This window comes from Cricetulus griseus, chromosome 8 (assembly GCF_003668045.3).
Source record: "Cricetulus griseus strain 17A/GY chromosome 8, alternate assembly CriGri-PICRH-1.0, whole genome shotgun sequence".
NCBI lineage: Eukaryota > Metazoa > Chordata > Mammalia > Rodentia > Cricetidae > Cricetulus > Cricetulus griseus.
Window position 1 is genome coordinate 7,366,882 of NC_048601.1, and position 144,179 is coordinate 7,511,060.

The window sequence follows — 144,179 nt, forward strand, 5'->3', positions numbered from 1 at the left end:
TCTCTAAGATAAGCGCAGCTGCTTTTGTGACCTCTCTCCACTGCTACCACCATCCTGCCATCGACCGCTGCCAAACGCCGTTGACAAACTGAACGCCTGAGCCACCTGCTGGTCAAAGATAGTTACTGCATCTGGAGTAGAAATGAGGTAAAATTATGGCGGAATATTTATCATTTGCTAAAATTGGTAATATTTTTTGCTTATTATGTGAATTCAATGTTTGAGGAGGATGCCAATTTGCCAATTACTGGCCTATATGCTGTAATGGCAGTTAGCTTGCTGGTACAAATAATATTACTAGCCAGAGGACTCAGGAATAGGGATAAAGATAACCTCACCACCTACTTACAGGAAATAACAGCTTTACACAATGAGGTTTTGGAGAACAGATTAGGTCAGACCACAATTGTGCAGCAAATGGAACAGAAATTGGATGATTAGCTTGGCTCTGTGTCCAATACACTGAAGACAGAGCTGTCTGATGAGATGCAGCGTATTTATGATAAGATAAACACAGAGAGATCCTCCATATCTGAGGCCTTAGAGGCTAGGCTGTCAGAGGACCGTGATGAGCTAAAGAATATCTGTAGCCAGCTAGAAACTCAGATAGGAGATGTTACCCAGAAATTTCCGTATTGGTAATTTCCCACTATAGCACTGGTTTCAGAGTGTCCCATAAGTTTGGGTATGTTGTGTCTACATTCTCATTAAATTCTAGGAAGCCTTTAATTTCTTTTTTATTTCTTTCTCAACCCAGGAGATCAAAGGGATACAAATCGGAAAGTAAGAAGTCAAATTTTCACAATTTGCAGATGATATGATTGTCTACATAACTGACCAAAAAAACTCTACCAGATAACTCCTACAGCTGATAAACACCTTCAGCAAAGTAGCAGGATACAAAATTAACTAAAAAAAAATCAGTAGCCCTACTATATACAGACGATAAATGCAATGAGAAAGAAATCAGAGAAACATCAACCTTCATAATATCCATAAGCAACATAAAATATCTTGGGATAACTCTAACAAAAAAAGTACAGGAAGAACTTTGAGTCTTTAAAGAAGAAGTTAAAGAACATACCAGAAAATGGAAAGATCTCCCATGCTCTTGGATAGGTAGAATCAATATAGTAAAAATGGCAATCTTGCCAAAATAATCTAGATAGGTAGAATCAACATAATAAAAATGGCAATCTTGCCAAAAGCAATCTACAGATTCAACACAATCCCCATCAAAATTCCAACTCAGTTCTTCACATACCTTGGAAGAACAATACTCAACTTTATATGGAAAAACAAAAAATCCAGAATAGCCAAAACAACTCTGTACAATAAAGGGTCTTCTGGAGGCATCACCATCCCTGACTTTAAGCTCTATTATAGAGACATAGTTCTGAAAACAGCTTGGTATTGGCACAAAAATAGACCGATAGACCAATGGCATAGAATTGAACCCCCTGATATCAACCCACATACCTACTAACACCTTATTTTTGACAAAGATGCTAAATCTATACAATGGAAAAAAAGATAGCATCTTCAACAAATGGTGCTGCCACAACTGGATTCGGACATGCAGAAGATTGCAGATAGATACATATCTGTCACCATGCACAAAACTTAAGTGCAAATGGATCAAAGATCTTAGCATAAATCCAGCCACACTGTATCTTCTAGAAGAGAAAATGGGAGATACCCTTGAACAAATTGGCATAGGAGACTGCTTCCTGAACATTACACCAGTAGCACAGACATTGAGATCTGCAATTAATAAATGGGACCTCCTGAAACTGAGAAGCTTCTGTAAGGCAAAGGACACAGTCAGTAAGACAAATTGACAGACCTGCAGAATGGGAAAAGATCTTCACCGACCCATCTGACAGAGGGCTGATTTCCAAAATATACAACGAACTCAAGAAGCTACCCACCAAAACATTTAATTTCTAATTAAAATGAAATTAGAAAGTGAGGTGCAGAACTAAATGGAGAATTCTCAACAGAGGAATCTGAAATGGCTGAAAGACACTTAAGAAAGTGCTCAAAATCCTTGGTCATCAGAGAAATGCAACTCAAAACAACTCTGAGATACCATCTTATACTGGCCAGAATGGCTAAAATCAAAACACAAATGACAATCTATGCTGGAGAGGATGTGGAGAAAAAGGAACACTCCTCCATTGCTGGTGGGAGTGCAAACTTGTACAGCCACTTTGGAAATCATCCAACATGATCAAGTAGGCTTCATCCCAGGGATGCAAGGATGGTTTAACATATGAACTAGATACTGAAAAAGCCTTTGACAAAATTCAACACTTCTTCATGATAAAGGTCTTGGAGAGATCAGGGATAAAACGAACTTACCTAAACATAATAAAAGCAATATACAACAAACTAACAGCCAACATCAAACTAAATGGAGAGGAACTCAAAGCGTTTCCTCTAAAATCAGGAACAAGACAAGGCTGTCCACTCTCTCCATACCTCTTCAATATTGTTACTTGAATTTCTAGCTAGAGCAATAAGACAACAAAAGGAGATCAAGGGGATACAAATTGGAAAAGAAGAAGTCAGACTTTTACTATTTGCAGATGATCTGATAGTTTACATAAGTGACCCGAAAAACTCTACCAGGAAACTCCTACAGCTGATAAACATCTTCAGCAAAGTAGCAGGATACAAGATTAACTCAAAAAAATCAATAGCCCTACTATATACAGGAGATAAATGCCCTGAGAAAGAAATCAGAGAAACATCACCTATTCCAATTGCCACAAACAACATAAAATACCTTAGGGTAATGACAACCAAACAAGTGAAAGACCTGTATAGCAAGAACTTTGATTCTTTACAGAAAAAAATTATAGAAGATACCAGAAAATGGAAAGACCTGGAAGAGTTTGCTTCAGACTGTAGAGTGCTGAGGCAAATAGTCAGCAGGATTGGCTTTATAAACACAGATTTTATGTAGGAATAGACCTGAACCAGCATTGGTTTATTTCTCTTTCTGCACAGAACCAAATAGTTTAGAAAAAGAACAGTTTGCTCACTACTCACTTAGCTTTCCTTTTGCAAGCATAAATCAAATAAATGACTTCCCCATGCCTGTTTTTTTTCTAAATTTCTTAGACTTTGCTTTTAAAATTGGACCTGAATTATAAAACTCATGTGAAAATTACCAAGTATCAATTGCATCCCCTGAAAGATTTGTAGTGGGAAGAGGGAACACCCCTGTCATTATTTAGAGTTAAATGCAAGCTTCTAGAGCTGGAATTACACTAACTTACAGTCATAGAGTACTATTTAAGTTATACTGAACTTGGTGTTCCCATTTGCCATTTTATTTATTTGTTTGTGTATGAGTCTGTTTGAGTTAATCCAGATTTATTCGTACTTGTAATAAATTTTACAAGCAGTAAATACCAATTCAATATATTATGATTTGTCTATTATTTCTGATGAGTGAGTACAGAAATTCCAGAAGCTGGGAGGATGACATTTGCCATCAACCAGCTACTGGAAGATAAGTTAAGGGAAATAGGAGCTCATTTACTACATCAATCAAAGTGAGTTTGTTGGACCAGGCAGGAGGAGTCTCATTGGCACACAGCCACATTTTATTCTGCATATGAGGAACTCCCAAAATGTTCTTTCTTGGGTTTATATGCCAAGAACACCACTTGGATCACAAAGACTAACAGTTATAGGGCATATTGCTCATGCAGAAAAAATAAAAATAAAAACAGAAGCCAATTTGCTATGACCATTGACCCTGGCAGTGAGAATATATTTTGTTGTTCTCAAGAATGCAGAAAAAGAGGACACAATGTTGAACTGACAATGGACGTCCAGAGGCCTGTCATTCCTATAGAGAGAACATAGTAGGATTTCCATGGTATAATTCTATTCTCTGTTCCTTCCCTTCCTTAAAGTGAACAGCAGTTGTTCTGTCGATAACAGTATAGTGCCAAAGACCCAACAATAGCTATGTCTTTCATTGAATAACTCCTGTCTTTCTGTATGAGTAAGATACAAGAGAAAAGCCATACCCATATAAAAGTCTCCTCTGCTAACCAACTATTCTAACTGTGAATTTCTGGAGTTGGACACCACAACAGAATAGAAGTTACACTTTAAAGTTCTTTGTGTATTCAAGGGCTTGTTTGTGTTGGATAAATATGATAGAGGCTGTTTTAATCAGTAGATAGCAGATTCATAATTGGAAAAATAAAATTTCCCACTTTTTCTTAAATGTTTTTCTTCCCAGATGTTTCTGTTAGCATTAACAGGAGCATATTTATCCAAATCACTATCAGGAATTTATATGGGTTCCATGCTCACACAAATAGCGAGATGATTCAATATCTGCACATCTATCGTTGGATTGATGGATGGGAGCTGTGTTATTGGTGAGTTATTTTCATTTACTTATTGTTATTTATTGACATTCTTTCCTTATTTCCTGAATTTGAATATTTATTCTGACTGAATTACATGCTTCCTGATGTGATTGAATAACCTGGTTTGAGTGTGAAGAAAATATTATTTAAATAATCCCATTATAGCACCTAATTTTTGCCACATACCTTGACACGGTCCCTTTTTTTCTGACATGTGACAGAATATTTAGAGTGTTATTGTCTATTTGCATCACTTGATAACTCACAGAGGCTTTAAGGCCTTTCTGTGGATTTTAGAAGACTGCTGTGGGAGCCTGGAGGAACTGGTGTTCTGAAGAACAAATGCTTCCCTTCTCCCCCTGTGTCTGTGAGGTTGGCAGCTCTCCACTCATAGTCACTAGAAAGATGAAGATGCTTTCCTGTGTCTGACCACTGGAGTATGTGTTTATCCCTCTGGTGTCAGAGAGCCAGCTTGGGGTTGGAAGATGGTATTGAGTTTTCTATGCTGAGGACTCATACTGAAAATCCAAAGCCATCTGATTTCAGGATAATACTTTAGTTGTACAAAATGAAACTATGCAGGTAAAAAGGAATCCAGTTACACTGAAGTATAATTGTTAGAACATTTAAACTTCCTGTCAGGAAGGAACATTTGTACTTCTTAACAAGGCAAATATCTGTTGTATTTTCAAGTAATTATTGGCTGGATAATTTGACACATTATTTACAACAATCACTATGTCATAAGCCAATATTTTTACTTCTATTGCTGACAGAATCATGGCTTCTCTGCTGATTCCTACATTACTGTGAACATAAATGCTAATGCCCAGTTAATGATTATTGAAAATAATTCTCACTCAAGATCACAGAAAACTCTAATTTCTGTCTACTCTGTGGTTTTTAAATGGAAGATTAAAAAGTTCTGTTTAAATTATAAAATAATAACTATACCACTGTGACTCTCTGTGGCAGGAGACTTAAAGGGAAGTCTTAAATTGAAATTGTTGTGTGAGGAAGTAATTTACATTGGTCAGTGAATGTAGAACTTTGTTGGCAATTCCCCAGGTAGTTTTGCAAGCAACCTTATCTTAGCCTGGTCAAGACATTACCTTTTTTCTCCACACCTTCCCACCAATTAGTAGAGGGACACCATGGCAATGTAAGAGGCAATCTAAGCCCAATGTGAGGAAGGAAAGTTTTTCCTTTCAAACAATAGAAATTTCAAGCAAGATCCAGTGATTCTGGGTGGTGGTTGTGTAAGAGTCATAGACTAGAAAGATGCATAATTTTCAAACAGTGTTGGTCCTGGGACCTCGACTTCTGAATGATGACCTCAGAGGTAGTAACTTTGGATACAAACAGGGTAAAAAGGATATGGAGGTGAGGTACACACCATTCAAAATAATGTAACATCTCTTCTACTTAGCAAGGCTAGAAAGAAATAGAATTGGAAGAAAAACAAAGACTTCAAATCTCTTTCAAGTATCACTTTAGAGATCTGTTAAGTGATCAAAGAAATGTGTTTGAGTTTTCTGATATTTCCTTTATGTATAAAATGAGAAGGGCAAATTTCTTCATCAAACTAAAGTGTGGTTTGTGAAGAGATTACATTTATATTTGCTTCTTTTCAATTCTTTCTTTTCTGTGATTAGTACTGACGATTGAACCCAGAGCCTCACACCCATTGGACAAGCATTCTACCATTTTATCCCAGTCCATTCATTTACCTTTTATTTTTAGTAAATCAGTAGTAATTTACCCAGGCTGATCGTGAACTCACTCCACAACCCAGGCTCACTTGGCTCTTGTAATCTTCCTCTCTTTGCGCCCCCCCATCCCCCTGTCACTGGGGATGTCAGGTCTGTGTCACCTGGAACACTTCTTCTGTAATCTCTTAACATCTTTATCAGAAGCCTGTCTGTCAGAATGGGCTTTCCCTACTGAGCTTCTTTAAACCTAAGCTTTCTCCTAACCCACAGAGATGAATATTGAGTTTGAATTTTTGATTCCTGCCATCTAGACCTAAGACCCAGTTGGAGGGTTAGGACTTTTACCTTTTCTCTGTTTAACACACAGTATTTATTACCTAGTATAAGGAAAGATGTGAAAATAGAAGCAGACATCCATCTTGGCCATGTTGAGCAATAAAAATGTTTTTGAATTATAAGTTAAAAACCATGAATTCATTTGACTCTGCATAGAGCAGTCATGAGAAGAGACATCAGATGTGACTTGCAGGCTAACACCTGGTTTTCTATCCATTCCCAAAGGCTGGATTATCTTCAATGGAGCCTTAAATATTCTCCAGAGGAGGGGTACCTGACCTCATGATCATATATATATATATATATATATATATATATATATATATATATTGCACAAACCTCCTAAGCACCCATCCCTGTATTCTTAAAGTGGTTGTTAAACAATGAACACTAGAGTGCAAATGCTGGAGAGGCTGTTGGCTATGATGTGATAATACTTTACTGAAACAGGCATTCTCATTTCCCCCTCCCAGGAAACCTTTTGTTGATTATATTTGTAAGTTATTTTGGAACAAAATTGAACAGGCCTATCATGATTGGTGTCCGGTGTGTGGTTATGGGCCTAGGGTGCTTCTTAATATTACTACCTCATTTCCTGATAGGCCTGTGAGTATTCCAGTTCTTTCCCCTATAGAAATAAGATTCAGAATTTCCTCTCTGGGAGCAGCAATGATCCCCCAAACAACAGAATGCTAATATGGAAATTAGAAGATATGGTTTCTACTCTGCTGGCATGATCTGTGAATCTTGTGGTCTTGGGTCTGTTTAAGGTACCATCCAGTCCATTGTGAAGTGGGGATGTGAGACCCTGCTTTCATGAAGTTGAGACACATGAACAGATTCTCTGAAACTGCCAATTCTGTGCTGAGTTCTTTATTGGAACTACTTAGATATGTCAATTACAAGGGGTTTATAGTGTGTTATAATTGTGGATTACCAATTGATAGACCAATGCTAAGGCTAATTTTTTTCCGTATTTACCAAAGCGTTTAAAGTAGCCTCTCCACTGTTGCTTAGATTGTTAGTTTGGGTCATCCTTGTAAATCTCTGGACATTTCCCTAGTGCCAGATTTCTCTTTAAATCTATAATGGCTACAGCTGATAAACACTTTCAGCAAAGTGGCAGGATACAAGATTAACTAAAAAAAAAATCAGTTGCCCTGCTATCTACAGATGATAAATGGGCTTAGAAAGAAATCAGAGAAGCATCACCCTATACAATAGCCATAAACAACATAAAATATCTTGGGGTAACACTAACGAAACAAATGAAAGACCTGTATAACAAGAACTTTGGGTCATTAAAGAAAGAAATTAAAGAAGATACCAGAAAATGGAAAGATCTCCCATGCTCTTGGACAGGTAGGATAAACATGAAAAATGGAAATCTTGCCAAAAGCAATCTACAGATTCAACATAATCCCCATCAAAATCCCAGCACAATTTTCACAGACCTTGAAAAAACATTACTCAACTTTATATGGAAAAACATAATACACAGGATAGCCAAAACAATCCTGTACAATAAAGGAACTTCTGGAGGCATCACCATCCCTGACTTCAAGCTCTATTATAGAGCCACAGTCCTGAAAACTTCTTGGTATTGGCACAAAAATAGACAGATAGACCAATGGGATTGAATTGAAAACCCTGATATTAACTCACACATCTATGAACACCTGATGTCTGACAAAGAAGTGAAAATTATACAATGGAAAAAAGAGATACCATAATAGAGGAAGGACTCAATTTTTTATCCAGATGAATAATTAGCTATTATTTCCCATTTGATTGACTTTCTTTGAGTCTCTCATTTCATAAGCCTCTCTCACTAGCTGGTAGTGTGAACATCTCTGGACAGATCAGAGACTTAAGTGTTGACTTGACCATGCCTCTTGATGTTGCCTTCTCTACTCCACCTGTCTCTAGACTGCAAACCTTTAGTCCAGCTCAGTGTGATTTCCTTGTACTTCTCCATCATTCTTTTCCTCATGAATTTGTTTGACTTTCTTTCCATCTTCCCTTTCCTCCCACCTCCCCTCTACTCTTTTTCATTATTTCCTTCTTCTTCCATGAATTTTAATTTTAAGATCCTTTATCAATTTTATTTGTGTGAGTGTTTAACCTGCATGTATATATGCACACTGTGTGTATGTGTGACAGGGTCTTGCTGTGTAGCCTAGGCTGGAATTTACTATGTAGCTTAGGCTGGCCTCAAACTCTTGCTGCTCCTCCTGCTTCAGCCTTCTGTAAGGAACAACCCCCATCATTTCCTCTTTCCTGTCTAAAAAGAAGGGTTTTAACTTTAACATAGTAAAATTATATATAACAGTTATTTAGGAAGAACTATAGTTACAATATTTAGTCCATTGACATTTGGCAAAAATTAAAGAAAATATTTTATCATGTATCCTATCTGTGTGAGTCTAAAGTTTTATATGTAACTTATCTTTTACCATAACTATGGAAAACCATAACTATCTGTCTTCAACTCTACCAAAGACAACAGAAAGATAATATACAAACTCTAGAATTGACAGAGACATCTTGCTGCCTAGAGAGTCATCCAAAGTTTCTCTGTAATTTTGGGGCATCCGTCTTCAGCCCATAGGCCTAGTGTGTCTGGCAGACTTCTTAGCGAAGCAGAAAAATTTAAACTATCTCCCTGTTTTGGCAGTTTGTCAGTCATTTTTCTCTGTGTCCTGCAGAATGTCTGGCAGATTCTTCCATGAAGCAGGAACCCTTCAAGACTGTCCCATCTTGTTTTGGCATGTTCAGAAGTCACTTTCCTGTGGGTCCTGCATGTCCTCTTTATATAGCATAAAGTCAAACATTCTTGGCAAGAGCAGTGAATGATGGGAGCAAGCTCCTTTGGTTGTGTCCAGAGCCATGTTCTCCAAGGGACTCTGTGATGCTCAATTGTCACCTGGACACAGCCTAGAGCTACCTGGGAGGAGTGTTTTAATGAAGTATTGTCTCTACTAGGTTTCCCTGTGGACATGTCAGCAGGAAATTGTCTTAATTAAGTTAATTGATATGAGAAGACCCAGCCCACTGTGGGCAGCAGCATTCCCTAGGCAGGGAGTCATCAGCTGTGAAAGAGTGGCGAAAGAGCTGAGCACAACCTTGCAAGCAAAGACATAAGCATGCATGGTTTCACCCCCTCTGCTCTGGTGGGTGTGGCCATCTACTTCAAGCTCCAGCACATGCGACTTCACCATTGTGATGGCATTGTAAGCCAAATGAACCCCTTGATCTCCAAAGTTTCATTTTTCACAGACACAGAAATGAAACTACAACAGTCTCAAAAGCAGTGTATGGTATGATGTTTCTTTTAATGTGTCTTTATCCAAGTTCTTGTCCTGCAACTTCCTTTCAAAGAAAGGATGTGACCTCATAACAGCAATTCTCTTGGGTGCTATCCTGGTCTTCTTTCTTTCTTATTATTGTTTTCATTTCCTTGGTTCCTTCCTGGCTTCTGTGAAAGCACCACCAGCATCTCCCAACTTACCTGAGTTCAGAATCTCTGCTGAGCCATCCCTACTCACAGAAAACCAGATATGAAGAAATTCAACTTCCTGCCTTCTCTTTACTTTACATGTCTTTTCCTCTTTCTCTGTGGTTCTGTGGGTCAGTCCTCCTCTGTGAGCCTGAGTTCTCAATACCAAATCCGTCTGTCTTTCTTGTTCTCTCATACACTCCCTGTTGTTTGATTCCTTCTATCCAATGATTCCTGCAAAATCTCCAACCTCCACTCTTCTTTCCTTCCCTCCACTGTCTCCTTGACTCCTCACTTCTCATTCTGTTCAGATGCCTCCTGATACTAAGATACTCTCTTGATACCAGTGACGTCCATCATGGATCACTTTTTCCAGTTTCGATCTTTATTCTCTTAACTTACTTGACATTGTTGGCCAACTCCTCATCTGTCTGCTTCCTTCTAACACCTACTCCTAACTACATGTTTATTTTAAACTTTGTTCCCATTGAAACATTTTTGACTTTTCTTCCTCAAATTCTACCCACTAAGTAGAAGGGTCCCCCAGTTTCTCAGTACATATGTATCTTCCCAAAGCAACCTCATTTCTTCTTGATTTAACTTGTCGCCAGCATAGATGAATCTCAATTTTTACATTTGGCTTCTATATTTCTTATGCTACATAGCCATACATTCAACAATATTCCTAATTTCTTATTTGTTTTATAGTGAATTGTATATGTAAAATTGTATTTATAAAACTAATCTATTTGTGTATAACCATAAGATACATGAATTGTGAATTATACATGTAGGTGACAAAACCTTCAGATTCTCTAGTGTCAACTTTCTAAATGTGATTTCTAAGTAATTTCTAAATAACTTATTTCTTAGAAACAATTGGGGTGAGATAAAGAACAAAAGCAAGAAAAATAAAGAGAATCACTAAAGTAGAATTGAGAAGATAAAAGCTATAGAGAGACACAGAACAACACAAATAAAGACACCTGCTCTGCATTCTCTGAGCTGTGGTCCTACCCTTCCTTTCTGAGAATTCAAACACTCATTCTCCCAAGAGTTCATTAACTCCATCAGAAGAAAATGTTCACATGTCATAACAAGAGATGACAGAAACCATCACCTGACAATGCAGCATCATCGCACTAAAAGAAAAGTGATAATAAACTCTGGTCATTTAACTTGATCAACTCACCAAGGATCAGCTTGTCCTAGAGAGAAATGACAGAATACAATATTAGAGGAGAATGTGTCCAGCTAAGTTTCTCTCCATTGTAGGTTTTATGGATTTCATTTATTTATTTAGTTAAGTTATCTATTATTTCTAAGTGTATTTTAGAAGAGAGACAGCCAGAAGAAACTAAGGCTGCTGAATTATGTGTGAGTATGGAGCTATAGTTGCCAACATCCTAATTTCTATGATGCATAAGATAGCCCAGAAGTCAGAATCACTTCTCCCTAGAACAATTGCTTGGATGTCCCCACAGAAGTTGCCAGTGAAGTGTGGACAAGATCCTGTGTCTCTCTATTTATGATCCCATGAGGACAGGTCAGTTTCAGAGAATAATCACCATTGGCAGGAGGTAGGAAAACATAATAGCAGTCAAATATTTCTTTCTTGACATTGATTTGAATAGAATAGAAAGGAAAAAAATTAAATTCTGTCCAAAAATTTTCAGTTCCCTTCAAAAAACAACTGAGAAGATGACATTTTTTTTTATTTAGCTTATTTTCCTCTTAAAATCCCGTTGTCTACTCAAGGTCCATGCATTCCCCAATTGACAATAGGATGGCAGAAAATGGTTTTGAAATGAAAAATGAGAATGCCCATTTCCTCACAAATAAAGAGAGCTAAACATGAAGATGCAGTTCAGTTGGCACACTGGTGCCTGGCAGGCAACAATCCTAGGTTTGATCCTGAGCACCCAATAAACACAGGAATGGTTGTCCAGGCCTATAGTCCTAGCACTCATGAGATGGAGACAAGGGGATCAGAAGTTCATAATTATCTTAACTACAGAGTAATCAGAACCAGACTTTGTTACATGAGAATTTCTTTCAAAAAATAATAAAGAGACATAAATTGTCTTCTGAAATACCAGATGCCTCCATGGGTACAGATGCTTGTGTACAAACCTGACAACCTAGATTGCACACCAGGTCCCACAGGGTAGGCAGAGATAACCTACTCCTGATAATTGTTTCCTGACCTCACATGAAAGCACACACAAACCTCCACAACATATACAAATAAAATACCTAAAAAGAACATAAATTTTCAATTGAAAGTGTGTCACCTAAACTCAATCAATCTTCAGATTGGGATGTGGATAAGCAAATAGCCAATGAATAAGAAGGCAAGAGAAATATAACCACCATGTTTGGGGGAGCAGCAGGGTATGATCCAAGTCTCCACTGATAACTTAATTCAGGGCATAGTTGGGCATAAAAAGCAAAGATTAAAGTAAGGGTTAAAGTGCACAGAAGGAATATCTAGAAGCTCAGACTCATCCTCTATCTCTCCAAGTTGAAATGCTCACAGGTAGGAGAGGATCTGAACTGGTACATTGAGGACAGAGAAGACATGAAGGAGGGTCATTATGTTTAAACTTCACACACTAAAAGATGATGTTTCCATTCCTTTCTGGCTGGTAGCCAAGTTTCCACCTCTTTAACAAGTGCAGAGAACTCCTGTCCAGGACCACAAGTTACACACATTTCTGAAATGGCTCAAAAGCAACAAGTCCAGCAGAATCACCACCCAGTGAAAGGTTCACGCATTACACTGGCCTGGCCCTGTTACCTGGAAGAATCCATTCGCCAGTACACTGGTCAGCCCAGGGTTCCATGGGAACTAAGTCTGCATGCAGGTGTAGAGGACCCCTTTAAAAGAAAGACCCCGCCCACTCACCCTCTCTTCTCTTTATTCCTTCTTACCCTCCTCTCCCTCTCTTCTCTTACTCACTGTCTCTCTTTCCTTCCTCTCTCTTTGCTTTCTCTGTCTCTCTCTGTCTCTCTCTCTCAACTCTCCCACTCTCGCTCTTCCACCCTGTAATAAACCAGCTAATGAACTCTCTATCGTTCCTGTTTCATCCTGCCAGTTTCCATCTTGTGGTTTCTTTTCTAATTTTTAAACTTTTAAAGAAGAACAACATTTTTAAGAGACATACTACTGCCCTCTTCTCTTCTCTTCTCTTCTCTTCTCTTCTCTTCTCTTCTCTTCTCTTCTCTTCTCTTCTCTTCTCTTTCTGGTTGGTCGACCAATCACCCCCCTTCCTCTCTCCTCTCTGCTCTGTTCTTGTCTCTTCTCCAACCTATAATAAACGTTATGTTTAATGTACGCTCTACGGTTCATGTTCCATCTCTTGGTGTATTTTTCAATACCCAGTATAGATCAATCACCACCCACTCCATCTCAATCGCCAGCCAGTTCAGATCAATCATCACCCAGTCCATATCAATCAGCATCCAGGCCAGATCCAGTCACCAGCCAGTCCATACCAATCAACATCCAGTCCAGATCAATTACCACCCAGTCCATCTCATTCAGCACAAAGTCCATATCATTCACCATCCAGTCCAACTCAATCACCTTGTAGTTTAGGTCAATCACCAGCCAGACCTGATCAATTACTAGGCAGTCTAGCTCAATCAACTGTTGACTCATCCTACTGAATAAGAAAAAAAAAACACTCATTAACCAAGTTTACACTTGTGTGTATATAGAATTTCCAATTAGTTTTCCATTGTTATTCTCTCTTAAATATGAATGAATAACCAAGGGCAATCTGCAGGGGCACTCTATTACAGTAAGTCAAAGACAAACAAAAGCTGTCCTTGAAGGAGCCAGAGACAATGGAGATGAATGATGAGAGTCACATGGGGAAAGACACTGAATTGTTAAGAAAATAAAAAAAATGTCCCCACAGAGGAAATATTAGAGTAGAGACATATCCTTGATAATAATAATTTAGAAATATGATCACACAAGTGACAAACCAATTCAAGAGCCTGGATGACAAATTTAATCTCCCAGGAAGCACCCAAGAGATTTGAAGATAGGAAATTAGAAAGATGGCAAGATATGAATAAAATCCAGGATGCCAGTGGCCATCTAGCAGATGCAGAACAGGATGGTAAGGGGACGACATCATCAAGTAGAAAAGGGGAAAATGTACAAAAAGTTTACAAAATTTCCTGAATGAAGCCTCCAGATTGAGGTGGCAAAGGACTTAAACCAATCATCCTCAGCGTCAGACTGTGGAGCTAAACGAGAAACCAGTCAACAGGAGTTAGAATACTACTTTGAAACTACACAAAATTTGGGGCCATGTCTTCAAAGGCTTTAGAAATTTGTTCTCTATGGAAAGAAATGAGGGAGGACCAAGTGAGAAGCAGATGACTCCTCACGTGAGTCCTTAAGAGCAACACAGAGTCAAACCAAGGTAGATGTGGCAGCTCATCCTTGTAGTACCAACACCCGGAAGGCTGTTTATTTCAGGCTAATGGATGCAGGACCAGGTGGTAAAGAAAATCCAGCAACAAAATGGTGCCCAGATGTGGTTTGCACAAATTTCCACGTGGAAACTGACAAAAAGCTTAAAAAAGGATTTTAAAAACAAAAGAACAAAGTTAAGCATGGTTTCTTTGAAGCAGCATTTTCTCGGGTGGGTTCTGTTTGAGGCAAGCTGAAGCTCATGGCTCCTTTAAGAGAGGTTTCCTGACTCAGCATATGTGGAAAAAAATGGCATGGTAGCTCTTCTTTAATTTTAGCCATGCTGTTTAGCAGATGAAAGACTTGTGGCCAGGAAAAGATAAAGATATTCAGTAAAGACAGATTCAGATGAAAAAGACCTCTAAAGGGTTTACAGTGTCTTTAAAAATACACATAGGCTTGGGAGAGAAAAGGAAAAGGATAAATTGTTTTTAAAAAGAGAAATAGAGTAGCTGGGTGGTGGTGGCACATGCCTTTAATCCCAGCATTTGGGAGGCAGAAACAAGCAGATCTCTGTGATTTCAAGGCCAGCCTGGTGTACAGAGTGAATTCCAGGACAGGCAAAAGTACCCTTTCTTGAGGAATGAAGAAATAAAGGCAAAAGAAACAGAGTAATAAAAATGCCATGTAAAGATGGAAAGTACACAGTCTGGATACTGTATGTTATTGTGTTACCTTTGAATTGTTTAATTGCCGAGGAAGGAACAAGAGCTGCTAACAGACATTTGATTATAAATGCTGCTGGATTAATTCGACCTATAGATTTTGAGAATGCTTTGACTCCTAAATTTAAGTATAAGGACATGCTATTTTGGAAAAGAGATTTCGTTTGTGTTTCCACACACACACACACAAAAATGTAAAGCTGTGGATTCCTTTCAGACTAATATAGTTTGATGAAGCAAGACCCCCTGAAGCAGTGGCATAGGTGATCCAACATCCAATACAGCTGACATGGTACAGCCTTAGAATACTACAGCCAGGATCTGGCCAGGACCTGTGTTTTCTCAGGATCCGCTTGATATTGAGAGTGCCCCCAAACAGCAGGAAGCAGTTTGGAGAGAACAGTGTGCAAATTCCCAAATATTGTTTATAATGTTTGTTTTCATTTAAATCGGGTTGGTTATAAATATTTAAGAATCACAACCAATCTCTTTCAAAGGAAAAAAAGGGGAATATGATATAGAAATGAATATTTTGTATTGGTATGTATTTTGGTTTATTGATCACAAATTTAAGGTCAATATTGTTATATGTATATTTCTCCTCTTTTTTAGGTATTGTGTTTATACAGTTCATTTAAAAATGCAATGTACAATTAAATACAGATTATACTCACCTATAATAGTCAAAGCTTATAGTTATGTTAGTTACATTATCTAGATATACAGAGATATATTTCAGATGGATGATAGTCTTCAAACTTTTGAAAGAACTTCAGAATATGGCATTCAAAATGTTTTCGGGTTTTTCATGGCAAAGAGACACAAGCTGCCCCGGCAATACCAATAACCCCAGAGAGGGGAAATACTAATTCACTGATGGAAAATATATTGCCACCAAGTATATTTGCCTTTTTAGTATCTCTTATTGGAACAATTGGCAGAACAACAAAAACCATGTCCCTAATCATCTTTACTAACTTGTATCTTTTAAGCTCAGAAAGTCCAATTAAGTCATTTATTCAGCTAAGCACAATTGCTCATGTAAGAATCATTTTCATTATGATCTGCAAGTAAATTGCCCCATGAAGGGTGGCGCTTTCCTGAGAAACAACCACCTTATACTGGATAAATTTGGACCCTTTCACATTGTAATTACACCATGCCAAATACAGCAGGTACACAGCAGCATCAAACAGAAGGAAGCACACAAATAAAATCTAGGGGAATTCTGAAAACAATCCTCCTGGGTCTTTTTCCTCTCCAGGATGCACCGTAGTAGCTTTGTCCCTCTCTGGACTATATTTCATAAGATCGTTGCTGTCTGCAGCTCCTATGACATGGCCATTGACAATATATCACCTGAAGGCAAGGATGCAATCATATCACTAGACCCAAGATAAATAATAAATGGGTGTCTATTTGGGAACAATTACACAGAAAAATACAAAGAATCACTGAGCACTTCCCTGCTCTTCCTACCTGCTGACCCACCAAAAAGAGAGTGCTAAGGAAAGCCATGCCTCAAACTCCTCTCCTTCTCCTGTCTGAGGCCATGCCCAAGGAGGTGTGGCTACTGTTACAAGTTCACTAAAGACGCCTACAATCACCACATACTGTTAGATCAAATTAGTTAATGTTCTTAATGAACACACAAAGCAAAATATAATGGGATACCTTGTGATACTTCATGACATTAATTTATATGTATATGTCTGTGCGTCTGTGTGTATGCACTGTGTGTGTGGGTGACTGCTGAGATCAGCAGAGGGTTTCAGATGTCCTGAAAGTAGAGTTGCAGGCAATAGTGAGTTTTGATGAGAGGGTTAAGAATAGAACTCAGTACACCTGCAAGAGCAGCTATAACCCTAAGCCACCAAACTGTTGCTATGGTCCCCTCTGATGTTTTGAATACAACAGGTGAAAGCTGGTTCCTTAAATATTTCTAAAATCTTTTTCTATCTTTTTAAAATGAAGCTTGAACTATTATGATATGTAGCAGTCTAGGACTTTCTTCTTAATTTTAACTTTACTTAGTAGATCAACCTCAGACACTGTTGCTGGCTGTTCTTGTCCTCCAGGTCCCCCCAGGTCCCACTGCCCTTATGAGCCCCAAATAAGCATGTGGGTACTATATCAGTTATAAAACTTTTGGCCGATGGGTAGGGCTTATTATTGGCTAGCTCTCTCCGAATTATTAACCAGTAACTACTAATCTTGTATTTCTACATGGCCTTGGCTTACCAGAGAATGTCCAGACCATCTATTCATTTGTGGTCTACATGGTGACTGTTTTTGGTGGGCTCTCTCTGCTTACCTCTTCCCCAATTCTTGTCTCCTAGCCACACCTATTTTCATGCCTCTCTGCCCAAACAGTGTGTGTATGCACTGTGTGTGGGTGACTGCTAGGATCAGCAGAGGGTTTCAGATGTCCTGAAAGTAGAGTTGCAGGCAATAGTGAGTTGTATTCATTAACCAATAAGAGAAACATATATACAGAAGGACATCCCACACCATACTTTGTCAAAAAATGTGAATTCAACCTGTGGGGTGGCAGATACCAGTAATCGTAGCATTTAGGAAGTAGAGGCAGGGGACCAGAGTACAAGGCCCAAACAACAATGAGAACAAACATGAATAGTTTACAAATAATAGTCAAATTTTGTGTTTAGATGGGATTATTATTCTTAATAATTTCCTACAGTTTACACAGGAAAGAATAGCGCAAACTAATAAAATATCTGTATTTCTTCACAGATGACCTGACCATAACTCCCACTGATACACGCTGGGTCGGTGCTTAGTGGGTCAGCTTTTTGATCTGTGCAGGAGTGAATATCCTGACCAGCATCCCCTTTTTCTTTCTTCCCAAAACACTCCCAAAGAATGGACTAGAGGATAACGTGGATGTGACTAAAAGTGACAAAGAAGAGAAATACCAAGAAAAAGCCAAGAAGGAAAAAGGTGGAATCACTGAAAGTAAATTGGAAAATTTTAAGCCCTGTACTTGGTTTATATGGGTCTGCAGTTAGTGGCTCACTTGACATGCTGTGCTGAGTTAAGACAGTTTGTCACTAACAGTCCCTACTCAGATGTGTTAAACTTCTTACAGATTTACCATGTGGAAACAACTGAGATAATTTGTAAAGAGCTTATCTTAAAGCTTATCTTCCATCAGTTTCGAAACCCAGTAAGCAAATATATTTTCCCACATCTTTTCAAAAGCCTATTTTTATATAAAATATTGTTTGAAGTTAAAAAAATGTACAACCAGAAATTCAAGCTAAAGAATAATTGAAGAGAAATACATGTACTAAGGGACAGTATAGACTGATAAGAAAAATGTTGAGTTAGCTGTAAGCATCCTTCAAGTTAAGACTTAGATATGACATGATCCTTTGCATTTGAAAGTGTGTTACAGTTCACAGGAGAACTGTTATCTAAGGATCAGACTATTGTAGAACAAGCAGGGATGCCATTGAACTCTGGTGCATAGTAGTGATGATTCTGTGAGAAGCTGGGTGTTCAAGAATGCCCATTCTGAAACCTTGGCACTAATTTCAGTTGTGTACGTGACCTCTGTAGCATTCTCAAGAGATTAGAGTTACTGCAAAGGTTTTGCAGCGTGTGTTCTAGAATTCTTAAAGTGCATAATTGGAGGATAGGGAGGTTCTGTCTCATTACCTGTCAATTGAGGCTAATAGTACATTATATTCTCGGGTTTCTGTGCTGTTCTGGCATAGACTGCACTGGGGAGCACTTTATTGATGATTTCTCTATTTCCTCCATCACTCATAACCTCCAACACCGTTTGCACTGAACAATCACACATCTACCTGAAACACTACTGACCACAGCTAGGGAGCCACTTCAGAGGCTTTAACATTCTTAGAATCATGGTCAAGAACTATTCTATTGAAAGGGCTAATACTGATACATGTTACTGTGTGGTCTGCCAGGCAGTGTGATTTTAAAACTAGGAAAGAGCTTAGCATCATATAAGACATATAGAAAAATCAATGTGAATTGAGGAGACTCATTTAGGAGAACAAGGATGTCGGAAAACAAGGGTGAGTTCAAAAGCTCCTGGGAATTCTGACTGCAATCCTCTCATTCATGAAGATGTATTTCCCCACTAAATTTCACTTACTTTTATTAAATTGTTCTGCCTATACTACTAAATGGTTTCTTCTTTATACATTACTCTCTAAAAATTTTAGGCAATTTATTAAGGATACTACAAAATTAGAAAATCAAGATAGAAATCATGAAGATGGGAAAAGTAAAGAAACTATTAAGTGTGAAGTTCAGTCAAATTATCTTTGTGATAATCAATCCATTAAGTAGAAACAGGCTATAAAACTTGGCACTCAGCTTTTTAAACAGGGAAACGTTCTGGTTAAGTCAGTTGGAAGGTGCTTGGTACACACCAAATGAGTCATCATTCCTCACAATGAAACCCTTGTGTTGAGATTTTTAAAAATATCACTAGGTGCTTCTAATATATGTTCTGTTGTGAAATGCTACAGGGATGCTGAGAGTGGATGAGCTGAACCATGATTCCTGGAGTCTTCCTAAGTTTTCAGCTCATCCATTCGTGCACAACAGAATGATAACATCAGTATCTGAACTCACACTTCATCAAAGAGAGCCCCTTGCAGATTCCAGAGAACAGACTAGTCACTCTCTAGAGAAGAGTATTAACAGAAAGAAAGAGGAAGAGAAATGAAAGGGGTGGCCCTAGACATATCCTTATAGTTTTGTTGACTGTACAATTGGGTTCTGATTCTTGTATAGCCAGTTGTGTCACTAACTTCCAGAAGATCCTTTAAAAATAATATAGAACGCTAGCCCCGAGGGTAAAGATTTATCAAATGCATTGGTGTCACAGCACAGCATCCTTGAGAAGAAGGCTTCATTAACACTGGAATCAAACTGCAAGGTGACATTAACTTGATGGTCTTGACACTCTCGGTACAGATTTCTTGCCATTTGTGAGAAGCCTCACCTGCAATCCAATATACATGCTTTCCATGCTAGTAACTGTGCTCCAAATGAATGCACTTATTTCTTTATTTACCTTCCTGCCTAAATACCTGGGACAGTAATATGGAAAATCAACTGCAGAGATAATCTTTCGCATAGGTATGTAGTTTTATCATTTTATATCTTTAGCAGCAATTCCCCCTCCAACAAGGACACTATAAACTGTATCCCCAAAGACATGCTAAACAACATGATAGTGTAACTAGTCAACCACAAGGACATTGAAGTCTGTTATCATACTTGTAAATTTCTTCTTTCTATTCACCAGGGAAATCAAGAATGGATAGGGGAAAGAAAGAAGCCAGAATACCCTCTTTGTTCTCTCTCCCATTAGAATGGAAATCATCACCATTATGGACACCTTTGGGGGATGTTCATATCAGTCAATTTTCAGATAGGCAATATTTCATTCAAGCAGGAATACATAGTTAACTCGATGGGATTCTGTTTCTTACTCCCAGATTTTATTTCTAGGCCTCGTTCCTTGCCATCCACAGTATTCCTAATTCAGTTGCTTGGTCCCCTGGTGGCCTCAGGATTCTGTGCAGCCAAACTCTGCTTTTCTTGTTAGTACACTAACCCAGGGGTCCTACCTAGCTTTGGATTTTTCCTGGGTTTGTTTATGTAGATAGCAGTGCCAAAATAAAGACACACAAGCTTTATTAATTGGAAATGCTCGGCCATTAGTGCAGGCTTGTTCCTATTTATGCTCTGCCAGTTGCTGCTGCCTTTATTAACATGGCACATTTGTTTCCTGATCCCTCATCATCTGCTGGCAATGTCTCTGACTCTTCCCTTCTTCCCCTCATCTTAGTTTCGCTTTCCAACCTAACTCTATCCTGTTCAGCTCTTGGTCAGTCAGCTTCTTTATTAAACCAATGAGAATAATACAGATTCACAGTGTACAGAGGGATTATTCCACAGCATTTACCCCTCATTCTCTAATTAAAAAGGAAGGTTCTAACTATAATCTAGTGAGATTATATACATCAAAAACAGCTATTAAGAATTACAATTACAATATCTAATCCATTTGTATTTGGCAAAGTTAGATAAAATATTCTATTATATATCTTTATCTTGGTGAGTCTAAAGTTTCTCATCAAATTTACCTATTCATTATAACTAAGGAAATATATAACTATCTATTCTTCAGCTCCATCAAAGACCCCACAGTATAAAATATTAATTAATGACAGGGACATCTTGCTACTTGGATAGTCACACAAAGTTCCTCTGCAATGTTGGGGCATCTATCTTCAGCCTACCAGCCTAGAGTATCAAGCATACTTTTCAGAGATTCAGGAAATTTGATGGACTTTCCTACCTTGTATTGTCAAAGTTTGTTGGTCATTTTCCAATATGTCCTGCCAAATGTCTGGCAGAGTCTTCCATGAAGCAAGAATCTCAAATGACTGTCCTGCCTTGCACTGGCAAAGTTCAACAGTCCTTTTACTATGTGTCCTGTAGAATGTCTGGCATAGTTTTGTATGAATCTTGAAATACTGTCCTACCTTGTTTTGGCAGAGTTCAACAGTCTTTTTCCTGTGGGTCCTGCACGTCCAGTTTATACAGCATACAGTCAAGCAGTCATTGCAAAAGAATTTTCTTGTCCAAATGGCTAATCTTGCCACAAAGAAAGCAAACTCCTACAGAGTTTCTTTGACCCCCCCCCAAGTAAATTGGTGTTGCCAGGAGTGGATGTGTCTGACTGCCCTGCAAGCCATATGTCAGCAAAACATTTTAAATGTCCTATTCTGGAGGTCTCTGAAGTGGTGGAAAACCATTTATCTGTCCAAAATACATCTTTATATGATCTTGAAAATGTAACTAACATATTCATAAATATGACTGTTACAAGTGAATAACTATTAATCTGTGTTTCTTGATTATCCTAAATAGTTTATAATAACTTACAAAACCTAGAACTTTACCTTGTATTTTTAAGTGAGCTTCATAGGTCATATAACTTGAACAAGAGTAGAAACACATATACAATGTAACAAAATTAACTTTAAATTTGTATCAATATACTATATTCCCCTAATTGATAGCAAACATCCATAGCTCACCGAATAACTAAAAGCCTCCCACACTCCTCTTGGGACTGTAGGCATCATGTTCTCCAAATTACTTCTTATTGTCTGTAGGTGAAGCCATCTTTAGGGTCCCTGAGATAGATATACTGAGGTAATGACCAAGTCCTAGGCAGAGCAGTAGTAACCTTTGTTGATAGATATCACCTGTAAAGATTCAGGAGTTCTCCCCTGATCAAACCTGATCAATATCATTCCTGAAGGGATCCATTGCCTCTCTTCTTCTGTGGCAACAAAAGCAAAATCTCTTCTCCAAAACAATTTGATTTCCAATTGACAAATACATTTTTTAAGTTAAGATAGCCTAAAATATCTAGGTTGTTTCAACTTTGCAGTGCTTTTCACAATCCCACGTCTCCTAGCAGCTGTCTTTTGCTAATCTGTATTCAAAATATTCAAAATCAACACAATAATATACAGGATCCAGACTCTCTGTGTATTTCCTGACTCTTCCTGGCCCAATATCTTTTTTTATTATTTTACTTCCCTCTTTAAAGATTTTATTATTTTAATCTCTTTCTTTCTGTGACTTTCTATACCCATTTTCTTTTCTTTATTAAGCCTACATGTTTTTGTTTTGTTTTGTTTTTCAAGACAGGGTTTCTCTGTGTTGCTTTGGAGCCTGTCCTGGAACTAGCCTGTCCTGGAACTCACAGAGATCTGCCTGCCTCTGCCTTCCAAGTGCTGGGATTAAAGGTGTGTGCCAGCAACACCCGACTTTTGTTTTTGTTTTTGTCTTTTTGTTAAGCCTACATATATTTTTAAACACACTGCATTACATTTTTAGAATTTTTTCCATCTGCATCTGTCTTTACTGTGTATCTCTATCCTTTTCTGACCACATGAGCCATTATTATAAACTGCCAAGTGGCTTTGCACTGGCGGCAGTTTGGTGGCTGGCTCCACCTTGCTTGGTTCCCTGAGAGCCTAGTCTCATGTCCAAGGTATGTTCGCTGCCAGGTCTGTGAGCCATGCTTATATTCCCAGGTCTGGGGAGTTTCTGAGTCTATGCCACCACTGAGTAGCTTATTGCCTGCCATTCTTAAACACTTTTTGAGTCTTTGATAGCAGGGCCTCTCAAAAGAGCAGCCTGGCTTTGCCATGTCGGGAAGCTTTCTCTTAAAAGAGCAACACATCTGTTCACCACCAGCAAACGGAGCTAACTGGAGAAAAGACCGTTATCAAGAAGCTACTCTTGGTTCCCTTTCTGTGCTCTTGCAGCTCTTGATTAAACACACTGAGGCTTATATTAACTGTAGACGCTCACTCAAAAGCTCAGTTTCATTACTAACTGGCTCCTACATTTTAACTTAACACAGATTCCTTATTTGCACGCTGTCACACAGTGGTACATTTATTAGCATGGCACTTTCATCTCCTGCTTTCCCTCAGTATCTGCTGGTGACTCCTCCTGCTCAGCCCTCTCAGTTTGGCTCTGCCACCTAACTTTATCCTGTTTAGCTACTGGCTGGTCATCTTCTTTATTAAACCAATGAGAGGAATACATATTCATAGTGTATAGAAGGATTATCCCACAGGGAGGGCCTAGGCCCTGCTCCAAATGATATGACAGACTTTGAAGACCCCCCCCCCCATGGAAGGCCTCACCCTCCCTGGGGAGCAGAAAGGGGATGGAATAGGGGGTCAGTTGGGAGCAGGGGAGGAGGGAAGGGAGAGGGAACTGGGATTGATATGTAAAAGGAGTTTGTTTCTAATTTAAATAAAAAATGAAAAAACCCAACGCAGTGTTTAGAAATTAATGGAATGCAATGGGAACACACACATGGAAGCCAAGCTACCTGTGCTGCCACGTTCTCAGTGTGCTGTTTGTTGCGTTGCCCCTGTTAGTGCATTGGTAAGATTGCTGCTTCTGCTTTTGGCAGGAATGCTGAATACTGGACCAGAATCTTCTTCTCTAGTGTCCTTATCTCAAGTAGGGACCAGGGTGATGGTGACAACACTGAGTGTACCCATGTCCTCTCCAGTCATTTGAGAGAGTTTGGAAATGGTTGTTTAATTTGCCTGTTTGCTGTCGTTCTCAAGTGAAAGTCATCAGGTTCTGGCTTTTCTTGGGTGGTATCTTATTACTTCCTCACTTCACTAGTTACAGGAGGGCTCAATGTTGCTGTTGATTTTTGAGTCAGTTTTTGTCCATTGTGTGCCTCTAAGAATTTATTTCTATTTGTTGGTACACAATCTTCACAGTACCTTTTATACTTCTTTTTTTTTATGTCTAAGGAGTACATTATATGTTTCCTCTTTCTAAATTTATATAAGTCAACTTTCTGTTTTTACTGCTTCCTTTATTTTTATAGTTTTAGGTTTGGTTGACTCTTCTCTTCCTAGTCCATTAAGAGGCAAATTATGTTGTTTGAGCGGGACTTCTTATTCTATCCCTACTGCTTTTAGATTCAGTCATTTCACAGTGCCCCAGATTTCTTGGATATTTTGTGTTAAGAATTTGTTGGATTTAACATTTTCTTTGACTGATGATCTATTTCTTTTATTGTATCTTCAACGCCTGACATTCTCTCATCTCTTGTATGCTGTTGTTTATGCTCGCATCTATACTTTCTGATCATTTACCGAGATTTTCCATTTCCAGAGTTCCCTCAGTTTGTGTTTTCTTTATTGCCTCTCTTTCAGTTTTCAAGTCTTGCACTGTTTGACTGCTTTTCCTTTAAGGGATTTGCCAATTTCTTCCAAATTTTTGTTTGTTTAAACCTCCACGTATTTAAAAGAATTTTTCATCCCCTCTTTAAGGACCTGGCCATCTTCATAAAAGTTATTTTTAAGGTGATCTTTTTCTGCTTCATCAGCATTGGAATGTTTGTGTCTTGCTGCTGTAGATCCACTGTTTCTGGTGGTATTGCATTGCTCTTTATGTTGTCGAGTGTATTCTCACACTGTTGTCTACCCATCTCTTCTTCCAATTGGTATAAGGGGAGTCTTGTTTCAGGGAGTCATTCTATGTACATTTCGTATAGCTGGGGGCTTTGGCTTTGTTGAACATTCCTTCAGGTGCAGGCAGAGCAGAACCTCCAGTGATTGCTCCTCTAGGTACAGGTGGGGCTGAGGCTGATGCTCTGGTGGTTGGATAGTCTCTGGAGGCCCCTGCTGTCACTCACCTGCCAGCCTGGCCATCTGTGCTGTTCACACTCTCCTGGCAGCTCAGCATGCCTTGATGCTCATGCTGTCCCAGTGGCGTGGCTGAAGTCTGTATATTTTACCCATGCCTAAAACATGGAAGATGAATGAATAACAAACATTAAATGACTTTCCTTGTGTAGAGAAATTTCAGATCATGTTTGACTCCTGTGTTTTTTTTGTTTGTTTGTTTGTTTTCCCTTTGTGTCTTTTTCTATTTTCAAACTTTGCTGATTGAATAGGAATTACTTAAAATTAAAGAAATAACATGCAAGCTCTACATCCCCCAAACAATTAAATATTTGACTTTGTGAAATTCCTGGTATTGGTACAGTAATTAATGTTTAAAATAAAGCACTCTCTTGTCCACAGAGTTTCTGAAAAGGGATGCTAGCCACTCATGGGGATTTATTTCTTGATCGAGAACATGCTTTGTGGGATAGGGGAAACACCAACAGGGTCCCTGGGAATTTCCTATATTAATGACTTTGTAAAGGAAGCACCCCTTATGTACTTAAGTAATGTACAGAACATATCAATTTCAGTCCTTAATTTCTCTGGGTTTAACCTTAAAATGATAGCATTTCTAAATTAATTATTTTAAGTTGGTTTTAGATTTATTTATTTCTATTTTATGTGTATGACTATTTTGCCTGCCTTTATGTCTGCACATCACATGTAGGCAGTGCCCAAGAATGCCAGAAGAGGGTGTCATATTCCCTGGAATTAAAGTTACATATGGTTGTGAGTTACGGTTTGGGTGATAGAAATTGAACCCAGGTCCTCCGGAAGAGCAGCTAGTGCTGTTAAACCCTGAGCTGTCCCCCAGCTAAGTAAATTCATAGCCCTAGGAAAAAACTATTTGAAGAAATGTATTGTTTAACAGTCATTTTATAACCTGTTGCATGGAAAACATTAATTTACAAGTTCAAGGTGGACAAAACCCTAGTAGTGAGAATGGAGCTGGGTACAACGGCTCATCCCTGGCTAAGGAGCTATTTGTAGTTGATGGGTACGAGGACAGGGAGAAGAAGTTTTGTCTAAGAGTATGGCCTGTGATGACTTGACTATGCTCTGGTGGAGGCCACACCCAAGAATATATGGGTGGTAAAAGCTATAATTGATGAGTTTTACAAGAGCAAGAAGGTAAAATTTGGATGGGTAAGGAAGTGTGGATAAGTCTGGGGCAAGTAAAATGTTAGATATGATTAAAATTTATTATGTGAGGGAAAATTACTGTATTTAAATGGACTCTGATTGAATGGTTTTGCAATGTTTACATATGTTCAGACCATAATGGCAAAGATTGGTTCAATTATTGGCTTTATCACATCAACTGTATTTGCTTAGATGTATGTAGATATTGAATATAGACCCGAGTAAGTAGAAACAGAAAAGGGAGCAAAATAGTGTCTTTCAAACACCACCTACCATGCCTCTGAGTTACTGGTTTAGCTCATTCAATAGTTTCTTGATTCTATGTTTCAGAAATCATAAGTGAAGAGAATGTATTGATATTTAAAACAAAGCTTATCCCTTGACTATGCTAAGCTTCTGCAATTCAGTGTAAATTGGGGAATTTGGAACAATTTTATTTTAGACAAAGTAAATCAAAACAAACTGTCTACACAGTATAAACACTAGTACTTCCATTTGGTGGTGGATTGGATTTAGAAACACAGAAATTAAAGACTTGAGCTTTGGGAAGATGCTGTGAGGCTGGGGTACTAGAGAATGGTTAGAGGGGGCTAAACATCTCCACCATGTGTTTTGGTTTTGATGCTTTCCCTGGTACCGACAAAGGGTTTGGCAATAGTCCCCTTCAACTGGAGGATGAAGGTATACACACTGTGTAATCCCTATGCCACTTTCTCCTCTCAAATCAAGCTTCCTTTCATAAGTCAGAGAAGCTGGTCAAATGTAGAAGAATCTATCAACTTCAAACTCTCCTTCCAATAAATATCACACCTGTCTTCATTACATCTCTCATCTTTTCTCCCCCCCCAAGTCCATAAAAATTATATTCACCTTCAGCAATATTTGTAGGCAAACCCTAGGGATTCCATTTCTTCTTCATGCTACATCTTCAAGGTCTTGTTCATCACTCTTTCACCGATCCCTCTCTGGCTATCTTCAACCCTGCTTCCTCTCTGTCTTTTTCACAAAGCACTCTCTATTTATGCTGTCTTTTTACATATATGATGCCTTTATGTCCTCAAACAACTATGTAGCTGATTTTCTGTTTAACTATTTCTCTTCCTAGTCAAGTGTCTTGAGAGAAGTCTGAATTTGGAAGATTTCTCAGTCTCCAGAAACCCAATACACTTCTCAGCTGTAATCTGATTTCTCTGGTTTCTAAAATAGAATCATCTAACTTAAAAAAAAACAACTATTTGCTCACTTCTTCAATTTTTAGATGTCTAAATAAACACCTAAATCTCAACACAGCAAATTGTGGGCTCAAAATTCCACACAAAAAATGTATGTGGTTTCTCATATTCTTTTTCTTTATAGATATCTTAATCTTAATTATGTTATTGATTGAGTCATCACATATTCTTTCTTCCTCTTGACCTGACTCCACTGTTGGTCAATCTCATTCATCTCATGTCCTGAATAACCCTTCCAAACAAATCTGATCCCTGTCTATGAACCTATAGTGATTTCAAACCAGACTTCAGTACAATAGCCAGGCTTTCCAGAACTGGACACATTGCTCTTTGTGATCACATTTAACTTTATAATTGACTCTTTTTCTTCTTTCCAACTCACCTCAAATTTATATCCTTTGCAGTAACCTTGACTACTGTTTGTGGGACTCTTGAAAGACCATTTCATCTCATACTCCTGACCTTTCCAGAGAAGAGTTATTTTCCACTTTCCATTAGCTTATTCCCGAGAGTCTCACCCAAGACAGACTTCTCTCCAGAGATGCCCCAATTCACTGGTTCCATGCTGTTTCAGAACACACCAAATATATGATAATCTCCTTAGATACCCCAGGAGAAAATCTGTCTGAACATACAAGTGCTTGCTGTATAAACAAATCTGATTTCTTATCTCATCCGAATTCTAAGGACTTCAAAGGATTTATTTCCAAATTAGAGGTGACATCACAGTTGGCCAAGAGAAGACACAAGCTCTCACTTGCTTTCAAAACAAACCTTAGTTAAAGCACTTCTCATTCACTTCCAAGTTATCCATATTTTCTAAACTCATAAAGAGATGGGGAAGAGATTTTTGGTGATAGTTGGAAAATGTTCAGCTATAATTAGAAATAATTATCTGTATTGTGTTAGTGTTCTTGGGAATTTGATGGCTGCAAATGAATGTTCAGTAAGTTTTATATGTTTTAGTCTCTGTAGTTAACTCTTATGTACTAAAAGTGAGAATGTTGTCATAATTTTGTTTCCAGACAGTTCTTTGGTAGTGTAGAAAGGTGAATTTTTTCTTTGTTTTTGTTTTTTTCCAGACAGGATTTCTCTGTGTACCCATAACTGTCCTGAACCTTGCTCTGTAGACCAGAGTGGCTTTGAACTGTGGGATCTGCCACCCTCTGCCAACCCCAGTGCTAGGCTCAAACTTATACAACACCACCACATGGCTATTTTTGCTATAATTTTGTATATAACAGCTTCACAACAAAAATTAGATCACTACTACCATGATTAAGAATATTGTCTCTTTTCGTAGTATGAGTATCAGGATAGTGCTGGCTACATTGAGTGAGTCCACTAATGGTGATAGATTGTTTATGACCTAATAAAGCTACCGAGGATCAAAATGCAAAGCCAGCCTCATTAGTGTGCAATAGAAGGCTAGATAGTATTGCCACAGGCTTTTAATTCCAGGACTCAGAGTGGATCTCTATGAGCTCAAGACTACCAAGGGCTACATTAGAGTGAATCAGTCTAAAGGAGAATTACAGCCCAAGATTTTAATTCCAGCCCTAGAGAGGTATAAAGAAGACAGGAGCCTAGTCTCTCTGGTGGCATTCTGAGATTTATTCTCCAGCCATGCCGAGGAGAGGCAGCAGTCTGAGACTTGGTGAGAGCTTGTGGAGACAGGGTCAACCCTTTCAGTCTGATGTAGAGTTAAGAGCTTGTGGCTCAGCTGCTTTGCTTTTCTGATCTTTAGCTTGAAGTTTAAAGCCCAATGTCTGCCTCTGGGTCCTTTATTATTTGTGCTATAATTGGTGCCCAATGATAAAGTATGAATGCACAAAAAAAAGCTGCTTTGTGGCCACCAGCCTAGGACCAGGCCTGAGCTGCAGGTTGGACTCCTGCCTGATTCCCTGCCCAGCTGACTAGGTATTCTTTTTTCTCCCCTAAAATCTTTGAGAGACTGTGGGGTTTTTTTGATTAAATCTTTTCTAAACAGTCTTTCGCTGCCACCCAAACTCAGAAGGCTTTCAGGCTTTCCCTGTACCCCATCTTCTCAGGCCAACACTCTCAGTCCATGGCCACAAGGTAGTTCTTTGATTCAGAAATGCTGCACTTCAGTTTTCTGACATTGTCAGAAGATTTGATTCAGTAAGTCAATTGGGAACTCTTAAAGGAAGGAATTATTTTTTAAAAGAGAGGTTTTTCTTACATTAAAATGTGAAACACAATTACAATGGAGAGAGTTAGGTCTCTGTATGATTATACAATGAGTGATTTAGAAATGGAACAATTAAATGAAGGGATAACCAACTTAACTAGGATTAACATACTGTTAATTATCATTTTGATAATCTTGTTGTTGGTTTGATAATCCTTGGTTTATCTTTAAAAAGTTGGTTGGTATCAGTGCCAAATACAGGCCATAGAAAAATTTATTAAAGTGAATTATAGAGATATTAAAACCTACACTGGGGAAGTACATGGAAAAACAAATTCAGCATTTCATTTTCAGGTTAAAAAGGAACACTCTAAGATCTTAAGACAACCAACATTAATACAACCAATAGCCTTACAGGAAGTAGCAAATGAAAGGGGTTCTATAAGAGCTACTTGGAAGCCTGTGACAATGTTAGATTTAGGGAAATTCAAGGAAGCTGTAGTCTCATATGTGGCTCATTTCACCATTTGTGAAGCAGATGACAAACACATGGTCTGTTTGCAATAGAGTTGTCCCTATAGACTAGATAGAATTGATTAAAGCTGTTTTAGAGACTGGGCTAAAATTACAATGGGCTTCCTGGTTCAGAGAAGAGGCGAAGAATACTGAACAATGGGCTGAAGCAAGAGGTATGGCTATCTCCCAAGATCAGATTCTTGGAGAAGGATATTATTCTACTTTAGAATGGCAATATCAATATAGTCTCTTGCGTTTAATCCATGCAGCAGTTTTGAATACTTGGGAGAGAATTGAAGAAACAGGAAACAAAATTGAATCATTTACAAATGTTAGACAGAGTCTAAAGGAAGCATTCACAGACCTCTTACAAAGACTGTCATTAGTAGTGAATCGAATATCTGACTCAGATGCTAGAAAAATAATAATTGAAACAATGGCTTTTGAAAATGTTAATGGCCAATGCAAAAATGATAATTAGGCCTTTAAAAGGAACATCAGCACCTTTGGAGGATTGGATCCGAGATACAATAAATATTGAAGCTCATGACCACAATACATGGATGAGAGAGGTGGGTGATTTCAAAATGTTTAAAGAAAAATCAAAATGTCAAATGTATTCATTGTGGGAGAAAAGGGGATTGTAAACAGGGCATTCCTAGACACAACTAAGGAGGAAGGTCAGCTGGGTTTCTGTCAGTCTGAGCTACCAGGCTTTCAACCCAGCATGTGGCTTCCAAGTTTTTTTTTTTTTTGGAAAACTGAACAATTGACATTTTATTTTTTGGTGCTGCAACACATGGCATGACAACACAGACTGAGAAATCACAGCAACTTTTGACAAACTGAGAAGAAATCTGATTTGGTAAGACTCCTGGAAGATCCTTAAGGAGAGAGTAAAGTAATATTAAAAGAAAAAATCTTTCCCACATTAAGGATGGGAAATATAATATGGAGCATTAGACCCCTGCACAGTCCTACTTTGATGGCTTCAAAATAGAGAAAAAAAGATAAATGACTTAACTACGGTTGACATAACACCAATTATGGTTACTATTGGTCTGATAATTAAAACTTTATCCTTAATAGCCATAGTAGTTTCTTGTGCAATATATGAAAAGTGTTTTTAGAATGGTGCCAAATATGAAAAGTGGACTGACATGATACAAGGTGAAGAGAGACTTAACAATGAAAATATGAAAAGTACTCAAATATGGACGTAGGAATTTATAAAAGAACCTACAGTGCCACCACATGATGAAGCCGAAGAGAGGCTGCCCAAGGATGTTAGAAAACCAACCTTAGTTTATCCAGTAACTGTATAAGAACACCAGCAGACGATGGGATATCCCAAGGTAATGAAGTCCAACAGAATCTAATAGAAATATTAGATTGGAGGCGATTTAAGGATGTGATCATTTCATATGGTATGCACTCACCCTAAGTGAAGAGGACATGAAATTCCTGGGCAACTCTGAACAGAATTATCCCCCAAGCCTAGAATGATTGGTAACAGCAATAGTGAAAGCTGTTCTTCAGTTACAATAGAGAACATGGTGGAAAGAAGAAGCCAGGGCCGTGTAAATATAAAATATGTGTAGAAGTGACATTTCCCAAGATTAGTTGCTCGAGCTTGAATTTGATGATAACACCTTGGTGCTATGTCATTTAGCAGCTTTCAATGCTTGGGGAAAGGTTTAGAAATCAGGGAAGAGGTCAGCAATTTACTAATATTATACAAGATCCAAAGAAGCTTTCACTGATGTATTTCACAGATTGATTCAGCTATAAACAGAATAGTATCAGATTCAGAAGTCACACAAATATTAATTGAATCCTTGGCTTTTGAAAATGATAATTAAGAGTGCAAAATGGTGATAGGCCTTTAAAGGCAAGATCAGCACCAACAGATAAGTGGATCAGAAAACAGCTGATACCTGATCACATGCTTATGAAACTACTCTGATAGAAGCAATTTCTAAAAGTTTTAGCAAAAACCAAAGTGTCATACATTTTAATTATGATAAGCAGGGTAATCTGAAAAGGGATAGAAGATAAGTCATTTCTATAGATAATGTGTGTGTTTTTTTCTAGAGATAATTCAAAAAGAAGGCCCAGACTTCTTGAGTGTTTAGAAGGTGTGACAAACATTAGCATTTGACCAATGAATGCAGATCATCAAGGGACAGGTAAGGTAACCCTTTTCCATTAGGAAATGCTCTATGTGGCCCCCTGCAGGATCCAATATCCAATTTGATTCAGTTATTCCCTGTCAGCATCAGAGAATCCCATTCACAAAACAATTAAAAGTTTGCATGTTGTTAAAAAACAGCAATGCTATAGATGTAATAAAGCCAAAACATCTCATTAGATAAGACAAAACAAAAAAATCAATAGAGATTAGAAAGCAAGTATTTTGGCAAACTTCTATGAATGATCAGAGACCAAATCTAAAAATATAAATACCATTGAAATTAAAGGTTTAGTAGACACTGAAGCAGATGTAATAATTTCCCACAAATCTTGGCATCCAGGCTGGCCTCTTCAGGATGCAATTATTTGGCTTGTAGGGATTGGAATTTTATCTCAGGTAAAACAATATGCAAGATAGGTTAATTCATAAGGCCAGGACAAACAGAAAAATTAAAGCCATATATGGCTAATATAGCTGTGAATTGCTGGAGATGTGATTTGTTGTAGCAAAGAAAACATAGATTAAAACTCCTCCAATCTCAGATACAAAACATAAAACAAAGAACACTGTCGTATGAATAATAAAAACCCAATGAAAGATATTGGGGTTCAAGCTGAATATCAGAGGAGCAAAGTAGCCAAGCCACCAGGTAGCTCTTACTCTAGCAAGGCTGGGGTAATCTTGATGCAGAAACAACTAAATTCTCAACATATCAAAGACTGGACCACTCCTTGGAATTCTCTTATATTTGTCATTAAAAAAGATATTTGGAAAATGGAGAATAGTAACAGATTTAAGATCCATAAATAATGTGATTCAGCCAGTGGGATCTTTATAATCTGGAATTCACTTGACTTCTAGCAAATATAAGGGATGATCTATTATAGTGATTAATTTAAAATACTGTTTTTTTTAAAATTATACCATTACCAGAACAGCATAAAGAAAAATTTGCCTTCATGGTGCCTACTTATAACCTGTGAAAATATAACTGTGGATAATTCTTTCACAAGGAATGTTAAACAGCTCCACCGTGTGTCAGCATTTTGTTCAACAGGCATAAGAAATAATTCATAAACCGTGTCCTTAATATAAAATTTATCATTATATGGATGATACCATACTTTCTGATTCAGATACAAATAACTTAGAAAAATGGTTGAGGCAGTAAAGAATATTTTGCCTTATTAGGTATTACAAATTGGTCCTGAAAAAAAGGCAAAGAGGAGACTTTATCAGTTATCTAAGCTATAAGACAGGTTTATAGGAAATTTGACCATAGAAAGTACAAATCAGGAGAGAACAATTATAAACCATTAATGATTTTCACACAAATTGTTGGGTAATATTAATTGATTATGGCATAAAATTTTATTAGCTACTTAAGACTTAGGTATTTTATTTCAAATCTTAGAAGGTGATAAAAATTGTAAATATGCCAAGAAAATTATCAGTTGAGGTTGAGAGAGAATTGGCTCAGCTAGAAAAGAAATTATGTATGCAAATGTGGATTGCTTGGATCTAAAGCTTTATTGGAATTTTAGGGGAGTTTTTTTTTTGTTTTTTTTGCATTCTACAATTCTCCCACAGAAATTCTTATGCAGAGAGAAGGTAATGTCATAGAATGGGTATTTTTACCAAATAGAGTAAAAAATTAAAGACCTGTGTAGAAAATATTTCTGAATTGCTTCTTGAATGAAAAATGACACTTCATCAATTAGTAGGAATAGACCCAGCAAAAATTGTGGTACTTTTTACTAATGCTGATATTGCCTCATTATGGGAAGAAAGTGAATATTGGCAAAAAATGCTTGCAGTAAATTGTTGGGAGAGATTAATAACAAGTATACTATAAGCAAGAGACTTCAATATATAAAAAGAACTACTTGGATTCTTCCTCACATTGTACAGAGAGCACCAATTTGTAGAGCCCATACAGTCCATATTAATGCAAATAAATCAAGGATATTAGGTACTTTGGCTCAAAGCTCTTCTGATTTAGTTAAGAAGTCAGAGTTGTATGCCAATCTTTTGGCATTATTAGATTCTCTGCATCTCTTAATATAATTACTTGTGGTTATATATAGTTTATGATCTAATAAAGCTTGCCTGGAGATCAGAATGCGAAGCTAGCCATAGCCATAGAGGCCAGGCATTGGTGGCACACACTTTTAATCCCAGGACTCAGAAGACAGAGGGAGATGGATCTCTCTGAGTTCAAGGCCACCCAGGGCTACACAAGAGTGAATCAATCTAAAAGACATGAGAGCTCATGCCTTATCCCAGCACTAGAGGGGTATATAAGATAGGAGCAAGATCTTAGAGTAGACAATTAGTCTCTAGACATATTGAGAACAAGTTGCACCAGCCGTGGTAGAGGCTAGAGCTCTCTGGTGACTTGGCCGCTTTGGTTTCCTTATATTCAGCTTGAACTACAATATCTATCTCTGCATTTTTATTAGTCATGTTACAATCACTGACTGTCAATATGCAGTTGTTTCATATATTTAAACCATTTAACTTTTTCCATACGAGTCAGAATTAACATCACTATTTAACTACAACAAGCAATCAGAAATAGAAATCATATACTGTATATAGCACATATAAGATCCCATATAGGTCTACCAGGTGCTCTATCACAAAGTAATGATGAAATTTATCGGATATTAATAGCTTCAGAATTTCCTAAGAAACACATGTTAAAAGCAAAGGTTTGAAGTCAGATTTCTCCACAATATGACAACAAAATAAGGAAATGATAAGAAAATGTCCTACTTGTTCTTTGTAAAACCAAACTCCATTACCCGCAGGAAGTAACCCAAAGGTACTTAAAGAAATGAAATTTGGCAAATGAATTTGTTGCATTTTGAAAAGTTTGGGAAATTAAAGTATGTACACCATATCATTGGTAAATATTCAGGATTTCAATGGGAACTGCTTTAAGTTCTGAAAAAGGCTGACTCTGTTATTATTTATTAGAAGTTATGACTATTATGGGGGTATATGTACAAATTAAGACTGACAATGGTCCAGCATATGTCACTAGTAAAATGAAACACTGTTTTGCATATTGCAACATAAAGCACATTACAGGTATACTACACAATCCTTATTAAACAAGCAGTTATAAAAAGGATTGAATCACATGACAGCAGCTAACAATCTAAGTAACAGAGGAGAGGCTAACTTAAATGCCCTCCCCTGATAATGAGATTGATGACTGACTTATATGCCACCAGATAGCCTTCATCCAGCAGCTGGTGGAAGTAGAAGCAGACACCTACAACTAATCACTGACCTGACCTGGAATCCAGTTGCAGAGGAGTGATGAGCAAAGGGGTCCAGACCAGGCTGGTGAAACCCACAGAAACAGCTGACCTGAACATCGGGGAGCTCTTGGTCCCCAGACTGATAGCTGGGAAACCAGCATGGGACTGATCCAGACCCCAGGAACATGGGTTTCAGTGAGGAAACCTCAGAAATCTATGGGACCTCCTGTAGAAGTTCAGTACTTATCCCTAGCATAGGTGTGGACTTTGGGAGCCCATTCCACATAGAGGGATACTCCCTGAGCCAAGACACACAGGGGTGGGCCTAGGCCCTATCTCAAAGGATATGATAGACTCTTATGATGCCCTATGGAAGGCCTCACCCTCCATGGGGAGCAGAAAGGATATGTGATAGGTAGGGTTTTAGTTGGGGGAGTGGTAGGGGAGGAGGGGAGGAAGAGGGAACTGGGATTGACATGTAAAAATCTTGTTTCTAATTCAAATAAAAAATCTAATCACACTTAAAATATATGTTTAATAAACAAAAGGGGGTAATAAAGATCCACAGAGATAGATTACACTGTGTTTTATTAACTTTACATTTTTAAATGCTAATGAGAAAGGAACAACAGCTGTGGAGAGAAACATTGGCTAGTAGAAAAAACAAAACTGCAACATTGAATCTGTCTGCATATTTTAAAGAAGTGTTGATCTCAGAATGGAAACAGATATGTATCACATTGGGGAAAAGGTTTTGCCTTTGTTTCCATGGGAGAAGAAAACTAGATACCATCAAGATTAATAAATATTAGATTCAAACAGGAGAGCTCCCTGAATAAGGAGAAGTGATACTTTATCAGACAGCTTGATCATCCAGTCCAAATGAAATTATAAAGACTAACAAATGCTTTTCATTTGATCAGGTATGAAAAAATGAAAATAAAAAGAGAGTATTTTTGAATGATAGTTTACCAAACACACACTTGCCTTGCTGGCATAAAATTAAGAACGGATTCTCTTAAACCATGTGTTTTAATTCCATGTTAGAATGTTAGACTGTAGTTTGCCGCATGGTCCACACTATCTTGGATATCAGCTCTTGAGTTTTCTTCTTAAATAAAAAAAAAGGATATTTTTGTTGTTTGGTATGTGCAGGGCAGGAGAGAGCAAGGGGAGCCTTCTAGGTGTGTACAACATAGAAGCCAATAGCTGTCCCATCTGTTGTTATCTCAGGAGACATTTAGCCATCAGATTAGCTAAGAATTATGGGTATCCTTATGTGCCCCTTTCTAGTTCTCACATGGTCTTTCTGGGAGCCAGGAATTACCAGTGTTTGGAGCAGGCATTTTTAGAGATTGCCCACAGAGACACAATATGGGCCTGAGTCCTTCAGCCCTCAGATGTCATCTCTAGATCTCATTAGACATCTTTCAAACACAGAACTTTCCAGAACATCCTTTTGCACGTCTTCCTGCTGATACATAAACTGCCAGACAAACCACAGACAGCCAGAACTGTTGCACGTGGAGGTGAATAATGACCTGATCAGACATTTTTTCTTTTGCTCACAAGGTAGAAAAAGCCAACCCGAATGACCCTCTCCTTTGTTCTCTGATCTTTCAGGTTTATTCTCTATTATCTGACTCATGAGATTTATTTTTTTATTAAAACAATAAACAAAGTAGCAATAACTTGAACCCCACACAGTGCCTAAGATCATGCTTCTGCAGCAGAGCTGCCACAATGGCTCTGCTTCCTCCCACCATGAGCCGACTCTGTCATTCAGGCCACCCATGCAGTCACACACCACTCCCTGGGCAGCCACATGCCACCATTTGCAACAGGCAGCTCAGTTCCCCCCAGGCTGTGTTCCAGCTGTATGGGCTTTCCCTACCATTTTCCCTGTGTCTTTTCAGGTCTCTTAATCCCTACCCCATGGTTGGTATGTGAACTGAAGATGGAGTTATTTTCCCACTTGGTCCCACAGCCATTTAGTCCCAAATAAACACACAGAGGTTTATATTAATTATAAACTGTTCGGCCAATTGCTCAGTCTTCTTATGGCTATCCCTCTCTTAATTATTAACCCATTTCTATTAATCTGTGTACTACCACAAGTCTTTGGCTCACCTGTAATGCTCTGGCATGTTACTCCTTCAGTGGATACATGGTGTCTTCTTTTCCCCAGCCTTCTCCTAGCTTGTAGCCTCACCTATACTTCCTGCCTGGTTCCTGGCCAATCAGCATTTATTCATCAGTCAATAACAGAAACGTATATTCACAGCATACAGAAGGTCATACCCCATCAGTGAACAGCTGCAGTGGCTCCAGGCTGTCCCGCAACTGGCTCTTGTAGAGCAGGCTGTTCTCGAACTCACAGATTTGCCTGCCTTTGCTTTCCCAGTGCTGGGATTAAAGGCACACACCACTACCACCCGGCTAGACTTTTCCATCTTTATGCTTCCAAAAACATAAATACTTTCTAGGACTGACCTTTGCTCTTGTCAACTATCTCCCCAAAACTCTAAACACTACCCACTACTACTGGCCTCCTTGTCTATCCACCCTTTCCTCATCTCTATCTCCCTCTCTTGCTCTCTCTTTCTCCTCTCTCTCTCCTAACTTACAGAGGACTCCAATCCCTTCTATCATCTCTGATTCTATACCTCTAAACTTCTCTTATCAAAAACTCCTCACTTACATTTCTTACCTACAAAGACAATAAGAGTATTGACAGGGAAGCCCACCAAGCTGCCCTTTTATCCTTTAGGACTCACCCATCCTTCCAGGGTACTAAAAAACGCCGATACAACATTTCAATGCAGACATTTTTGTGACTTACATTAAATATTTCACACTAATAGTGAATATTTTCTATCCTTTCTCCAAATGTGCCAGATTATCACCCCAACACATAAGACTTTTGTATCTACAGTGTCTGTCATTGAATTAACCCACCTCCACTGTAAAACCCCTACTGCTCCCACTCACCAAGTTATATAGGTCTGAAGTTATGACAATCTAAAAAAATGTTTTAAGGTATGTAAATACAAGTTTTGAATGCCTCAGGCTGCACAAGCTTAATTGTAAAACTCTGTAATTGAAAGTTATGAGAATATGTTTTAAGGTCTGAGAATATAAAAGTTTAAGTTGTGATGGTTTGAGAAGTTGATTTATGGGTCTCTGGAAGTCATTTAAGAAATATGCAAAGTTGTTTTATAAGTACTTCTGTGAATCAAAAACCTATATTTCACCACCTGTCTTCGCCTGAGAGTGGGATCTCACACTGAGTCCCTAGTCTTGGGACTCCCTTACTCCATGAACCTAAAAGTTTCAAATATATATCCTACAGAAATATCTACCCTAAATCCCTTAACTTTACCTCTGTCCCTAGTTTATCAGTCCCAGTGATTTCAAATCTGTTGTAGACTGCTCCACAACTGCAACACCAGGCCCAGCTGTTTCCTCAGAATCTAAATCTTGGTCCAGCCTCACAAACTACACTTCTCTATCCTCAGATGGTCCCCAAGCATAGGCATGGAATGACACAGCCTGTGGTTCCGAACATGCACCAACACTCCAGCTTCCTTGTGTCTCCAATGAAGACGCCTCAGTGTCAACAGGAAGCAGCCAGAGAGAGCAATGCCTACTTTTCCAACTCCCAACAACCCAACAATAAAGTAAAAAACGTGTGAATAAAGGGGCTCTAGAAGGCCCAAGCATGGCAAACGTTGTAGACATATTTGGACCTTTTATCGCTTTTCATCTCTCTTGCTAAAATTGATACACCCCTAAAGCCAGCTCCCAAGGTCTATTACGTTACTTTGCCCCTGACTCATTCCTGAGCAAAACACCAAGGTCCAACGATAAAAAATTCGTTAACTGGCTAATATATCCAATCAGGATTTACCAACTCACTCTAGCACAGTCTTTGCCCTTTTCTTTTTAAGAACCTTCTCCTGCAGACACAGCCTCTCTCTTTCTCTCTTTCTTTGCTTGCTTGCTGCTGTTATCTTTGAAACCTCACCCCTCCCGGCTGCACTTGCCCCTCTAGGTAGTAAATCTCCTTAGTGCTAAGAATTCGGTGTTTACATTTGTCCTGTACTGGTTGCAGGCATGGGCTAACCTCCCTTTCAAGAAGTTTGTTATTTGGTGATTTCTGAGACATATTTTGAGATATATTATCTAATTTATGAAGGGATTGAGAACCATACCTCTCCCACTTAGATGATACCAACTCTAGCCAAATAATTAGTTGAGTATGTTTAATGTGGGACTTCCCTGACCCTAATAAGTTAAGGGAAGGAAGGTATATTTACTTCTGTCAACTTATAATTTTTTAAATCTGGAAGTCTCTGAGATTCTTCAACACAGATTCAAGATGGATTGAGAAATAACTTTTGGAGAATTTCATATCTAGGTTTATGAGACATTTTCTTCCTGATTCCACAGTGCTTTAAGAAGTTAGAGTTTGTCATCCCCTGAGCAGGAGTGTAAAACAAAGGAAACAGCTTCCTAAGGCTTAGGGTGTTGCTGCTTCAGTGGTTTTGGAGAACATCTGCCTTCCTTCCATAAACATGCAGGTATTTTGCTTTTAAGAATACAACGAATCCCCAGTAGGAAAATTAACTACAAAGCAAAAGTATTTGGCTCCTACTACATAGGACACTGACAGGAAGCCTGGCCTTGTGGGGTGTTCCTTGGGGAAAAAGCAAAGTGAATTCTTTGATAAAGGGAAGGAAGGAATGAACATTTAAGAAAGTGAGAGATAAGCCTTTCTTCTGAAATGTGGGAGAAGAAATTACACAAGAGCAGAGTGGGAAAACAGACAAACATGCTGTATAAACTGTGGGCACATTTTAGATTGGTTTTGTAGAAAGGAAACTGACAATGTATTTCCTTAAATTTACTAATGCCCAGGTGGGAAGCGCTGTGAGTCCTAAATATTCACATATCTTAGTTAGAGAACAGATTTCTAGACTATCAGTGGAATTATAAAGCAAACAGACAAAGTGTGTTTTATGGGGCTGGCAAGAAGGCTCACTGGAAAAGGCATTTTGTGGTCAAGCTTGAGGATAGGAGTTCGATTCCTGGGACCTACATGGTGTAAGGAAAGAAATGATTGCTGCAAGTTATTTTTGGACCTCTACCTAGCAACACATACATATGAATTAATTAATTAATTTGAAAGACCCCTGTGTTTAGACAGATGGGAATCTTTTAGTGAGAGTTGTACTGTTTCGTTTTCATAGCTCTATGAGGCAGTGACCTCAAGCCCAGTAAACATGACTTTAAGAAGCTCACTCTAAGTCCCTATGTGTGTTTCCTGAAGTTTGAAAGACACTGGGGACTGATGTCAGACTCGTGGTTAAGGAATCTGGACCAAAGCTTGTGACTGGGCAGTAGCTCAGTTGGTAGAGTGCTTGTCTAGCATGAAAGAAGCCCAGGATTTGAACTCTAGCACAGCATAAAATCAGGTGTGGTGGTGCACACCTGTCAGCTCAGCACTCAAGAAGTGGAGACAGGATCAGAATGGCTAGATCAGGGCTGAAGAGATGGCTCAGAACTTAATAGCAGAGCACTGGCTTTTCCATATACATTTCCCCAGAGTACAGGGTTTGGATCCCAGCACAACTGGTGGCTTACAAACATCTGTAAGTTCACATCACGAGATCAAATGCTCTCCTCTGGCCTTCATGTATACTGCAGGCAATGCTGCCCAGACATGCATGCAGGCAAAACTCACATATGCATAAAATAAAATAATCAATAACCCTTAATTAAAGAAGTTCAAAGTCATCCTCAGCTAATGAATTTGAGGCCTTCTTATCTTAAAAAGAATGGGTATGGTAGATTCAACCATGAGATGAAATTCAGAGGAAAAGATTTCGTTTTAAGATATTTTTGTTTGTTTGTTTTTTGTGTGCATGGGTGTTTTGCCCACATGCAGGTATGTGTATGACATGTTCGAATGTAAAGGTCAGAAGAGGAGGTCGGATCCTTGAGGACTGGAGTTACACGTAGTTGTGTACTGCCATGAGGGTGATGGGAATCAAACCTGGGTCCTCTGTAAGCATCCAAAGAAGAAGGGAGAATTAGGCGGTAAAAATTATCAAGAAAAGAAATAACCTGACCTAATGATACTCCAAATCTAGTTAAGAACTAGTGGCTGGCTGCTCTGCTTCTCTGATCTTCTGGCATTAACTCCTATATCTGACTCCAGGCTTTTATTATTAAAACCCATAAGAATTCATGCTACAGTGTATGAGAGTGTATGTCTGAGAGTGAGAAACGGACAAACTGACACTATTAGAAATGATTCTTCTGGCCCCCTGAAAATCTATCTTTCATTTATTTGGATGGCATAGATTGAGTACGTTTGGTACTCAGGTGTATTCTACCACCTGCTGCTATAACTTTCTGAAGTTCACATCCCACTAGCAAATACACTGACTGCTAGGGTCTGGACATGGTTTTTACCCTTCACATCTTATGTGGAAAATAAATATCCATCATGAGATAGTAAGAGATGGTAGCACAGACCAGAGAAAGGTCATTAAATTCATTCATCTAGTTTGTGGAAATGGTCCTGAGTGACTCTTTTATAAAAGCTTCTTAATTAGGTCTCTTATGCCCTAAATACTTCTGACTGTGTGATTCTCTGTGCTGCCAAAACTCCACCAGCAAAAAAGGCCTTGTCCTAGTTTAGAGCCATCAGTCTTGAACCAAAACTGTGAGCTCAAAGAAACCTTTTAAAAATATTAGCCTGAGAAATCTTTAGCACTGTTTCATTGGCTGCAACAGAGAGACCAAGATGTTACACTTGATTGTTAAAATTCTCCGAGTTCCTTGGGCTACCTAAGAGCTGCCAGCAATTTACCATAGATTTGAATCTACACTTCATTCTCAGGTCAGCTGTTTCTGTGGGTTTCTCCGGCATGGTCTTGACCCCTTTGCTCATCACTCCTCCCTCTCTACAACTGGATTCCAGGAGTGTGGCTCAGTGCTCGGCTCCATCGGCAACTGGATGAAGGCTCTAGGATGGCATTTAAGGTAGTCATCAATCTTATTGTAGGGGAAGGGCATTTAAGGAAGCCTCTCCACTATTGCTTAGGTTCCTAGTTGGGGTCATCCATGTGGATCCCTAGACATTTTCCTAGTGTCTTTTAACCTAGAACGGCTCCCTCCATTGATGTGTCTCTTTTCTTGCTCTCCTCCTCTATTTTTCCCCCAACTCAATTTTCCTGATCTCTCATGTTCTCTTCCCACTCTTGCCCTCATCTTCCTCCTCCCTCCCTCCCTACTCCCCACAGGCTCCCAATTTTCTCAGGAGATCTTGTCCCTTTCCCCTTCTCTGGGGACCATGTATGTCTCTCTTAGGGTCCTCTTTGTTTCCTGGCTTCTCTGGAGTTGTGGACTGTAGGCTGGTTTTCCTTTGCTCTATGCCTTATGTCCACTTGTGAGTGAGTACATGCCATGTTTGTCTTTCTGTGTCTAGTTTACCTCACTCAGGATGGTTTCTTCTAGTTCCATCCCTTTGTCTGAGAACTTCAAGATTTCATTGTGCGCCCCTCACCCCCCGCCCGGCATCCTTTGGGGAATTGCTGGATCTTGAGGTAGACTGATTGCTATTTTCCTGAGAAACTGTCATACTTATTTCCAAAGTGGTTGCACAAGTTTGTACTCCCACGAGCAATGGAAGAGTGTTCCCCTTTCTCCATATCCTCTCCAGCATAACCTATCATTGGTGTTTTTTTATTTTAGCCATTCTACAGGTATCTCAGAGTTGTTTTGACTTGCATTTCCCTGATGGTTAAGGATGTTGAACACTTTAAGTGTCTTTCAGCCATTTTAGATTCCTCTATTGAGAATTCTCTATTTAGTTCCATACCCCACTTTTTAATTGGATTATTTTGGAAATCAGCCCTCTGTCTGATATGGGGTTGGTGAAGATCTTTTCCCATTTTGTGGGCTGCTGTTTTGTCTTGTTGACTGTGTCCTTTGCCTTACAGAAGCTTCTCAGTTTCAGGAGGTCCCATTTATTAATTGTCAATATCTGTGTCTGTGCTACTAGTGTTCAGAAAGCGGTCTCCTATACCAATTCTTTCTATGGTACTTCCCACCTTCTCTTCTAAGAGGTTCAGTGTGGCTGTATTTATATTGAGGTCTTTGATGCATTTGGGCTTAAGTTTTGTGCGTGGGGATAGATATGCATCTATCTGCAATCTTCTACCTGTCAGCATCCAGTCATGACAGCACCATTTGTTGAAGATGCTTTCTTTTTTCCATTGTATAATTTTGTCTTCTTTCTCAAAAATCTGGTGTTCATAGGTTTGTAGATTATTATCAGGGTTTTCAACTTGATTCCATTGGTCTATCTGTTTGTTTTTATGCCAAAACCAAGCTGTTTTCATTACTATAGCTCTATATTAGAGATTGAAGTCAGGGATGTTGATGCCTCTGGAAGTTCCTTTATTGTACAGGGTTGTTTTGACTCTCCTGTTGTTTTGTTGTTTGTTTGTTTTGCTTTTCCATATAAAGTTGAGTTTTGTGTTTTGTTCTTTCAAGGTCGGTGAAGAATTGTGCTGGGATTTGATGGGGATTGCATTGAATCTGTAGATTGCTTTTTGTAAGACTGACATTTTTACTATGTTATTCCCAACTATCCAAGAGCATGGGAGATCTTTCCATTTTTCTTTGTATTCTTTTCTTTCTTTCTAGTTTATTGATTTCAGCTCTCAATTTGATCATTTCCTGGCGTCTACTCCTCCTGCGTGAGTTTGCTTCTTTTTGTTCTAGAGCTTTCAGGTGTACTACTAATTCTCCAGTTTTTTTCAGGTGGGCACTTAGTGCTATGAACTTTCCTCTTAGCACTGCTTTCAAAGTGTCCCATAATTTTGGGTATGTTGTGTCATAATTTTCATTGAATTCAAGCAAGTCTTTAATTTTTTTATTTATTTTTTCCTTGACCCAGGAGTGATGCAATCGTGCATTGTTCAATTTCCATGAGTTTGTAGGGTTTCTGCAATTTTTGTTGTTCTTGAATTCTAACTTTAACCATGGTTATCTGATAAGATAACAGGGGGTTATTCCATTTTTTTTTTTGTATTTGTTGAGGTTTGCTTTGTTGTTGAGTATGTGGTTGATTTTAGAGAAGGTTCAATGTTATGCTGAGAAGGTACATTCTTTTGTGTTTGGATAGAATGTTCTATAGATGTCTGTTAAAACCAATTGTGTCATAACTCTAGTTAGTCCCTTTATTTCTTTGTTAAGTTTCTTTCTGGTAGTCCTGTCCAGTGGTGAGAGTGGGGTGTTGAAGTCTCACACTATAATGTGTAGGGTTTTATGTGTGATTTGAGTTTTGGTAATGTTTCTTTTACGAATGTGGGTGCCTTTGTATTTGGGGCATAGATGCTCAGAATTGAGACTTCATCTTGATGGATTTTTCTTGTGATAAATATAAAATGATCTCCTTCATCTCTTTTGATTAATTTTAGTTTTGGGTTTAATTTGTTAAATATTAGGATTGCTACACCAGCTTGTTTCTTATGTCCATTTGATTGGAAAATCTTTTCCAAACCCTTTACTCTGAGGTAACATCTATCTTTGAAGTTGAGGTATGTTTCATGTATACAGCAGAAGGATGGATTCTGTCTTCATATCCATTTTGTTGTTAGCCTGTCTCTTTTTATAGGTGAGTTAAGACCATTAATATTGAGGGATACTAATGACCATTGATTTTTGATTCTTATTTGTTTTGGATTTGTTTTTGACAGTGATATTGTGTGTGGATTCTGGATCCCTCCTTTTTGGCTTTTGGTAATGTGAGATTATCTATTGCCTATGTTTATGTGAGTGTAGTCAACTTCCTTGGGTTGGAGTTTTCCTTCCATCATTTTCTGTAGGGCTGGATTTACAGACATGTATTGTTTAAATCTGGTTTTGGGACCAGCTCCCCATTTCAGCAGCCTTAACAGCCTAGCACGTGCTTGCCTGACCTTACCTTGGTTACTAGGAGATCAGATGTCTGCCTCGTGGCAAGGAATTAATCAGAAGTTAGCTGGTGGTGCTGTGCTTTATGGCTCTGGGTGTGCTTTTCGGACAAGTACACAGCAGAGACGTACAGAGCATAGCAACCTAGCAACCAACCTGGGAGGGCCTATGGGCCATAACAACCAGTTGACCAATCAACATAGGGCAAACCCTCCAAGCCTGGAGGCACACCAATCCTGAGCCTGTGTGTACCCCTAGACACTCCCCTTTCACTGCCCTATAAGATCTCTATGCTGTGGCTTCACCATGTTTTTCCTAGCCATCCGCCATGGTGGATGGATGAAAGGTCCTAGATAACATGGGGTTAGCTCATTAATCAACTGCAATAAAAACTCTTGCTGTTTGCATCAAAAATAAATAAATCTGGTTTTGTCATGGAATATCTTGCTTTCTCTATGTATAGTGATTGAAAGCTTTGCTGGGTATAGTAGTCTGGGCTGGCATCTGTGGTATCTTAGTGTAGGCAGAATATCTATCCAGGACCTTCTGGCTTTCAGAGTTTCCATGGAAAAGTCAGCTGTAATTCTGATAGGTCTTCATTTATATGTTACTTGGCCTTTTTCCTTTGCTGCTCTTAATATTCTTTCTTTATTCTGAATGTTTGGTGTTTTGATTATTTTGTGATAAGGGGACATTTTTCTTTTGGTCCAGTCTATTTGGTTTTCTGTAAACTTCTTATACTTTTATTGGAATGTCCTTATTCAGGTTGGAAAAGTTTTCTTCTATGATTTTGTTGTAATGTTTTCTGTACCTTTGAGCTGGGCCTCTATGCCTTCTTCTATACCTATTATCCTTAAGTTTGGTCTTTTCATGGTGTTCCATATTTCCTCGATATTTTGTGTTAAGTATTTGTTGGACTTAAGATTTTTTTTTTCTGGCCGATGAATCTATTTCCTCTAATGTATCTTCAACACCTGACATTCTCTCTTCCATCTCTTGTGTTCTGTTGGTTATGCTTGCATCTGTAGTTCCTGATCATTTACCCAGATTTTCTATTTCCAGCATTCCCTCAGGAGAAGGCCTGGCACTCACCTATCCTGGTGGGTACAGGTCCAAGACTTCAATAGCACTCACCTCTCCCAGTGAGTATGGGTCCAAGACTCCAACAGCCTAAGATGCTGGATGGTTTGGTTTGCCCCCAGGTCTCTCTCAGGAATTCAGTGGGCAGAATGGAACTTGGAGCCATGGGTCAGGGAACTCCAACAGGGGGGGTGGCACTCACCTCTCCTGGTGGGTGCAGGTCCAAGACTCCAATAGTGGCAAATTCTGGATGGTTTAGTCTGCCTCCAGGACTCTCTGGAGGATTCAGTGGCAGGTCAGGACTTGGGGCTGTGGGTCAGGGGACTCCAGTGGGAGGAGGTGGGCAGGAGAAGGCCCGGCTCTCACCTCTCCTGGTGGGTGTGGTTCTAAGACTCCCATGGTGACAGATCTACTATTTCTTTCTTTTTTTTAAGATTTACTTATTTTTATTTATGGGAATGGTTGTTCTGCCTGAATGTATATCTGTGGACCATGCATATGGAGGCCTAAAGAGGTATTAGGTCTTCTGGAACTAGAGTTACAGATCATTATGAGCCATCATGTAGGTGCTGAGAACCAAATCCAAGTCTTGTGCAAGAGTAGCAAGTGCTTTTAACTGTTGAGCCATCACTTTAGTTCCTGGGATAACATCTCTCAGTGCCATCTGTGGTCCAAGGAGGGCCACAGTCACTGAGGTTCTCAGAATACTCACAAGTAAAAGTGTGTGCTTGGAATGAAAGGCTGATGAATGGCATGGCTTTGGATTGTGTTTGCTACATCCTCTGGAACAGAATCACTTCCTTGAGTTTTTAAAAAGTTCTCTATACTGCTACCTCATGTTACATGACAAATAAAAACCCAGAGACTGATATTATGGTTTAACCTAAAAATCTGAGAAGCAAAGCAGCCAGGCACTAGCTCCTACATTTACCTCAGGCTGAAAAGGCTGTTCTGTACTCAGCATGGCTGGAGAATAAATCTCTCATGTGACCATTTGGTTCTTCATTTTATACCTCCCTAGTGCTGAAATTAAAGGCATGTGATTCTAAGTGCTGAGATCACATTTGTGTGAGTTGTTTCTCTTTAGAACTGGATCAATTTCATGGAGCTCATTGTGGCCTTGAACTCCCAGATATCCATCTGCCTGTCTCTTGAGTCCTGGGATTAAAAAGTGTGCCACCACTGTCTGGCTCTATAGATAGCTAGTATGGCTGTTATGATTAAAGTGTGCATCACCACTGTCTGACCTCTATGGCTTGTGGCTATCTTTGCTTCAGAACCCTCAGGCAAGCTTCAAAAAATCATAAATAATATACCACCACAATCTCCTTTAGAAATTCTGAATGTTTCATTCAATTTTCCAAATGTTCAAGAGTTAATCCAAAGGCATGCTAGCGTTACCATAACTAAATATTAAACTAAGATCAAACCTAGGTTTAATCTATGCTAGGCATTGGGTAAGAGAAATTTAAAATGTTGGTTTAGTGAAAAAATTTTAAATGACAGGTAAGTATACAATTTGTCAAATGCTAACTACAAAAGGAATTGAAAATTTACAGAACGCAGGCTTAGACAACTCTTCTGTTTCTCCTGAAAAGACTTCACACTTTTTGAAATAACTGTCAAACTACCAGCCATGCCGAAGTTTTCCACTCAATGATACTTAAAATACAATGCAATACAATAAAAGAATCTACATTTGGATTTCCATTGACCTTACCATCTTAATGAATTACTCCGTGTGGGTGGAGAGACAACTGAGTAGATAAAATGTTTGCCAAGCAAGGATGAAGACTGGAGTGTTAAGGCCCCTGAAACAGTGTAAAAGCGGGGCAGGCACGGCTGCATGTAATCCCCATAGACAGAGTGGCAGAGTGGGTAGCTAGACCGGAGGTGGGGTTCACTTGAGAGAATCTGTCTTTGTAATCAAAGTGGACAATGATCAAGGAATATTACCACAATCAATAGGCCTGCAAAGGCACATGCACACACCACACAGGTACACCCACACTCAAGTGACCACACCCCCAGCCCCCAATTTACTTTTTCAACCTTCTACCAGCAAATACTTCCAAGTATTTTCACAAGATGCTGTTGTATTAATACAGTTCTTTAATATTATTAAGTAATCCACTTTTCCAATGTGTCATGTCACTCAATATGTGAACTTCCCTGTGCTTTCTCAAAAAACTTCTTCGATTTTTCTTTTCTTTCTGCATTAACAGTTGATTTCATCATCCATATTTTGAAATTTTATGTACGGGGCCCATACAAAGATTCTTTCACTCTTGTGTGTCCATTTCAAATGAAAACCGTTAGTCTGTAGTTTGAGAGGTCACCTGCATTCATGTTCTCCTCCTACCCAACCAAGTAAAGACGTCTTGAACACTTCTCATGGTCTTGATTAACTTCTTGGCAAACACCGCCCATCCCTATCCCCAGACTAGAAAATCAGGTGGGTTCACTTGCTCTTCAGGCACTTCTATTTAACTTCTGTTTTGAATCTCCACTGTGACCATGGTTAGCGTGTTATTCTACTTGGGCAGCCCACAATACCTTGATCACTTTGATTTCTGTAGGTCCCTTTGTTTCCTTCAGTGAACAAACGAACGATGGTCATGTACATGTTCTATTACATCCCCTTACCACAAAATTTCTTGTTTCCCTCTACTGTTCTTTTAAAATTATTACTTATTTTTATATGTGTGGGTGTTTCTCCTCCTTGTATGTCTGTGTGCTATGTGTGTATAGTGACCTCAGAGGGCAGAAGAGGGTGTTGAATCCTCTGGAACTGTAGTTGAGGATGCTCAGGTGCTCCCGTATTGAGAATTAAACATGTGTCCTAGGCAGGTGAGCTCTTAACCACAGAGTCATCTCTTTAACCCCTGCCTTTCCTTTCTCTGTCATAGTCTACTAGCCCTTCTTATAAAAGGACTACGCATACACACCAATAAAGAGATGTGTAGTATAGCTTATCTTACTAACAGGTAAGAGTGATAAACAGCAAACCATCCATGTGGGTTCCCAGAAAGGATATTGTATAGCTCCGGGAGGATATAAGAATCCCATGTTCCTAATTAAATGTAAGGGCAACGCTCTATTGAACTTAATCTAGCTAAATTTCTGGACGTAAGCAATTAGGAAATACAGGACAAAAGAACAAGGAATAAAAGCATCAAGCAATAAGTTAGAAGGTATTTTTCCTTTGCCATAGTCTAGTGAACACAGAAGCAAGCCAGAGGGCAAAGTGCTCAGAAGAGATAAACAGAATCGAACCCCAGGCCATCACAAATACAGATAAGTGCTGTCCTTGGTTAATAATTAAAAACAATGTGACAAACTCAGTCAGAAGTTCAGTTTTGCTTCAATGAACTCAAAGAGGTCGCAAGCATATTGGTAGATGCCAGCAACAATAATCCAGTCAAACATATCAGAGGAAAGCCAGATGTTGAAGGAAGCCACATTTTTTTTTAAAGGCACCCATTGTGATAATAAATAGGAAATAAATTTTGTAATGCAGAAAATAATATTTTAGTGCAGATCATTGTGAGTCATGGAGGAAGATGTTAACATTCAAAAACAGATTGTCCATGAGAAATCTGTCTATCCAGAGTAAATGTTCTATACCTTGAGAGCACTGTGAGATGCACAGGTGTACTTGATTGGACCCCACACATCACAACTTATGTTTCATTATATAAGCTACAAACAAATGTTGAATTTTTGTTGGTAGGATGGTTATTCAAGATGATATTGACAAACAATTCTGAAATTTTCTACCTGTGTATTCTAGGTGAGAGTAAATAAAGAAAGACTGAGTATAATGGGAATCTGTTTGCAGGGATGAAAGTGAAGACTACAAGCACAGAATGAGGACCACTGCTGGAACAGAACTGGGAGTATCAGTGTCCTAATTTTTATTATCTTATATTTATGTAAGTATACACACACACACACACACACACACACACACACACACACACACACACGCGCACGCACTTCCTATCTGTGTATGAGCATCTCTAAACATCAGTCTATAACTTGATTTCCAAATATTAATTTGTGGTGGTGGGAATCAATTGCCTGGAGAAAAGGTTGACTTGAGAGTTCACAGGGGGAAAGTAAAATAAATAGATAAATAAATAAGCAAATAAGTAAATAAACTTAGATCATCCAGTGCTATGAAGTGAAGAAATGGCCAGTGAAGGGAATAGAAAATGAAGAAGTAGCCACTAATGAAGACAGAGAATAAACAAGTGGCAGATAATGGGTCTTTCACAGGGATATAAGAATGCTTGAAGAGGTAATTTCTGTCACAAAGGCTTCTTTGCATGCAGGACTACATTGAAATGACTTCTACTAGAAAAATATTGAACATGACTTTTATGCAGGCAGTGGTTAATTTTCATTGTCAACTTGACTGTGTCCCGACCTGCAGGACATCAACCTCAGGCAAGAGAGTCAGGGATAGGGAATGGGGACAAGAGACACAGAAAGAACGACCACAAGACAGGATTCTCATCAAGTGGCAAACTTTACTTTTCTCAGGCTAGCTTATATAGTCAGGATATCGGGGGGGGGGCAGAATGGGTTGTTTGTGCACCAGGTGTTAGTATAGGCAGGATATTAGGAAGCCACAAAGAGGATGTTTGGCAGGGTAAAGAGTTCATGAGTAAGAGGTCCAGGAAGGGTTGCCTAGGAGACTGCTCCTGTGGGTGGAGGGCTGGGTCAAGTTGTTTCTTTTCTTGAGCTGAGGTTCTAAGGAGCTGCTATGTAAAGGTTAACTATGTGGCCTGCCAAGCATGGCCTAGGATCTCATGCCAAGCCCTGGGATTTGACTCCCAACACATTCCCCCTTCCTTGTATAAAAGAAGTGGCCACATTTTTCAGCAGAGGGGGAATAGAGGCCTGGCCCCCAGTTGGAGAATCTATGTGGATTTTATAAAGGACATTTTTCTGACCTTGGGGACGGCTTCTCGGAGCCATCTGAAAGGCAGGACTGTCTGGATGCCTTTTGTGGGGTTGGGGAAGCTTTAAGACATCGACCCCATTGCGCGCAGGCATATTCCTCAGAAGACGAGGCCTCCTTGCAGTACCATCCAGGTCTGCACCTCTGAAGCTGGCGTGGGTAAGTGGGTTGGTATTGGACCAGGGCAGGCTTAGTGGCAGAGTCCACTTGTTTCTTGACAAAGGCCACAAGTTGATTAAAGGCCCAAGGGCCAAAGGAGATTAGCAAGAGGAGCCCTATCAGGGGTCCAAGGAGGGAAGGGAGGAGTGTGGTAGCAGTAGGAATGGGCAGAAGGAAGCAAAAAGGAGTAACAGGAGGTTATTTTCCCATACGAGGGAAGCCAGCCAAGCCAATTGTTGAGATGGTGTCATCGAGGTAATTTTCAGGGGAAGTGTTGAATGGGTTGATCAGGACTGTCAGCATGTGTTGAGACACACAGCCATCTTCTCCTGACACTGAAGTTACGTCACAACAGAACGATATTGAAAACACTGTACTTGCTGTAGAGCCAGAAACCAAAACTGCAGCAGCAGAAATAATTACTGAAGTGGAAATTCCAGCACTTAATAAATGTCCCACAAAGTACCCCAAAACAAAGAAGCACTTGGTCAGTGAATGGTTAAGTGAGAAGAATGAGAAGACAGGAAAACCTTCAGACAGCTTTCAGAAAGGCCTCTGAGCATAACTACAGATCCAGAGCTACACAGCTCAGTTCTTTGCCAGGTCTCACTTACAGCCCCCATGTATACTCTATTCATAAGCATTATATTAGAGTTACATCACCATTCCTTTTGGGAAAAAAGAGAAGAAAAGAAACTACTGAAAACATTTCTGGCTCATGCAAAAAGTGAAAGTGGAAACGCCAAGAGCAGGGATTTGGACAGGGATTTTTTTCAGGACCAAAAGTCTTATGGTAGGAGCCCCTCCTGACATCCACATCTCCTTCCCCTCCTGCACTGCAGAGCCAGCTTCGTATCACTGTCAACCTTAACCTCCCTAACTCCATGACCTCACTTGCAACTTCCCAGCATTCCCCAGGAATCGACAAGGAGAACATTGAACTCTCCCCGACCATTGGCCACTGTAATAGTGGACAAACTCGCCATGGATCCACAAGCCAGGTGCAGAAACAAAGAAGCACTGGCAGTTTCAAATGTAATAGCGTTAAAAAGATTGTGTGAAGCTTTCTTTCTTTTACTTTTTAAACCAACCTGACATGGGCTTCTCACTAGTGACCCTTCCCTAACCTGGCCCCGTCCCACACTGTACTGTTGCACGTCATGTTTTACGAACCCATCTGGTCGGCCATGTTGTCAGACGATCAACTCTTGGAGGCAGTTGCCAACTCTAGCCCATTTCTTTTCATTAATGGTTCCTTCCTGGGGGAACCATGGACAAAGATCTCCGATAAAGAGGAAGAACTTTTTTGTTTGTTTGTTTCTTTTTAACCCAAGTTCCTCCCACCTTGAGGGATTCTGTGATCCCAGAAAGAAATAAATCTTCCTTGCTAAATGCTTGTCCCATTATTCACCTCTTCCACGTAGGTGGTGCTCATTAACCGAAAGTCCCAAGCGCTGGGCAGGCTGCTGGGTCTTCCTCCAACTGAGGCTCACAGTCAACCTTGTCGTGGATGCCTCACTGCATGGACAGGCCCGTCCCTCTGATGAGCACTGAAGTTCCCAGATCCCCAACTCTATTGAGCCCCACGTTTGGCGCCAGTTGTCCCGACCTGCAGGACGTCAACCTGGGGCAAGAGTCAGGGATAAGGAATGGGGACAAGAGACGCAGAAAGAACAACCACAAGACAGGATTCTGATCAAGTGGCAAACTTTACTTTTCTCAGGCTAGGTTATAATAGTCAGGATATGGGGAGGAGCAGAATGGGTTGTTTGTGCACCAGGTGTTAGTATAGGCAGGATATTAGGAAGCCACAAAGAGAATGTTTGGCAGGGTAAAGAGTTCATGAGTAAGAGGTCCAGGAAGGGTTGCCTAGGTGACTGAGCCTGTGGGTGGAGGACTGGGTCAGGTTGTTTCTTTTCTTGAGCTGAGGTTCTAAGGAGCTTCTATGTAAAGGTTAACTATGTGGCCCGCCAAGCATGGCCTAGGATTTCATGCCAAGCCCTGAGATTTGGCTCCCAACATGAATGGACTTAGAATTTCCATTGAAACGTGTTCCATATGAGGCAATATCCAGAAAGCTTAACTGAGCAGGGAAGAGTGTGGGTGATAATATCTTATGGCCCAGCAGTTCCCAGATTGAGTAAAACGGGGAAAGTAAACTGAACACTAGCTTCCTGACAGAGGAAAAATGAGATCAACAACCTCTCAATCCACTTACCCTGCCCTCTCTCCCATGATGGATTATACCCTCAAGGTGTGAGCCAAACAATTTCTTCTTTATAGAGTTTCTGTTGTAGTTACTCTCTTGGACTTCCCTCTCTGAATCACCACATACAGACTTATTATTAATTATTTACTGCTTGGCCTTATCTTATGCTTGTCCCATTAATTTTTATAACTTATAGGAATCTGTTACTCTTCATCTATGTTTTGCCTCAGGGCATTTTATCTTTAATTCTATATGTCCTACTTTTTCTGCTTCTTCTGAAGCTGCTTGGCTGGCTGGCCCCTGGTGTCCCTCCTCCCTTTCCCCCTCATTTTCCCTTCTGTTTCAGCCTAAATTCTTCCTATTACTTTTTCCCTCTGCCCACCAACCCCAAACATACTTCTATTGACTAGCTACGGACCATTCAAGCTTTTATTAGACCAATCTGCTGCCTTTGGCAGGCAAGGAGGCAAAACAGCAATTAAGGATATTTATATCCTTAAACAAATGGAGCATAAAATGAATATAACACATCTTTCCATAGTTAAACAAAGGCAGCACAATGAAATTCAGTATGCCTTTAAATAGTTAAAACAATATTGCACAACATAAATGTAACACACCTTTAATAGTTAAAAAATGTTCCACAATATCTCCTCTTTTTTTGTCCAAATAAAAAGATGTTTTAGCTTTAACATAGTAAGACAATATACAATAAGAACAATTATCAAGTAAGAATTACATTTACAATATCTAGTCCAATTGTGTTTGACAATTCTGAGAAACAATCCATTATTCATCCTATCTTGATGAATCCAAAGGTTTGCACCTAATTTACCTTCTATCATAACCAAAGAACACTATCGCTAACCATCTAGTCTTCAATTCCATCAAAGAAAGGAGAAGGATATTACCCAAGTAAACAGGAAGTGCAGTGCAAGCCACTTCCAAAACTATAGAAATAACAGAGACATCTAGCTGTCTGAACACTCACCTGAGTTTCCTCGGCAAAGTTAGGTCATCCATCTTTGGCATACAGACCTTGCATGTCTGGCAGATTTTTCCATAAAGCAGGAATTTTGAAGGACTCTTCTACCTTGTCTTGGAAAATTTCTGCTTTCTTTTTTCTTTGTGTCATGCTTGTCTGGTCTGGACAGTATACTGACAGCTGATAAGGACAGGTTCTTGCCCAATGAATAGCTTTGCAGAATGAAAGCAAACTTCATATGGAGGTTCTTTGATGCCCATCATCCTTTTGTTATGTAGATTTGTGCTTCCAGGAGCAGACATCTCTCATTGTCATGAGAAACCTTAGATTATTGAACATTTTAATGCAATATTCTGTAGGTCTCTGAAGCACTTGAAGATCACCTATCTATCTATATTATAGCTTTAACCTTGAAATATACCTAATATGATGACGAGTTTTATTATTATAGATGTAATATATAATTAAGAACTTCAGGGTAGTAGTAAGATTTCTTAATTATACATTACATTTTTAAGTGAGTTGCATAAGCACAATAGCCCAAACAAGAGTACAAACGTAGATACAGTATAAATTTGTATCAATGTTAAAAAAATTCCCTACCAGAGTAAGATATTTATGGTTAATAGTTGTCTTTTTCTCCTATAAAATGATGACACATAACCATAAACCCACCGAATGAACAAAACCACCCATCCCAGCTCTTGGGAATATGAGCATTATTTTTCTAAACTGCTTCCTGTTGTCTGAGGGCAACACCATCTCCAGGGGACCCCGAGAAAACTGAAACAATGGTCAAGTCCTGGAAAAACTAGTTGTAGTATTTGTTGTTCAGTCTCAGAACTGAACAACTTTCAGAGGGATCAGTGTATATGCCACCTGTCCTGTAGTTTTTCTTAGTTTATTTCTTTATGTCTGTAGTCAGGAGGTCTCCCCTGATCAAACACAATCTCTATTAACCTTGAGGGAATCCACAGCCTCTCGTTTACTGTGGAAACAAAAGCATAACCTTTCTCCCAACAAAACACAATTTTCTGAATTCCATTTTAAAGTTAAAACACCCCTAAGGGATCTAGGCTGGCTAAATGCAGCAGTCCCAGTTACAACCCTGCCTTTTAGCAGCTGTCATTTTCTCATCAGCAATCAAAGATTTCAGTCAACCCCACACCATACAGGATCTGGACTCCCCATGCTTTAACCATCTTTATGTGGCTCTTTCCCTTCCTACTACTTTACTCCCTATTTAAAGACTTTTTTATTATTTTTAAACTATTTCTTTTTTTCCCAATGATTGTCTATACTCATATTCTTTTCTTTCTTAAGTTATACACATTTTTAACACACCATAACCTGTTTAGAGGTTCTTTCCATCTGGGCCAGTTTTCACCGCATGTCCCTAGTCTTTTCTGACGGTGTGAGTGGAACCTTAGCTGTGCAGCATTGTTCTGGTGGCTGGCTCTGACCCTCTTGAAAGTTGCATTCACCTGGGAGCAGCTTCTAACCAGGAGCTGCAATCAACTACCCCAGATCTAGGAAGTTGGTGTTTACTTGAGGTGGGCATTTTCACTTAGCTTACTTACTGTTTCTTCTTAGTGAACAAGCTGCTCAAGCGTTTGCTGTATGGCAGAGCATCTTTTTTGTTTTGTTTTGTTTTTTGTTTTTTGAGACAGGGTTTCTCTGTGTAGCTTTGGAGCCTATCCTGGCACTCGCTCTGGAGACCAGGCTGGCCTCGAACTCACAGAGATCCACCTGCCTCTGCCTCCCGAGTGCTGGGATTAAAGGCATGCATCACCAACGCCCAGTTGGCACAGCATCTTAAAGGATCCATATTTGGGGTTTCTTTTTGTTTCTTTTTTCAGCTTTCTCAGGCCCTTTGTGGAAATTCAAGTTCCATGTTTGATGCCAAATATAGCAGGCATTCTTAGATGCCTGCCCCTAAATTATGACATGGAGACTCATTATTAGTTATGAATTCTTAGCTTTATCTTATGCTTGTCCCCTAGCTCTTATAACTTATATTGACCTGTTTCTCTTCATCTAAAACTTGTCATTCTATGTGCTACTTCCCGCCGTTCTCTGTGTCTGGCTGTCTGATGGCTTCCTGGCTGGCTGGCTGGTCCAAGGTGTCTCCCTCTTTTTCAAGCATGTGAGCCTGAATCAGATCCCAGAACCCATGAGGAACAAGGAGAGAGCTGACTCAGTGCAAGTTTTCCTCTCACCTATATGTACATACATTCAAAACACACACACACACACACACACACACACACACACACACACACACACACACACACACACACACACACACACACACACACACACACACAAATAAGTGTAACTATTTTTCCAAAACATATAAAAAGAAATTTTAATACAATAAGCATAATTAGTATATAAAAATATATCATGTATTTGTTGTTGAATCATTGTTAAATCTCAGGTTTTAATGATCAGTACTTTGATAATATCAAAATTACCAAACAACACTGGGGCCTAAAGAAATGGTTTCAATAGAGCTCTTTATAAAGTTTCTGTGTTCACAAAGTTATCTGTGGCAGATGATCTTATGCAAACTTTCAGGGGCAAGCAAGCAGGTAAATAGTGAATATCTGCTAAAAGCAACAGGGATTTTAATTTTTTTTTTTTTTGTGTGTGTGTGTGTGTGTGTTGGGGTGCTTTAGTGGGCCTCTGTGAGAAAGGAATGCTAGATTATTGGCGCTTCTATGGTTATTGAAGGAGATTGTAATTGGACCAATGCTCTCAATTCCTTTTTAGTTACAAGCACTTCATAAAGCTTGCCATCCCAAAAGATGCACTGAGTCCACTGATTACTGCTTTACTTTCAAACGCGTGCCTCTGAGGTCACTCAAGGTAGGGCCATGTAGGTACTTCTTTTGAGGTAGCTTCCAGTGGAATGCAGAATTTGGAGTTTGGACTTCAAATAAGGGCTGATGATGCATTGAACAAGACTGTTTCTTCAGCTGATTGACTGTCGAGTAATTAAACGTGAGGAATGGCTCCAGAATCATGAAGTTAATCAACACTATTCACATACACATCACGCTTTCATGATACGAAATGCATATATTTTATGAGTTCAGGTAAATAAAACATATTTACTATGTTAACAGCAGAGGAAATCATCATCAGGGACACCTGTGTCAAAGTGCCCCACAAATTAGTAACGTATTAAAGAATCTCAAAGCTGTGGTCAATTGCAAAATGGAGAGAGGCAGAGACATCTGTCCCTTATTCGATCCAGAACTCTGGAAGTTGGCTACCCCTTGGTAATAATGGTGTTGTAGCAATCAAGACATTATTTTCTAGAGGAAACGCAGCTCTGATGAAGTGGTTTTCTCAATATAGCAATGAACTCACGCTACAAGAAGTTCTAAGATGGGAGGCTGGGACATTTTCTTAGTGATCAGAGTGCTTGCCATGAAAGCATAAAGATTTGAGTTCAAATCCCCAGAACCCAAGTATAGCTGGATGTGCCTGTAATCTTAGCATTACCACAGAGAGATGGGAGGCAGAGACGGGAGAACCCCGGGAAGCTCACAGGACCACTGACCTCAGAATGGAGCAGCAAAGGGGAAGAGACCCTGTCTCAGTCAAGTGGAAGGTGAAGACTAATACCTGAGGTTACACTCTGACCTCCGCATGTATACTTGTATAAATGGGCGTCTGCATTTGCACGTATGCATATTTGTGTGCAAACACTTGCACACACACACACAAGCACAGGCACCCACATTCATGCATGCACACACACCACACATACATAAACCCACACATGAACATGTGCTTGCCCACACATGCACATGTGCTCACACACACACACACACACACACACACACACACACACACACACACACACAAAACCAAAGATGAAGAAAACAGTAGTATAAAAGCCACATGAACACTCCTGGCACAATTACACCCAATTCTTGGTATTTTGGCATCCCTTGCTAGAGTTTCAGGGGTTTGAGGGCTACCTGATGTGTGTGCTAAGGCACAATGCACAATTCTCTAGCCAAGCAGCAACTGCTCCTAACTGGTAGTTCTCTAAAATTTTTCACTAGACAAAAATCTCCACTGATAAAAAGCAACATATCAATCAACAAAGGAGAATTAAAACAAATTCTATATTACACCCATTCAGAAGATTCTGGTTTAGGTCTTACACATACGCACATGCCCATAAGAATGGGATGCTTGCTGCAGTTAGCAAGAATCTCCAGGGTTAAATATTGACTTTACCACTTATGACCTACGTGATCTTAGATGGTTGTTTGACCCTCTGTGCTTTAAATACTGTAACTTTAAAGTTGGGCTCACGTTACTCATGTCATAGGGCTTCATGAGGACTGAGTACACCGGTGTGACAAGTTTCCAGAACAATGCTTCAAATAAGTCAAGAGTATGTCAGGTTGACGTTTATTATTTAGTGTCTACAATTGCCCATGCCATCCAGCTATGTCAGGATCACGTGTTTTCTAAATGAGATGAGAGCTGTGCTTTTTCAGTGTATCAGAACTTCTTCTGCAGCAAAGACTCCTTCGAAGTTTTCTTATGCATTACTTATTCAACTGAACACACATTACACATGGTGTCCAAAATGTCACTGTGGGCACTAAATCTGGTGTTTCAGAATGTGGTAGCTTGTCTCTGTTGGCAAGTGGAATTCCTGGCTGTATGCCTCCAAGCAATTCATCTTTCCCTTGTGGACACACCATGCACTGTGAAGACCTGGTGACTATGGATCTTTTTGCAGTGGTGGAGAAAGGAAAAGTTAATGCATTCAAGTCAATAAAGATATCATCCAACTTGACAGCAAACCTTGTGTTTAGTGTGGTTCAGAGATTTGAGTATAGGAAGTGAGAGCTACTGAAATATTCAGGCCATGTCTCCTGATATAGGTCTAAACAGCATTGAGGAGTTAAGTCTATTCGGCAGCAAACAGCTACCACTGGTTGACTGTTGCACATGCACCCAATTTATAATATGTATTAAGCATATTTCAATTGACTGTGAGGATTATTGCTGTCTTGGTAAAATTGTTCATCTGTTGTCATATCAATTCTCTCCCATGTTCTATCCAATCTATGTTCCAGAGGCTGACATCTGAAGACTAAGGCTCCCTGTTCAACAGACTGCTAGGTTGTGTTATTGGGAAATATTTGTGTGACCTTGAGATTGTAAAGTAGGGGGAAATACCAGGGCTTTTCTATCTTCAGAGGTGGCTTTATGACCTTGAGGACTCTAATCTGAGCATTCCTCGTTCCCTTTCTGATACAGCCTTTAACCTGCTTCCCAGGTCAGCTTTTTTGTGCCTTTGTGACTTTCTCCACCTTAAATTCTTCTGGAATCTGCCAGGAACTCTATTTTCTTATCTGTACTTTGAGAGCAATAGTTCATGTTTCCATTTGTAGATAGAGAAACTGAGTGACCTGTTCAAAGCTTGCAGATAGTTTGCAAACAGATCTTCAAACTTGTGCTTGTTTTAACGCACAAGGGTTGCACTATTACACTGCACCCACACGACACAGGCATGAGAATAGTTTCCATTAATCTTCTTTTCTCTCTGACATTGACTGCATCATGACAATAGCTACCCATTACCACTTCATGATCCGTCTCTCCCAATAGCTACTGAGACCTCTTGAGAGGAAGCACAAGATAAGTAGCTTCAGATCCCTAACATCTGCTACTGTGCTGGGAATTCATTAATGCCTTAATACATATTTATGAAATGAATGAATAATATTCAGTGTCATTGACAGGGTGACTGTTTCATTTTGACCCCACATGAGGGTGTTAATGGGAATTTTACTGTTCAGTCTTCAAAACAGTCTTGCATGTTAGGTACAAAGATTCCTATATTTTCAATATAAACAGGCTGAAAGCACATATAGACCAGTCAGCTCTTCTGGAATTAAAGTCTGAATGATGTCTCCCACCTGACACTTTCCAGCTGTATTGTTTTTACTATGTGAATGAGAAAATATGGATTAAGGGAAAAGTCCTGGGATTTTGCTACATTTCCAGATATGTGGGTACATTGAGGAAAGGTAAACTCTTTCTCTTATGAGAAAAATGAGTTCTATTATTTCCATGCATGAGACTAAATAGTGATACCTACTTTTTCCCCTCAAACTATGCCTGTGCAGATAAAAGGAAATGATTGAGACAATCTGAAGAAATTATAATACCCATTCTATTGCACTCAGGGAAATACTAGTGTTGACAGCAAGTGGAGTAAGGCAAGCTCTCTTCAGGAACTGCAGCAGCTGCTGAGGATGCTTCAGTGTAGACGGGGGTGCGGTTCAGGATGCAGTGGAGATGAGGGGGACAGACAAGGAGGGGAATGCCATCAAGGGGAACAGAATGCCAGCTGCTCTCGAGCTGGCTAAGCCAACCTGGAAACTCCTGCTGTCGATGATGAGGGCATGCAGAAACAGACCAAACATAGAAGCAACTTGGTCTCAGTTATATGGTGGAAGACCCAGGGCCCCAAAGCTCCCACACCGGACCCAGCTGTGCCCTGAAGGTGGCTGGGGTGACGTCTGCGGCTCATTCTACCTCCAAGGGGCAGAGAGATATACTTGGTCTGTGCCGCAGCCTAGTTCCATGTAGATGTCTGAGAACCATTCTGCTCCTAGGGATCATACTGATCTGAGTGACCTGTACTACCTGCCATGTGAGGCCATGATGACATCTGGGGCTGTGCCACCACAGAGAGCTATTTCTTTGTCTTTGTTCCTATGGGACCTGGAGTCTGTTTATGTCCATGGCCTGTATTGCCACCATAGGCCTTGGGGACATCCATGGTATGTGCTGTAACCTAAATCCCTGTCAATGCTCATAGGCCATGTTGCCACCAGGTGGGCCATGTTAATGTGGGTGGCCTGCTCTGCCACCTGAGGTCATTTGATATCTGTGGTCTGGGCAGTTTTTGAGAGATTTGTCTAGGTCTGTGGTATTAATACCATAGAGGGCCAAGTTCATGGTTTATGTTGAGCTAGAAACTTAGGCCCATGATCTGTGTTCCTACTGACTGGAGAGCAAGGAGGCTACTTTCACATGATATTGATGATGGCAGATGAACAGCTAAGAAGGGGAGACCTGGAGGGCTTTGGTGACAAACCCTACCTCCAACCTCATATAGTGACAACCATGACAGGAAGCACCAAGGAGAATTCTTAAAAAGTGTGATGGGATTGCTGAAGAGTAGCTCTGCACAAATGATGAATGCTGACAGAGGTATGGGAGAAGAAGGGATCAGTTCTATTTGAGGGGTAGGCCTCTAAGAATTTAACCATGCATCAGTGAGTATATAGAAAACACAAAGTGAACTTTTTCCTTCTTATTATGTTTTTACTTCTTTTGGGTGATGTCACAAGAGGGGGTGTGGACATGGGAGGACTGGTAAGACATTATGATCAGGGTGCATGATGTGAACCTTCCAGAGAATCAATAAAAAAAAAAAAACGTGATGTTAAAAAAACCAACAACAACAAAGAGTGAGCATTCTCCACACTGGCTTGGCCTGAGTCCTGCTTTAACCAGAAGGTACAGGGCTCAACAGGACTGTGTATTAGAGAGCTTAAAGCAGCCTGGTGAGACCTAGGTCAAAGTAAGTGTCTCAAGTATGGGAACTGGATTTCCTGCAATCATCTCTTCATTCTCTAGATGTGTGTGGCACAGGAAGCGACATTGGTGACATTCACAGGTGGCTCTGGCAAAGGCAGAGCTTATGGTTTAAATTTCCCATTTGATTTTTCAGTCTAGACTTATAACACATCCAAAATCATAAACTGACTAGATTGCTGCTGAAGGGTTTGTTCATGTTCCAGTCTTGTTTTGCATACTAAAACCACACAAATTGGTAATGTTCTTGATATCTGGTTAAATTTCCCCAGAAAGCCACATAGCAAGTATGTTGAATGTAGGATATAAAAGTATACCTGTATATGCCAGGCTTAATAATTGGAATTCAGTACTGTTTCATTTTCTTTCTGACTGGAAAAGAAGACCAAGGCAAAATTATTTTTTTTAGGAATCAAGCAAGCTATTGTTGATTCTTCACTCCCTTTCTTGGCTTGGTATTGGTTGAAAGCGTTTCAGTTGGACAGCACCCAATAGGCTGTCTCTAGCAGTCAGAGACAATTTGAGGATTCCAGAACAAGGTGCTTTCCATAAGACTTTTGCTGCTGTGACTTTTTCCCCTCATCAGGGAGAGGACCATCTCCTGAAGCTTCTTCATGTATGTACTATTTGCGTGGCCATGGTAAAGCAAAGCTTTGCTTCATTAATAACAGAGGGAGGTGGAATGAACAGCTTGAATTTCTGATAATCACAAACTGTGTGGATACTGAGCATGAGTGAGTGTGTTTATTCACTTTGTACAGAGTGTGTTCTCCTGTGATTGCGATGTCGTTAGGACTATTGACCAAAGGATCCCCCTCTGGGGATGCCGCTCAGTGTGTATCGAGTGCCAGTACTGCAAGATAGTTGCTGTTCTGGAGATCTGCTTTGTAGGATGCTCACCCACCTACTTAGCAATTCTTCACTATGTTCTTAAAAATGTTTCAGACAGCAGACGTTCCAATCATGCATCTTTACAATAACAGACAGAGTGAATTGGCTCATAGTTATGGACTCTTCTGCTTGAGAATGAGGGTGATGTGTTCCCACTCTCCCATTTAGATGCTAAAGGGGAGACATGGCTGTGTTTTCTGCTTAATAAAGGTGCAACACACTGTCTTCATGAGCACTGATTATTGATATGGATTTGTTTGTGATACTGTGTGATCCTGGGAGCAGTAATCATTGTTTAAACAATGCTGTGCTAACAAAGGGACAGTGTTCATGTGGCTGCCACTTACTCTGTGCAATTTCTCATTTAGGTTCAAAGTGCTCAACAGGGCAATGTGACAGGATTCAGGATTGGGTTACACAGGTCTTGTTGAATCATTGCCTTTTCCCTCTAAGGACATGTTTAAAGTGTCCCTGAAAAGTTATAGTATTTTTCACAGGATACGTTGGAAAATTAGAGGAAGGTGGGGTTTAGTTTATTAACACTGAGTCTACATTTGAGTGCTTGACTTTGTATGTTTTATCTACGGTCAAGACACTTGTTTGTAAAACTTATCTGACAGCAAAAGTGTTTTGAAAGGGATCTTCAAGGTGGTGATAAGAACTACCGGGATGATTACTTAGTGTGCACGGAAAGAGCCATCCAGTGATTCTTCTCGATGCTAACTCTAGTTTCTCTTGGCTGAAAAATGACAAGCAGATATTGAGGATGGTTATATTTTAAGTTACTGAGGAAAGCAAAGACATCTTTGATACAGGTCAATCTAAATGAAAAATAAACTTCCTAGATAATTTTATAATATTCAAGGAACTAGTTCAATTGTTCCCATTCAAGAGATGTGTGTGTGTGTGTGTGTGTATAAGTGTGCAGTGAATATGTATCCATGAATTTGTGTGAATATATATATAAGGATGTGTGCAAATGCTGGTACACATATGCCAGTGTGCATATTAGGGAGGCCACGAGGCAATACTGAATTTCTTCCTCTCAACACTCCACCTTCCGTTTTATTGTGGAGTCTCCTCACTGAACTTGTCGGTTGTTCGTTTGGATAGAGTGTCAGGTTGGCCCACTGCAGTGATCCTGCTGTCTGGGTCCTTGCAGAGTTGGGGTTACAGGCAGGTGCAGAGAAGACATTTTTTTTACTGAGAATTCAAACTGAGGTCCTCAAGCTTAGGAATCAACCATGTGACCCACTGAACCACCTCCACAGCTGAGTGTGTAAGTTTTATATCAACTTGACACAGGCTAGGGTTATTTAGGAAGAAGGATTCTCAATTGAGAAAATGTCCCAAGCATACTGACTGACAGTCTAGCCTGTGGTGCATTTTCTCAATTGAAGATTGATGTGGGAGGGTCCAGCTCACTGAGGGTGGGACCATCCCTAGACAGGCATCCCTGGGTTGTGTAGGAAAGCAGGCTGAGCAAGCTAGGAGGAGCAAAGCAGGAAGCAGCATTCCTCCATGGCCTCTGCATCTGCTCCTGCATCTGGGTTGCTGCCATGAGTTCCTGCCCTGTCTTCCATCAGTGATGAACTGTGGTATAGAACTGTGAGATAAAATAAAACCTTTCCCCACTGATTTGCTTTTTGCTTTTGTCCTTTTTTTTCCTCTCTAAGTTACTTTGTTTCCTGGTATTTTATCACAGCAATAGAAATCATGACTAAGAGACCTAAGAGATTTTTTTCTTTTTAAAGAATGGCTCATTACAGTTAGTAAATAATTCAATTAACAAGTGTTTGATTCTTTTAGACAGCAGTAAGACATTTAAAGCAATAACATCTGGAAACTATCAGAAGAACATGGGAGAACCCAGGAAAAGTGTTGCAAACCATGGGGTGAGATGCTTTTCCAAGATCAAGGTATGGAATGTTTAGATGTAGGCATGTATGCATGCCTATGTGCACGAGAGTCTTTTAAAAGCAAACATTGAAAGTCCTTGTAACATTGCTCAGCTTATATGAAGTTTTCTAACATAAAAGTCCTTTTGCCCAATGTGTTGTTAATTTCTTGCCTTAGAGAAGTTGGTTTTATAATTATGGATGTCTAGCCATGATTATTCATCCAGGAAGATTTACCAGAAGAATAAAGCAGAGTTTCCCAACCTGTGGGTCAGGACCCCTTCGCAGATTGAACACCTTTTCATAGGGGTCACTTAACAACATTGGAAAACACAGATATTTACATTGTGATTCTTAAGAGTAGGAAAATTAGAGTTGTGAAGTAGTGCCAGATGGAAGCTCCTGCTTCTTCAGTTTAGAAATGTAATCATTAAGAAAAGTGTCCCAGGGCAAAGGAAAAGGTGGCCTTAATGACTCAGTCTTGCATGCACCAAAGACCTCACCAGGCACCAGTGGTTGGTTCTAATACAGTGGTTACACAGATGACCTTGGTTAAGCTATGTGGAACAAAAAAGTAAACCAAAACTCACGAAACTTGCAAAAGGAGCTAGGAATGAGGGTGTTAATGGAGAAGAGAGGGGAAGAAGAGATTAAAAAAATAATAACCAGATGATGCCACACACATAAAAATCACCAAACAATAAATTTTATCAATAAAATTTGTTAAAGAAAGGAAAGGAAAATTTATCAAGGGGGCGGGGAAATAGCTCAATCAGTAAAGGACTTGCCATGGAAGCAGGATGAGCAGTTCAATCCCCAAGCCTACATAGAAACTTGACATGGAGACACATAACTACAATGCCAGTGTGGGAAGGTGGAATCAGGCAGATACTTGGTGCTCACTGACAAGCCAGCCTTGCCCCTGCACGAATTCCAGGCAGGTGAGAGTTCCTGTTATTAAAAAATGTACAAAGCTTCAGGAATTACACTTGTGGTTGTCTTCTGTGTTCTCATATATATATATATATATATATATATATATATATATATATGAGACTCATATATATATATGAACTCATATATATATGAACTCATATATATATATATATGAATTCATATATATATGAATTCATATATATATATATGAACTCATATATATATATGAACTCATCCCACATGAACATGTACACACTTACACAAAGAAAAAGGATGAAAAAAAGAGACCTCCCTTAAGGGGAATGAGAAGACTACTCTGGAAGAGTTGGCTTCGGACTGTAGAGTGGTGAGTTAAATAGTCAACAGGATTGGCTTTATAAACACAGATCTTAGATAGGAGTAGACCTGAACCAGCATGGACACTGGTTCTTTTACTTTTTGTACAGAACCAAATACTTTAGAGAAAGAGCAGTGTGCTCACTACTCACTTAGCTTTCTTCTTCCAAACACAAATCAAATAAATGATCTCCCCAAGTCTGAATATTTTTTAACTTGGTAGGTCTTGATTTTAAATATAGGACCTGAATTATAAAACTCATGTGAAAATGATCAATTATCAATCCCATCCTCTGGAAGAATTACAGTGGGCAAAGGAAACATCTCTGTCAATGTCATTTAGAGTTAGAATACAAACTTCTGGAGCTGGAATCATGTTGCTTTACATTCATACAGTACCTTTGAGCTATTCTGAACTTGGTGTTCCTATTTACCATTTTATTTATTGTTTGTATGTCACTGCTCAGGTTAATCAAGATAAATTGGTACTTGTGACAACTTTTACAAGTAGTAAACACTAATCTAACGCGGTATGATTTGTCTAGTATTTCAGATGAGGCAGTGCAGCAGTTCTGGAAGCTTGAATGATGATATTTGCCATCAACCAGCTACTGGAAGATAAGTTAAGGAATCAGGGAGCTCATTCACTACAACATTCAAAGGACTTTATTAGTCACAGGCAGGTAGTGAGGAGTCTTACTGGTGCACAGCCACATTGTATCCTGCACATGAGGGAGCACAAAATGTTCTGCCCTAGATTTATACGCCATGAGCACCACTTTAACAACTGAGATGAAGGGTTATAGAGCATATTGTTCCAAAAATCAAAAAAGGAAAAGAGAGATTACCTTCTCTGTGTCATTGCACCTGGCAGCGAGGATGTATGTAGCTTGTTGTTCTCGAAGATGCAGAAAAGAGGACAAAATGTTGAACTGGCTGTGGGCATCCAGAGAGCTGTCACTCCTGAATACACAGTAGGCTTTCTGTAGAAACAATAACATGCTGTAATTTTGTGTTCTGTTCCTCGGCTTCCTTAAAGTGAACAACACTTGTCCTGTAGATAACAGTATAATGTTGAAGGCCTAGCAATAGCTGTGACTTTCATAGAATAATTCCATGTCTTTCTGTATGAATAAGTTACACTGATAAAAGAGGAAAGCCATACCCATCTACAAAACTCACCAACAATTCCAACTCTACATTTCCGGAGTTAGGACACCATGACAGAGTAGACACTACACTTCAAAGTTTCTTGCATATTCAAGGGTTAAGATGTATGAGATCCTTTCCAACTCATGGTAGAGGCTGTTTTTATTTTCAGTAGATGGTGAATATATGATTGGAAAACAAATTTCTCACTTTTTCTTAAACATTTTCCTTCTAGATGTTTATGGTGGCATTAACAGGGGCATATTTATCCAAATCACTATCTGGAGTTTATATGAATTCGATGCTTACACAAATAGAAAGACAATTTAATATCCCCACATCTCTAGTCGGATTTATCAGTGGGAGCTTTGAGATTGGTGAGTTATTTTCACATTTACTTGTCGTTATATATTGACATTCTCTCCTTATTTCCTGGATTAGACTATTTATAATCTGACTGAATTACATGTTTCCTGGTGTGATTGAATAGTCTGGTTTGTGTGTGAAGAAGCCACTATTTAAATATCCTTATGATGGCAAGTAATTATTGCCACACACCCTGCCATGGTCTCTTGGTTTCAGACAAGTAGCAGAAAATTTAGAATATTGTTGTCTCATTCCATCACTTGATAACTCAAAGAGACAAAAAGGCCCTTTATATGGCATTTTAGAAAGCTGCTGTGGGAGCCTGAAGGAACTAATGCTCTGAAGGAGAGCAAATCCTTCTCTTCCCCCACTGAGTCTCTGGAACTGACAGCTCTCTACGCAGAGTCACTTGGGAAGATGCTTTCCTTAATTGGAGTTTCGTCAGACACAATTCCTAAGAAGAGTGAATGAACTTTAGCCCCCGATTTTGGGTGAAGAATTGGGATATTAGAGTACAGAGGGTAAAGGAGGGAAAGACACACTCCATAAACAAAGCAACCTTAGCTTTGCCTCCTCCAAGGTGAGATTGTTTTTAATGTATTTAACCAAAACAGCAAAGAAAACCAGGACTGTGAAGTGGCTAACCAACAGAGGTTGTTCTGTCCTGTCTCTCAGGATCAAGCTCCTCAGTGCTTACTCTGCCCCCTGTGTTTTAGGCCTTCACAGTGAAGTCAGAGTGAATGCCTTACATAGACCTTAATGATATTCAGCCATGTCCTAATGTGGTAGATGCAGCAAGTTCAGTCTATCTTTTATCTAAGGTCTTATGGAACATATTGTGCCAGGAAAGACAGTTTACTGAAGGAGGAAGGTTTTCCAGTGGAGAAATGGACAGGTCTAAAACATGAGGGGGGGATTTGTACAGAGGGTGAAACTTCCAATAGTTTGTGTGGGGATCAAGAGAGCCCAGTGTTATGGGAAGGTGGGAGTTGTTAGAACATGAACCTGGAGAGATGCTCAGGGATGAGAAATGTACGGAGACTGCAGCTTGCTCTGGATAATGTCGTTCATCCCTCTGGTGGCAGAGAGCCAGCATGGGGTTGGAAGAGGTGTAGGCGCCTAGTAGACTAACATATCTTCTTGTGAACTAAGTTTAGCAACTATTAGCTATAGAAAACTTAAATTGTTAGATTCCTGAAAGGGTCTTCTTTCTGTTTATGATGTTTTGCACACAAATATAAAACTATATTTATGCGTGTATTTTGTATATTGATACAACTTAGGATATTTTATCATATTGTACTTTACAGTTCAACCTCTAGTCAAGACATTTCAGTTCTATCTCTGTTTTTGATATCTATATCAATATCTATACATTTTTGAAGTCATTATCCTTTCTAAATTATTTTGGGAAGCTCCAGCCATAGAGAAACTATGTTTCTGAGAATTACATATAATAGTCACCCATGCTTCTTATACCTATGAGGTTAGTCAGACATAGATATTTGATCTTCAAACATTTCAAAGACCTTTAGAATATGACATTTAAATGTTTTGATATTAGTACTCCATTGATTTGAGACACAATTGCTACTGACATCACTGAGCTATTCCTGAGAGTATGTTGGGCACTGATGACACTCCATCTGGAGTTCATTTTCTCTTTGGCTACTGGCTTCTTGGGCTACTGACCTTGGACATGCTGTCCTAACTGAGCTTGCAGGAGGTAAACTTAAAAAAAGACTGCTGAACCCTGTCAAGTCAGGGTAAGACAGTTTTTTCAATTTCCCTGCTTCTGAGATGGTTCATCAGATTTAGGGCTTAGCCAAAGTTGGTTGCCCAGGCGTTGCTGTGAGGCCATGGGTGACTGTCCAGGTAGCCTGCTGCTTCTGTCTTCACTTGCATCGTTGAAAGTCACACACTTGCACTTCCTACCTAACCTAGTATTTTTATTTTCCTTCTCAGGTCTCTGGTGAGTTTAGAGACTAGACAGTCATAACAATGTCCTCTGTTATCTTAGATAAGCAAGATTTAGACTTTCCAGATTAGGACTGCTATCAGAGTAATCTCTGTCATGCCTTCACCCTGACACTGGACATGCATACTGGACATGTAGTATGTGTCTATTGCTCAATGTTGCCCTTGCTGATAGTGGGTTTTAATTGGTGTGTGTTTACCTTTCCTTTTCCTGGAGTGCACTTGACATTTGTTATCATTGTATATAGTTTTTACATCAGGCTTAAAACCCTCTTTAGACTAAAAAGGGAATTGTAGGTGTCTTTTCAGTGAACTTGTAATGCTGAACACACCTCCTTGGGCGTGGCCTCAGGCGGACAGAAGCAGAAAGAGAGGAGCTAGAGGCGTGGCTTTCCTTTGTATGCTCTTTCTGGTGGGTCAGTGGATTCAGTAAGAAGAGCTGGGAAATGCTCCAGCAGATCTTTGTATTTTACTGTGTAATTGTTCCCCAATAAACACCCATTTATCATTTATCTTGGATCTAGTGATAGAATTACATCTTGGCCTTCAAAGAGGATATTGATTTTTCTATGCTGAGGACCCATGTTGAAACCCAATGCCATCTGCTTTCTGGATAATACTTTCATTCTACAAAATGAAGCTATATAGACTAATAGGAATCCAGTCACATTGAAGTATATTTATCAGAACATTTCGTATCCTATCAGGAAGGAATATTTGTGCTTTTTAACAAGGCAAATATTATATAGGTCTGATTTCAGGTAATTGTTGGCTACATGGACTTTTACAGTATTTGCAACAATCATAATGTTGTAAACCACTATTTATGTCTTAGGCTGTGAAAGTGTACAGCAGGTGATGACCAGTGTTCAGATACCAGAGGAATGATTCTCTGGTGGAGGAGAATCCTGCCCAAGCCTAGCCCATGGGACCACCAACTCTGGAGACTATTGTTCCTGTCTGTAATTTCACTTGTGCTAAAGCAGCTTGGTGTGTAGTTACATATGAGATGTATATGTAATCCCAGGTTTGCATCTCAATTTTAGGGGTACATATATTCAAGGATAGTCAGGAAGATGATTTCTCCTTAACTGTATGATTTGGATACATAGCAAATATACTGGGATATGCTTTATAACTAGATCTACTGCCCCACAAAGGCTGTAAGATGCATAAAAGCCTGATTTGATCCTTTTACTCAGATTAACACAAGAAAATAACAAATTCTCTTCAGTCTAAGACTAACTGCACGTAATTAGCACTTTTTACCTTTCCCCCCCACACCTTCCTTTCAATTATCTGAGGGACACCAAGGCAATGTAAAAGACAATCTAATCCCAATGTGAGGAAGAAATGTTTTTCCTTTCAAACAATAGAGATTTCAGACAAGACCTGGTGCAGTCAGGGTGTGTACAGTCAGAGACTTGAAAGAAGCCCTGGAATATTACCTTCTGAATGATGACTAAGGAAGGATGTGACAATAGAAGCAGACATCCAGCTTGGCCATGTTGAGCAATAAAGGGGTTTTTGAACAATAAGTTAAAAATTGTGAATCCACTAGAATCTGCATAAAGAATGCAAGAGAGGAGACCTCAGAGACAACAGATGTGACTTACGAGCTAACACCGGCTTTTGTATCCATTCTGAAGGAATAGATAATCCTGAATAGAGTGCTAAATATTCTCCAGAATGGAGGGGAGCATTCCCTCGGGGTCATTGTGTGTGTGTGTGTGTGTGTGTGTGTGTGTGTGTGTGTGTGTGTGTGTATTAAAACAATGCACAAACCTCTTAAGCACCCATCCCTGTATTCTTTAGGTGGTTGTTAAGCAATGAGCACTAGAGTGCAAATGATGGAGAGGCTGTTGGCTATGATGTGATAATATTTTACTGAAACAGGCATTCTCATTTCCCACTCATAGGAAACCTTTTACTGATTATATTCGTGAGTTATTTTGGAACTAAACTGCACAGGCCTACCGTGATTGGCGTTGGATGTGTGGTTATGGGCCTAGGGTGTTTTTTAATATCATTACCTCATTTCCTGATGGGCCGGTAAGTATTCCAGTCCTTGATGATATTTTAGCTTCAAGTTTTACTTACAGAAAATGAGACTGCGAATTTCCTCTCTTGGAGGAGCAATGCTCCCCAAAAGTACAGAATGTTAACATGGAAATTAGAAGATATGGTCTCCACTCCGCTGGTATGATTTATGCAACTGGTGGTGTTGGGTCCATTTAATGTCCCATCCAATCCATTTGTGAAGCAGGGATTTGAGACACTGCTTTCATGAAATTGAGACCCACGAAGAGATTCTCTGAATCTGCCAAAGCTGTGTTGAGTCCTTCATAAGGACTATTTAGACACTCCAGTTACAAGGGATTGACAGTGTGACATAATAGTGGGTCACAAAGGGATAGACCACTGTCAAGGCTGATTTTTATGTTTACCAAAGTGTATAGAAAAGAAAACTGTAAAAGTGAAATTATGTGGAATTATCTCTTACCTCCTTTTGGGAAAACCCTGGGAAGAGTTTTTAGGTCTTTCTTCTATTTGCCTGTGTGTCTTATTAGTTTTTAATATTCTAACATTAAATGATATGAAATGTTTTCTAACATAGAATCATGTTGTTATAGAACTCAATTTTTTATCTGCACTGAATACTCAGCTCATTTTGTTTCATTTGATTGACTTTCTTTGTGTCTCTCACTATTTCACAAGCCCCTCAACATCTGGTTGTATGAACATCCCTGGACATGGGTCAGAAGCTTAGGCCAGCTCAGTGAAATTTCCTTGTAATTCTCCATCATTCTTTTTCTCATGAATTTGTTTGACTTCCTTCACTCATCTTCCTCATCCTCCTGTCTTCCTTCTACTATGTTGCATTATTTCCTTCTTTCATTTTAATTTTAAGATCCGTTATCAATTTTATTTGTGTGTGTGTTTTACCTGCACGTATATATGTACACTCTGCTTGTGTTTCCCATACTGATCAAAAGAGGATGTCATTTCCCCAGAAATCATAGTTAGAGATGGTTGTTTGCTACCATGTGGGTGCTAGAAAATGAACACAGATCCTCTTCAAAAACAACAACTGCTTTTAAACACTGAGCCGTATCTCCAGTTCTGCTTTTTGTTTGTTTTGTTTTGTTTTGTTTTGTTTTGTGACAGGGTCTTGCTTTGCAGCCCAGGCTTGCATGGAATTTACTATGTAGCTCAGAATGGCCTCAGGCTCTTATTGGTCCTCCTACTTCAGCCTTCCAAGTGTTGGTACTACAACGATGAGCCACCACAACTACCTTGGTTTGACTCTTTCTTGCCCTTAATGACTCACACGAGGAGCATTCTATCCTCTTTTTCTACTTTTGCCCTCCCAAACTATTTCCATAGAGAACAAATTCCCCACAGCCTTTGAAGACATCGACCAAAATTTGTGTGTTTTGGAATTAGAATTAGTATCCAATTCATATGGCTGGTTTCTCTTGTAGCTCCACAGTCTGACAATGATGGCATCTGTTTAAATCTTTTTGCCACCTCAATCAGCTGCATTAGGTCAGGACATTTGGTAAAGATTTTGTAATTTTTCCTCCTTCCTACTTGATGCTATCCTCCTCCTTCTCCTTTCTGGGTCTCCTCTTTGAGCACTGGCTTCCTACATTTCATTCATATTTTGCCATCTTTCTAACTTCTTGTCTTCATAACTCTTAAGCATTTCCTGGGAGATTTAGCTTTGTCATTCAGGCTCTTGAATGGCTTTTCCACCTGTGTGATGGTATTTCTAAATTTCTACTGTAAAGCACACCTCTCTACCCTGAATATCACCTCTGAGGGGACATCTTGTTATTTTCTCAATAATTCAGCATACATTCACTTGTGAATCTCTTCATCTGTCTCCACCGTCTGGCTGCTTCAAGTGTAGTTTTTGTTTGTCTTTGACTTATGTTGTGAAAAATGTTTTTTTTTATTGTTCTTTTGGCCTTTTATCTTTTTTGAGGGGCCTGCCACCCAGCTCTCAAATAAATCATACACGGAGGCTTACTTTTAGTTATGGATACCTAGCCTTAGCTTGTCTTGCTGCTAGCAAGCTTTTCTTAACTTAAACTAACCAATCTACCTTTTGCCTCTGGGTTTTTACCTTCTCTTACTTCTGTATAACTTACTTTTCTTCTTACTCAGTGGCTGGCTGGGTGGCTGGGTTACTGGGTGGTTGGTCCCTGACATCCTCCTCTCTTTGTTCTCTTGCTCCTCTCCTCTTTGTTTTTCCTTCTTTATACTCTTCGCCAGCCATGCCTATCCTTGCTCCTGCCTTTCTATTGGCCATTCAGCTCTTCATTAGGACTATCGGGTGGCTTAGACAAGCAAAGAATCACAGCTTCACTGAGTTAAACAAATGCAGTAAAAACAAAAGTCACACACCTTAAAATAACATTCTACCACAGACTTACTGTAATAGAGTGTCCACCACAGATGGCCCTTGGTTATTGGTTCATGTTTAAGAGAGCATAATAACAAAAAACTAACCGGAAATTCTGGATACAAATACAGACTTGATTAACAGGAGTCTTTTATCTTTTACAGTAGGTGAATCAATAGGTGATTGAGATGGACTGTGTGGTGTTGAACTGGGCTGGATGTTGATTGATCTGGACTGGCTGGTGATTGAGCTGAACTGGCGAGTGACTGAGCTGGCCTGGGTGGTGACTGATCTGAACTGTGTGATGACTGAGATGGACTGGGTGGTGGTTGAGATGGACTTGCTGCTTTTGAGCCATCTCAGAAATGTGTGATCCGAGGCAGGAATTCTCTGCACTTGTTAAAGAGGTGGAAACTTGGCTTCCAACCAGAAGGGAATGGAAACATCATCTTTTAGTGTGTGATGTTTAAAACATAATGACGCTCCTTCATGTCTTCTCTGTCCTCAATGTACCAGTTCAGATCCTCTCCCACCTGTGAGCATTTCAACTTGGAGAGATAGAGGATGAGTCTGAGCTTCTAGATATTCCTTCTGTGCACTTCAACCCTCAATTTAAAGTTTGCTTTTTATGCCCAACGAGGCCTGGAATTGGGAGACTCTTCAAGAAGATTTCCGTGGAGACCTGGATCTTATTCAGTTGCTCCCCAAAGCGTGACAGCTATGTTTCCCTGGCTTCTGACTCCTTGGTCACTTGCTCACCCTACCAGACTAGCGTGAGGCTATGCCACCTACATGTAGAGGCAAGAGCTAACTATAAAGAAGGATCATATTTTGTGATTATTAAGTTCTTTAAATGGCAGGAAAGGTTTTTTTTTTTTTTTTTTTTTTCTGAGACAGGGTTTCTCTGTGTAGCTTTGGAGCCTATCCTGGCACTCTCTCTGGAGACCAGGCTGGCCTTAGACTCACAGAAATCTGCCTGCCTCTGCCTCCCAAGTGCTGGGATTAAAGGTGTACACCACAGAAAAGGGTTTTGAAATGAAGATTGATTGAGTTTGAGTGACCACACCTTTAATAACTAATTTATGTTTTTAAAGTTATTTTATTTGTATATGTTATGGTGGTTTGTGTGTGCTTTCATGTGAGGTCAGGAAACAATTATCAGGAGTAGGTTATCTCTGCCTACCCTGTGGGACCTGGTGTGCAATCTAGGTTGTCAGGTTTATACATAAGCATCTATACCATGGAGGCATCTGGTATTTCAGAAGACACTTTTGTATCTCTTTATATTTTTTGAAACAGAGTCTCATGTAGCTCAGTCTGTCTCTGAATTACTTTGTAGTTAAAGAAAATCATGAACTTCTGATCCCCTTATCTCCATCTCATGAGTGCTAGGACTATAGGCCTGGGCCACCATGTCTGGATTTATTGGGTGCTCAGGATCAAACCTAGGATTGTTGCTTGCCAGGTACCAATGTTCCAATTGAACTGCATCTTCATATTTAGATCTCTTTATCTGTGAGAAAATGGGCATTCCTGTTTTTCATTTCAAAAACCTTTTTTTTTGCCATTTAAAGAACTTAATAACCACAAAATATCTTTTATAATTAGCTCTTGTCTCTACATGTAGGTGACATAGCCTCAAACTAGCTGCATAGCTCAGAGTGATCTTGAGCTTCTGATTCTCCTGTCTCCACATCTCAAGTGGTAGGGGGATAGGCATGGGCCTGCACACCCTGTTGATGCAGTTATGAAGTTTAGCCCCAGCACTACATGTCCAGCCTAATGATACAGATTTGTTTCTATTTATTTATTTGTGTGTGTGTGTGTGTGTGTGTGTGTGTGTGTGTGTGTGTGTGTGTTCATAAGTGTATGCATGGTTTGTGTATGCATGGTGTGTGTAGTTGTTCACATGTGGAGATCAGAAGACTACTTTATGGAGTTATTCCTCTCCTTCTACCTTTATGTGATTTCCAGGTTTGAAGTCATCTCTCTGGCTCTGCAATAGGATTTGTGATGCTTAGAATGACTGCTGTGGGAACATGACTGCACAGGCTGTATTCTCAGTAATCCATAGAGGCTCTCATTGCACTCAGTCCCTCACAGTAAATTTTGCTGTGTCCACACAGATACCAGTATGAAAAAACGACCTCACTTGCAAGCAACTTGTCCTCAAACAGCTTCTTGTGTTCGGGAAACAGAACCGAGACCTTAATGCCAACACCGGACCCAGCAGGTTGACTAATGGTTCTTACTGCTTTCTGCTCAGAGACAGGCCAGAGACTCCTCTTTTGGGAAGGACTTTGGATGTGCTGTGGGTTTAGTGCATGTCTAAGACAAATGAACAAACTTCATTTCTCTCTTCAGGGAGGGGATTTGTCTAACAACATAGAATACTCTGCCTCCTGAGTTTGAATATACTTAAGACTCCTTTGTTTCTTAAAGTGGGTGTTTAAAAAATAACCCAATGACATCCAATCCAGTTTGACTGCAGAGTTATTCCCAGAAGGGAAAACAACTTAGAAGGATGAATTCACACACCTGGTGAGATCTATGTGATTGGTCTAACTCGGTTTTCTGTTGCTGTAGTAAAAACATGGACTAAACCCAGATAGGTAAGAATTTATCTAATTTACAAATTGTAGCCAACCATGAGGCAAGTCAAAGAACCTGGATAAAGAGACCAAAGCATAAACGATTAAGGAGTGCTGCATACGGGCTGGCTCCTCCGGCTTGCTTAGCACCTTTCTTATAAAGCTGAGACCCAGCTGCCCCAGGATGGTACTGCCCACAGTGGGCTGGGCAATCTCACATCAATTAGCCAAGAAGAAAATGTCTCCTAGACATGCCCACAGGGCATTCTGCTGGAGTCAGTTCCTCAACTGAGACTCCTTCTCAGACATGTTTAAATTTGAGTCAAGTTGACAAAAAACTATCCATCACAGTGATTATCCAAAGAAGAATTACAGGCAGAAAGATACTTTCCTGGATCTGTGCCGTGCACCTGCTCCACCATGGAATGGCAGATGCCGATGTCACAGTTCTGAATTCCTTGGTTACCCATGAACTTGTGTTTCAGTAACCTTTTCCCCCCTTAGCAGAGACATTTCTTTACATTTCATCCAAACAGCTGTGCTTCCCTTACTTCCTATGGGCTCAGGCATTGTGGTCCTGGCTCCTCCTCTTCATATACTGTTAGTAACTTATGTATCCCTGTGATCAAAATCCCAAACAACTCAAGGGATGAAAGGCATGTTTTCACTCATTTTTTAGAGGCTTCAGCCTGTGTTGATTTCGACACACGTTTACAGACAGAATATCACTGTGACATGAGTGTTGGGTGATGCTCTTCTTCAATCCTTTGGGGCAGGTGAATAGAAAACAAGATTCAGGAAGTGCCTTCCCCTGTCCCACTTGCAAAAATTAGGCCCACCTGTTAACTTTTACTGCCAGTCTTATGACTCCATCAACAGATCATAGGACTTGACCAACAGATGAACCCAAGGATTATGTTGGAGCCCTGTTGACCAGTTTCTGTACATGCACTCACGGACACAGCCATATATGAAAAAGCACTTATGCATGCATTAGTTACTTTTCATGTATTTGATAGAATACCGTGGCCAAGGGAACTGATATACAGAAGAATATATTTGTGCTTATGATTCTAGAACAGTGGTTCTCAACCTTTCTAATACTAAAACCATTTAATGCAGTTCCTCATATTGTGGGGATCATCAATCATGTTTTTTATTGTTCCTTTATAGAAGTAATTTTGCTAACGTTATAAATCACAATGCACTTCTATGGTTTCAGATGCTCTTATGTGAGCCCTGTGAAAAGGTCATATGACCCCCAAGAGAGATGCAACCTACAGGTTACAAATGGCTGTTCTGGAGGAACAAGAGTCAATCATGTCAGGTAGAAGGGCAACAGGAGCAGGAAACTAGGAATTCTCATTTCAACTATTGCATGAGGCAGAAAGAGCAGACTGGAGTAGAGATGGCTTTAACCTCTTGAAACCCATCTCCAGGGACATTCCTCCTCCACCTCCCCACAGAGCACCACCAACTGGAGACTAAGTATTTAACACTGGAGCCTCTTGGGGATATTTCCAATCAGAGTACCACGTTATTCTGACAAGGGCCTGATTTGTTCCTAGCGCTGACATTAAGTTGCTTCCAAGCCCCTGTCATTCCAGTTCTGGGGTTTTGGGTGCCTGATTCTGTCCCTCTTGGACAACTGTACACATGCACATAAGCTTGGCAAGGCACACACATTTACAAATATATTTTTAAAAGTATTTTTAAAGCCACTTATGCTAAAGGGTCCAACACTTGTCCTGGACACATCATATGAAACTGTCTCAACAGGATCACAATAGGCCAGAATTCCTCCTTCTGATGCTAGATCCATGCCCCAGAATTAGCAGAAATCACCAAGGCTTGGAATGTCACAGCTCTCAGGGAGTCTGTGGAGATCAAAATAACTTGAGAGTCAAAAAGCAGCCATCTTGAAGGTCTGAGCCACAGAAGCCCTCTAAGCAAATCAACCCGAAACAGTGGTCTCCACTCTAGTCCAGTCTCACCTCCTGAACTGACTTTGGAAATCCACCTCCTGTGTTCTTGAATTTTTGTGGATATGTTAAATCTCCCCAGGTGCAAAGCAACCTGAAACCAGGTCCTCCATCCTAGCTGTTCCCACCTCTCGAACCAACTTGAAAAGCCACCCCTTGGACTCCTTGCATTAGATAAATTAAAATATTCCTCATGTGCAGAGCCCCAGGAAAGCACTTGATTCTTCCAGTGTCTGATACTTTCACTTCTGCCTTAGAAGAGGGTTGAGAGTTTCCCAGTGATCTGTAGACAGAAATCACTATGTTTATCAAAGATAAGAATCTGAATTCCTAGAGATGGAAACTGATTTTATTTCAACCAGGAATAACTGAGAGTTCTTATGGCCCAGTTGTTCTTAGGACATTCAGTGACAGCCCCTGGCCAGTCCACAGGAAAGGGGACATTGTCCTTCACTTCTCTGAAAACACAATGTCAAGCTTCCCTAGGAAATGGAAGCTCATTCAGCTTAGGGCAAACAAAGGAGGTGCATGCAAACTTTCAAAGGTTTGTCCTTTTGCCTAGTTTGTGTTTTCTCTCTGCTGTTTGATCTGCTGGTTGAGAGTAAAAAATGGAATGTATAAAAAAAAGCATGATTGCCATTCAGTTAAATATTGAGTTTCTACAAAGTAATTGAGGCTGTGTGGAGTTCAAACTTCCATCAGTCTTCTCTGTGTTGTGTCAGTACAGCATAAATTGTCACACACACACACACACACACACACACACACACACACACACACACACACACACACACGTGCTTCTTTTTCCTTCCTCAAAGTTGTGGAGGAATGAGGCAGTGCACTCGTTAACTGGCTCCACTGGTTGGTGGACAACTGAGCCCCTGGAGGTGAGGGAAATTCTTAGTTTTACTGTTTGTTGCTGGAGTTTCTTGTCTCACCAGGTCCCACAACTGCTATCTTCAGCCCCAAATAAGCACACAGAGACATATATTAATTATTAAACTGTTGGTCAACAGCTAGGGTTTCTTACTGGCTAGTTCTGTCTTAATTAGTAACCCATTTCTATAAGTCTTTTGTTTCCATGTGGTATTGGCTTACCAGAGAATGCCTGACCTATTACTCCTTTTTGGTCTCTATGGCATCTCTTGGGGCGCCTCTCTCCCAGCCTTTTCCTGGTCCCTCTGCCCTGCCTATCTTCCTGCCTTTACTGGCTATTGGCCAAATAGTGTTTTACTCATCAAACAATAAGAGAATATATATACATATCTCACCCATTAACTGTTTGCTTATTTCTTTGGTGCAAATTCTCACAGCCAATGTGTTGTCACTAAACTCTGAATTGGAAAGAGATATTTACTTGGAAAGTCATCACTCCCACCCAAGTAGGCATTGGCATAGCATTTATACTCCCTTGCTAGTTATTTTTTCAAAATAACCATTAGGGCTCACTCGGTGATTCACAGCCAGCATAGTATGTAAGTCACTTGATAGTCATCATGAGCTTGTGACCCAAGAAACATTTAAAGAAAACTTTGAAGCCTAAAAGTGGTTGTGCACTCCTTTAATCCCAGTGCTCAAGAGGCAGAGGTGGGCGGATCTCTTTGAGTTTGAGGCCAGCCTGGTCTACAGAGTGAGTTCCAGGACAGGCTCCAAAACAATACAGAGAAACCCTGTCTTGAAAAATCAAAAAGAGAAAGGAAGAAAAAAAGGAAGGAAGGAAGAAGGAAGGAAAGAATGAATACTTTTAATTAACTGTCAGTAACACTTGACTGTCAAAATGTTCATATAGTTTTCTCTTGTTTTAATGTAGAGTGTGAAAAAGAAATTAAATCCTCAATGTGGATATATGTAATGATAGGAAATCTTATCCGTGGAATTGGTGAAACTCCCATCATGCCCTTGGGTATTTCCTACATAGAAGATTTTGCCAAATCTGAAAATTCCCCTTTATACATTGGTAAGTTTCAACATCAGACTTGGTATCATTACTAGGAAAGCAATTTCTGGGAGGGTAGAAATCAGTTATTGATTTGGACACATTGTGGTTTCCTGAATGGTGAGCAGAGTACTATGGCATCATTGGGCACACAATTGTTCAATGGGGGAATTAAACGGCAGCTCCAGACAAGCTGCTTCATCAAGCAGCTTCTCTCTTACGGAGATCCCTCTGACCTGTGGACCCTGCAGTCCTCTGATGCTGCTTCATTATTCATAAACCATTAGAGATTCACCAACATTTCCTGGAAAATGTTCCTTAGATTCAATCGTATTTTTTTCTTCTATTTTTGCTCCTTTTAGGTTATCATTCTTCTGTTTGTAAGTTATTACAACTACACTATTGGCCATTTTATATCTAGTATTTTAAAATATTGTTTTACCTCTCTCTCTCTCTCTCTCTCTCTCTCTCTCTCTCTCTCTCTCTCTCTGTGTGTGTGTGTGTGTGTGTGTGTGTGTGTGTGTGCGCGCGCGCGCGCGCGCGCGCGCTGCTCGCGTGTGCGAGCACGTGTGTGCATTTCCTTGCCGTGGTGATCAGAAGACAACTTTTGAGAGTTATCGTGGAGATTAAACTCTGGCCCTTGGGCGAGATTTGATGGACAAATGCATTTACCTGTTGACCCTCTACCAGGCACTTAGTGTTTTCTTTTGTTGTATTCGTGTAAACATTCTTGCAGGGTAAGCCCCACCAAACAGCTTTAATCATGTCTCCTCTACTGTGTTTCCCAGTTGTTCCTTATTTACCATCTTCTCTCTTTACTACCTTGGGCTCTGCACCCTGTTTCTTTATGATGTAACTGACACAGTTTCTCCTTCCTTGTAACTCTTCTTCCTACATGGCTAAGTCTTTTCATGGTTTTAACAAATATTCAAGTTGATGCTTTTGTTTGTGTTAGTTAAAAAAAAATTCACAAATCTCACAGGCAAGTCAATTTAGTGTAAACCTTCTTATATTTTCTCTGAAATGATCTTCATTTATTAGGGATAATTTGCTTTGATTCTTAAGTCAATCCATTGGTAGTTGATTGTAACTCTGTAACTTTGTATATAGAGATATTTTTCAATTGATGTATGTATATTATTTAAAACAAACAAATGATCAAGAATAAAAGCAGGAAAAGTGAAGACAGGAATAGGGTTAGGACAAATAGAGATTAATTCAATTGAAATACCTTTTTGGAGTCTTATTGATTTGGGAATAATTTTTTTCTGGTGCTAGACTAGTCATTCCCATTAAATACATTCACAGACATCTAAGAAAACTAATTTATTGCACTTTCCTGCAATCAATTGTTAGAACATGGATCTCTTTATCAAAATGCAAGACATTTTATACATAAATATATAATATGTAATAGTACTTATATTGACGTGAGTTCATGATTCATGTATCTTATGGTTAGTACACAAATAGCTTAGTTTTATAAATAGCTATACAATTATGTAAATATACGATTATTGTAAATATACAATTAATTATAAAACAAATAGGAAATTAGTTGCATGTATGTCTATGTACCATAAGAGACATATAAACCAAATGTAAAAGTTGAGATTTATCAACGCTGGCCAACAAGTTAAATCAAGAAGAAATGAGATTGCCTTGGGAAGACAGATATGTACTATGAAAATATAGGTCCACACACTGGGGGACCCTTCTACTTAGTGGATAGAGTTTGAGGAAGAAAAGTCAAAAGTGCTTCCATGGGAACAAAGGGAACAGTGAACCTGTAGTTAGGAAAAGTAAAAAAATGTTTCCATGGGAACAAAGTTTAAAATAAACATGCAGTTAGGAGTAGGTGTTAGAAGAAGCGGACAGATGAGGAGTTGGCCAACAATGTCAAGTAAGTTAAGAGAATAAAGATCGAAACGGGGAGAGTGATCCATGATGGACGTCACTGGTGCCAAGAGAGTATCTTAGAATCAGGAGGCATCTGAACAGAATGAGAAGTGAGGAGTCAAGGAGACAGTGGAGGGAAGGAAAGAAGAGTGAAGGTTGAAGATTTTGCAGGAACCATTGGACAGAAGGAATCAAACTGCAGGGGATGTTGAGAGAACAAGAAAGACAGAAGGAGTTGGTATAGAGAACTCAGGCTCACAGAGGAGGACTGACCCACAGAACCACAGAGAAAGAGGAAAAGACAAGATGCAAAGTGAAGGCAGGAAGTTGATCTTCTCCCTATCTGGTTTTCTGTGAGTAGGGATGGCTCAGCAGAGATTCTGAACTCAGGTAAGTTGAGAGATGCTGGTGGTGCTTTCGCAGAAGCCAGGTGAGGTCATCTTTCTGTAAGAAAATTTAACCTTAGTTTTAATGGGGTTAATTTTGCTTATAATTGCATCATAACAGAGAATCTGAAGTAGCAGGAGCCCTGAAGCAGCTGGTCACACCCACAAGAACACGGGGAGTGAAAGCATGCATGCTTGTGTCTTTGCTTGCCTAGTTGTGCTCAGCTCTTTCGCCACTCTTACACAGCTGATGAGTCCCTGCCTAGGGAATGGTCCTGCCTATAGTGGGCTGGGTCTTCACTTAATCAATGAACTTAATTAAGACAATCTCCTGCTGACAGGTCCACAGGGAAACCCAGTAGAGACAATACTTCATTAAAGGTCTCCTCCCGGATAGCTCTAGGCTGTGTCCAGTTGACAATTAGAGCTAAGCTTCACAGAGTCCCTTGGAGAACATGGCTCTGGAAGCATCGAAAGGAGTTTCCTCACATCATGGCTTTGGTAGGACTGTCTGTGGCAGTGCATCCTTTGCCTTTAACTCAGTATAAAAGAGAATTTGGAATGTGGCTTTGAGTGATGAAGCTCTTGTGTCAATCAGAGTTCTATCACTTTAACAAACACCTTAGATAATGGTTGATAAAGAGAAAGGTTTCATTTGGCTCACTGCTTTGGAGGTTTTGGTCTATGTCACTGGAATAGAGGTCTGTCATGAGGCAGCTCATTGTGATGGAGGAAAGGGAGGAGTGAAACCATTCATCTTGTGACTGGGAAGCAAAGCAGAATGAGGAAAGGGCTATGGTTCTCCTCCTGATGATCTGAAGACTCAACACCGTGCCCTGTATTCGAAGGGTTCCCTCAGACTCCAGTGATTGCCATTGGGAAACAAGTCTGTAACACAAGAGCTTCTGGGAGTCATTCTATATTGAAACAATGGGAGGGCTTCTCAGTATTTATAGAATCCAATGTATGTGCATGCAACACATATATACATGTAACATATGTATGTACATATACATACCAAGCTTAAATTTTTGTACATAGGAATATCTGAAGTAGTGGGGTGTAGCTCAGGTATAGAACACTTGCCTAGTCGACTGGATACCCTGTTCTGCTAAAGAAGGAAAAGAAATCTAAGATTAAAAACAGCTCAATATCAAGGCCTTTTGTGTAAGCAAAATCTTTGTGTGGTTGTGTAACTTCCTATCTTTGTTTAATTCCAGGAATTTTAGAAACAGGAAAGATTGTTGGCCCTTTGCTTGGACTCTTTTTGGCATCCTTCTGTGCAAGCATTTATGTAGACACTGGGTCTGTGAATACAGGTAAAATATATTTTTATTTGTATGGTCCAGTCTCTAGAATGCAGGAGAATTCTCCAGATTGCTATACCACTGACTCATCTAATTCTCAGTTAGGCATTTTATTACCACTTACAGTTTGCAGACCTAAGATGAGCAGAAGGAAGGATATATATATATATATATATATATATATATATATATATATATATATCCTTCTGATTAAAAGTTCAACATTCTCCCACCACATTTCAGCCTCACCTTTGGTCTCAAAAGAGTTACTCACTTAGGTTTTTACCAATGAGGTTGACACTATGGATAACAAAAGGTATTTTTCTGTTGTGTGATAAGCACCAATGTAAAAGGTTTCACATGACAGACAGAATTACTAATTCACTGCTGGAAAGTATAGTGCCACCAAAGGGCCCAGTCCCCAGCAGATTAGAGAAACTGCAAAGGGGATGAAAAGTAGGTAAACTACTGAACAGAGATGTACAGACTCACATGGGACCTATATCTGAGGGCCAAAGCTTAAGTCGTCATTTTATTTTTCTCTCTGGTGGTTGTTCTTACTGTGTTCTTTGTCAGTTCTGTTCTTTTACCCTGTTGTTTTCCCCCTATTTCCTGTTCACAGTTCTCTTGCTGTCTTTGCTGATGTTATGGTTTCACTTATTCCCTGATGTTTCTCCTCTATTTCTTCCTTGATCTTTTTCTTTCTATCTTCTATGCAAGAAAAGTTTACATTGCTGGGCATTGGTGGTGCACGCCTTTAATCTCACCACTTGTGAGGCAGAGGCAGGCGGATCTCTGTGAGTTCAAGGCCAGCTTAGTCTACAGAGCGAGTGCCAAGAGAGACTCCAAAGCTACACAAAAGAAACCCTGTCTTAAAACCCAGCCCCCCCCCAAAAAAAACCGAAAACAAAGGTTTACCTCAGGTTAAAGCCAGTTCATTAAATATGTCTCAAACATTTTTCTGTCTTTTTAAAATGAAGTTTTAACTATTATGATATGTAGTAGTCTAGGACTTCTACTTCTCCTTAATTTTAACTTTATTTACTAGATCAACCTCAGACAGTTTTTCTAAAAATGTGAATTCAACCTGTGGGGTGGCAGATACCTGTAATACTAGCATTTAGGAAGTAGAGACAGGGGGCCAGAGTACAAGGCCCAAAGAAGAACAAGAATAAATGTGAATAGTTTACAAATAATAGATAAATTTTGTGTTTAGATGGGATTATTATTCTTAATAATTTTCTACAGTTTACACAGGAAAGAATAGTGCAAACTAATATAATATCTGTATTTCTTCACAGATGACCTGACCATAACTCCCACTGACACACGCTGGGTCGGTGCTTGGTGGGTTGGCTTTTTGATCTGTGCAGGAGTGAATATCCTGACCAGCATTCCCTTTTTCTTTTTTCCCAAAACACTCCCAAAGAATGGACTAGAGGATAACATGGATGTGACTAAAAGTGACAAAGAAGAGAAATACCAGGAAAAAGCCAAGAAGGAAAAACGTGGAATCACTAAAGGCAAACAGGAAAACTTTAAATCTTGTATTTCATTTGATGGGTCTGCAGTTAGGGTGACATGTGCCATGCTGTGCTGAGTTCAGATAGTTTGTCACTAACGGTCCCTACTAGATGTATTAAACGTCTTCCAAATTTACCATGTGGAAAACAACTGAGATAATTTGTAAACAGCTGTCTTAGATTAGACTTTATGAAAAATTCAAGTTAATATGGGCACTCAATAACCAAATATATTTTTGTCTGTTTTGAAAAGTCTATTTTATACAAAATATAGTTATACATTAAAAACATGAATAAGCAGAACTTTAAGCTAAAGATAATGGTAGAGAAATACCTGTGCTATGGGACAGTATAAATTGATAAGAAAAATGTTGAGTTAGCTGTAGGCATCCTTCAAAGTAAGGCTGAGAGATGACATGATCCTTTGCATTTGAAGGTGTGTTATAGTTCACAGGAGCACTGTTCCTTAAGGATCAGACTGTTGTAAAACAAGTAGGAATGTCATTAAACTTTGGTGCAGAGTAGTGGTGCTTCTGTGAGAAGCTGAGTGTTCAAGAATGCCCATTCTGAAACCTTGACACTAATTTCAAAGCTATGTGTGTGGTGACCTCTGTAGTATTCTCAAGAGATTTGCGTTGGTAAAAAGGGGGGGGGCAAGGGTTGGTCTCTGGCATTCCTAAAGTGTGTAACTGGAGGATAGGAAGGGACTGTTTCTTCACCTGTCAAATGAGAGTGACAGTACATTATATTCTTGGGTTTCTGTGCAGTTCTGGCATAGACTGCACTGTGGAGAGCACTTTAGTGATGGTTTCTCTATTTCCTCCATCACATAACCTCCAACACCATTGTGCCTTGAATAATCACACATCTACCTGAAACACTATTGACCATTGCAGGAGAATCAGTCACATCAGGAGTGACTTGAAAGTCTTGCACATTCTTAGAATCATGGTCATATTAATGATTCTTCTCAGATGGCTAATAATGATTGTTATGTTTGACTGTTTGGTCTGTAAGGTCAACCCGATTTTCAAAACTAGGAAATAGCTTAGCATAGTATAAGACATATAGAAAATCAATGTGAATCGTGGAGACTCATTTAGGAGAATAGGGATGTCAGCAAACAAAGGTGAGTTCAAAAGCTCCTGGGAATTTTAACTGTAATCCTCTCATTCAGGAAGTGGATCTCGCCACTAAATTTCACTTATTTTTAGTAATTTTTTTCTGCTTATACTTCTAAATTGTTTCTTCTTTATACATTATTCTCTAAAAATTTTAGGCAATTTATTAAGGATAGTATAAATTAGAAAATCAAGACAGGAAACATGGAGACAGAAAAAGGAAAGAGACTATTAAGTGTGACATTTGAGTCAAATTATCTGCAGTGAGATTCAATCAATTTAATAGAGATAGCTACAAACTTGGCTCTCAGTTTTTTAAACAGGGAGAAGTTCTAGGTAAGTCAGTTGTAAGGTGCTTGGTGTATACCAAATGAATCACCATTCCTTACAGTGAGATCCTCATATTGAGACATTTAAAAATATTACTCGGTGCTTCTAATCAATGTTCTATTGGGAAGGGTTGCAGGGATGCTGAAGTCGGGTGAGCTATAGCATGATTCCTGGAGTCTTCCTAAGTTTAAGCTCATCCTTTCTTGCATAAAGGAGTGATAACATCAGCATATGAACTCAAAGGTTATCAAAGAGGAGGCCCTTGCCGAGTCCAGAGAGCAAGCTCTTCACTCTCTAGTGATTGGAGGGTATTAATAGAAGGAATAGAGGAAAAGAAATGAAAGTATGTGGGCACAGACAGCATTCATCTCTTAATAGTTTTGGTTGATTGTACAATTAGGTTCTGAGTCTTGGATAGCCAGCTGTGTCACTAAATTCCAGAAGAAACTTAGAAATAGATATAGAACTTTAGCTACAAGGAGTAAAGACTTATCAGATGCATTGGTGTCACAGTGCAGAATCTGTGAGATTTTAAGAGAACATTGGACACAGAAGGCAAAGCCACGCTATGTTGGTGGTCTTTACACAAAGCTCTTGTTTCAGATTTCTTGCCGTTCATGAAGAGCCTCACCTGCAACCCAATTTACGTGCTTTTCATCCTTATAAGTGTGCTCCAGTTGAATGCATTTATCGTTTCCTTTACCTTCATGACTAAATACCTGGAACAACAATACGGAAAATCAACCGCAGAGGTCGTCTTTCTCACAGGTGTGTAGCTTTACTATCTCTTTTGTACCACTCTCCCCTCCCACAAGGATATGGTAAACAGTATCCCCCAGGGTATTCTAAATAGAATGACCATGTGACTAGGAAACTACAAGGAAATCGAAATCTATTAGGATATCTGTAAATTTCTTCTTTCTAGTCTCCAGAGAAATTAAGAATGGGTAGAGAAAGGAAGAAGCCAGAAAGATCCTCTGTGTTCTTGCTTTTACTAGAATGAAAATTGTCATTGTTACAAAAATCTTGAGGATACTCATATCAGTCAGTTTTCAGATAGGCAATATGTTAATTCAAACAGGATTGCATAGTTAACTCAGTAGGATTGTGTATCTGACTCCCAGATTCTATTTCTGGGCTTTAATCATTGCCCTCTATATTACTCCTAACTCATTTTCTTGGTTCCCTGGTGGTCTGAGGAGTCTGTGCAGCCACATTCTGCTTTCCTTGTTAGTACCCAGGGATCCTACCTAACTTTGGAATTTTCCTGGATTCGCTTACTCTTGAAAACTGATGATTATAGGCTGCCAGCATTCACAGAAGTCCAAATACCAGTCCCTCCCGCAGCTGTACAAAATTAGGTGCAATTGTATGGGGCAGCCAAGGATGCATACATAAATTCTTCTAAGTCTGGGGCTGTTATTGTATGAATGCAATGTAGCCTGGATTTTTCTCTTCCCATTTCTTTTTTCTTTTCTTCCTTTGATTTTTTTGGGGGGGCAGCAGGGAAGAAGTAGCGTCAGGAAGAAAGAATTCTGGGCAACATAACCAATGCACAGAATGCTCTTCACTTGCTAAGCGTGGACTCAGAAGCAAGCTTCAAAATATCCTTGGAGCTGAGTCAAACTCCCAGTAAACAAGAGTGGAAAGATGTAGACTGAGGTCTCTGTCCTGCTTAGTCTGTCATAGGTTTAGTTCCAAATAAACACACAGAAGGTTTATGTTAATTATAAATGGTTTGACCACTGGTTCAGGCTTCGTATTGGCTAGCTCTCGCTTAATTGTTAACACATTTCTATTAATCTATGTATCTCTACATGGTGTTGGCTTACCAGAGAATGCTCAGTGTCCTCTCTTCCCAGTAGCTACATGGCATCTCCCTCTCTTGACTACTTCCCACCTTTTCTCTTTCCAGAATTCTTCTCGGCTGGTAGCCCCACCTATGCTTCCTCTCTGACTACTGGCCAATCAACATTTATTCATCAACCAATAAAAGAAACATATTCACAGCATACAGATAAACATCCCCATCATCTCCTCCTTTCTGTCTAAATAAAAAGAAAGGTTTTAATTTTTACATAGTATAATTATATATAACAAAACAGTTATCATGTAAGAATTATAGTTACAATATTTAGTCTATTTGCAATTTGCAATCTATCCTATCATTGTGAGTCTGCAGTTTTCTATAAAACACTAGTAACTTGTGTTTTATCATAACCAAGGAAAACCATAACCATAGTTACCTGTCTTCAACTCCATCAAAGACCACAGAAGGATAACATATAAACTCTTGAACTGACAGAGACATCTTGCTGCCTGGACAGTCACCCAAAGTTTCTCTGTAATGTTGAGGCATCCATCTTCAGTCCATAGGCCCATAGGCACAGAATGTCTGGCAGACTTTTTGATGAAGCAGGAATCTTGAAGGACCATCCTGCCCCTTGGCAATTTCAGCAGTCACTTTTCTTTGTAGCCTGCTTGTCCAGTTTGGACAGCCTGCTTTCAAACAGTCCCGGCAAAAGCAGTTTCTTGTCCTAGTGGCTATTCCTGTCATGTTGAATGCAAACTCCAAAACAAGTTTCTTCATTGTCCATCTTTCTCTCTGACATAATTGGTGTTGCACAGAGCAATTGTATCTCATTGTCATGAAAAACACTAATAAACCATTTTAAATTCCATATTCTGTAGGTCTTTGAAAGGTTTTGAAGAATACCTATCCATTTGAAACATATATCTGTATATCTAGAAAGCCTAACTAAGTTTTGTCTATTATAGGTGATTATCTATAATCTGTATTTAATTACACATTTTAAATGAGCTGTATAAACACATTACCTAAACAATAGTAGAAATATACATATAACCAAATTAATCTTAAATTAGTGTCAATAAACCAAAATCCATACCAAAGCAAAGTATTCATTTCTATATTATATTCCCTTTTGTTTTTCTTTAGAAAGAGATTGACTGTGACCATTAACCATTTATAACCAACCCTGTTTAAATGAAAACAATTTTTTATAAACAATATTTAGGAATTTTGGTGTAGTTCTCTCCAAACTACTTCCTGCTGTTTGGGGGTGCTGTCAATCCCAAGGGGATTTTTTTTCTTTTTATTAGAAAGAAAATTATTTTACATGTCAATCCCAGGTCCCTCTCCCTCCCCTCTTCCCCTCTCCCCAACTAACACCCTACCTATCCCATATCCTTTCTGTTCCCCAGGGGGGTGAGGCCTTCCATAGGGGGGTCTTCAAAGTCTGTCATATTCTTTGGGATAGGGCCTAGGCCAACTCCCTTGTGTCTAGGCTCAGGGAGTTTCCCTCCATGTGGGATGGATTCCTAAAGTCCATTCCTATGGTAATGATAAGTACTGATCAACTACAAGAAGCCTCATAGATTTCCAAGATCTCCTCACTGACACCCACGTTCAGGGGGTCTGGATCAGTTCCATGCTGGTTTCCCAGCTATCAGTCTGGGGACCAAGAGCTTTCCCTTGTTCAGGTCAGCTGTTTCTGTGGGTTTCACCAGCCTGGGATGGACCCCTTTGCTCATCAGTCCTCCTTCTCTGCAACTGGATTTCAGTTCAGTTCAAGGTTTAGCTGTGGGTGTCTGCTTCTACTTCCACCAGCTGTTGGATGAAGGCTATGTGATATCATATGAATTAGTCATCAATCTCATTATCAGCAGAGGGCATTTAAGGTAGCCTCTCTGTTGCTTAGATTGTTAGTTGGTGTCTTCTTTGTAGCTCTCCAGACATTTCCCTAGTGCCTGATTTCTCTTTAAACCTATAATGTCTCCCAGACATGATGGGGCAGATAGGTTGAGTTGGGGGAAGAACAGAAGAGACCAAGAGGATCTTGAGAAAACCCAGAACCATAGCCAAATCCTGGCTGTAGTGGTGTGCAAGTCTGTGAGTAGTATCGTCTCAGCTGTTTTGGATGTTGGATCACCTGGGCCAATGCTTCAGGGGTTTTGCTTGAGCAAACCATATCAGTCTAGAAGGAATCCACAGCTTTTCGCCTTCTGTGGAAAGAAAAGTAGAACCTCTTTTCCAAAGTAATATGTCCTTAGACTTAAATTTTGAAGTCAAAGCATTTTCAAAATATATAGTTTGGTGTAGGGGAAGCTGTAGCCATGTATGGTTTCAGTATCCCTTTCTGTCCTTCCGGTCCAATGCAGACCACTGAGTTAACACTCTATCGAACTCTAGATAGAGTTCCAATTCCTAAAAATTGTACATTTGCCTCTCTAAGAGGCCATTTCTGAGGCCAAGACTTTTGAGTAATAATAGTTACATCCGCCCCAGTGTCCATTAAGCCAGAAATAACTTTATTATTAATTTTCACTTTTAACTGAGGCCTTTTATCATTAATAGAAGCTTGCCAAAATATGTGTTTTTCATTTTGTGCATTTACACTTGATTCTTCATCACTATTAAAACTACCATCTAGAGCAATATCTTTTTTCATAATATGTAAAGAACTATCTATTGTTCCTGTGAGAGATTGTCTTCCACTGCTATTGGGAATGACCTGACCTTTCTCGATGTGGGGGCATTCTTGAGGCCCCCCTCGGGGTTTCCCGACCTTAAGGGGTTTCCTTGTATGTCCCTGGTCGATCTACATTCATTGGTCCAGTGTCTGCCCTTACCACATCTTCTACACAATCCAGAAGGCAGTGGCCTTCCATATGAGGCATTGTTAGAATTCATTTGTCTACAATTTCTCTTAGTATGTCCCATTTTACCACAGTTGAAACATCTAGGTTCCTGGCGCCTTCGTGGTCTCAAGGGGAAGGCTCTTCCTCCCCAAGGTTCTGGTTCATAGTAGTAGTAACCTCTAGCCTCTTGGTACCTATGTTGACCTCTGTAAGGTGCTTCTCCTTGCCAAGCCCTTACATCCTCACCTCTAGAACTTTTAATTTCCTGTTGCCGTTTTAAACCTTTGGAGATGGCTTCTCCTACCCAAGCTCCAGTATCTTGCACATTATAGTCAATGTTGGCTGCATACAAAACCCATTCTTCTAACGGAGCTGATCTGATCTTTAAAGGCAAAAGTATTCTTTTGCATATAGGGTTTGCATTTTCATAAGCTATTGTATATATAATTGATTGTCTTGTTTCTGGATCTGTTACCTGTAATTCTACTGCCCTAGTTAACCTTTGTAAGAAGTCCTGGAACTGTTCTGTAGGTCCCTGTTCTATTCTGGTATAAGCTTCTAGACGTTCTCCTGGCTCACGAACCTTATCCCAGGCATTTAATGCTGCTTTCCTGTATAGAGACAGTATATCGTCATCATATTTAGCCTGAACCTGTGGGTCAGCATAAATACCCTCACCAAGAAGCTTATCTAGAGGCGCTTCAAAACCTTCCTTTATGCCCTGACGTTCAAGGAGCTTTGCCTCTTCCCTTACCAATGCCTTCCACTGGATTTGGCATGAATTTTCAAGTACAGCTGTTACCAATAGTTCCCAATCTGTGGGTGTCACCCTGTTAAAGGTTGCCCATGAATGTAATAGCTGTTTTACGTATGGGCTATGGAGACCATATGAGACAACTGATTCTTTAATATTCTTAAGATCCTTCGGCTGTATAGGTTGCCATTCATAAGCCATCTGTCCATGAGGGTGTTTCTTAGAAGCTGACTTTTCTACCATGGTAGCTGGGTACACTAATGGTGAATGAGTAACAACCTTAGAAGAATAGTCACGATACCTGGGTGGAGTAGGTGCCTGACTACCACCGGCTGGCTGGTTCGCTCTATAAGTAAGGCTTTTCCCTATTAAATACCCTTATATTTCTACCTGACTCCGTATTGGTAATTTCCTACTATAGTTTAGATTAGTCCAGCAGCATTTATAACCAAATGTCTTTTAGCAGCTGTTGCTCCTTCCTCGGGAATCAAACAATTTAAAGACAACACAATAACATGCAGTATCCAGACTGTGTATTTTCCATCTTTACCTGGCTTTTTCCTTATTACTCTATTTTTTTATTTTAATTTTTTATTTGTTGGTTTTTTGAGACAGGGTTTCACTGTGTAACTTTGGCCTTTGAACACATTCTGTAACCAGGCTGGCCTGGAAATTACAGAGATCTGCTTGCCTGTCTCCCAAGTGTTGGGATAAAAGGTGAGCGCCACCACACTCAGCAACTTTTTTTTTTTTTAAAGGAGTTTCTCTATCCTTTGTCTTTTCTTTCTCAAGCCAACGTATATTTTTAAACACACCGTAAAATGTTTAGAGGTTTTTCTTCATTTGAATCAGTCTTTACTGTACATTTCTATCTTTTTCTGACCACGTGAGTCTTTAATTTGATAAACAGCAAGGTTAAGATTAAAGTCGAAGCTGGCCCCACCCTATTCCTTGCCTCTCTGGAAGTCTAACTTCATGGCTGAGTTTCTAGGTTCATGTTACCACCAAGAAACATGCTGTCGGTTGCTTAAACACCATTTAAAAGAGTGGTTTTGCTGATAGCACTGAGTCAGAAAGCCTCTCTTAAAGAAGCTTAACTTCTGCTTGCCTCTAGCAAGCAGAGCCCACCTGAGAAACTGTTGCTAGCAAGAAGCTCTGCTTGACATTGCTATTTTGTTTTCAGAGTCTCTTTTTAAGCTTTTGTCAGGTTTTACGTGGAAATTATTGCCAAACGTTTGGGTGCCACGTGTAGACTGAGGTTTCTGTTCTGCCGGGTCCCTCAGCTGTTAGGTTCCAAATAAACACACAGAAGGGTTAAACTAAGCTCAAGCATCTTACTGGCTTGATCTCTCTTAATTATTAACACATTTCTATTAATCTATATATCTCTACAGAAAGAAGTACATGAAATATCGTGTGTGTGTCTGTGTGTGTGTCTGTGTGTGTGTGCGTGCGTGCGTGCGTGCGTGTGTGTGTGTGTGTGTGTGTGTGTGTGTGTGTGTGTGTGTGTGTGTACAGGTGATGGTTACAAGGTGTTTATAACTTGCTGCAAATGATTAAATAAATGGCAATTGTCTTTTTAAAGTGACCATGTGGGGCATTTGAAATATGTGAGTGTAGTGAGTTAGGATCACTGTGTATAAGAGCTAAACCATTTCTTAAGTAAGGTTTATTAGACAAATTGCTAACATTAATTTTCTGCAGTCTTTTATAAATACTGTTTCATCTGCATTTATAGGTGTTTATTCCTTACCTCCTATATGCATTGGATATTTAACTGGTGGCTTGATTATGAAGAAGTTCAAGATTACTGTCAAGAGAGCTGCATACATAGCATTCTGCCTGTCCCTGACTGAGTATCTTCTATCTTTCTCTAACTTCATGTGGACCTGTGACGATTTCCCAGTTGCTGGCTTAACTACCTCTTATGAAGGGTATGCTGTTTCCTAAGGAAGATCATAACATTTTCACAATTGCTGTTCCATTTTCTTCAAGAATTGTACATGACCAGATCATTTTATTATGACTTAATGGCAGCCATCCACGGCTATATTGAATTTTTCTTCCACCCATCAATTCTATACCAGCCCACACAGTTGTGAGCTTATTAAAGTGGCTGGTGGACTACCAGCGAGTAAATTTAGGGTTCTATGTACATATGGGTGCTCACCATGATGTTATACTAGTCTGCTTTAAAGTGTAATAAAGGAAATTGCCAGAGCTTTGTAGCGTAAATTATCCATGTATTTTATACTCCAAATAGCTTTAAGAGTTGACTGTATAACAATGCATAGCTTTACATTTGACTATGAAGGTCAACAAATATTCATAGGGTTCTACAATGGGCACAAATTTAGCATAATTGAATCTAATGCATGGCAAATCAACAGATGTATATATTTATATATGTCACTGGTATAGTTGTATCTCATGTATTCTGTAGTCTCAGACTTTCTATTTTAAGGGTTGTCTCATCAAATTCTGTATTAGCATGGGACTTGTAAAACTTAGTTTAGGGCACAGATATGTAATCATCTAATCAGTTAAAATGAAATAAAATATATACGTGTGGAGTTATCTCAGTGGTAAAGCATTCTTGGAGCAGGCAGAGGCCCCTAGTCCAGATCCCCAGAAGCCATGTACAGCTTGACATGGTATGGTATCTGTAATGCCAGCACTCCTACTGTGAGCTGAGAGACACAGGCAGGAAAACCTGAAAACTCATGGGTCTGCTAGTCTGGCATCTGCAGCAGTGAAGAGCAGGGGACTTCTGACCTCCACTATTGTATGTGTACTTAAACACACACACACACAAACACACACACACACACACACACACACACACACACACACACACATATATAAACACACACACACAAACACACACATATACATATATAAACACACACACACATACACATACAAACACACAGACATACACATATACATATAAACACACACACACACACACACACACACACATATATATATGCACACAATACCCTCATATACATATAGAAGTACACACATATACATATATGAACACACACAAAGAGACTGAGACAGGAGCAGAGGTTAAAAATAAAAGTCCTTTCAAAGCCTTTAAGAATTGCAAGATTTGATTAATTTCACTATAAAATAATAAGTAGTTATATACATCATCTAATTTGAATCTGTTTTTAAGAAAGCAGCAATTATTCTGTTCACTTTGTAGATGGAGAAAATGAAACTCAGGATGAGTTAGTGAGTTTTTAGAAAATAGCTTCAACAATACCAAAGTAGAATTCTGCACACTAACTCCATCTCTAACCATGCCGACTCCACACTGTGTTTGAGTGACAGGATGTGAATTCAGGTCTTAGACTCCCATGATCCTCTTTCAATCCCACTGTAAGTGCAGGGCATTTCTATTGCAGAAGAGCGTGCCTGGTTACTCAAACCACTGTTGGGGGACTAAATACATCATCTATCTTATAAATGTAAATCACAGTTTGTTCAAGGCAGCCCTCTTTCATTATTCCCCATCATGCAGATCAATGGCAAATTGCCATCTCCATTTTTAGTTCTAACAGCACAGTATTTTCCTATAAAGTAGGCAATGCTTATACTTGAGATAACTGAAAAAGCAGTCATGCGACCACCAGAGCAGATAACTTTTATGTCAAAAGCATAGTATAGAGACCACACATTGATATTTGGATGATATTTGGATGATTCCTGTTTCTGTTTGGGGGGTGAAATGTCTCTCTCTCTCTCTCTCTCTCTCTCTCTCTCTCTCTCTGTGTGTGTGTGTGTGTGTGTGCATGTGTGTGTGTGTGTGTGTGTGTGTGTGTGCGCGCGCGTGCTTGCGTGCATTCATGCACACAGACTGAGATGAATAGAAGAAAATAAAAATCTTGGGTAGCTTTTTAGTATCCCTAACATTATTTTAAATCATTCCAGAATGAAGCAGCCATTATATATGGAGAATAATGTCCTCGATGACTGCAACACAAGGTGTAACTGCTTAACGAAAACGTGGGATCCAGTGTGTGGAGACAATGGCCTAGCATACATGTCAGCCTGCCTTGCGGGCTGTGAGAAGTCTGTTGGAACAGGGATCAACACGGTAAATATCTGCAATGTTTTAGGCTGACGTTTTGTGTACCACATTAATATGCAGATCGAAGCCTGCATCTGTTAAAAAGCAGAAATTAGTCCATGCTTAAAATAGATGAATGCATTGTTTGTGAACCACCCACCTTACTTTGTATATGCCTACCTGATGTTATAGTTCCTAGATATTAAATAAAACCTTACAGAGCCTGAGAATTATCTTGTAATTTCAAAGCAGTTGAGACAATTTTTCAAATGATTGGAGTTAAAATCCTCAGGATGAGCTGGAGAGCTAGCTGAGCTGTTAAGAGCACGTTCTGGTTTTTCAGGCCTGTTTGCTTCCCAGCACCCACATGGGGCAGCTCACAACTGCAGCTCCTCGCACTGACACTCTCTTCTGCCTTCCTCAGGCACCCATGTGCTCCTGTTTGAATGCACACAGATATAGAAGCATACACATGAATAAACATTAACACTAAACCTCTAAAATACTCCAGAAAGAATCTACCTGTTTTTGAGATAGGGTCTCAAGAAGCCCAGGTTGACTTCACACTAGCTATGTAGTTAGTTGAGGTGGAGAGAAAACTTGTCTTTGAATACCACGAGCTCCTTTCATTTATTTATTCATTTGCTGTGTGTGTGTGTGTGTGTGTGTGTGTGTGTGTGTGTGTGTGTGTACAGGTGTATACGCATATGGAGGCCAGAAGACAACGTCAGTTGTTGACTCCCAGGTCTCATCCACTTTGTGCTCTTGACACAGAATCTCACTGGCCTGTGATTTGCTGATTCCGTTAGGCTGCATGGCAAGTGAGCCCAGGGAGTCACCTGTTCCCTCCTTCAGAGCAGCTGTGCTGCAAGCAGATCCTCCACACCTGTGTTTTTCACATGTGTGGCGGGGATCTGAACTCAGGTCCTCACGCCTGTGCAGGGCTTTCCGACTGTGCCATCTCCCCAGCCCCACATCATCATTGTTTAGTGCACGAAGTTAAGCGTTTTTTCCTTGCCTTAAACATGTTACAATATTTAAGGTTGGCTGGTATCAAAATGAAGTAAGTAAGAGAAGAATTGACTGTAAAGCAATATTTGTCATCAAACGTTACCACCAGAAGGACATAGTACTGACCTACATGAGAGAAGAAGAGAACCAACTCCCATAACTTTTTCCCTGACTTCTACATGTATGCCATGGCATACACACGTCAGGTGCACAGGCATGCACACACATAAATGCACACACACACACACACACACACACACACACACACACACACACACACGAGCGCATGAAAAACCAAATAAGCGAATAAATATAAAAATATTAAGTGTGTATTCAGGACAACTTATTTAGAAAAAAATACCATTTTTTAAAAAAACCTCCCCTCTATGTATTTTATGATAGAATTCTGTGATACCATAAAAAAGAGTTGGAAATAAAGGGGGAAGGGAACATCATTTTGGCTATTTACTATTTAGTGTTTACTCAATGGTGTTTGTCCTGCAGCTCATTAATGCTGGGTGAGCCCTCCTCCTCTACGTCATAGCATTGGCCCCAACACTCTCCATTTTTGTCTAACTGGCTAGGAAGAAAATATAGAAGGTTTATGCTCAGTATTTTTCTTCCTTAAAAAATACATTGTTTTTTTTTTTTTTTTTTTGACAGGTGTTTCAAAATTGCAGCTGCATTGGGTCTTCAGGAAACTCATCTGCAGTCCTGGGGCTGTGTAAGAAAGGCCCCGACTGTACTATCAAGCTGCAGTACTTTTTAATCATATCAGTGTTTGGCTGTTTCATCTACTCCCTAGCAGCCATACCTGGGTATATGATTCTTCTGAGGTATTCAATCACTCATTCATTTTCATTCATTCAGCTTTCTTTCTTTCCTTCTTAATAATGTGTGCATATAAGAGTATATGGTGTGTGTGTGTGTGTGTGTGTGTGGTGTGTGTGTGTGTGTTGTGGTGTGTGTGTGTGTGTGTGTGTGTGTGTGTGTGTGTGTGTGTGTGTGTGTGTGTGTGTGTGTGTGTGTGTGGTGTGTGTGTGTGTATGTGTGTGGTGTGTGTGTGTGTGTGTGTGTGTGTGTGTGTGGTGTGTGGTGTGTGTGTGTGTGTGTGTGGTGTGTGTGGTGTGTGTGTGTGTGTGTGTGTGGTGTGTGTGTGTGTGTGTGTGTGTGTGTGTGTGTGTGTGTGTGTGTGGTGTGTGTGTGTGTGTGTGTGGTGTGTGTGTGTGTGTGTGTGGTGTGTGTGGTGTGTGTGTGGTGTGGTGTGTGTGTGTGTGTGTGTGTGGTGTGGTGTGTGGTGTGGGTGATGTGTGTGTGTGGTGTGTGTGTGGTGTGTGGTGTGTGTGTGTGTGGTGTGTGTGTGGGTGGTGGGTGTGTGTGTGTAGTGTGTGTGTGTGTGTGTGTGTGTGTGTGTGTGTGTGTGTGTGGTGTGGGGGCCTCCTGGGTGCTAATGAAAGCAGAGGGAGGTCAGCAGACAATGTTAGGAAATCCGTTCTCTCCATTCACCTTGGTTCTGAAGCAGGGTCTCTCATTATCTCTGCAGCTGTCCTGGCATACCTTCATCTCAAATTGCCAAGCAACTCTGCTTTCTCCTCCTATTTAAAGACAGGAATTCTGGGGACACAGATGCAAGCCACTGAATTAGGATTTTTTTTTATATGCCCCTGAGTTCTGGGGATTAAACTGGAGTCATCTAGCCTTTGTAGCAATCATCTTTACACTGAGCACCCCACAAATGCCACTTAGATTTTTGGTCACTTATTAAAATTCCTTTTCCCAAGCAATTCTCCTGGAGTCATTTTTCCTAGAACTTCAATGCTCTAAGATGCCTTCATCAAGACTCTTATACTGAGCGTTGCTATATTTAACTCATCTAAAGTTTTCTGGAATTATCCTTCCAGTCCGTTCTGATTTTCTCATCTCATGTCTTAAGCCTACATTAAGGGACGTATTGTTTTGGAGGGAAGAGAGTAGTTCTCTAGCACTCATTTACTGTGGCTCAGCTCACTGACTGCGTGTGAAACTCTCCGAGTAAAAGCGAGCAGTCTGCCTTGACATACTGAGCTCAATTTGTCTTTAACAACAACAACAATGCAGCAATAGATACTCTGTAACCAGGAGGCGCCTGCAGACACTAGCTAACGAGGAGGTGAAGAATGCAATAATAGATACGCAGTCACTACAGTCTTTAATAGAAATTGAGGAAGCTGCAGAGCCAAGTTTCAAGGGTTTGTTGTTTTTGTTTTTTTTACAAGTGTTCTTTCCAGCCTAGCAAACTTCACACCCACTAACAATGGGGAAACAGTTCAACATCTCTTGTCTCATTGGAATTCAGAGAAGCAAAGTTGAGTTAACTGTGATGTGTAATTCATAGCATTTTGTCCTAATAGACTAGGCCACCATTCCCACTTCTCCCTACAGGAAACTGGTCTTTTCTGTTTCCGTGCCCACATTCCCTTTCCACACCCCCTGCTTCTCCATCTCCGCTTTTTCCAAATCCCCTTTCCCGTTCCTTTACCTTCACTTCCCTCCTCTCCTCACACCGCTTCCCCCTCCTCTCTCCTTCCCTCTCCTCTTCTCTTCCCTCTTTTCCCCTTCTCTCATCTCCCCTCCCCCTCCTCTCCATTTCCATTCCTCATCCTTGGTTCTTCCTTTCCTCTACCTCTAACCGTCATAGATACTCTCTAGATCTGGCTCCATGCATGTTCTTACGTATTCATTTCTCATGGTAAGATGTTATAATTTTATATTCACACAAGTGGAGATGTGGTATGTGTCATGTTTTAGCTCATAGACAGATGAAAGCACCGAGTATTGCTAGTTCTTAAGACTTATTCTTGGAAGTGAGTGGGGAGAATTGGCTGTGACATCTGTCACCCCGTCATGTGCCAGGCTGATTCAGCTCATGTGGCGCCATGGTGTCTCGTTCTCCCTCAGTACTCCAGGTGCCCTGTTCCAAAGAAGCATGGTCAGTTTATAATGATAATTATTCCTCATAGAAGAGGGTTAGCCATAGGTGAAGGCTACATGAGTAGTTGATCGATTGTGTTGGGGCCTCGAAACACGGTCTCAATAGTTGCTTTCGTGTTCACTGCATGCCTGTTCCCACTTCCAGGCCTTTCACACTTTCTCAATTACACTGCTTTCTGAACTTGACTCTTCAGCTGGGTATAAAAAATGTGGCTCGTTGATGTTTTAATGTGTGGTTTTTAATAGCATTTAGTGTGTGTGTGTGTGTGTGTGTGTGTGTGTGTGTGTGTGTGTGTGTGTTTCGTGCCATGGCATGCATGTTGAAATTTGAGGACATAGCCCAGGAGTTGATTCTCCTGCAACCATGTGGATTTCATATATTGAACTCAGTTTCTCAAGCTTGGTGGCAAGCAACTTTACCCACCGAGACATCCTTGTGGGGCCTAATGTGTGATTTCTTGATGTAATGGAGTTAAAGGTCTATTCATATTTTTTCTCCTATTTCTTGGCTCTATTCTGCTGAATTTAACGATTTCAATGTAAGTGGTGGATGATACAGTACTCCTATTGACATGCTGTCATTCTCTTCTAGATTGTTGTGTTTCCTTGAAGCCTTTCATGAGTCACTTCCAAAATGAAATCCCAGTGGTTGCATTTGTTATGCTTTTCTTACCAAAGGGTGTATTGGTTTGGGGGAAACCACATTTTAAAAGTATTTACACATTCCTAATTTATAAGTATATTTTTCAGTTTTTATCCTGACTGCTTTTATAAGCCTCCCCTTTGTATATAATTCTCAAAACCACCTCATCTATTTTTGTAGGTGGTACAGGAAAGACAAATGTCTAATGTTGTTAACTCCATAAAACGAAAGCATTTTCTTAATGTCATAGCTCACATGAGGGAGTCCTTCTCTTGTTTATCTGTACCTTTACCATATCTTCAATTTTTAAATAATGTGTTAGAATTTTTAATTAACATGACAAAACGTTTGGCAAATAGCTTTTAAAAAGGGAGATTTATTGGTTTGTGTTTTCAAATGTTTGGGTTCATTATGATGGATATTGCAGATGGTCACCATGGTAACTAGGGATCTATGCTTCTAGGTTAGCAGCCAATGTCTGTTAACCATTAAAGGGCTCCACTCTGCTTTCGATGTTTGGAGGACACCTTTCAGAAGTCTCCTTCCTCTGTGTGGGCTTAGTAGCTGTAGAGTTCTGTTGTGCTCATTTCAATATGTAAAACTTCATCATTAAAATACTGAACTGTCACTGTCAGTGGGTGGGTGCTAGACAGATATGGGTTTGCATGACCTACTTTGGTTTATGTGTGTATCTGTTTCTCAGATGTACCAAGTCTGAAGAGAAGTCACTTGGAGTTGGATTACATGCATTTTGCATAAGAGTATTTGGTATGAACAGTTTTCCTAACATATCAGATCAGTGTTAAGTGCGTAGTAAACCGATTATTTTTCTCTGGAGGAAAAGATAGCAACTATCTTGCCAATCCAAAACAAAACCCTCACATTAAAAGGAGTAGGAGGGCTTAATCTGGAATCAAACATGAGTCACCATCATGTGGGAACATGGATTCAGGTCATCAAATTTCAGGTTCCAACATGGTGACAGTTCCTGATGTTTATAGTTGGAGAATAAAGGATGCCATGAATAAGGCACTTCTCAAATGTATCTGTAGGAACTTCAGGTAGGTTTGTTACAGGAGAGCAGGAATTCTCTGCTGTAGCTTAGATGCTGAAGGCATTCTTAGTGTTTGGGTGGGGGGAAAGTTAGTAACCTGCTAAGTCAATACATCCCCCAAAGGCTTCATGTGATCATTACATGGAATGCCAGACACAGGGATGGAACCATAAATGATCAGTATGAAAGGCGAAGACAATTTGTGTCTGGATCTGCCCCATGCCAACTATTCACATCCAGAAAACTCCAGTGACCTTGTGGCATCTTTAACATGAGTATGCTTTGCCCACAATTACCCTGAGACTTCCGTTCACAAGCTCTTTTGTTTGAAAATGGCTACTTTGCAATTAGTCTGAGAATGAAGTAACTGCAGAGATTAAAAATGTTTCCCCTTGTCTTTAGAGAGCTTACTTGATATACTAAATCAAATATATCATTTGATTTAATATAAATACTAAAATCAAAATACCTTTGATATTTTAATATATTCAAGAATAATATGAGAAATAAATGGCTTTGTTAGTTAGATGTATAGAAAACCAGCACAAGGAATTTCAAAAAATACATGAGGTACATAATTTTCATTTGTTGTGATCTAGAAACTTAACAGTAACTAACGTTTCATAAAAGTAAGTGTAGATACTTTGATTAATAATTTTTATATTGTATTTATAGAGTGACCAAAGTACTTCCAAATACAGTAACACACCTCTCTCTCTTCTTTCTTTCTGTCAATTGGTTGCTTTTCTCTCTCTCTTCATTGCAGCTGGCATTCCGGCACCAATTTACTTTGGTGCCTTGATAGACAGAACCTGTTTATACTGGGGAAGTCAGAAATGTGGGAAGCCAGGGGCCTGCAGGATATATGATATACATAACTTCAGGTAAAGTTAATTTTTGAGATTTACTTTTGTACTGTATAAAATGCCCCCATTCATGTCAAATATTTTCTTCAGTGATAAAATTACAGTTTGTTTCATTTTCAGGTTACATATGAATGGTATAACTTCCTTATTTATGTATTTTAATATTTTCCTATTATTTCTAAAGCACTTGATACATATGCGAGTGTGTTTCCTAAGCCAGCCCTTCAAAATACTTTTAAAAGGGGAACAGGGTGTCTGTGTAGATGCCCTGGAGCAAAAGGAAGAGAGGGGCATCTTGAGTTGAGCTAACAGGGCAGCAAGATCCAGAGACCAGGGACAGTGGTGCTGTAGGTGGGAATAAAATCTCTCAGCTCTAACCCCCATACCTAAGGACAGATAGGAGGGACTCCTTCCTTCTGCAGGGGTTGGGATGACAGAGTCCCATCTCATTCAGGCAGCATGGATCCTGGCACCCAGCTCATAGAAAATTCACATTCATCTCATGATCCAAGCCTGATTAGATGAGAACCCCACATCTGTGTACAGCCCTTGCAGTTTAATAAAACACGTGGGGTGCTCTAGTCAGGGGCTGTCTTGAGAAGGGACCTGCTATCTGAATTTGACTAACAGTCTCGTCTCTGAGAACCCATAGATAACTCCACTGCACTTAGCGGTTGGCTGCCCCATGACACAACATGGTTCAGTAGAAGGGTTGTGGTACAAACCAACTGAGAGTGTCACAAAGCCAGAGGGTGTTACCACCCATGGAAATAACTGAAACCATCACCATCGCCATCACGGACTAGAGGACCAGGGAGTCTGGCCTCTGAGATTCAGGTGCATCCAGTTGTGTGTGGTTTCATGCTGTTGTCTAGACTGAAAGCCACGCCTCCATGGTCCTCACCACTCTCAGAGATACACAGGCATCTGTCACTAACAGTGTCGTGAAATAAGTGTGGGTTCGTGGCTACACCTTGCCCTGAGGTCATGCCAGCCTGGATGATCTTGAGCCAGACTTGGACTGTTACCTTGCTGGCCCTTGAGGGCAACAGGCCCAAGAAAACTTTGTTAGCTACAGACTGCACTGTGTTCCTTCACCTAAAACCACTTCAGGAAAAAAAAAGTGTAAGACTCACTCCTCTGTTACTGGGTGAGCAATATACTGAAAAGTTCTAGGAGAGAAAAGTACTGGCCTTTGCCCTCTCCTCAGGCATGTCTGGCTGTGACTGGCTGGGATGCTAGTCTGGCGTGTCCATAGGAACAGTGTAGAAGGGCTCCATTACTTCTGTCAGTGTAACTGTGTGAATGAATGTTGAGAATACGAAGGCGTACTTTCATTGTTACTTTGAAATGCATATTTCAAAATACCTATTTCAAAAACACACTAAGTCCAGAAACCTTACAGCCTATTTTATCAATTTTACAAAGAAGAGATGCTTATAACAGAATAAAAGTTATTCTCAGAAATGGTGAAAGGGAAAACTACATAATTCATTTCAGAAAGCTTCTACATTCTTCATGCTTAAACTGGACAGGATCAGCAAATGAAAAGAATTTGGTGCTAAAGAGATGGCTCAGGGGTTAAGAGCACATATTGCTTTTGCAGAGCACATGAGTTCAATTTCTATAACCAACATTGTACAGCTCAAAATGTCCTATTACTCCAACTGCAAAGTATCCAGGACTCCTGAAGAAATTCCCACACACAGACCGACACATGTACATAGTTAAAATAATAAAAATAAATTGACAATTACAATTTCAACATTATGCATGAAAATTAACAATTTGAAACTACTAATACCTAAAAATTACTAATATGACTTATTTTAGGCATATGAGGATTTCAATATCACAAAAATAAATTGGTATAACACGGCAAACAAATTCTTAGGAGAGAAATCTGGAAAGGTGATTTTAAGATGTTTTATGCATGTGTGATCAAAATTTGAGTAAGCAAAACAGAGGAGTTCCTTTAACACTACAGGGGTGTTTTTGTCTCAGTATTTAAGAGAATAGGCAAAAATGGCAGGGCTCAGAGTGAGGTAATGGCAGAGGCGATCAGGTGGTGCAGGGTGAGGAGACTGGTTATATAACCTGCTCTGTCAGGAAGCACCTGGGGCTAGAATCCTCTCACATGGTGGTAAGAGACTTCATCCTCAGCTAAACATTTAGGAAAGCATTTTGATAGACACACCCAGATATGTATCTCCATAAAGACCCTAAATCCAGTCAAGTTGACAATGAAATGCAGGAATCACCAAAATGAAGTAAATACATTTGCACTTTTACGTTGGAAATTACTTGACATTTTAATAAACAGAATTAATAAATTAGCAAGGTAGATTATATAAATTACATGGGCAAAGTAATCACCTGGTGTTTTTCTTTGAAGAATAAATGATACAAGCATTGGCTTTCACTGAACATGTTAAGATTTAATACAGATTTGTTGTTTTCAATAGGCGCATTTACCTTGGCTTGCAAGCAGTTCTGAGAGGATCAAGCTACCTCCCGGCATTCTTCATTGTGTTACTTGTGAGGAAGCTCCAAGTCCCTGGGGAAGCTGACTCTCCTGAACCAGAACTTGCTGAGATGAAGCTCACAGAGAAGGAAAGAGAGTGCATGGTTGTGAACAGAAGTCCTGAGGTTGAAAACAACAGAGAGCTGAAAACTAAGCTCTAATGAGGTTTCTATTGGCCTGCACAAGCCCATGGACAGTGTGCATTTGGCTTCTTTTCAATCATAAGAGGCACTATAGGTACTCTTTGCTTATATTTAAGGACTTCAAAATTATTTTTAATTGTGATAAAAATATTTACTGATATTATTTTCAAAGCATTGGGGTAGCACATAAGATTTTCCCAGAGAAGACTATGGTGACCCCTCTACACTGAACTTTAAAGCTGTCCTTATTTGCAAACAGCATTTTCTTTTTTAACTCAATCAAAGCAAGTGCGTGTTTCTCACATATCTTCAAAAATCTTTAAAACTTTCCCATTCTCGAAACACTATTCAATTTTATTGAATTTATGTTTTGATGTTAGAGGTATTTGGAGCTAGAAATTTGGGTTAGGTAACATTGAAATAGTTTGTTCAAATTTATCCTTTCTATGTGCAAAACATCTGCATGCCTCTGTATTTTTGTTTTAGACATGATGCTTCTAAAATTAGGCTTCTCATTAATGTGTCATCTGTTGTTTCCAATTTCTTCTTTCATACTCATGTCACACATTTGATCACTTAGAGAACTGACACATTTAATAAGGTTATTAAAAACCATGTAGCAAAGATGGTTGGGAATTTTTCCCCTAGCAATTCAAACCTGGTTATGAAACTTACTGCTGGGCAGTAGTGGTGCATGCCTTTATTCCCAACACTTGGGAGGCAGGCAGATCTCTGTGAGTTTGAAGCTAGCCTGGGCTACAGAGCTAGTTCTAGGACAGCTAAGGCTATTACACAGAGAAATCCTATCTCAAAATAAATAAATAAATAAATAATGAAGAAAAAGAAACTCATTCTTAAAAGCAAGTATTTGAGAAAGCCAGTCCTTTCAAAGGCCTTCGTAGAGAAGGGTTTGTATGTCAGTGGTACAAACCTTGCCTAGTATGTGTAAGGCTCCGGGTTTTTATGCCACCAGGTGGTTTTTAAGACTACCAAGGAGCTGACTCACCGATGCAAATGCACAAGGTTTATTGATAAGCTACAAGCCTAGGCAGGGACCCTGTCCAGCAAACTGGTGCAACAGCTGCAGGAAAGGGGTGCCTGGCCTCAATTATAAGGGGTTTATAAAGGGAAAAACTGCCAAGCAGGGTGGTCCGTGCTTTGTTGTTTCAGGGTTGAATAAGAGTAGGTGACTTTGGATTTATTGACTGGGGTCTGGGAGAATTTCAAAGTTGTTACTAATAGTTTCCCACAAGGACATTTGTGGTGAGCAGATGTTGTTTAACAGAATTAGTCATTGTTTGACATTTTGGACCTGGGCAGGCACAATTAGTGTTTTGTTTTTCTTAGAACTGTTCGTAGCTCCTTGGCTGGAATTGTACCACACAGGGAATTTCTCAAGGGGGCTTTTTCTTAGCAAGGAGTTTACCATGCTCTCTCAGGTTCAACCCAAAAGTAGAGTAAACTATTGAAAATAAAATAAAAAATAAATAAATGCTGGATTCAGTAATGAATTCCCAAGAGATTTCATTCTCATATTCAGGTGGCATCTTCATGAAGTCCAGCATTCATTTTGCTATTGTGCTTAGAGTAGATGTCTATTAACTTTCAAAATAATATTAGAGTAAGACCTTTAAAGAGGGACCCACTGGGTAGCTCAGTGTAAAGCAGTGTTTGCCACCAAGCCTTATTAGATGGGCTTGATCTCTGGGACCAACATGGTGGAAGGAGAGAGCCATGCCTTGCAAGTAGTCCTCTGCCATCTACTCCTGTACCATGGTGTGCATGCCCCACCTGCAAACAAATAAATAAATCACCAGATGAAAAAATTATGAGGTTTTAAAGAGTGAATTATGTTGTAAATTTGGAATTCATAATATTGAAGGTGCACATTAAAAACAAGATCAAGCTGTGGGGCTTTGAATGAGAAACGTCCCTCCTAGGGTCAGCCAATTGGACATTTGGGTTCCAGTTGATAACTCTGCTTGAGGAGGATTCGGGGTTGACTCTTCAATGGAAGAAGCGAATCACTAGGCCAGGCTTTGAGAGTTAAAAAGCCTCACTCCAGTTCCACTCCACTCTCTCCTTTGTACTTGTGTTGAAGATGTTAAAGCTCAGCTTCCTGCTTCAGTCACTATGCTTGCTGTTTGCCGTCAAGCTTCCTTGCCGTGAGGGGCGTCTGTCCATCCCTCTGAAGTCATAAGCAAAAATGAACCCTTTCTTCACTAGATTGTTTTGTGGTGTTTTATCGCAGCGGTGAAAAGTAACCAATACAGAAATCATCTTATTTTGTGACTGATAAAGAATGAAGAGATTGTAAGGAACAAAAGCCGGTCTGCTGTTTTAGAGCTGTGGTCCAAGATGATAGCACATGCAACACAAATTAATAAATCACCCAGAAATTGCTATTAGAGTGCAAATTTCAAGCTGAGTATCAGAAAAGTAAAGCAGGAGCCACTAGCTCTCATCCCTAGTTCAGGCTAAAAGGGCTGATCCACCATGAAAGAGCTCTTCAGCAAGTCTCAAACTGCTGCCTCTCCTCAGTGTGTCTGGAGAATGAATGCCTCTCTGAGATCTTGCTTCTGTCTTATGTACTTCCCTAATGTTGGGATTAAAGGTGTGAGCTGTAATTCTCATTTAGACTGATTCACTCTTGTGTAGATCTGGGGTGACCTTGGACTCACAAAGATCCGTCTACCTCTTAATTCTGAGTCCTTGAGTTAAAGGTGTGTACCACCACCTCCTAGCTTCTGATTTCTGGGATTAAAAGTGTGTGCCTGGCTTCTAAGACCTGTGGCTGACTTTGCTTTTCTGAATCCTCAATCAAGTTTTAATAAATCATAAATATCACTACACTGTTCTTCATTTTTATTTACTTGGCAATGAAAGTCAATAATAGACAAATGACATAAATCTCTAAAGATGGGAAGGATGAAGGAATGGAGGGTGAGGGGTGGAGGTCAATATTCTGTGGTTATTGATGCAGAGTAAAGTGAGAATATCTACAGGCTAGAGTAGAATGAAGGCAGGAACAGCCTTGAAAGCTCTCTGAGGGAACTGGAATGTTCATGGTAGCTAAGTTGATAGCTTTCTGTTACTTGAACTAAGGCCAATCCACTCACAAGAAGGAAAGGTTTATTTTGCTCATGCTTCCAGACGTCTCAAGCCATGACCAACTTAGCCTTCTGTTTTGGACCTGTGTCTGTGCAGCACATTGGGGAAGAAACCCATAGGAAGGAATTTTCTTTGCTCATGTAGGCTGGGAATCAAAAAAGAAGATACTAGGCTAGGGGGCTAGTATCTCTTCCAATAGCTTACCACCATGGACCCAACTCCCTCCCTCCAGGCCCCATGTCTTAATGCTTCAACCACCTTTCAACAACATCTTCCTGAGGACTAAGATTTTAACACTTGGGTCATTTGGGGGATTGTCCAAACCCAAACAACCAGTCAAGAGAAAGTAGACAACTAACTGATGGGTTTTCTGTAGTTACCTTCATGTTATGATTGTCTGAATTAGTGAGCATATCTTATAAAAGGAAAGTTTCAAGAAGATAGAGCTCAGCACTTAAGAGCATGTGCTGCTCCTGCTTGGAACCTGAGTTTGCTTCCTACCACCCGCATCAAGAGGCTCACAGCCACCTGTGACCCCAGCTTTTGGCGATCTGATGCCTCTCACTTACCGAGTGCCTGGGACTCACTTCTTATTAAGGAGGTAGTCATTCACTCTAAGAGCACAGGTGTTTAGTTGATAATTCATAGTGAGGAAAGCAGTCAGAAAATACAGACATCGGCATGCTTGGGTAATTCCTCACGGTGGTAACCTGGGAATATGGGTTATTATTCTGACTTTTATTCTTATCAGGTTTTGATTATAGCACAGCAGACAGGTGTGGAGGAGAGGAGTAAGGGAAGAGGCAGGTAGGCATGTAGGTGAGTTAGCTTCCCATTTAGCATTGTTATGGTTCTAAATGTAATAGAATACATCAATAGTTTATCACTGGTTTAGTTATAATTCCAATGTAACAAACATTGCAAGAAGTTAAAAATTCAACTGCAAACAAACAATACAGAAGCTGGAAAAATTAATGGAAAAGAAAGGGAGAGGCAATAATTTTGTCTTGTATTCCATGGCTTGGAATTGAACTTGACAAGTTAATATTCCATAGTATGTGTTTGTTAGCATGGTTGAGTACACCATTATAGGAACCAAAGAAATGCTTGCTAGATCCCAAGTGGTTGTGTCTGGGCCATTGCAAAAGTCAGCAGGAAGAACAAAGTTTTAAGTGTTGGTCTTTCAATATTATTTCTTTTTTGCGCTTTGACTATTTTCCTCAGTATAAATAAAACATGATTAAAAGCATTTTATCAAGAAATATGCATAACTAAAGACAAGATTAATAATAAGTAGAGCCCTGTATATAAGAGGAAGAAACTGAGTCCACCATACATTGGTTTTTGGTACCTAAATGATTACATAAAGGAGAGGGAAAAGCTGTGAAGACGTGCAGTGCTGATTCCCAGCGTGATTCATTTGGGTGGGAAGGGATCAATTGTCACCAGGGTCTGGAAAAGCACTTTCTTCTTCACGATGCATGTTTTATGAGCCAGGGGAAACCATTCACAGTGTTGTGCACACACAGTACCTTTGACAAGTTGCCCACACTACATCAGGTATGGAAAGTAACAGATACATTTTCATAATGATGCTTATTCTTCTGGGTTTACCCTTGGTGGCCTTATTTTCAATTTAGCAGGTATATAGAGACCTCATTAATGAATAATTCATGTTAGAAGTATGAAAAATTCTTCTATACAGACTTCAGGTCCCTGTGTGCACAGATGCAGTGATAAATCTTTGAGCAAAAAGTTTAGATCATCAAAAAAAATAAATAAGAGAACTTCAGTAATTTTTACATTACTATGGCTTCACAACATCATTTCAATTGAACAAATACAATAAACTTTTTAATTTTTTTTTAAAAAAAACGAAAGAAAAGCCTTAGGTAGAGTTCAGTTAGAGAAGAATCCATACTGGATGAGAGTTAAATTCCATCCCAGCCAGGCGAGTTACAGACACCTCAGCTGTGACAGTTTTAATTGTCAACTCAACACAATCTAGAATCACCAGGGAAAGGGGTCTCAGTTTGGTATTGCCTAGATCAAACTGGACTGTGAGCCAGATCTGTAGGGGATTATCTTGATTGTGTTCACTGAGTTCTGCCCACAGTAAGCGGCACCAATACCTAGGCAATCCTGAATTGGAAAAGAGTGCATGCAGGCATGCATTTATTCTCTCTGTTCTTGTCTGTGAATGTGACCACGGTCACATTCCTGCTGTCTTTACTTCCCCACAGTGACGAACTCTAACCTGGGGTTATGAGTCAAATAAACCAGTCTTTCCTAAGTTGCTTTTGTCAGGGTATATTGTCACAGCAACAGAAAGAAAACTAAGACAGCAGCTCATACTTAACCTGTTCCTAGAGTGATGGGGTGCTGTAAACGTTTAATTTTCAATATGCAAATTCTCATATGTAAGCCTATCTCAAAAAAATAAAAATCCATCTCAAAATGTTTGCATAAAAAGTTTAGATTAAAAAGTTTAGATTAAACATAATAATAAATTATTTTGTCTCTTAAAAAAATTAACCAGGGGCAGGAAGAGATGGGCTAGTGGTTTGTTGTGGGATATTTGATTGCACCATGAAACTCAAAACATATTAAGTAAAATCAACCTTAGATCATGGGGCAGAGCCAGTAACTAGTTGACAGGAATTAGCCGTAGTCTGTACAGACGGGGCAGGAGACGACTAAAGATGCACAGAAGGAGAAGGGAGGGACTTGGTGTTTTGAGGTCTTTTCGATTTGGGAAAGCTGGAGAGATGCTTTTTTGCTGGGTGTTTGGTCAAAAAGGAAGGTCAGCTGGTTGCTTCTCTGCCTCTCTGAAATAGCAGGTTTTCACCCCAACCTCTGATTCTTGAGTTTTTATTGGTAAATAGAATGTGAGCGACTTAGTTAAAAACTACATTTGGAAGCAGTAGCAGAGCAGGTGTTGGTGAGACCAGAGGTCTCACTAGGCTGCAACCTGAGAGTCAGGGCCCTGACTGAGGAGTGGCAGTGCCACACACAGTAGTTAAAATATCAGTAGATTCAGGTGCAGCCTCTAAGTGTACCAAAAAACAACAGTGGTCAATAGCGGTTACTGTTCTAGCAGAGGACTCAAGTTTGGTTCCCAGTGCCAATGTCATTGACTCACAACCATCTGTAACTCCAGCTCCAGGGATTAATCCTTGTCTTTTGTATATCTTTGGGCACACACAGAGACACATAAATAAAAATCATAAATAAAACTTTAAAAGAAAATGTTTTCCATGAACAAAATGGCAGGTCCATTTCAACACCCCTTTCCCCCAGGTGGTGGTCTTGCTTATCCAAGGTTTTGATATGCTATTTTTGACATCCAGTTTGGTGATTCAGTCCACAGCTAAAGTTGCAATAAGAACAAACAAACCAAAAACTCAACACATTTTCATCCCCTATTGGTGACTATAAATACAACACAGAAAAGGAATTTTTGGAATATGCCAGGGAAGCAGGATTGACTCTTCCTCAGTAATGCATGGAATCCCCTATGCATCTGACCTGTGAGACTGATGTATTTGATGTCCATGGTTCTGCCCCACAAAGGTGATGCTAGAGCGTCCTCTCTTTCAAAGGAAAATCTTTCACAGAAGACTGAGTCATGGAAAGAGAATGCAACATCATAACTGCCAACCTAGAAGATAAAATTATTTGATTATTGCAGCTTCTTTTATTGTTTTATTAAAAATAAATCTTTGGAGTTAGGTAATAGGGAATAAACCTGAAAGATCCATGGAGCAATGGAGAAATGCTGACCTCACCCTCTTTTCCCTCTCCCCCAAGTGAAAAAGTCACACATCTCTGTCAGCCCTTCCTTATTCCACCTGTGCGAACCTCTATCTTCCTCTGAGTCTTCCAGAAAACTATATGGTCCACTCCATCCAGCTGAATGTGGACTCGTGTCTCCAAACCAATGTTCAACTCCATTGGCCATCTGGAATCAATAATATAAACAAATCTCCTGCAACATTGGGTAGCAATTTTTAAAATATAGGCCATCTATGAAGGAGCTAAAGCTATCTTCACTGAAGCTCAGCTGTGTCCAAACAACTTGGACCATGACTCTATAGAAAACTCCAAACATGGTTATTGTTTAAAAAATAGGTGTTTCTTGGGCATTGGGGCGAATGCTTAATGGATGAAGTATTTGAGATGCAAGTGTAAAAACCTGAGTTCCTATCCTCAACACTTACTTCAAAAAATCTGTCTGTGATAATCCAATGATACACGCCTGTTAAACTGGTTCTGGGGGATGGAGGCAAGAGGATAACAAGGGGTCATGGGTCAATCACTCTAGTTACAATCAGTGAGCTCCAGGTTCATCGAGAGACCCTATATTAAAACACTAAAGCAGAAGGTGTTAGAGGAAGACAACATTGTGAACCTCTGGCATCAACACATGCATGAGAATGGCATTCAGCCCCTCTCCGTACACACACATGTCAAATATGCATGCGTGTAGACAGAAGTAAAAGGAAGCTTTAATAAGAAATGTGTATCGTGAAAGAATCATTCATAGAGCCTATTTGCTGGTTTTTAATTCTCTTCCTCTGTGTGTCTTTCTATCTCCCTCTGAGTCCGACAGGAACTCTGTTGGTGATCTTGTAGCGGTCACCACAAACAAATCTCCACCAAAAATTGGAGCCCAGGAAGGCTAGAATGCCTATCAAAGGCCAGGAGGGAACAGCATACAGAATCTGCCCAAGTTCTGTTGGCCTGCCAAGGACTAGCAACCTTCAGGTAGCATTGGTGCAGTCTTGAATGCTGAAGTTGGGTCTCAAACTAGTTGGAAACTTTGTCTTTCAGCAAGTTCAGGGCTTACGATTTTCAAAGGACAACCTGAGGCTAGCAGTTTTGGATAGTCTGCAGTGTTTAGCTGATTGGAAATCTGCTGGTGCACGTAGACGAGGGACAGATGATAAAGATAAGGAACATAGGGGGAAATCTTTTTCTTGGGTTTATATTTGAAACTTCTGGGCCTGTAGTCTTGGTAACTGGGGAAGCAGAAGATGACTCAAGATGAGGGGAATGAGAGAGATTACCCTCAGAAAAGGGCAATAGGCAGGGGAGCTTAGGCTGCTAAGTGACATGGCAGGAGTACATAGATGATCCTTTGACCTGTGTTATGTGGATCCAAGTTTAACCTCCATGATGCTTGTGTGAATTATTTAACTTTACAAAAAGAAACAAAAGTTTTAGATTTATTAGCATTACCATTGTTTTTAATCTGTTCTGAAATCCTCATTGTGTAAGAAGGAGTTGACATGTGTCTGTAAACAACAAGTGTAGACTCAAGCCTTTGAATCATAGCAAAAGCTTGGAGATGCTCTCCTCTCTAAAAGATCTTGGGTTAAAAACCTAAGCCCTTTTCCCTCTGTCCTGGGGATTGGAGATATATATATATATATATATATATATATATATATATATATATATAATGTCCATATATATATATATATATATTTATGCCACACACAGACATACATACACACATATTATATATAATATTATGTATATCATATATATACATAATATATATATTATGTACACACATATATATGTGTATATGTGTATATATGTATATGTGTGGCAAAGATGTTTTTATCACAATGAGAAGCACTTTAAGTATAGACATACAAGACAACCAAAGGAAATTTGACATTTTGTGCCTCTGGTTCTTTACTACAGTTATATAAATAGCTTCTCAGAACTCCATTGATCAATGTTAAAACTCTGAAGTTTTGAAGTCTTAGTATAAAAATAGTATAGGAAAGGGGAAAGAAATATGAAGCATTTTTCATATATCTCAAATAATTTTCTCAGACCCTCACAATTTATATCAGCTTTCATGTTCTTGGGCCTTAGTAACTCTTTTTTGTATTTTCACTTTATAATCTTTTTATTCTTTAATTACTACTCATATTTACATATCCATCCCCCCATTCCCTTGCCCTTCCATCCTCCCATGTTCCCCACCAACCTCCCAACCCATTCCCCTGCTCCTCCCCAGGGATAGTGAAACCCTCCACCAGGGACCTTCAAAGTCTGTCACATCATTTGGGGGAGGGTCTAGGCCCTCCTTGCTGTATCTGGGCTGCAATAGCATCCCTCCATAGGAATGGGCTCCCAAAGTCCATTTGTGCTCTAGGGTTAAAGACTAGCTCCACTGTTAGAGGTCCCATAGACTGTCTTGGCCTCCTAGCTGGCACCCACATTCAGAGGGCTTGGTTTAGTCCAATGCTGTTTCCCCAGCTTTATGACTAGGGTCTCCATGTCTCACTAGGTCAGGTCAACTGTTTCTGCGGGTTTCTCCAGCTCCTTCTTGGCTCCTTTGCTCATCCCTACTCCCTCTCCACAACTGGATTTCAGTATTATGGTTGACTGCTTAGTTGTGGGCGCCTGTTTCTGCTTCAAACGGCTACTGGATGAAGGGTCTAAGAATGGTAACCAAGGTAGGCATCAATCTCATTGTAGAGGAAGGACATCAATGGCATCCTCTCCGCCACTGCCTGGCTTCATAGTTAGGGTCATCCCTGTGAATCCCCTAACATATTCCCTGTGCCAGACCTCTGTCCAAACCTGTACTGTCTCCCTCTATCAAGGCATCTCCTTTCTTGCCCTCCTCTATTCCTCCCCTGTCTCAGTCCTCTTGTTCTCCTCCCCCTTCCCATTCTTCCCTTCCCACCTCCTTTCTCTCCCCCTCCTTCCACTTTAGTCAGGGGTTCTTGTCCCCATCCCCTTCTTCAAGGGACTATGCAATCTTCTCTTGGGGGCTTCCTTGTTTCCTAGCTCCTCTGGCAGTGTGGATTGGAGGATAGTGATCCTTTGCTCTATGTCTAAAAGTACAAATGAGTGAGTACATACCATGTTTATCTTTTTGTGGTTGAGTTACCTCACTCAGGATGGTTTCTTCTAGTTTCATCCATTTGCCTGCAAATTTCAAGATTCCATTGTTTTTTTCCACTGAATAGTACTCCATGGTGTAAATGTGCCACATTTTCTCTATCCATTCTTCAGTTGAGGGGCATCTAGGTTGCTTTCAGATTCTGGCTATTACAAATAATGCTGCTATGAACATAGTTGAACATATGTCCTTATTGTATTAGTGTGCATTCTTTGGGTATATGCCCAAGAGAGTTGGAGAATTGCTGGATCTTGAGATAGACTGATTCCCATTTTTCTGAGAAACTGCCATACTGATTTCCAAAGTGGTTGTACAAATTTGTACTCCCACCAGCAATGGAAGAGAGTTCCTCTTTCTCCACATTCTCTCCAGCATAGATTGTCATTGGTATTATTAATTTTAGCCATTCTGACAGGGGTAAGATGGTATCTCAGAGTTGTTTTGAGTTGCATTTCCCTGATGGCTAAGGATGTTGAGCACTTTTTCAAGTGTCTTTCAGCCATTTCAGATTCCTCTGTTGAGAATTCTCTATTTAGTTCTGCACTCCAACTTTTAATTGCATTGTTTGGTATTTTGGTGACTAGCTTCTTGAGTTCATTGTATATTTTGGAAACCAGCCCTCTGTCAGATGTGGGGTTGGTGAATATCTTTTCCCATTCTGTGGGCTGGTGTTTTGTCTTGCTGACTGTGTCCTTTGCCTTACAGAAGCTTCTCAGTTTCAAGAGGTCCCATTTGTTAATTGTCGATCTCAGTGTCTGTGCTACTGGTGTTATATTCAGAAAGCGATCTCCTGTACCAATTTGTTCAAGGATATCACCTACCTTCTCTTCTAGGAGGATCAGTGCAGCTGAATTTATGTTGAGGTCTTTGATCCATTTGGACTTAAGTTTTGTGCATGACAATAGATATGTATCTAAGTGCAATCTTCTACATGTCCGAATCCAGTTATTCCAACACAATTTGTTGAAGATGCTTTCTTTTTTCCATTGTATAACTTTTGCTTCTTTGTCAAAAATCAGGTGTTCATATGTGTGTGGGTTAAAAATCAGAGTTTTCAATTCGATTCTATTGGTCTATCTGTCTATTTTTGTGCCAGTACCAAGCTGTTTTTCAGGACTATGGTTCTATAACAGAGCTTGAAGTCAGGGATGGTGATGCCTCCAGAAGTTCCTTCATTGTGCAGGGTTGTTTTGGCTATCCTGGGTTTTTTGTTTTTCCATATGAAGTTGAAGTATTGTTCTTTCAGGGTCTGTGAAGAATTGTGTTGGGATTTTGATGGGGGTTGCGTTGAATCTGTAGATTGCTTTTGGCAAGATTTTTATTTTTATTTTTATTTTTATTATGTTGATTTTTTATTTTTATTTTATTTATTTTTATATTTATTTTTATTATGTTGATTCTACCTATCCAAGAGCATGGGGGATCTTTCCATTTTCTGGTATCTTCTTTAATTTCTTTCTTTAAAGACTCAAATTCTTACAATACTGGTCTTTCACAGTTTTTTGGTAAGTGTTACCCCAAGATATTTTATGTTGTTAGTTGCTATTGTAAAGGATGATGTTTCTCTGACTTCTTTTTCAGAGCATTTATCATCTGTATATAGTAGGGCTACTGATTTTTTTTTAGTTAATCTTGTGTCCTGCAATTTTGTTGAAAGTGTTTATCAGCTGTAGGAGTTCCCTAGTAGAGTTTCTCAGGTCACTTATGTAAACTATTATATTATCTGCAAATAGTGAAAGTTTGAGTTCTTCCTTTCCAATTTGTATCCCCTTGATCTCCTTTTGTTGTCTTATTGCTCTAGTTAGAACTTCAAGTACAATATTGAAGAGATATGGAAAGAGTGGACAGTCTTGTCTTGTACCTGATTTTAGAGGAATTGCTTTGAGTTTCTCTACATTTAGTTTGACGTTGGCTGTTGGTCTGTTGTATATTGCTTTTATCATGGTTAGGTATGTTCTGTTTTTCCTGATCTCTCCGAGATCTTTACCATGAAGGGATGTTGGATTTTGTCAAAGGCTTTTTCAGCATCTAGTGAGATGATTATGTGTTTTTTTCTTTTTCAGTTTGCTTATATGGTGGATTACATTGATGGATTTTCATATGTTGAACTATCCCTGAATTCCTGGGATAAAGCCAATTTGATCATGGTGGATCATTTCTCTGATGTGTTTTGCATTTGATTTGCCAGTATTTTGTTGAGTACTTTTGCATCGATGTTCATGAGGGAGATTGGTCTGTAATTCTCTTGTTTAATTGGGTCTTTGTGTGGCTTGGGTACCAAGGTAATTGTAGCCTTGTAAAAAGAGCTTGGCAATGTCCCTTCTGCTGCTATTGTGTGGAACAATTTGAGGAGTACTGGTATTAGCTCTTCATTGAAAATCTGGTAGAATTCTGCACTGAAACCATCTGACCCTGGGCTTTTTTGGGGGGGGGATTGATAGAGTTTTGATGACTGCTTCTATTTCATTAGGGGTTATAGGGCTGTTTAAATTGCTTATCTGTTCTTGATTTAATTTTGACAGTTTCTTCATGTGGGCACTTAGTGCTATGAACTTTCTTCTTGGCATTGCTTTCAAAGTGTCAGATAACTTTGGGTATGTTGTGTCTTCATTCTCACTGAATTCTAGAAAGTCCTTAACTTCTTTATTTATTTCTTCCTTGACCCAGGAATGGTGCAATTGCACATTATTCAATTTCCATGTGTTTGTAGGTTTTCTGCAATTTGTGTTGTTGTTGAATTCTAACTTTAAAGCATGGTGGTCTAATAAGATACAGGGGGTTATTCCAATTTTTTTTTGTATCTGTGTAGGTTTGGTATGTTGGTGAGTATGTGGTCAATTTTAGAGAAGGTTCCATGTGGTGCTGAGAAGAAGGTATATTCTTTTGTGTTGGATGGAATGTTCTATAGATGTCTGTTACTTCCAATTGGGTCATGACTTCTGTTAAGTTTCTGTCTGGTGGTCCTGTCTAGTGGTGAGAGTGTGGAGTTGAAGTCTCCTACTGTAAGTGTGTGTGGTTTTATGTGTGGTTTGAGCTTTAGTAATGTTTCTTTTACAAATGTGGGTGCCTTCATATTTGGGGCATAGATGTTTAGAATTGAGACTTCATCTTGATGGACTTTTCCTGTGGTGAGTATGAAATGCCTGCCTTAGACTTGATCCATCTAGGGACTATCTCCCTACTAATGACCTCTGATTTGTGGCAGCTGTGGCCTTGGCCTCCCCTGACTTCCAAATCACTGGGTCCTGTTCTGGACTCCCTGGCCCTGTATCTGGGGTCTTCTAGGGATCTCCCTAGGGCCTCCACATGTTGTAGAGTTCCTGAGCTCTGGGAAGGTACCATGGATTCAATCCAATTACAATTAAAATATTAATTGATTACTGTTAGCAGGACAACAATGTCTGTGCCAGACTTGAGATTGCTTGAGAAAAGGAGTGAGGAGTATTTTTAAAGGTGAAAACCACAAACTCTGTGTCTGTACAGCCACGCCGCCAGCTGTTTTGCTCTGCCAAGATTAGATAGTCAAAGCAACATGGATGTCTGCATAAGCTAGACACATGAGCCAACAAGCAGTTAGTCACGATAGCATAACAAGCAGATGGTCACAGCTATACATGTATGGGCAGAAGGGTTCACTGAGTCAGAATGTCTGGGACTTTTTCTCCCAGGGACTAGAGTCAGAGGCAAGTGGCCAGCAGATATCAAGATGGGTTCCTAGCATAAAATGGAGGGGTTATTTTGGCTTTGTCATCACAGTAGATTCTCAAGTACTTCAAATTGAGCTTCAAATCCATAAAAATTAATGGCATGATATCCATTACAAAAGTGTAATAAAGAGAGACTTCTGCTTTCAGTAAGAATTTCTCAGTCATGTACTACAATAGCAAAATTGCTGGATAAATGCAAGTTTTAGCCTGTCTTGACCTTACAAATGAGCAGACATTATTGGGCAGGGAGCTCACTAAAATCTTGAAAGAGTTAGATACATAAGGGAACTTGAACCTCTGCTTAGTTGGGAAGTATTGTATTTGGATGGAGAGGGTTGGGTGGGTGTCATATGTGTTCATATCTTAATTTTCCAGGTGGTGCTGTGGAAAGGTGTGGCTTCATCAAGGCACTGTGGTTGCTGCTCTCAGAAGGCACTGTTTCTTTTTAGAGAAGCGAGTTATTTCCAGGGAGAGTGGACTTTGAGAAAAACAGCAAAGCCTGGACGCTTGGTTACTCTAGTTTCCTGCCTCACCATGTGATCTCTCCCTCACTCAATCACTCCACTGTGATGCCATCTGCCTCGGGACTCTTGACAGACATACGGGAATAACTTTTCTGAGGCGATGTGGACAAATGTCTATTTCCCCCAGATAAGACACCAGTAACAGACTAAAGCAGCAATTCCCCTGTCTATCTTGGTGAACCAGCGAGCTCAATGGGCTTTCTTACGGGAGCATGGATGAAAGGTTATCAGAACATGGGGTCCCTCAAAAGAGCCATGTTACCAAAAGGTTCAGCCCAGAAAGTCTGATGGTTTCCCAGAGATGATGGATGAATTCTTCCCTTTAGTTAACATGACACCCACTATGCAGTCCAGCATTTCCCAAGACTTTCTGAAACCAAATCAGAAGTGAAGACAGCTGTGGTGCTGGGGGGGGGGGCTGGAAATTCAGGTGAGGGTCTAATAACCATCCTGTCCTTGTTAGACTTCTGTCAATTGACACTAGCTGGAGATATCTTGGAGATAGACTCTTAGTCAAGAAAATGACACCATCAGATTGGACACTAGGCAAGATATAGAACATTCTTTTGATTAATGATTGACATGGGAGGGCCAAATCCATTGTGGGTGGTGCTCCAGCAAGGCATGTAGTCCTGGGGTATCCAAGAAAGCAGGCTGAGAAAGCCATGGAGATCAGTGTTCTCACATGGGCTCTGCTTCAGTTCCTGCTTCTAGATTTCAGCCTGGAGTTCCTGCCATGAATACCCTCAGTTATGGGCTGTGCCTTAGAGGCTGAAACAAACTGTTTCTTTCCCAAGTTACTTTTGGTTAGTGTTTTATCACAGCAGCAGAAAGTGAACTATGAGAGTCTTGCTGTGTGTTCCACGTTCAAGAACAGGCTGGGCCATTTCATCCTTTCTCTCTGAAGGCTCCCAAACATCTCTCTGACCCCACGTGGCTACCTTTAAACACCATGTTTATCTCTTCCTCTCCTCCATCTTCCTTCTTCAGACAGCCACTGAGATTTACAGCCTTCCTGCCCCGTTTTTTTTTTTTTAATTATAGAAAATTGTCCTTGAGTTAAGCAAACAAATAAAAAACAAGAAGCAAGTAAGCAAACAAACAAACAAAATATATTTTGTTTTTCCTGGAAAAGGACAATGCTCCCTGACCTAACTGGTGGGTTTTCCCTCAGATTTCTGTGTGTGATAAGGAAATCTGTTCTCAGTCCCATGGTGGAAAGACGGGTTACTACATTTAACTTGCAGTTCCCACCTACTAGCAAGATTCATGTTGCAAGACTTTGGCGTCTGCTAAAATCTCCTGTCACATAATGGACTATCAGACTATGTAAGAGATGTTTTGAATCAAAATCTCTGGATCTCTGGGGCAGCTCTATTGTTTATCACATATGTATAAAATATGAGCACACACACATATATGTGTATATATGACAGTTTGCTTAAATATTATTTCCCATACTTTATTTATTTGGACATTTGGAATCCAATGGTGGGTATTATTCAGGATTTTATGGAACTTGTTGGAGTTGGAGACTTACTGGAGGGCATATATCACTGGGAGAGAACTTTGAGGTTTTATATTCTGGCCCCAACTCATGTTCACTATGTTTCTGTTTCCCATATTGAAGTAATAGTCAATTTTAATGCAAAAATGTTTTAACATATGACAATAAAGCAAGTACAACCTCTACCACCTATTATACTAGATCCAATCTCACTAAAAAATACAATATCCCAAGATTTTATTTTATTCACTGTACTTCATATCTTCATTTCAGTGATTATTTACATGAATGTATATATATATATATATATATATATATATATATATATATATGTATTACATCCAAAACAAAAAAGCAGACAGATACAGCAGCAGTAAATGGTAAACTCTGGTGTCCTATAACACACATTTTGTCTGGCATACTTTCATCTCAGAGAGCTGACAGGAGAAGCGAAGGCTCATTTATTCGGTGGTCTTTGCTTTCTTCAGCCAATGTGGAGATTTCCAAACATTTCCATGGCTCTTAAAATCATTCTATGTTAGGCTTTCTGAAAATCATGGCTTGTAATCTTTTAATATCTCTGTTTTATTCCTCAATACTGTAAGAGCATGTACAAAGATGATGAATGTGCTTTGAAACACAATTACAAATGAATTGATCTGCAAAATATACACGTTAAAATGGAAACCGAGGATGCTTTGCCATGATGTCCATCAGCAGACTTCAGACATGAATAGAAGTATTCAAACTTTTATTTTTAAAGTTATCAGTGCTTCTCCTTATATAGTCAACCAGTTTATCTCCTTCCTTGGCCCCTCTGCAAATCCTAGCCACTTGTTTTATTGAGTTATGAATGTTTAAGTGAATACTTGCTTTTCTATTGTAAACTAACTCTCATGCTTTAAATTTGTACAGATCAGTGTATTCCAATCCTAGCCTCAACGGCACTGCTCTACCCTTACAAGGATGCTCTTATTCATTTTGCTTTGTAGCTTCTTTTCATTACAAAGTTGTAGATCATCCATTATTCATTGTATCTAAAGTGTGGATATCTTCAAAGAGAGAACCAGGAAATTGGAGGCATGCCAACAAATGTATCTTTTTCTTTCTTTAAAGAGGTGTTTCATTATATGGTGTACCAGGAGGTACAGAATGGTATCCATTTTTATTTAAGGTTTCTGGATTTGCTTCATCTTTGACTTTTCCATCATTTTCCAATGTCTTGCTATCTTTCTTTTCATCTTTTTTCTTCATGGCATAAATTAATACAAAATATAAAATAAGTGCTGAAGTTCTCAAAGATGTGTTCAAACCCAAGTAGACATTTCTAGGGAAAAATGGGACAAATATTATTTTATATTATGTGGTGTAGTTTATAGTATTTATCTCCAATATGCAGACCTTAAAGGCAAAAAGTGAAATTATATGTAAAAACATTAAATTATAAAAGCATAAAACAAACAGTTTCCAGGGATTTTTTTCTAATTAGGCCATAAAGAGTTTGACAGTTCTAAAGAATTTGCAGGACATAGAAAATAAACTCAAGCTGACTCTAACTTTCTGAAGGAAGAGGGGAATATTCAGACCCTTCCCCCAAGCCATCACATCCCACTCAATAAAAGGAGAAAAAGTACCAAGAAATGCATCTGGGTTTCACAATCCAGATATCCAGGACCACTGAGATGGAGACTTAAGCATAAGACTACAGAAAGCCATCCTCCCAGTCTAAAAACTATAGTAGTCTCTTTGCCAGAATACTTTATGTCTAATTCTCAAGAAAAGAACAAGAAACACTTAAAATGGGAAGAAATAATAACCATGGTTTGAAGAGAATGAATGGTCTTCAAATGTTGTCATTGATATGTCAGAGTGTTGAGATTACCCGAATGGAGACATGACACTCTTCCACCCACCATGGCAACACCACCACCATGTCACCACTACCATCATATACCAACCCCATCACGATACCAACTCCACCATGTCACCAATACTATTTGCAACAGGAACTCTTATTTGTTGGTGGCAAGATGGTTTGGAAAGCAGCCTGACAGTGTCTTATGAACTAGAATAAGAGAGGCACACAATCCTCCAAATATGCACCCTTGTATATCCATTAGCAATGGAAGGTAGCCTCTATGGCTCTGCATCTTTGTATCATGCATTTGTATTTTACTCTTTTGTCAAGTTCAATAGATCTAGAAAACTTCCTTGTGACTGTATCATTAGAACGGTTTCTTCTTTCAATTTGTAATTTGTCTTTAGGTGTTACCTAAAATAATTTTTTGTTATATATAGAGTTTTAAAATACTTTAACATTTTCTGTTACACTTCTGAGGAGTTGGGTTATTCATTATACAAATATAGTCATGCATCCAAAATAGATATTTTTTTAAAAAAATCCACTTTGAGTAATATCTATTTTATAATTAATCAATACTTAAATTTGCAATTTACTCGTTTCTAAAGAATGTTGTTTCAATTTGTTCTTCAAAATTACAATTAAGTTGTCTTCTCTCCCCATAAATAGAACATGAATGTTTACCCTGTTTCCCACCGCATGCCCTGCTTAAGAATGCAAAGCCAATGATGTTTGGGGTATGAGCAGAGGTTTTAGAGATAAAACCATAATTGAGTAAAAGATATATCTCTTTTACTTCAAACTGCATGACTTTGGACAAGTTGTTCATTATCCTTGAACCTTCATATCTTTGTCTTTAAGGTAAAAGTATAAATATACATTTGCTATTACTTCTACTGGCATTAAAATAAGATTCCCTGATACAATACTGAGTGTGAATAAGGGTGGCTTAATGATAACATTATTAATTTATTATCACATTGAAAACAATACCATGCAGGGCTAAAGAGATTACTCAGAGATCAAGAGCACTGACTACTCTTGCAGGGAACGCGCTAGGACGTGGATGTGAGCCAGCATTCACAAACATCTCTAACTTCAGTTCTAGAGAATCCAACTTCATGTGACCTCTATTGGCACTGCACACACATGCTGCACACACATACATGTAGGTAAACACACATTAACAAAAACTAAACTAAACTAAACTAAAATAAAACCTAAAAAAGAAAGTGACACTACTTATCAACTAGCATAGTCAAAAGATAAAATCAATTAATGAAGTACATGTATGACAACTCACCCAAACCATGCAGCGTTATACACCCTACAAGCACCTCGTGTTCCACAGCTGCTGACAGACCACTTCATACATGTTCTGTCAATTAATGCCCCGTAATAGATGGGAGCTAGAATTCCTCCTACAACAGGAGAGGAAAAGCTATCAACCCAAAATACACACTTCAGTTGTATCTAGGACGTGTACCACATTGATACATTATGAAGAAGGTAACGATTGAAAACTTTCTAGGACAAGTTCATTATTTTTGTTTTAATATATGCAACAATTAGTATTAGTAGATTTCTCAAAATATCATACCAGAGAATATCATAAATGTCTTTTGTCTACCCCTACCCTTCCAAAACACATAAGAAAAAAAGATTTCTACATGTCTATAAACTCTGTTCTTACAACACCAATTAGATGAAACCTAGTTAGTGAAAAAGAGTGTTGTTAGTAAAACATGCCTACATCATTTTTTAAATCAGAATGATCTGGAATAATTGGAATAAAACTTTAACTTTATGACTAGTGAAATAGTACTTACCAAAATCCTATAGAGGGCCAGGTGTTGGTGGCGCACGCCTTTAATCCCAGCACTCAGGAGGCAGAGGCAGGCGAATCTCTGCATGTTTGAGGCCAGCCTGGTCTCCAGAGTGAATGCCAGGATAGGCTCCAAAGCTACACAGAGAAACCCTATCTCGAAAACAACAACAACAACAACAAAAACAAAATCCTATAGAGGAAGGAGCTTATTCATTTTTAGAAAACTAAAAGGATGGAGAGAGGGAAGCTGGAGAGATGGGTCCATGGTTTAGAGTGCCTACTGCTTTTGAAAATATCAGTATTCTGTTCCCAGCATCTATAGCAGGGAAGTCACTGCCAGTAATTTGAGTTGCAGGGGATCCAATTCCCTCTTCTGATGTTCTTGGCCGGTTTCCTGTTCCTCTTGAAAAACCTCAGTGCAAGATGCTGTTGCCATTGCTGGCACATGCTGAATTTTGCACATAAATGGAGTGCAATGATACTGTGTAGCCCGGAGCTGATCCTTAATAGTTTCTTCTTCTTGATGTGGCATTAATACTTGTAACTCTTTTCTTGGTCATGTTTGAGAAAGTACTGAATTTAATTACAACTTGAGGTTTTTCAACACGTTTGTTAAGCCTGTTGTGTTTTCATATAGTTTAATGTCAGTTTTCTTGTGGAAACACCTGACATTCCCAAATAATTTATAAAAAGTTTATCACCTAGCTCTAATTTGGTCATGTTTAATATATGGTTTCCAAAACACTGCAGATTGTGAACAGTAAACTATACCGAATTATTGAAGAAGTCCAATATTCAGAGCAGTCATGTGTGTGTGTGTGTGTGTGTGTGTGTGTGTCAGAGAGAGAGAGACAGAGAGAGACAGAGAAAGAGAGAGAGACAGAGAGATGAGAGAGAGAGAGAGAGAGAGAGAGAGAGAGAGAGAGAGAGAGAGAGAGAGAGAGGGGTTATCAGGAACAACAAAACCAACTGCTTTTAAAATCCTAATGTGTAGTTCAAATGTCTTGCCTTGAACAATATAATAAATTGATTAAAAGGCCTTTGTATTAAACTAATAAAAACCTGAGCAAATGTAAGTTAAATGAAAGCTTATTGCTCAGTATACCTGTTATCATTATTTTAATAATCATCTGCCTAATGTTTTGTTTTTGACTTACTGATAATCTCATAACACATATTTCTAATATTGATCAAGGTCTTGTACTTATACAGATCATTTAACAATGTAATACAAATTTCTATTCCTTGAAAGTTATTATTGTCAACTATATAGGATAACAAGGAAATGTAGTTTAGCAATTATTCAACTATTACATTCGAATTCATAGTCACATTAGGTATGTTTGTAAGGTCAAAGAGATATTTTAGAAAGACAGAACATCTTCAAACACTTCTGAGTTCTACAGAATATGCATTTAACATATCTTAATAACATAGGTTTTACTTTTAGGACAATGAGACATGTCTGCTTCTGGCAGTAATAATCTACATTAGAAAAGATGATGGGCATTAAAAACCTCAACATGGAGTTTCCTTTCTTTGTGGGCAAAGGTAAGCCATTGGACAAGAAAATGCCCTTGTCTCAACTGCTGAGAGTATGCTGTCCAAATTGGACAAACAGGACACCAGAAAGAGTGACTGCAAACCTTGCCAAGACAAGGCAGGACAGTCCCTCAGAATATCCTAGTTCATAGAAATATCTGTCAGATGTGGATATAGGCCAAAGATGGATGCCCCAAGATTGTAAAGCAAACTTGGGTGACTGTCCAGGCAGCCAGCTATTTCTGTCATTTCTGACATTTTTTGGAAGTCCTTTGCTTGGACTTTCTGCTTCCTCAGTTAATATTTCCTTCTTGGGTCTCTGAGGGAGTTGAAGACTAGATAGTATAGTTATAGCTTTCCTTCAATAAAGATGTGTTAAGTGTAATAGGTTTGAAAGACATTAAAAGATAATTTGACGATGGAAATTAGAATAGGAAGTAAATTAAATACAAGACTTTGGACCCATCAAGAAAAAATAATAATGGAGTATTTTCTTGAAATTTGTCAAATGCCAATGGACTAGACATTGTTAATATACTTATTGCCTGTGTATATTGTATGTACTTATTGTATATAGTTTTTTCTGATATTGTTACAACCTATTTATTTTTAGACAAAACAGGAGATATGTGGTGATATCTTGACTGTACAAATAAAGCCTTTCTGGAGACCATAGAATGGAGTTTACCACCAGCTAACCATAGAGGTCTGGAGGTCTGTACAGACAGACAGGAAGGAGATGTCTAGGTGGAGAGAGGATATAAGTGAGCAGAAACAGGAACTCACTCTCTTGTCTGCTGAGACACTAAGGAGGTAAGTTGTGGTGGTGGCTTGTTCCTGCTCTCTGATATCTAAGCATTTTCTTCTATATCTAACTCTTGGTTTTTATTAGTCAAATTAAGAACTCTATTTACAAAAACAAACAAACAAACAAAAAACACTTGTGGCAACACAGGTACCAGCTTTAATAGTTAGGAAGGTTTAATGCACTTCTTGATCACAAACCTCCTACCAGTGTTATGCTTTAGGCTTGGCTTTCCTGACCCAAGGAGCAAACCAAGCCAGCTACCAAAGATGTATGGAGGTCCTAGTCTCATTGCTTAGCAGGTTTTTGCTCATACAGACAAAAGTGCTAAAAGTAAGTAGTAAAAGAGATGCAGGCAGAAAATAAAAACAACTGTAAACAAGTTCCAGGGTTTTACGATGTGAGTAGGCTAAAGAAAGAAAAGAAAACGCGTATAGAAAGTCACAGAAAGAAATAAGTTGTTTGAAAATTAAATTCTTCACATACTGTATAGATGGAAAATACACAGGGAGTCTGGATCCTGTATAACATTGTATTGATTCTGAAATTTTTGGATGCTGACAAGCAAAAGACAGCTGCTGAGAGATATCTGATTATGAGCTGGACTTCAAAATTGAACCCAACAAGATATTTTAGGGCTATCTTAACTTTTAAAAAGAAGTTAAAAAAAAGTTGTTTGTCAAATGGAAGTTAAAAATGTTTTGGAGTTTTGTTCACACAGGAGATGAGAGGCTGTGGATTCCTTCAGGAATAACATGGATCAGGTTTGATCTAGGGATACCTCTTAAAACTTGACAGATGGTATCATGATATCAACAAAGGTTACCTCTGGTCTTCCCAGGACTTGGCCATCATCTCAGTTTTTCTCAGGGACTCTAAAAAATGCTTTTGCCCACAGACAACAGGAAATAGTCTAGAGAAAATGACACCTACATTACCAAGAGTTGGGGGGTTTGGGTGGTCTTTGGTTATTTGATGGCTTATGGATATTTGCTATCATTTAGGGGAATATAGTATATTGATACAAATTTAAATTATTTTGTTTCTATATTGTTACTGTGTGTGTGTGTGTGTGTGTGTGTGTGTGTGTGTGTGTGTGTGTGTGTGTGTTTCTATTCTTGTTTAAGGTATTGCACCTATGTAGTTCATTTTAAAATGTAAGGTAAAAATTCTAGTTTTTGAAAGCTATTAGTATAAACTATTTAGGATAATCAAGAAACATAGGTTAATAGTCATTTATAAGGATCAAAGATGTAGATATTTTAGGTATGTTTTCAAGATCATATAGAGATGTGTTTAGATATATAAATGTCTTCAAACACTCCAAAGATCTGTAGTATATGCCATTTAAAATGTTTTTGTTAACATAAGGTTTTTCTTGACAATGAGACACATCTGCTCCTGGCAGCAACAATTTACTTCAGAGATGATGAGCATCAAAGAAACTCCTTAGGGAGTTTGCTGTCACCATGGCAAGATTAGCCAATTGGGCAAAAAGGGACTTTTGCCTTGACTGCATGTTGTGCAGATTGGACATTCAGGACTCTTGGAAAAGTGACTGCTGAACTTTTCCAAAACAAGGCAGTACAGTCCTTCAATATTACTGCTTCACATAAGATTCTGACAGACACTCTGCAGAACACGGAAGAAGTGGACTGATGAACTTCACCAATACAAGGGTGAACGGTCCTTCAGCTTTCCTGCTTCCCTGTAAAGTTTGCCAGCTATTATAGGCCTGAGGGCTGATGATGGAAGCACCAATGTTGCAGAGGAACTTTGGGTGACTATCCAGGTAGTCAAATGTCTCTGTCATTTCTATAGTTTTGGAAGTTTCTTGCAATACACTTCCTTTTTACTCAGGTAATATATGCTTCTGGGGCTTTTGAGGGAGTTACAGAGTATGTAGTTAGAGTTGCAGTTTTCCTTAATTTTGATAGAAAGTAAAGTAGGTACAAAACTTCAAAGTCACTAAGATGGGATAGATGGTGGAATGTTTATTCTGAATTTGCTAAATGCAAATGGGCTGAATATTGTAAATTAATTCTTAATTGATAAATTTTGTTGCATGTAGTTTTACTATGTTAAAGTTAAAACTTTTCATTTTTATTTAGACAAAAAGGGGAACATGTTGTAGAATATTATTTTAAGACATGTTACATTTGGTTTATGCTGTGGAACATTTGTTTAATGATGCAAAGATGTATTACATTCTTTTATGTTGCAGTTGTTTAACTCCCTGTTGTTATGCCTATCTAAGACATTTGGTTGGTCTAATAAAAAGCTGAAAGCTCACTAGCTTTGCCGGAAAGGATAAGTGGGGCTGGCAGGCAGCGAGAATAAATGGCAGGAAAATCCTGGGAGGAAAAATATTAAGAATCAATAAAAGAAGAGGCCATCCACTCAGCCACACAGCCAGCCATGGAGTAAGAGTGAAAGTAAGATATATAGAAGTAAGGAAAGTAAAAAACCCAGAGGAAAAATACAGATGGGGCAATTAAATTAAGAAAAGCTTGCTAGAAATAAGCCACCCTAAGGCTGTAAATAATAATATGCCTCCATGTATTTATTTAGGATCTGGATGGCAGGCCCCCTAAAGAGCCAAAGAGTAAAAACAATACTACATATATCTGTGCGTGCTTATTAGTGCAATGCCACAAAGACCAGAAAAGGGCATCCGTTCTCTGAAACTCAAGTTTCAGGCAACTGCAAGCCACTTGGTATGGTGATAGGCACTGAGCATGGAACCCTCTAAGAATAGTAAGTGCTATCAGTCACTGGATGAGCTATCAATCACTGCAGCTCCTGTTCCCTCCCACTTTTCTCAGAGCCAGTAGTTAGCAAAGGACTGATAACGGAGGCCAATGTAGCCAAAGAAAAACTGGCCTGAGGAAATGGGTTAGTAGTTCACGTTTCAAAAAATTGGGGCCTTTGTTTTAGAAATGAAAAATATATACATCAATGATGTATAATTCACCTGTGATGTTACTGGTGTTGATGGACTTACTGAATTAAATATTTCATCTAAGAAACTCCGTGTTGTTCATTGCTAGAATTTACTGTTTTCCAGTAACTTTTTTCCAGGTGACTTATTCAGTTCTGTATGCTGTAAAGATGCTTCATAGTGTTCAGTCTTATTGTCCTAAAGACACTTGTCTGTGAATTAGAAGTGTGGTGTTTATTGTGTGTTTTCCTCATAGACATGTATTGGACACATCATGACAGAAAGTTCCTAACTATGATAGAACTTAGGGTTCTAATCTTGCAATAAAACTTATAATTTCTCAAGGTTTTGTTTAGTGAAAGTGTTCTCTTCCTCCAAGGTGATGTGTTTGCTCTTGCATGCTGAGTTGCTGATAAAGGCTGCGGAGTCTCCAGAACCAGGCAGTTGAGAACCAGCCCATCAGCCTTAGTTTCTGCTTTACACAGACTCAAACTGACCAAGTTCCCAACACCTCCAAGTCACAGAATGCATTACCTAAAAATGCCGTGTGTGGAGATGGCCCTTCACTCTGCCTGCCTGGAAGAAGCACCCCTCAGTGCAAGGGAAAGAACTTTGGGGACTCCAACCTCTGTGATAACATCCTACAGACGGGAAGATTCCTTGCTCTAGCTTCAACTTTGCCGTTATCTAGTTAAATTCCCTTTCAGGTCACTTGGGTTTCTCTGTATCCTACAAATAGAAATGATTTTTAAATCTTTAAGTTTTCCTTAAAACTGCAACTTTTATATTCGGGTTTTTAAGCTTAGCATGGATCTGTATTACTTGAAATTGATATGTTTACCATACCTAGTGCACGGATAACCAGTGCGTGGAAACCCATTGCAAGTGATTTCAGTTCAGGTTGGACGGTCCTGCAATAAGATAAAAGCAAAGAAACATTCAAATGTCTTCAAAATTCTAAGTTAACTTTAACCTTAAAATGCATGTGGGTGTTAGTTTTCTTTATGTTTGGATGAAATCCCCCTCTCCAAGGGAATGACCCATGTGTTATAAATGTATCATTCAAAGTTCTAGGAGATAAGATTTACTCTAATTCACTGATTCACTGTGCTATGAGTTCAAGAGATCCAGCAAACTTTTTACTTAATTAAGTTATTTTTGAGACTCTGTAGCCCAGGCTGGCCTCGAACTCACAGCAACCCTCCTGCTCCAGCCTCCTAAAGTGCTGAACTTACAGATGTGAGTAACCAAACCAGGTTGCATTTTGATGTTTTATGTTGTAAAAAAATGCTGTGAGAATATCTGTAGTGAGGTTTATTATGTCTACAAAGACATTGATTTCCTAAGGCCTGTTTGGCCCAGACTCTGGGAAAAGACCAGATGCTTACATCTAGATATAGGTCTCAGCACACACTCTGCTTCCTGTTTCTATTATTGATGTTAACAGAGAAGTTTACTAATGTGGTACCCAAATTGCTTAATATAGCCAGAAGACTCAAGAAAGTTATGTATTCTGGACTCTCCTGTATAACTTGTTATGTTAAAGGTGAGAACAATGTTATCACCATGCTCAATAAAACCCTCATTCAGTGCTGGAGAAACAGCAAAGGCAGTTAAGAGTCCTTGCTCTCCTGTGGAAAACCAGCTCTCAGTTCCCAGCACCCACACTGCAGAGCTCACAACCACTTGTAACTTTAGCTCCAGGGAATGCAGCACCCTCATCAGACCTCTTCAGGCACCTGTGCTCACACACAGGTACCTGTACACAGAAACAAACATACACATAAGTAAAATATAAAATAAATCTTAACATGCTTCTAAAAAAGAAACATGTTCTTATATCTACAAAGTCACTTCTGCAATTCCAACTGTCATGTTTATTGAGCTTGTGACACTCCTACATCTGTTAAAAATCTAATCCATATTGGGGGCAATGAAATGATGTGGAATAATGTGTGTGTGAAATGTAACTTGTGCTTAAATATTTTACTAAAATAGTGAATCAATGATACATTTTCTATTGCCTTATACTACTGGATTCTTTTTTATTCAGAGGGCTAAGTAGGTATGTCATTCAGCCAAGTAGAAGAAACCACTTAACTTGTCTTGCCTCCATTTCCTTGTTTGTTAAGTGATAACAGTTCTTCACATCATGTATTGTGAGGATCCAGTATGTATTATCACTTCGAATCTCAGTTTTCTTGATATGTGACCAATCCTTAATCTTTGTAGGAAAGATACCACTTACTGAGGTTTAAAAACGCTATTCCAAAATCTGATTGCTCCCTCTCAAACCCAGGGATTATGGAAGCTAAAACAGGAAGATAACTTGAGCAGAAGGGTGTATGACAAGCCAGGGCAACATAGTGAAACTCTGTCTCAAAAATAAAGGAATAATAAAATTTTAAATGTCATAGTTATATGTTAGAAAAGAAAGTCAATGCAGAATGGTTGATGAAGGACAGTGTCACAGTTTTAACTCAGCGGTGGGCACATTGCATCCGAGTGACAGCAAAACAGGCCTAACATTCAAGAAGATGGACTTTTGGTTTTTATTGTGTTTTGTTTATCCTGTAAGTGAGATAAGGGAAGTTAGCAGGAAAGGGAACTTGGCTTGTTCACACACAAAAAAATGTCTTTCTCAAATGTCAGATTTCTCAAGAGGGATTAGAAAAAGGTAGGGATGTTAATTCATTCCTGTTTGAGGCCTTGGGCCTTAGCATCGCTGATCTTCAAAGGGTGGACTCGGCTTATATACTAGAAACACTTGAGGTGAATTGGTTTTTATAATTCACGTGCGTTGTCACCCCCCAGGAGGATGCTTAGCTTCCAGGAGAATGAGGAGGATTTTCCTGACAGGACTAATGTTTCCAACAACTTATTGGGAATGGAAGCTGTGTGACAGGTACATCCTCTCCCACATTCAAACCATGGATACCCACACCTAGCCACAAGCTTGTACTCTAGCTGCAAGAACACGCACTGGTGTGCGTGCTTGCTTGTATGAGCAATGATGCCCCCATTACAGAATCGGGCATCTGTCATGAAGTGCAGTTCCTACCTCACTTCTCATATGGAGCACCCAAGCATAGTGTGAACACCTCAGAATAAGAAAACAAGAACCCCAAGAAGTTAGATATGTTTCTAAATTATTTCATTACTGAGCAACATCTACTTGATAGAATAAATTACATCTGAATTCATCCTCTGCTGTTTTCTTTCATGACGTTTAAGTGAGATACAAGAATGCTAATCCAGTAGGCAGCTCAGGAGGGAGATGCCAATCTTACTGTTTGTGAAAGATAAAGCTCTCTCCATTTCCTGTCTGATCCATATCACTAAATTTAAGTTCTAAAAGCTCTAAAACAGCCATTTTGGGGGGGACTTGAGATTAATACCTTTGTTCATAGGTCTATGAGTTTAGAGGAGACTTTGTGCAACACAGTGAATCTTTGGTAAATAAGGAATGCGCCCCTAAGTATACTACATCATACTTTAGGTGAGCTGACCCTGTGGAACACCTTAATACAGGGTCAGAATAGAGTTTAAATAAGTGTAGATGCTATCTCAATGTCTCTCCTCATTTCAACAGGAATTCAAACCTCCTTTTTTTCTTCCTCTTGGCCTTTAGGGAATTTCAATCAACACATCATTCAAAAATATAAATAGATATTAACCCAGATCGCCATACTTGGATAAATACATTTTTAAAGATCCACACAAAAATTATACATGTGTTTAGTTTTAGGATTAGCGATGAACTTGGTCAAATGGAGCTTGTGTTACCTGTCCCCTTCCCAACCCTCCCATCTCACTTGTCAGGGTTTAAAACCTGAACCCATTTCCCTCCTAAAGTCTTCATCTGGCCCCTTTTTTAGATCATGTGGTCAAACTATACCTTTTTTATAAAATGTAACTTTGAGATGATCACAGTTCCTGGCTCATCTTAAACTAGGTTCCTTATCCCTCATCTTCACAGCAACACTTGCTTTATAGTGTTAGGGCCATTTTAGAATTAATGTGCTTATTTTAGGGATAATTTGTTTCTTGATGGTCTTTTCTGTTGTACTCTGAGCTGTATGGCTACAACAACTTGTCTGTTAACATACCTTGTGATATTCTTCACAGTATCTAACCTAAATATTTGTCTTTTTAGTGAATCAATCAACTCTTTTCACCTACCTATGGTCTATTATGGAAAAGTGGATCAAAAGTGATTCTGTACAAAAATTAAAACTTTGAAATTATTATTATTTAAAAAATTTTAAATCGTATGTTTCCATTTATTTATTTGTACATATCTCTCCATGGGTGTGCTCCAGGTGTGTTTGGGTAACCTTGGAGTCCAGAGGATAAATGTCAGCCAATTGAGCTGGAGTTATACATGGTTGTGGGTCAGTAGAGGTGGATTCTGAGCCCTGAAATAAGGTTCTCTGAAAAAGCAGCAAGTGATTTTAACTGATAATCCATCTTTCAGTATGGAAAATGTTATTATTGACTGAGGTTTAAGCTTATCACATTTTGAAAAGGGTTTGTTTCATTAAGATCACTAAATGATTCTCAGGACATAATGGAACAGATCACAAAAGTTCTTATGAAATCAAAAACACACTCTTACAATTGGGACAGTTACCAGTAATTCTATATTTTAAGTGTCTCAGCAAGATGAGAGTTTATGAAATCTAGATTTCCTAATGAACTAAGCATATGCAAAATTGTTATTACTTATGGTGTTGTACTAATAAAAATAATTATGAGAACATGTGATCTTGGGTAATTAAAATGGGACAATATATGAGCTTAAGTATGAAACATAAGACATTAGTCATCAGTAAGTATATTTATAGTCTAGCATACATGACTTATACAGATGTCATAACAATTCATTCTCAGACTGGACAGAGGCTCATTCAGTAAATCTCTTGCCTTACAAATTTAAGAATCTGAGTTTGGGTTCCCATCTGTGATCGGAGAGGTGACCAGCAGGATTTTAAAAGTTCAGAGGAAGCTTACCTGATTGCCATGGTGAGAGTAGAAGTTACTTGAAGACTGATGACAGAGGTAATTATCTGAGCTGTAAACTGATCCCCAGGCATATACCTCTACCAATGTGCACCAAAAATAAAAAACCCAGAAATGCATACACATGCACAAAAAAGTATACTCACTTCAACAAAATCAAGATAAAAGATGTGCTTCCCATTGCAGTAAAGAAAGAATTTATGACTTGAAAAGCTATATAAAAGTAATAGTTTTTTTGGCACTTCTTTTGTCGGCATTCACCCAAATGGGCTGAGTGATTGCTGGTCTGGAAACCAGAGTCTCTGATACAACTGCAGTCATAGAATACCTAAAAGACAGATTTGAAATGTTACAGAATGTGTTTGCAAAACATGAAAAATGTTATAAATACTTTCCATTATATTTTGAAAAGTTCCTTCCAGTCTTGAAAAAGTGTTTATGGTTTAAAAACTTCTAAAAACACAGTTGTTTACTAACTGAAAGACAATAGAGTCCTCTGTATTTATTTTTGGACAAGAAAATTTAATTTGCTCCTAATAGTTCCTTTCCAGCATCAAAGTTATGTAAGAATTGAAGAAAAGTGTTTGAAACTGTTCATAGTTTCTTCATTCAGAAGATTTCTCTTCCATAGTTGCCTTTCTCTCACTTTTATGTTCTGTACTACCTTTACTTACACCATTTAAAAACACCTGATGTGTGTCAGTCACATGCCTTGTGGAAGGGTTGCCCAGAGATTAAAGGCATTTGACAGTTTCACTGGGGCCACAATCTGAAATAAGAACCACCTACACAAATGAGTTGAGCCTCACAGGGTGTTTCAGAAGCAAAAATTATGCCAAACATGGCAGTACATGTCTGTATTTCTAGCAGTTCAGAAGCTGAGGCAAGAGGACCCTGTGCATAATGATAACCCTGGCTACATACCAAGATCCTGTCTCAAAACATAAAATCACAACTGGTTGTATATCCGATGTTTGAATTAGAGAAAGGTAAAAGAACACAATTGCCCATCTTTCTGAGATTTGGAATAAATTAGCAGTATGTGTGATACCATAAATGATTTTAATATTTGGGAGTAACTCATAGTTCATAGGAAAGAGATGCTTTGAATGAAAGAAAAAGTAACATGGTATAGGATACACTAGGCATATGTTAAAGGGGTATTAGATTATCTGGGTAGAAGTGCTAGCTTGGAGGGAATTCAGAACTGACAAGTGAGATCTGAAGACAGCACTGTGTCTCAGAGAATCAAAAGGGAAGAGAGCCTGTAGTTAGATTTGTAAAAGTCTGCAGAACACTGTGTATTTTGTCTCTGTGTTGATTTAAGTCTCTTCTGTAGCATCTGAGGTTTAAGTAATTCTCACAGTTGTATAACGATAACTCTTTCTGCCAGCTGCCTGGGTTCTGCAACCCACTTTAGAGCCCCCAAATAACACACAGAGTCTTATATTAGTTACAGTGCTGCTGGCCAATGACTAGGCTTTCTTATTTGCTGGCTCAGTCTTAATTATCAACTGTAACTACTAATCTATATATTTCTATAGGGACTTATCTTACCGAGGACGCCGGCCTTATGCATCCTCTCTTCCTGGGATCACATGGCGACGCTCCTTACTACATTTCCCAGAATCCTCCTTCTCTCCTAGCCCTGCCTATCTCGCTTCCCTATTAGACAACAGTATTTTATTCATTAACCAACAAGAGAGACATCCCCCATCACAGATGAGAGTTAGATGCTTTGAGTCAGAAGAGTGCTTTCAGAAACCCTAAATATATCCAGGTTCCAAAAGGCCATGTTCTCACTCTTGAAAATCAATAACTGAAAGTGAATTAATCTCATATTAGAATTCAAGGAACAAAAGAATTTAATGGTATTCCAAGGAAGATTTCATGTGGAGATTTGCTAATCTCCCAGCCTTCACAGCTGAATATCATATAGGAACCTATTCTTGTATCTTTCTATGGAGATCTTAGCTCTAGATAGATTTGGTAAGTAACTGTAAAATCTATAGTGCAGTTATACAAAAGGAAGGTAAGAAAATAAATACTTATACTCACTGTACTGTTAATGTTCTTATCACCACTAGAAGACTTGCATCCTGCCAGACAAGGTGAGATGTATGTTACTCCATTTTCCCCACAGATGGGTTCCCATTGATTTTCATCACAACTGCAGTCTGAATTGCAATATGAAAGTGGTACATCTATGTGAGAGTCCACTGAGTTCATTCTGGAGATATATGATGAGAGACATTTCAGAGAGAGATAGAGATGGAGTCGGAAAGACAGATGGAAGTAAAGAAAGAGTGAAAGTAATATAGAAGAAGGGAAAGAGGAGGAGGAGGAAGAGAAGGGTGTCAAGGGGAAAGGATTAGGAAATGAGGAAGCCAGTCCAGAGGGGAGGAAAATGAGCTTAGGGTAAGGGAAGGGAATAGAGAGGAAGAAAAATGTTAACAACTCTGCAAACTCTCATCCAAGAGGGAACTGATGAAAAAATCTGTGAGCGTTACTGGTGTGTGAGCCTACTTAGGTTGCTAGATAAACGTTAGATAATAAGCTACACAGGAAACCCCAGGTCATGGCCTTAGGGTAGCTAAAGTATCAAGAATACTTTTTGTTATGTGGTAACAGTGGAAAAACAAAAGTTCAGTAAGTTACACTTGGAATATCCAAATATCTAGTTCTAATGGGGACAGTAATACTGGCAGTTCATAGATCACGAAAATCCAGTTTGGTGTGAGAAACTGGTCTCTTGGACAGGTAAAAATGAACTCTAGGTAAAATTTGTCCAGCCATGGCTATGAAAGTTACCTAAATCTACACTCACAACCTAACCAAGATTCATTGGCAAGACCAAGAGTTTGGGGATCTAAAAATATAATCTGAGTCCGAGAGAGCCAGTGAGGTAATGTACTGGCATTGCTGGCTGTAAAAACTATGTATCTGTTCAAGGGGGAACAAAAGTACTCATGACACATTGCAAATACTCTAAAAATGTCATGATCACCACCACCTAGTTTTTGTTTGTTTGTTTCTTTCTTTCTTTCTTCATTTTTTTTTTCAAGACAGGGTTTCTCTGTGTAGCTTTGGAGCCTATCCTGGCACTTGCTCTGGAGACCAGGCTGGCCTCGAACTCACAGAGATCTGCCTGCCTCTGCCTCCTGAGAGCTGGGATTATAGGCGTCTGCCACCAACACCCAGCCCACCTAGTTTTTCTTTAAAAGAGAAATAAAAAAACTGATATTTTGAGATCTCAAAAAGTGATTGTTTGGGGAATTTAAAAATTATAATTCTTATTAACTTACTTTTTAACTAACTAAATTCTTACAAATTGTCTAAACTTTAGTGGAAGCTGTTTTCAGGCCTATTTTTCTCACACACAGTCTTCCAAGTGGAGTCAACACATTCTGTTGATAAAATGATTTATACAAACCCATCGTAGGTCATGGTTAGGCCAGCAAATGAGTTGTTTTCACAGATTAGAGCAAAATCTAATATCTGAAAGACACAGGATACAAAAGAGGTGAACAGTGCAAACTTGGTAATTCCAACCAGGGTCAGTTTGAATCTTTTAATGATATATCCTCCTAAAAACATCCCGACTGCCATAATAGGTATGGTTATAATTCCTGTAAAAAAAAGAGAAAAATGTTGTCATTACATATGTAAGGTTTACCTGTGGTCTTTACATATGAAACACAGTGTGTCTATATAAGCCTTTGACTTTCTTGTTTCTTATGTAGAAATGAATGATCAGAATGGAGATGGGAGATCATGCCCTATATGGAAAAATAAAAAACAATGTCTCCATTCTTCATTTATCAGTAACACAAGTCAGATGTTGCCTTTGAACAAGTAAACTTTATGAGGGACACCCCACTATATTTAACCTTCACCATCTAAAGTCTTTTATAAAGATTGGAATTATTTCATTATTTGTTTATGTGTATGTGTGTGTGTGGATGTGGGTACTAGTATCTAGGGGTCAGCTTTGGTAGTCCACTATCTGTCAGGTCCAAAGGGACCTGACTTTAATTCACTGAACTCCAAAAGTCATTCCAAGCGTTCAGAAATAGACTCAACCTGGATTATAGGAGGTTTTCTAGTGATTAGATAAAAGCCAGCTTTCTGAGGAAGCTTGTGCCAGTTCCCCCATATGAAGAGGAGTCATTTCCTTTATCAGTGACAAAGGGGACATATGGTTGGCTACATGTGGTGCTTATTAGCATACCAAGGTCCTACTGGCCAACTTGCTCCCTCAGTATCACAACCTTCTTTTACACATTTCAAAGCCCATGCTAGTTAGTTCTAGTCATTTTCACCTCATCCCCTACCCTAAACTTCCTCCGGCAAGTGGTCTGCCCTCACCAAGCTACTCATGCTTCTTGTTTTTGATATCTCCTTACACCTTCTGGTTCATCCCTCCTCTTCCTTTGTCTCTACGATGTTTCCCTGTTTCTCTCACTATGTTTCCTATTCGCTTTATCCCCTGGCGTTTTTGAGATAGCTCTGGCCAAATCCAGTCACCTGGCCATGTTCAGTCTACTTTCCCCCTCTTCTCTGCACTCTTCCAGATGCCCCTGTCTGTCCTATCCCGTATCTAGAATAAAAACCTTCTGCTTAACTATACCATCAGTTTCTACACAATCTACGAAGCAAACTAGGAAAGAGTCTGTCTTACCTAATGCCAAGGTAGACTGTGATGCCGACTTGCTAAACTGTTGCTCTACAAACTTGAAGATGTAAGTAAAGGAGCCAATAAAGCTGCTGAGATGTAGCAATGTCAGGACCACGAATATAACATATAACTTGTTGGTAAGGATGCTTTTCAGAGAGCAGAGGAAACCTTGAAATAACAAGAGTGAAAAAAATTGTATTACAATTTAAGTATTACTTCCATCCCAATCTACTTATTATATGTGTAATTTCAAATTATAAATACGTAGAAAAGGAAGTTAGAGTTGTGCTCTTAAGTCTTGTTCTAAACAGATTTGTGACTGTATTTCTCCAGTAATTTTCATACTCGTACCATGTATTTTGTAAATTTTTCTGTCAAAACTTATTTTTTTGTCTCTTCTGTTTTGTGATTTGCTTTGGCCAATGGATATTTGGCAGTTCTTCACACTCTTAGTCTTCCATACCTATCAATCCAATTACCTGTTCATTCAAAAAATATTTGGTTGTGAATTGGGTGCCAGGAGATATTCTGAAATATGAACCTTGAATGCGATGTTTCCTGTCTGTCAACATGTAATAATGTGATTTTTATATCAATGAAGCAATTTGTTAAACAGAAATTTAAATAATCTGTGACCACAGGAATAGGAGCACTGATGTTCAAAAATTGTAAGCAAAAATTTACTGTGAGGATTCCAATACTTTGTTCCGTGGAATACAGCTTTTTCTATAAGACACTGCCCCAGAAATTATGGCAGCACTGAAGCCACATGCCATGAAATAAAGGAACAAGAAGCAGAGGATAATTATGAGTGCCAGGCCACATTAACACAGGAATATTAAGAAACTCACCTATGCCCTCCACATGCTGGGATTTGAGCCACATGTCACTATACCTGGTTTAAAATTTCTTGATACACTTTAAAGAAAAAACATTTTGCATATGTGAGAGTATATGTGTTTATGTATGAAAAGGGCATTGGAGTCCTTTTTACAGACAGTTATGAACCAGAATGAGTGTGCTGAGAAGCTAATTTGGGACCTGTGCAAAAGCAGCAAGTGCTCTTAATCTATCTCAGCAGCCCCCACCCAACATGCTCTTTTTACTATCTATGCTAAGTTTCAAAACCTTGGGACTGTAGAACCCTTACCTAGAATGCACAAAACTCTGAATTAAATTCTTTTACCAGAAATAACAACAAAATAATACCATTATTTTTGTTTTCTAACAACTTACTCTTGGAAAATCAATCACACTTGGTTCTCTAGTATTTCCCAATTTTCATAGTTTAAAAAATGGTGATAATTCTCATATCATGGCCAGTATCAAGCCACTAATCTTGATCCTCTATTAGAAACTAATCAACAGAGATGGATGAAGTACAGAGTTGTTCTTGGGCTGGGCTGATGGAGAGAAGAAAGCAATCAAACATAGAAGCAAAAGGACTAAGAAGAGGAACGTCTTGGAACATATCTGAGAACTGTTCTTTAATTCCAAAATCAACTTGAAAAGGGTGCCAGAGGGTTATGTTTTTGTCACAGGTACTTGTGTTGTTATTGTGACAAAATACCCTGACAAAAGTAAGTCAAGACAGAAAGGGTGTATTGGGGCTCTCAGTTTAAGGGTACACAACATTACCACGGGTCGGTCAGTCACAATGATATGAGTTGGGGTAGTTAGTTCATCATACTGCACCCAAAGTCAGGAAGCATAGATAGGCATACTCAGCTTGCTTTCTCTTTTTGATTCAGGTTAAAACCCTAGCCTGTTGAATGGTTCTGTCCTCATTTGGGAGGGGATCTTCCCATCTCAGTTAACCCTCAACAATCCCTCACAGACATGCCAACAAAAGCTTACTATGGTTTGTGAAACAAATGAAGGATTTGAATATTTTAACACTTTAACACTCACTGATGCTGTAGACTAAATTTTGAAATGAAATTATTATATATATAATTCAGTGTAAGAATATTTAACTAGTGAAATGCCCTGGAATTTGATCCATAATGAAATATATATATATATATATATATATATATATATATATATTGATTTATTAAAGTTTGCCAGAGTATTCAGAAAGTAAAGTCAGCAACAAACCACAGAAGCCAGGCACACACCTTTAATCCCAGTAGTCAGAAGCTAGGAGGTGGTGGTGCACACCTTTAACCCTAGGACTCAGGATTAAGAGCTAGATGGATCTCTGTGAGTCCAAGGTCACTCAGATCTACACAAGAGTGAATCAGTTTAAAAGAGAATTAATTATAGCTCACACCTTTAATCCCAACATTAGGGAAGTATGTAAGACAGAAGCAAGGTCTCAGTAGAGGCATTCATTCTCCAGTCCTGCTGAGGAGAAGCAGCAGTTTGAGACTTGGTGAAGAGCTCATGAGTGACTCAGTGTTTTCAGCCTGAGCTAGAGGTGAGAGCTAGTGATGGGTTGCTTTGCTTTTCTGATATTCAGCTTGAAGTTTGAATCCAAATATTCTCTGGGTCTTTTACTTTTCATGCTATAGATAGGTAGATAGATAGATAGATAGATAGATAGATAGATAGATAGATCATTTGAAAGGAATACATACCTTCTTGTTTAAAAACATTTGAAAGAAATATATACCTTCTTGTTCTTGTGTTTAATCCCAGCATTCGGGAAGCAGAGGCAGGCAGATCTCTGAGAGTTCAAGGCCACTCTGTTCTACAAAGAAAGTTCCAGGACAGCTAGGGATGTTGCATAGAGAAACCCTATCTCAAAATCAAAGCAAACAAACAACAACAAAAATAAACATAATTGTTTATGTGATTGTTTTCTTTTATCTATTTGGTGTGTGTCCTTGTGTTATATGAGTATACATGTGTGTACATGCACACCACACACACACACACACACACACACACACACACACACACATCTGCACAAAGGTTGGCCTGACTGTTTTGTGCTCTGTGCTCAGGGAGATCAGAGGACAAGGAGTGAGTGTCCTTCTCTATCACCCCACCTTATTCCTTTGAGGCAAGG

General features: G+C 39.3%; 2 protein-coding genes across 2 annotated transcripts in view; one reads left to right on the forward strand and one right to left on the reverse strand.

The window, feature by feature from the left end:
* Positions 1 to 65,709: 65,709 nt before the first annotated feature.
* Positions 65,710 to 106,724, forward strand: LOC100771780 (solute carrier organic anion transporter family member 1A5-like). Its single transcript, XM_035448601.1, has 14 exons — positions 65,710 to 65,769; positions 68,405 to 68,546; positions 72,432 to 72,564; positions 77,050 to 77,156; positions 81,307 to 81,453; positions 84,938 to 85,036; positions 86,326 to 86,547; positions 88,602 to 88,766; positions 95,153 to 95,348; positions 97,357 to 97,522; positions 99,170 to 99,342; positions 102,823 to 102,887; positions 103,940 to 104,057; positions 106,505 to 106,724. The coding sequence occupies exons 1-14, from the start codon at positions 65,710 to 65,712 to the stop codon at positions 106,722 to 106,724; spliced, it is 2,013 nt and encodes a 670-aa protein (XP_035304492.1).
* Positions 106,725 to 123,596: 16,872 nt separating this feature from the next.
* Positions 123,597 to 144,179, reverse strand: part of Slco1b3 (solute carrier organic anion transporter family member 1B3) — a 50,530-nt gene continuing 29,947 nt past the window's right edge. The window contains exons 8-14 of the mRNA XM_035448968.1: positions 141,167 to 141,331; positions 139,919 to 140,114; positions 138,544 to 138,715; positions 136,632 to 136,813; positions 132,310 to 132,374; positions 125,651 to 125,768; positions 123,597 to 123,813 (exon numbers count right to left, since the gene is read on the reverse strand). Of these exons, the coding sequence (XP_035304859.1) occupies positions 123,597 to 123,813; positions 125,651 to 125,768; positions 132,310 to 132,374; positions 136,632 to 136,813; positions 138,544 to 138,715; positions 139,919 to 140,114; positions 141,167 to 141,331 (1,115 nt within the window). The remainder of the gene's footprint in view (positions 123,814 to 125,650; positions 125,769 to 132,309; positions 132,375 to 136,631; positions 136,814 to 138,543; positions 138,716 to 139,918; positions 140,115 to 141,166; positions 141,332 to 144,179) is intronic.

Bases quoted from the DNA above. Each gene is read 5' to 3' on its own strand.
- LOC100771780 (XM_035448601.1), top strand. From the start codon at position 65,710: ATGGGAGAACCCAGGAAAAGTGTTGCAAACCATGGGGTGAGATGCTTT. The intron at 88,767-95,152 runs GTGTGTAGCTTT...CTGCATTTATAG, and splicing joins AGAGGTCGTCTTTCTCACAG to GTGTTTATTCCTTACCTCCT. The intron at 95,349-97,356 runs GTATGCTGTTTC...AAATCATTCCAG, and splicing joins TTAACTACCTCTTATGAAGG to AATGAAGCAGCCATTATATA.